Genomic DNA, 132,417 nt, shown 5'->3' with positions numbered 1-132,417 from the left:
AAACATGAGTTGTATCTAAACATGATTCAAACTACAAGCAGAGCACATGAATATATACAACAAAGTACATGGTTCTAATTACCCTTGCATCTAATTAACACATACACAAAACTACTACATACACAAGCAGAGTTACATCTAAGGGGCATCTAATTGCATCCCATTGCATCATTAAGCTACAGCCAGCCATCATTAAGCAAATAAAAGCAGAGTTACATCATCTAATTGCATCCCCTTGCATCATTAAGTTACAGCCAGCAATTGCATACGCCTACTTGCCACATACACAAAATCCAGCAACAGGACAACTTGCCACATCCATATCCAACACAACTACTGCTACTCAACTACTATATACTGAAGGGCACAGAAAATTGCATACAAAATTGAACCAAGGGCACAGGTGCATCACGAATCTAGTCACATCTAAGAGACTAATAGATCTCGAGTTCATGGAAAATCAACACTAACCTTCCTACACATTCCTACTAACCCTATAATATCGCAACATCAAAGTGGTGTATGAATAAGCCACATCGACCGCGAATCACATAAATCAAACACGAAATCACATTAATCAGCACTAATCTCATAGATCAAGCACATGGAAACAGGACTAACCTGGCGATTTGCGTTTGATACGACCAGAGAAGGAAAAGGCGACGGGGACTAGGGCCGAGAGAGGACGATGCGGGAAAGCCTCAGATCCAGGCATCAGAGACGACGATGCGGGCGAGCCTCAGATCGAGGGAACGTCGAGGGAATCGTGGCGGAACAAACCTCACCGGCGACAAGATATGGGGGAGCGAGCGGCGCTGAGAAAGGGGAGGGGAGAGGATGCAACAGCGAAACACCGGCGAACAGGTGGCTGCGAATGGGAGGTCAGCGGCGGCAAGGGCAACAAGCGGTGGCGCCGCCGTCGAGCGTCCGACCGATCCCGACAGTGGATAGGCGAGGGAGAAGAAGTGGAGGGGAAAATGCCTGGAATTATTTTTACAAGTGGGGCTCCCGAAATTTGAACAGGTATGTAGGGCCCACCAACAGAAGAAATGGACAACCGGGGGGGGGGGGGGGGGGGGCGCAAGGACAGCCAGACGATGGAATGGACGGCATCAGCGAGCGCGCACCGCGCGAGACGAGAAAGTGCGCGCGCACGAAAGAGAAAACGTGTTAAAATTATTTAAACTAACTAGAAGGCATCTGCGTCGCTAAATGGAGTGTTTTTTTATTTGTTTGTCCTCTTATCAACATGATTGAATGGTTTGTTTTTACGTGGTTTTCTAATGTTTGGTGTTAGTCACACATCGGTCTGGAATTTTTCGTGTTGTTTTCCTTGTTCTTCCTTTGCTCTTGGAGTCTTCCAAGACTTTTATTTTTGTTTGTTTTATCATCACTTTTTGCATTTTTTTTATTTTGTTCAAAGAGGTAAGCGAGGGACAGTGTAGCTGTCTTGGGGTGAGTTTGGTTCACGGTCTTGCCATTCTATCTTGAATGTTTGGTGACATTTTTGTGTGAAAGGTGTCGCATCAGCCATGCTCTTCGGATTTCTAGTGTTTTGTAAATCTTGTGTCTTTGGATCTATGTGTGTGAATGATGCTTATCTACCTCTTGCTTTTTGGGCAATCTCAGATGAGATAGAAATGGTTTTTGTTATTTCTTCCGTTGATGATTTATCAGTTCTTTTCTTTTGGGGTATCCACATCATGATAAAGCCAAATTCGACAAACCGTTTTTATTTCTCATTAGTGCTAAGTCGATATGTTTACGATTGTGTAGCAAATGTTAAATTTATGTTACAACAGACCCAATAGTGTGAAAAGTACGGGTAGAACATATGTATTATCTCTCCTTGTCTATCTCTTTTGTTCCGGTTTACCAAAACATATCTGAAAATCTCTTTTGGCTACATGCAGCTTATCTCTCTATCTATAGGCTTTGAATCTGCGAGTCCTTCCTGGTCTCAGATTGCAGTGGAGAGGTTATATCTAGAAACAGAGCTCGCCACATCATCTCTGTCTCCCTTTCCCCCTTATGTATTTCACAGTAACCAATCACCAGATTGACAAAAGGATGAGCTCAAAATAGATGGATAGGATACATTGAGTTCAGTTCCACCAGGGAGGAGTAATATCATTATTTTGCATCTGTCGGAAATTGTCGTCTCTTTGGGTCGTCACGGTGAGCCCGCTCGCATTAGAACATCGTATGGATTCCTTTTGTACCGGGTGGCCGCTAGTGCCAAGAGGGCGAAGTATTGACACACTGCAGCTTCGAGGTTGTCATCGTGGCGCACGGAATTTTCCATGCCATGGCGCGATACCTAGGAAGTTAGTAAATCCATTCTTTTTTATCCCCAAAACAAATCTGACATTAGAGCAGTTTCGCACCTTATTTCCATTTCTTCCAACCAAATTATTCTCCTTTATACAACACATGGCTAGATTAACATGATGTATCACAACCAAAAAGCGTACACGACAATTATAATATTATGTATCACATAAGTGCAAAAACACACACCGAGTCTCTTTCTGAATAACTCACAAAAAATAGTTCTTTCATATAGAAGTGACAAATAAACCAAATGTATAGCAAGTTTACCACATCAAGGTAGGCATCAACTAACTAATAGGGAGCATTCATATGCATTTTACAAAACTATATTTGGCATCCCTCTGGAAACCATGCATTAACATGGTATTACTGTGATGAATGGCAGCAAGATGATTTCTAAGCCAATATATAGCCTGGAATCATATCTGAGTTTCTCAAATCGTAGCAGTGAACTCCTAAGAAAGGACTAAGACAATGCGGAACAAAACATATAGACAAACGTGCAAATATGATACAGTGGATGCATGGCGATGCCATTTGCACCAACTTTATTTCCACGCACCGTATTAACCTACTCACTCCGTTCCTAAACATAAGAAGTCTTAGTTTTATCCTAAGTCAAATTTCTTCAAGTTTGACAAAGTTTATAGGAATATATATATATATATATATATATATATATATATTAAATAAAATATTTACAAATGTGCAAACAGGGGCATTTCCCTGCTAATCAGAAAAGATTTAACAAGGTAGTAAGAGAATGTGAAAGGGATTGAGGCACCCTGTAGCCAAGCAAAGATAAATCAGAAATGAACTTAGTTAGCCAACCCTGGAAAGTGGCATGTTCTTTCTCAAAAACAAGCTTATTTGTAGTCTTCCAAATGTTCCAGGCCGCCAAAGATAACACCTAAATAAAAAGAGGGTTATTGAATCGATTTTTAATCTCTGGAAGAGCTTCAATGAAGGATGTGTTTCTTGGCCAGATTATGTGAATATGTTGCCAGCACCTCTTGCTGAAAGAACACTCAAAGAATAGATGGTTCAATGTTTCTTCACTTCTGGTGTTACACAACACACAGTTTAAGCTTGAATCAATGTGATAATTTCTTCTGGCAAGCATGTTTCTAGTATTCAATCTGTCACTAAGAAGCAGCCAAACAAAAACCTTCACCTTTAGAGTAATTTTAGATTTCCAAATCCACTTGAAAGAAGCAGGTGGGTTGATCCTAGAGTAACAGAAATTATAGAACTTATTTGCTGAGAATTTAGAACCCCAGGTGGGCACCCAAATGTCATTACGAAGGACAGAAATATCAGCCTCCACAATTAGATCATCTAATGCATGCATCTGCTCTAATGCCTCAGGGGAGATAGGAGTGAAAAAACCAGCATCTATTGAACCAAGATTGCAATAATTCTCAATAGACATGTCTTCATCTCTAGCATAAGAAAAAAGACATGCTAGACTGGTAGAAATGACACACTCTTTACACCAAGAATCCTTCCATAATAGTATTGTATCCCCCCTACCAGGCTTGCAAGTGGTGCTACCTCTAAACAGAGGAATTGATTTTAGAATAGTCTTCCACCAGAAAGAGCCAACAGGGAGAGCTGCTTGAGGAACCCCTTGTTGATAATAAGCTTCCCAAAGTAGATTTACCCAAGGAATGTCCTCTTTGTTGAAAAATTTAAAGAGATGCTTTAACAACAAACCCTGATTCTGAATCCTAAGATTTTAAACCCCAAGTCCACCATGTTTCTTAGGTCGACACACTTTATCTCAGGCCACAAGAGCATTATTTAAATCTCCATTAGTTGTCTTCTTGCTCCATAAACACCTTCTTCTAATCTTATCAATTTGTTCAACCATTTTGACAGGTAATTGTAGAGAACACATAGTGTAAGTGGCAAGAGAGGATAGGACAGAGTTAATTATTGTCAATTTTCCTCCATAAGAAAGTATAGCAATGGTGCTGGACATTCTTCTCTTAATTCTATCCACCAGAGGAAAAAAATCAGTGATAGATGGTTGTGTAGTGCCCAGAGGCAAACCTAAATAGGTGAAAGGCATTGAGGCCACTACACAGCCAAAAATCTCAGCAAGCTCTGAAGCTCTATCAGCACTCAAATTGATAGGTATTAAGTTGGATTTATGGAAGTTAATCTTCAGACCAGTTGAGGTAGCATAATGTTGCAAAATTTCCTTAAGATGCAAAAGCTGACCATCTTCATCAAGCAACACCAGAATGGTATCATCAGCATATTGAATAATGGGACACAATCCCTCCCTAGGGATAGGTAGATCAAGATTACCCAATTGATATTGATAACAGCTTGAAGCATCAGCAGCCAGAACAAAAAGGAGAGGAGAGAGGGGATCACTCTGTCTCACACCTCTCACACATTTAAAACTTTTTCTAGGAACACCATTTAATAAGACAGCAGATTGTCCAGAGGACAAGATTATATTTATCCAGCCCAACCAGACATCATCAAAACCATGTGTTTAAGCATTTGCAGAATAACATCATGCTCAGTCATATCAAAAGTTTTCTCAAAATCTAATTTTAACACAATCACCTGTCTCCCAGAAGCTTGGCACGATGCAGATATTCAAAGGCCCAACCTAAGCAGTCCTGAATGGATCTCCCTTTGATGAAGCCATATTGGTTGGTATGCACAATCTCAAGAATTTTCTTTTGAAGTCTATCTGCAATAAGCTTTGTCAACAATTTTAGGCAGTGATTCAGCAGAGAAATAGGTCTGTAGTCATTGGGTCCCAATGAATTAAGCTTTTTGGGTACAAGAGTGATGAGAGAATTGTTCAGGCTAACAAGATCAATTTTCCTTTCCTAAAAGTCTTTAATGACCAGATAAAAATCATCAGCTATAATACTCCAACAGGATTTTAAAAAACAACCATTAAAGCCATCTGGCCCAGGAGCCTTATCAATAGGGATTTTCATGAGAGCATTATCAATTTCTTGCTTTGAGAAGGGGACAGATAAAACCTCCAGCCCCTCAACTTTTTTGATAAGATTAGCCAGATCAAAGATCATAGAATGATCATCAGATTCCCCCAGTCTCAAGCATGAAAGAGGACTTCAGCTTCCTTCATGAGATTCAACCCATTGACCATCAGGAAGCTGCAAAGAAGCAAAGGCATTTCTTCTATGTCTCTCAGTAGCCATTCTATGAAAAAATTTAGTGTTTTCATCCACCTAATAGTACAATGCTTTCTCCAATATTGATTCTGGTAGGAGTGTAACCGTAAAATGTGGCTCTTTAAGATTTTCATGAAATTTCTTTCAGGATAGACAAAAATCTCAATTCCTCAATGGCATCAAAGAAAGCCAGGACCTTGTCACAATTACCAATTAACAAAGAGAGCTTGGAGAGAGACCTGGACCAATGTTTAAGTGCCCTTCTAACATTTTTCATCTTCCCATTTAAAATAGCATCTAAAGAATTAGCACGAACAGGAATCCTCCAAGCAGCAGCCACAGTTTATTTAAAACCAGCATGATGAATCCAGAAATTTTCAAATCGAAAGAGCTTTGTACGAGGGATATTAGTTTGCACCGTCATCAAAAAGGGAACATGATCTGACACTGGACGTGCGAAAGCCTTCACCGAAGTATTGGGAAAACTATCAGTCCAAGAGGAGGAAGTGAAAACCCAATCAAGTTGCTCTAAAAGAGGTGAATCCTGCATGTTACTCCAAGTGAAATTCATGCCTTTAATAGGAATCTCAATAAGCTCTAAAACCCTGATCACATCATTGAAAAGGAGCATGTCATCAACATTGCCTCCAGGCCTGTTTATGTTCTCATTAGATCTAATGAAGTTAAAGTCACCCATTAAAACCCAGTTTTCATTTTCCTCCATATTCAATTCATATAACCAATCCACAAATTCAATTCTCCTATCACCAGAACATGGACCATAAATATTGCAGAGAGTCCGGGGGAGGAACAGTGGGTAGAGGTGAAACGAGTGACAATAGCCCAGTGGGAACTGTAAATAACATCCCCCCTAAAATATGAACTATTCCAAATAGTAAGTAATCCTCTTGAATTTCCTTCCGAGGCCACAAAAGCAAATTGATCAAAGCGTTTGGGACAGAACTTTCTAATATATGAGTGATCAAAAAATTCTCTCTTAGTCTCCTGAAGACAGGTGACCACAGCATCACTATCATTAATGTGCTTACGAAGTGGAGCATGCTTCTCATCTGAATTAATTCCTCATACATTCCAACAAAGCACATTCCAATTACGAACTAAATTTGACATAATACCAAAATAACAGTATGCCTGAGAATTCCACACTTAAGCCACACAAAGGATTTCACACAACCAAAAGAGAGAACTAACAAGCCACACATAAAGTCTCACACAAGGAAACTGGCATAACAGGAATAAAAGTACTAAACACACATAGCACCACAACTCAAACATCATTCTCATCAGCCTGAAGCTTTTCTGTAGTGATATCTTCATCAGGAATGGCACAAGGAGCTTCCCAATCTTCTGGAGGTCTTCCACTGAGATCAGAGCAAGAATATTTGAGGAAGCATCAGACATGTCAATAATCACCTTCTCCTTGACCTTTGAAGCACGCTTTCTAACATCAGAAGGCTGATCAACCTTGAATCCTTAAAGATATTAGACCTAGGGCTTCTACGAAGATTAGAAGAAACCACAGGAGTTGCAGGTCTAGGTTTCCTTCCCCTCTTCTTAGGAGTAACAGGTTCGAAATCAGCAGCAGGAGCAAGGCTATCCATCACAGCAGAAGCACTTACAGTATCTTCAAAACAGAGTTTTCTGGCCACTCTTCTAGCAGGAAAAGTCATGTCTGATATAACAGCACTCCTTTTTAAATAAGACTAAACCAGGGAAAAGGGAGGGCAAGAGGGAACCCAGAGCAACTTAGAAGCACAGTAAAGATTAGGCAGAAGAGGAAAGTTTACCACAAAGCTGATAAGAGAAATGTGAGCAGCACCATCCACCTTCAAAGTCTGTAACTCAAGGGTTCTGCCAGTAAACACAAGATCAGGTAGGGCAGGCATAATCATGAAGTTGCTGACAAGAGGTATCAATGACCTCAACTGGCCTGAACACATCAGAGCCCCAAGAACTATTGGACCTCAGTCACATTATCAACAGGGATTGCCCCATCAGTAAATCTCAGTCCCTCAAAACGAAGAAAAGCTTGATAATTGACCTGTCCATGAGGAGGCAGGACAAACTCCACTGGCTCAATATCCAAATCATCAGGAGCAACAACATTCTCAACAGGAGCCAACTGCAGAGCATGTCCATGACCATGACCATGCAAATGACCCAAGCCATTCTGAATAAGATGCTGCTGAAATCTTTGCTGGAATCTCTGCTCAGCAGTCAACAAAGGCCCAAACAAAGGGTGGGGATCACCACCAGGAGGAGAAGGGTCCTCACCATCATTCATCTCAACATCATGCATGTGAGGATTCCAAACAACACTACGAAGCAAATAAATAGGAATCGTCCAAGAGTGCCTCTGACCAGCAATCTCACGCATCACAATACTCTTAGGAACATTCTCTTCATTATAAATCCATGCACGAATAAGAGTTCTAGAGTAGTGACGATTGGAGGCATACCATAAATCCAATTTACCAAACAGAGCAACAACTTTAGCAACCCAAAAGTCATCCGGATAGTCCATTGGAAAACTAAGCATCATAATCCATCTAAGCTTAGGAACAGGAGGAACTCTCCAGTTAAGAGCCTCGTCATGCTTAACTAAGGTGGCGACATAAATTTCATCAATAGGGAATTTCGGACCAATGACAACATCTCTAGTTAAAACCGATCTAAAACCAAATAAACCCAAACCCAGAGCAGAATCCTCTGTATAAGTAACCTCTCTACCAGCAGCATTAAGAATCGCTCGCAACTGTGCCCTAAGACCAGCTTTCATGTGAAAAGGTACCTCAAGGTTAGTTTCCGCAATCGCGAAGCACTCATGCCCAAGCGGAGGAGTACCAGACAGAACAAGCTCGCTGCAAATCTTCCTCGTCGGCGGTCCATGCTCCAACGCCCAGCCAGGAGGCACAAAGGCCGTGGGATTCACCGAGTAGTTGGCCATTATCGCGGAGAGGGGAGGAATCGACAAGGCAAGCGAGGGTTTGAGAATTGGAGTGTTCGAGGAAGATGAAGAGGCCTTGGGGCGCCAGACCCATTTACTAGGCATGATACATGGACACCCAACTACGGAGTGTCCCACCGACTCACACCACTGACATTTGGGACCCCGTCTGCAAACCCTTGAGGAATGGCCCACTGTCATGCACCGAACACAACAAGCGTGCTTGTCTCTGGACCCCTGGAGATTCTGAACAGAACGGGGTTTAGCAGCGGAAAAATCTTGACTGTTAGAACCACTCAGAATGATCTTGCCTCTGGACGGGCACATCGCCCAAGAATGTACCACTGAAAAACAACCCAAACAACACATAGGCCGCTGACACGACAAACTTAAGTGCCCAGCAGATAAACATTTTCCACAAAAATTCTCTGAGCTCATAAACTTCTGTAAATCCAAAACAGAATATCTGGCCTGCAACAAATCCACTAACAGCTCCCGGAAAAAAGGAGTAGACTGAGCAACAACCTTTTGACCAAACTTCAACGGCCACATCAACTCCGATGATCGCCGGATATAGCAAGGAACATCGCCAATCCGTCCTTTGAAACATCAGAAATAACACGTGAACTCTCTTGTGTCTGATCATGAATGGTAGAATTGCCACGAAGGAAATCCAAATTAGGACGCACTGCCACTGACTTGGATCTTGGCGTCAAAAGAGAGTCCATCTTACGAAGATAGTAAGGTGTACCATGATTACGAGAATGTTGTGAAGACCACCCCAACTGAGAATCAAGACGATCAAACACAGATTTAACAGGGATCACATTTTGCTTGGAACGCACATCACCTTCTTGATATTGGATCCGTTGAAAAACAGAGGTGATAGGCTTATCAACACATTCATCCTGAGGACGATCAAGCCTTTGAAAAACCGAAGTACGAATCTTCACCTCGCCTCTAAATAAAGAGAAAGTGCAGTAAAACTCCGGGCAAGAGTACGATCCGAGAGCACGAACAAAATGACCCACTCTATTACCAGCCACCGAAAAACGAAAACGGTGATCACTGAGAATGCTCACCGAAAAATGCTTGGCCTCACCACCCAAACAGGATTGTAAAGCCACCGAAACTGAATTCTCATCCAAAGGAAACTCAAATCTCTTGAAGGACACCACCAGAAAGAATTCTTTGGACGAAGGAGAACCACCAAAACCCACTGAAGAATTGAAACGCCGACGCACCTTAGCCGACACCCTCCCCCCATAGGAGAAATCCCAATGAAGGAGAGCATCCATGTCACCAGATCTAGGAGATCAGGTGAGAAGGAAGGAAACACCATGGTCACCAAGGTGGGAGGAGGGAGTCGCGAGAGCCATTCCATACAATATCAATTTAGTATACATGATGACTTAATGAAATTAATTTAAAGTTGTAATGTTGATAGATTTTTTATAAACCTGGTCAAATTTTAAAAAGTTTGACTTGGTACAAAACCATGACGTTTACATTTAGAAACGGAGGGAGTATTTGCTAAATCAATATGCCGCAAACGTTTAAGATAACTATATTCAGAAGAAAGTAAACACCCGTAAAAATGGAATGCACAGCTCACATTCTTCCCAGAGTTACTGACAACAAATGACATGAACAATCAAAGAAAGTATGACGGGGTATAAATAATTGTTGATTAGTCCAAAGAAAAGAAAATAGCAGCAAGTCTGCATTATCAAAGAAGCACAAAGTGGAGGTGGAGGGAGCTCATCTGAGCGTTGGAACGAGAGGGATGTTTTGGCACGATGGTACCTCTACGTCACCCTCCAGCTGCCGTTGGATAGGAAAATCTGTACAATATCTGAATCACTGACGCAATGGGATATGTGTAGATTTCTCTAATGACAAGTTGTTAAGAATGCGTTGATGATGCGACATTAGGCGGTACGGAACTTTTTCCGAATTCATGGGCCGAAGTTTACTGACACACGATGCTGTCCCGTGCCACATGCCAGCTATTTTTTTCTACCGAACTTATTTCATCCCATCGCTAGTTTGAGGCTGATAATGAGATCGTACTCGACAGCAATATGCATCCAAAACAGAAGTTGCATTATTCTAAACTCCTTTCCCTCAAAAACATATATCTAAACTCCGATTAGAAACTGGATCAAAGACCCACTGAACAAAGTGGTCGCGCAGCTTGAAAAAATTGCTGTCCATCGTCATCAGCGAATGGCAAAATGTCTTTGCGGGCCACACTGAACACCACAGTAATCTGTATTGCAACACGACCTTCAGTGTGGCTGCGGCAGCTTCTAACATCTTCTCTCCATTACGAATCCTATTTATCTTTTGCTTTGCAGGACTCATCGAGTTGGTGTCGGATGAATAAACTTAGGTAGTGATTGAAAGAAACTAATCCTCATGGAAGGAGCAACCCCTGTTGTTGCATATGAATACTACCTTCGTTTCAGTGCTGTCATAGATGTACTCCACTGCTTATTTGAGCCATCTTATGGCAAACTGTATCTTTATTTACGCCACAACTCCGTTATATTCGAATGTTTGTACGGTATTATGTATGCTTGTGATGTTATATTCGTCTAGATATGTATGCATACTTGCTATCTTGGCAGAGTCATGCTTGTGATGTTATATTCGTCTAGATATGTATGCATACTTGCTATCTTGGCAGAGTCTAATTGTCACATCCCAGACTCGTTTGATTAGCTTGTATTCTCCTGTGCTTGATTGCACTCTTGTCCATTTGGTGAACTTCAATATAATCAACTTCGAATAATCAATAGTGGCTCTGTCACATATACCGCAGATCGTGCTACATATGTCGTAAACTTGTGCCCCAAAACAGCAACAATTTTTCTTCCACAACTATCAGTGGACAAGGCTATATTTGCGGACACATTCAACGGTACTTGCCTGAGTCTATAGTCTATACACAAGGAAAGGTTAACCTACATAAGAAATCCTGAAACCATACCCCTCCTCCCGCACAAGTTATGCTGGAGGCATTGTTACCACGACGCAAGGACGAGCCATAACCGATTGACAAATGCTCAACAACATAAAAACAGTTCCGACTTGTGAGTAAGCTACAGGCAGGGTTTACAAACTGCCCAGAAATTATGAAATATAGTTGGAAATTACTGTCACCCCAATTTTAGCATTGGTTCACCTTGAGTTTACAGGATATACACCAAAGAATTGTTTACTTTTCTTGACAATTACAGTTACACAAAAAATTAGTTTCTATGAGGACTAAACAATTGATGATTCCTGTTACAGTTACACCTATAATCTAAGGCCGTCGGGCATTTGGAATGACCCAGGTTACAGTGGGCACACAAAAAATCATAAGAATGGATGTGATCCTGTATATAAAAAAGGAAGGAGATCCGACCGTGACAATCCACTTGTGTTTATAGGACTCGAGGTGTCTGGTTAATACAACTGAATCGAAAGGGGACAACAATGGAGCTCCTACCTGTTCTGACATTCTACGCTCCTTAATGTGCGTTGATTTCCCATGTATTTCCCCTGGTCATTTATTCACTTGATCAACGAAACACTCCATGAATGCAGCAGCGCATGAGCTCGCAGCAGCTTGACTATAGCTTCCGTTTCCTGGCAGCAGGTCTTGGCTCAACTATAATACCAGATTCAAGTTCTCTTTCAATCCAATCATCTGCACTCAAACCATCTAAAGCAACCTGGTCATTACTTTGTCCAACCTCAATCCCTGATTCAAGCTCTCTCTCGATCCAGGCTTCTTCACTTAGGTCATCTGAAGGAATATCCTGCTTACGGATTTCCACCCGCCGCTTCCTCTTCATCAACAAATCCTTTATACGTGCAACGTCTATCTTCTTAAGTTCCACACTCGAGTGATCAACCTCCGTCCGAACTGGTGGTGCGTTTTCTATGGCACCTGCTGTATCACCAGCCAATCTCAGAACAGAGCACACGCTGCCAACATTGCCACGGCCACTAGAACTGCACTTGCTGTTAACATCACTATCCAATGATCCTCCATCCAAACGTGAGTTCACTAAATTATCACTGTGCTGATATCTTGATGCTTGGCTCATGTTGTCGCAATTCAGTTTGTTACTGGAGCTATTACAATTGCTTATTCCCTGCTCCACACATTTAGCATTGGCATCAATGGTTGCAATTTTATCTGACGATGTCTGATGAATGGGTGAGACCACCCCATTACTATGTTTGGTTATCGAGGACTGATCCAACCTCTCTCCCTTATGACATTTACGAGGACTGTTGGCACTAACATTCAATATAGTCCCAGCAGTCTGAGAGACCCTGCAATCGCCAGTATGCCCGCTTATCATGTATTGGTTCGAATCCACCTTCAGGTTGTCACATGGCTCGCCAATATCAGGACTTGTGCTGCTTGTAGACAAGCTAGATACATTCAACACAGAGTCCGGGCTGTTAGATATGAGCAGCTTTGCTTCAGACGGAGCTTCCTTTTGCTTAACTGGACTGGCACGAGCAAGCAGCATTTTTTTCAAGCCAACCAGCTCCATCATGTGCTGAATGACAGCTGTAACAATGCAGCTTTTATTGTCAATTGCAATGAAGGAAAAGTCCTACTGTGATTATGTGTTGCACTTAGTAGTCTACATACCTTCCAAAGGCTTTGGGGCAACATCAAATTGGTGCCACCACACATGTGCCCCATGCAAAGGAAGCTTCACATCGTGAAGTTTCGCAGCCAAGTAGAGCGAACCAGCAGCTATGTACTGGGGCTTATATTGGAGGCACAGTGTTGTTTTAAGCCTGAACGGAGCAACAGCATTAATAATCAGAGTTCTCAACTGAATGAAGCATCAAAACAGTGATGTTACAGATGGGTGTATCACATACCAATCATTCACAAAGTTCCATGCCACCTGTTTTACTTCCTTCTGAGTGATCCCAAGATTTTTCATAGCATCTAGAAGCGGTCTATAAGGATGTTGAATGTTGAAATCAAACCGTATAGTCTTAAGAAGCAATCTTTCTCCGATCAAAATGAGTGCTTTATGCTTCTCAAAAACATCCTGTTTAATTGATGATGATCAGAAACTAACTGGACAAACATTATACTGAAAGAGTGAAAGCTGAACTAATGACTTGGAGGCACCTTTTGTTGAATTCTTCGAGCCGTAGCTGGGTCCTTCCTATACATTGTTTCATATGCTACTCTCGTTACCAGGTCCAGAGGACAAGGTGTGTCTTCAACTTTTGATGCAAGAAATACACATACTGTTGCAATTGTCTGGCATTGAGAAAAAAAAAGACAAAAGGTACCATTAAAGTCAGCAAAAGTAAACAACTGTCAAAGGCTAAAATAAAAATCATGTAAATATACTGCTAAAAATTTCACAACAGTAAATTAATAAATACACCAAATAATCTGAATAGTGCAGAAGTTATCAATAAATAACATCAAGCACAGACTATTTTTGGAAAATGAAAACATGCGAGCACATAGCAATCAAAAGTGCAGAGAATGAGAAGAACAGAAGATTTACAGAACAACAATGAGATGACCACATTCTACATAATAAGAGGAATTCGGTAAGTTAGATCCTATCTACAGAATTTACTGGAGAATCTGTATTTTGCAAGCATGATCCATCAAATCGTGTTAAACTTGCTTTAATTATAATGATAACTTGCAGCACAGTCAGATGATGGCAGTCAAGTAACTTCTACAGACAAAATGCTGAATAAACTTGTCCAAAATGGATAAAATACTGTACTCCATCTGTAAATAGATGATGTATTAGACAAGGGCGGACTTCAAGGTGCAACTTTGACCATTACTTTCTTATGATTATGTTAACTACCGTGATGAAGAGAGATGAGAATAACTTGCAGAGTATAGATTTATCATTTGTATATTTTTTGCGCTAATTGATTTTAAATGCTTGACTAAACTGAGATGTAATGCAATGCATCCTTATATATCAGATGCTTTGCCTCTTGACTTCCCTTACAACTATACTCTTTAGAGCTTTACGAACTCCTCTCCTAAACGAACTCCACAGCTAGCCTACCAAATCTCTCAGCTCCTCCTTCCTTTGCCAAGTCGAAGTCAGCACATCACCGCCTATCCTGGTATTGCTTTCTGTAACAGGAGTCCACAACATCAACATGGAACCGTGATGCCTTAGATGTTGAAGTACTAAGCCACTGCACCATAACCTCTCACTGGTCGCAGGCTACTGACTTAAGCCAACCCGCAACACCGTTCATAGAGGCAAAATGAGACGCCTATGAAGAATGGTAGGTCAATGGATGCATGTCTGAAGAGACAATTGAAGACAAACAACCTAATCAATGCTGTTTGTAGTACTGGGCATCAGCTTTCATTTGCTAGCCAAATGGAGTTGGGTAGTGCTAGAGGCGCAACAAAAACCAGCTGCCAATGGTGAAGATGACTTAGCAGTGCTGCCCATCATGCTTGCTCTTGACATTATTCTAAGCTTGGAGAAGGCATTCATGGATTTTGGTAAATAACTCATCGAAGCTGCTCCACCGTCCACAGCAACCACACATGCTGCTCCCAGCTCGAATGTCATTAGGGAGGGAGCAGCACGCCCATGTGAACCAATCCTTTGATGGATTGAAGATAAATCATAGCAAAATTCCGTCCATGGTAGCCAAATCGACCAATGCTTTGGCCAAGACCGCTGACAAGACACTAGAGTACATGCTAATGGTTCTATAAAATACCTTGCTTTGGCTGGACTAACTTGTAGCTTCATGTTGACGAGATGAAACAACCCCATTTAGAAATTACCAGTTAAGAGGGGCTACGATTGCTCTAGATGGATGACAAGACATGTAGACGGACAATGTCGTCGAAGAAGGCCTCGGCAATGGAGCTCCCGGAGCTCGGGTACGATGTTGTTTTACTTGGAGAAGCATCAAGATGACTTCCCACCAAACTTGAATAATCCTTCCACAAAATGCATGGACATGTTGACACGCACTGCCAGGTAACTTCCAAGGGTTGAAAGTACATTGTAGGTGCTCCGCTTGTCGTGCTAGCAAATGGGGCAGCTGGGTGCAACATTCTTGCACAAAGTCAGAGCAGGTTAGGAACATGGAAGTCTGCACACAGTCGGTGCCTGGTGTTGTCTCTCGTACACCATTGTGGCCATTGCCGCGGGCATCGGCAAAGCCTTCAGGCCACAACGCTGGACCATACAGAGCAATGGGCTATCATCAAGAGACTAGTGGGCGTCAGACTGACCTGCTGATATGTGGGATCGTAGATTTATGCGCTCAGATCAAGGCTGCACTTCGTGTTGATGGTTCATAAAGCTTGAAATGCCGGGCAAGAAGCGTGACCACCACACAATCGTCTTCCTCACCAAAACAGTGCATTTAAATATTTGATATTGCCCTATGCTGTGAGGCAACTGGTACTGCACAGCTAAGTTGTCCACAACATCTAAACTTTCCAGGAAAACAAATAAATCCTGACTAACTCAATACTTTGTGGTATAGGAAGAGTATTGCACAAGTCAGTAAATCCTTTACCAATAAATACATTTGCAGGTTATTTACCTGAAAAGTTATTTTATGTCACAGTAGCAGGCAGCAGCACAATGAATTAACAACTAAAACTAAACGTTAGTGCTATTGTATGTGGTTGCAAAGTTAAAAAGAGAAACCAGCATTTGAAGAAAGCATTCGAACTAATAAAGTCGAGAATATGCAAGGGTTTAATGTTTGCTTGAGCACCCATTCCCTCTTTTCATAGACACCACCAACACACTGCTGCTACAGCAGAAGACATAGTTCCTCACCTGCCATCCGTTTTTGGCCAGGGACTGGTGTAGATAGAAGCGATGGCAAAACATTATTGCTGTTGCTATAGTCATCTGAGGTCTGAAAGAAAGAATAATGTTAAAATAGACAGGCAAGATTAGCAAACTTCAGAGATATTTTGTTATTATAATGACAGTCAGCTAGGGAGACTGCATACATTTTCAGTCTAATGCCAACATCCCGAATAAATGAACAGCATAAGTGCCGAATCTCTGACTCTTTGCTTTCAGTGATACCATCTTTTCTTGATGGAGAGAGCTTCTCCAATTCTTCCTTGGTGAAGTACCAGGAGTACATGTGCTCACATGATAATTTCTCAATGCTCTTGGATCCCCCATCCATCAGAATGTTAGAGAAACCTGCTGGAGAGAACTCCACAACTTCCCCTGTATCCTTCAGAGGAAGTTCCAGAAGAAACTCTTGGTTATTCGTATGTATACTGGATTTCACTTCAATTCTGTTAAGCAACCTGCAGAACCATGATATTTATACAGGGAAGAATGCGATGACAATGACATACATCAATGTAATGTGCAGCAGAGAAAAGACCATTACAAATGTAATACAAATAAATATGAACATATGATAACTTCAACAGACATGTCAAGATTCTTTTGATAGCTTGATGTAACTTTATTTACTAAGCCCTATGTCATGAAATTTATTGCCTCCCTCTTCCGACATAAGAGAAGAGGAAAGTGATGATCTTTCATCCGTTCATATCTTCGAACAGGTTTTATTCCTCGTAACAAATTATCATAAACACATTTTTTTTGAATCATATCGACGAAAAATATAAGGTGCGAGAAAATGTAATAATTTATTCCTCCACCCAATAGAAATCTGTTTCTGAATATGTACAGAAGTGAAAGCTATCAAAGTAATTCAACTTCTCCAATTCTGCTCAGGGCAGCAGCATTTTGCAGATGCAAAACAAACATTATTTTGAGCGAACTAGCAGGAGCACTGATTAACTTGAATACAAAATAGTTACAAGCGTTGCAACAGAATATTTACAAGAGTTGCAAAACCCAGTTAAGGGGCTCAAAGACAATAGCCATCTTACAATCCCAACGACAGAGGGTTCCTATTCCCTATCTGCCCATCCAAATCCAGTGACTGAAACTGGTCTAACTACACAGGGCCAACTCCTTAAGGCACTCTTGCATGCTCATGGCTCAAAGGTTAGCATTCTCTAGTGGCCTCTAGTGCTTGTAGCTGCAAGTTCTGAAATACACTTTGGTTTCTTTCTTTCCAAATATTGCACATTACATCCGTTAGGACAAAATAGACATCGTAACAAGTTAGTCTGCACATTTGTAGTTGAAGAAACAATTTTAGTACTCCGTCCTCACATAGGCAAAGTACTGTGAGGAGTTTTCAGATGAAAAAAGTAAGTGGTTACTCAGTAGGTGTCAAATGAAAACTTGCACTGTGTGAAAAATTGATAACAAGCTGCTAACTTTGCGACAAAGAAGACCTTTTACAAAATTCAAGCGGTCAAGAATGGAAAACTTCACTGTAATTTCAACCAATTCCACAGTTCATGAAGCGGCTTCTTGACAATTAAAAGTAACCAGAGCCAATTAGGACGAATTGCAAGAAGAAATCATAAATAACCCAAAACCTAGAAGTAAAGAACAACTTTGACAAAAAGGAAAAATCGAAAATCCGGAATTCTCACAAGCTAGTCCAAGCCCGACGAAATTACACTGTTCCAATGTCCAACAAAACATTTAGCCCACCAGATATCCTACCGTAGTTACAGAAGGATGAAAAAAGTGACAGCTTTACATCGAATTCCCCCAACATCGAAAAGATCCCGAAATTGAGCTACAATCCAGGCCAAGCCCACGGATTCAACCGTATATCCAGAACGAAATTCACTCTAATGGCCGAATTATTAAGCCTAGAGAAGCTCAAATCGCAGACAGAAGAACCTAGCAGGGATTGGTTGACAAATCTACGGAAGCCATGAAAGCCGATCCGGCAAAAGCATCACAAAACACAAGATTTGAACTAACGGACGAAGGAAGGAAGTGAAGGTTTGCGTACCTGATGGATCGGCGCACGGGGAGAAGATTAACAAACCCTAAAAATTTTGGGGCCGCTGGGGTTTGGTGGGGAGGGGGAAAATATCGTCGGGATTTTTGCTGCGGCGTTCGTTCGGATGAGGTGGGAGCACGACGACCCCCGAACAGGTCCTCGCCGTCTCCGTTTAATCCTTCTTTTCTTTTTTAGGTTTGTTCTCTGTCAGGTGGGGCCTACGCTGTCACGTAGGGCCCCGTGCACCGAACCGACCGAGCTGTTGTTGACTTGCCGCGCGCGTCTCCTCCCTACGGTTGCTGGATCACGCGCTGTCCGGAGCCGACCGCTCCATCCGGACCCTTTCACGTGCGTCATTCTAGAATACTGCTACCGCTTTCTCTTTACTCTACCCGTTAAAAGAGACGAGGGTGATCACAGTGGGAGTATTAGTAACATATGTTACTGGTCCAAATTATTCCCTCCATAGTGGATAGTAACATATATATGTGATGTCATTCATAGTATTATTTATTAAGTTGTAGACTCATATTGTCTTGGTTTGTGTGGTGTTATGGTAACGTATCTAGTTACCACCTCCCTCTTTTTCTTCATTTAATAGCATGCCATGTCATCAAAATGCCTAGTTGGCATCTTATGTTACTACCTAAGTTACTCCCACTATAACTAGCCTGAGGGCATCTCCAGCCACGCGACCCAAAACGGATTATTTTTTGTTATCGTTTTCGTCCGTTTGGGTCATGTGCCGGATAGAAAATGGCCTGAGTCCGGCCTTCGTCTGTTTAGATTGCGTTGCGCGTCCAGCGGGAAGACGCAAATTGACAAAGAAAACATGCGGAAGAACACAACATGAATTTGAATATTTGCTTCATTTCATAGATGGCCCCCGAGCGTACACCAGGAGGGGAATGATGGTTATAGAGTGGTTTGTGAACCACTTTTAGGAAAACGAAATTTCCAAAATGGTTCATAACCCATCCCAGTGTAGCCAGCTTTCCACTCGCGGAACCTACTCGTCCTCGTCGAGGAACTGGAGTAGCGGCGCCACGTCCTTGTCGGCTTGCCAGGCCCGACGTTTTATTTCAAACGCATGGTCCGCCGCCATCCACCTGGCGATCTCTGCGTCGTCTAAGGCCTTCCGGCGGGTGTCATCCTTGGCGTCATGCTACGACGAGGCCTTGTTAGGGAAATGAAGCGCTCCTCCTCTTGATCAAGAGGCCTGAGAACCCGGAACTCGACGTAGGGGACAAGCTCCTCCGGCGCCGCCACTTCTTCCAAGTGCGGCCCTTCTTCATCGGGCCCGCGCGCGCTGCGCCTCCTATCGCAACGCCTTCCGAATCCACGGTTGCCGCCCACGTTCGTACTGAACGACGACGGTGGAGATGCCGAGCAATCCATGGTGGTGGTGTCCGACGGGACAGGTGCCGAGGACCCCATGGTGGCGGTGGCCGACGAGAGAGATGCCGAGGATTCCATGGTGCCGGTGGCCGACGGGAGAGATGCCGAGGATTCCATCCTAGGGTTTTTGGCAAGGCGGGTGGAGTGGGGATGTCGATAGGGGCTGGTCACCTTTTAATATGACCGCGACGCGTGTTTCTGCGTCGCTGTCATGTGGGGACGGGGAGGCGAAAATGTTTGACCGAGCAGACGCGGGGACCGAGCCAGCGCTCCGTTTCTCGGTCCGTAGGGACGCAAATCCAGCGCAGATTTGCGCCTGGAATGTGTCATCGTGGACAAAAAGGCGGACGCCCGCCCAAATACGTTGCCTCGCTGGACCACGCTTTTGGTCCGTTTCCCACAAACGGACCGTGCAGGGCCAAATGGATCGTCCCGCGAGAGGTGACCTGAGAGATGCGTCTCCCAAAAATGAGTGTCTTGGGGTAAACATGATTTTTTTGATAAATTTGCCTAGTCAGGCTAGTACTTCGCATTGTGGTCTGGTTCGATGCATGTGCATGAGTAAAGACACATGTTTCTACTGGAGGGCTACCTACTAATCAAGTTCGAGGGTAGGGCTCAAATTTCTTGGGCCTAAACCAGGCCAAATCGATTGTCAGAGAGTAACCAAAAATGTCTATTGCAGATGTTTTTCAAAAGTCAGGACATGACCAACAATGTCTAAGGCATGTCAGAGTGGTCTCTAACAGGTTATTCTTCTCAGTGTTGCAATCAATCGATGTCTTATTCTTGGGAGCCTATGCAGGCGATGTATCCGGTGAAAACCTTTAATGGGTGCAAACTTGCAAACTTCGTCTGTCCACCGTTGGATCTCGAATCTGTGGTCCAGATCAGATGCGGGAGTCCACCCCATCACCTAAACGCTATTTTGCAGAAACCCCCTCCCACGCCCTGCACTTTTCTCCTCCTGTAACCCTTTCTGTTGGAGAACGATTCGACGACCTTTCGTTTGCCGCCGCGATGGATCCTCCACCTGCTGTTCCTCCGTCCGGTGCAGCGCCGCCCCGCGCTCCCCAGTCCGGTACTCAGCGGCCCCATGATCCCCCACTTCTTGGTGCTCCGCGCCCCCGAGCTCCGCCGCCCCGCGATGCCCTGTGGGCTGCGCCGCCCCGTGCTGCCCCGTTTCGAGGTCCCTCGGCCGTGATGCCCGACGCTCCAACGCCGGCCATGATACCCAGGCTGCCACATGCCTTGATGCACAGTTGCGCGTCCGCCGCCCGGCGCTCCCTCGTCCAGTGCTCCGACGCCGGCTGTGATGCCCAAAGCTCTGCCTCCGCCGCCGGCCGTGACTCGCCCTTCTGAGCACGCAGCACTGCCGATCATCATAAGCAACGGCGGTGCCGATTCTGTGTCCCCTGCCATGCACCGGACTACTGTTAGCACACAGGTAAGCACGCCAAGGAGCTAACACTAATCAGTTCATTTCAAACTGCAGGTTTTGTTGAAGCTCCACATTACTTGTGCGATCAGAAGTATGATGCATTTATCAAGGCGATGTCAACCTGGTCCAAGCTACTGTGTTGCATGATTTTTAGAAGGGCTTTATGCCTATTTTTTTGCTGTTAGATATAGCAGTTTACTCAATTTTTAGATGGACTTACTGTTACATGTATTTTGTCCTGGCATTGCCATGCCATAATCTATTATCTTCCAGAAATTTATTCGTTTTGGCACAAAGACAATCAGATTTGCTGAAAACCTGATTTGCTGTAAAAGAGCAATTTTTTCTGGATATCTGTACATTCATATTCAAAATCGTACTTCCAGTTCATCGGAACAACTACTAGATAGCTCTTTCCACGAAATTATGTACATTCAGCAACACAGGAGAACACAAAAGTACTTTCTGCATTTCCTGTACACTCACATCCATTCTAGAAATTTCTGCACAATTACATCGATTAGGGTACAGCAAAACAACAAATATTTATACATTCAAGATGTTGAAGTTACAGGCACTGCTCGTCTTCATTCAGTTCAAACATCACAAAGTTTTAGTGCAGCTCGTTCAGTACACTTCAACACCAAAATTCAGTAAAGAAAACCAAAATTCAGCCCAACTGCCCAAGTAGCAGTCGTCTGGGGCAACACCAAGCGGTGTGATGACCGTAGCTGTACGGTCTCCCTTGCTGGGAGCAGCTCCACTGCGGCCGCCAGGCAATGGTCGACGAGGTCGCTTTCGTGCCGTGCCGTAGGTGGGGCCAGCGCGGTGGTCGCCGGCGCGCCAGGCCGTAGGGTGTCCGACGCAGGGGGACAGCGCCGCCTCTGGCACCGCGTGGTGCAGCGCCGCGGACGTCAGCCTGAGATGCCGCCCCGTTCGCCGGATCGTGGGGCCGGCGCCGCCGTGGTCTCTGATTTCCGTCGTCAGGACACAGGTGGGGCGGCCGAGAGGATGGGGGCAGCAGAGGAGAGGTGGGGCTCAGGCTGGGTTGCGAGGAGAGGGGTGGTCGCCGGTCGCGGGCGGTAGGTTGCCGGCGACCAGCTCCCTCGCTGGATCGGGTGGGGAAGGGGAACAGATAGGGAGCTTTTTTTTAGGGGAGAAAGGGTTACAGGAGGAGAAAAAAGCAGGACGTGGGAGGGGGTTTCTGCAAAATAGCTTTTAAGGATGGGGTGGACTCCCGCGTCTGATCTGGACCACAGCTTCGAGATCCAACGGTGGACGGACGAAATTCGCAAGTTTGCACCCATTGAATGTTTTCACCTGATACCTCGGCGCCTATGTATCCCCTATTACGACTATTTTTCCTTTCTCCTCCGTGCTGTCACCGTCAATCAGAGTGGAAAGAGGGAGAGAAGCATGATTCTCCGGCTAATTTTTTTTAAAATAATACAAATTATTTATCATTTTCGAAAATAATATGTGCTTTAAAAAAATTTACAAAACTAGGCCACCCACGGCATGGGCCAGACTGATTAGGGCCAGCCGGCTTGGCCTAAGCCGATTATGGGCAGTCGGCGACTAATCGGCTTGGACGAATCTCATGAGGCATGTACAATGGGGTGACGTCAGCCTTTTCTTAGCGACGCCACATAGGATAAAATCTGACGTGAAAGAGAGAGAAATGAAGAAAAGACACAAGGCTTCTCTTAATTAAGAGATGATCTCTTCACAAGAATGATAAGACAAAGATAAGACAAATTTCTCATTGTACTGGAATTTGCCTTTTCTTAGTATTTATTTAGTTAATTTTATTCATCTAATCATTAATTCTAAGATATAACACCAAGAGATAATCCATTGTACAACATGTTTTGTTGTCTTTTCTAAATGACGTGGAACACCTAAGATAAGGCATTCTTATCAACCATTGTACATGCCCTTAGTTCCAGCTGGCCTGGGCGAAGCTGATTAGTTCAGTTGGTTTCGGCCAAGCCGACTGGAACTAATCAGACCGGCCGAAGCCGATTAGTTCCAGTTGGTCTGGGCAAAGTTGATTCGTTACAGTTGGCCTGGGCGAAGCTGATTAGTTCCAGTTGGTGTCGTCCAAGCCGATTGGAACTGATGAGCTTCCCCAAGCTACTTAGCTGCATGATCAATGCATGTTTAAATGAACGTAGCTTGTGTTTTGTCCACAAACCCAGCAATTCGACTAAAATTAAGAGGGCAAATTAACAGAAACTGATTACAGAACTAAGGCACGATTGAACTGAAATTGAAACCTAAGAGAGCAAATAGTTCAATCCTGCCTTAGTTCTGTAACCAGCTTCTGTTCAATCGTGCTTTAATTTCAGTCCAATCGTGCCTCAGTTCTGTAACCAGCTTCTGTTAATTTGCTCTTTTAATTTCAGTCGTGCCTTAATTTCAGTCGAATTGTTGGATCTGTGGACGAAACACAAACTACGTCCATTTAAACATGCATTGATCATGCAACTAAGTAGCTTGGGGAAGCTCAGCTTTGCCCAGATCAACTGGAACTAATCGGCTTCGGCCAGACTGACTGGAGCTAATCGGCCTGGCCCAGACCGAGGGCGTATTATTTTTAAAAATTCTGAAAAACGCGTATTATTTTCAAAAATGATTATTTAATTTGTATTATTTAGAAAATATGGCGATTCTCCGCTGGATATAGTAGCTTTTAGATGTCTTATAGGTGTACAACGTCCCCTCCCTTGGAACCCTTCGTTGACGAATTTGGGTTAGATCCAACGCCTCCCATGAGAACCACCTTCCCATCTGATTCCCTTGGCGCGTCCGCGGTGGAGGTAGTTCCTTAGACTGGTCTTCTGGGCTTATGTCCTCCAATAAGCCCTTTGTATGTTTAGATCCTGTTAATCTGAAGATTGCCCCCTACTCCTTCTAGTCCTCGAGGTGGCGAGCATGCAGTCCAAAGATTTGCAAACGTGCGATTCGTGCGTTTCTTTCTTCCATCCCCCTTTGGTTGTCGGATGCGAATAGCGTGATTTCTTTTGCAGATAGTTAATTTCTGTGGCATACACCTTGAAAATTGTATTATCTTTTGCAAATAGTTATTTTTTTATGAGATAAAAAATTACAAGCAGTCAGGGGCTTGTAATTTGGAGCTTAACTGATAACTGTTGCTTCATTTCATATGAACTGAACCAGGGCGCGAAGCCTTTTACTCTTAAAAAATAATTAATTTTTGGGATATTTTCACATTATCATCAATTCACAAGACCACGTAATAATAATCAACAATTGGCTCAACACAACAAGAGCACATAGAAAGTTAGAAACGATCACATAAAAATGGCATCTGATCCAAACTGAAATTTTCTTCACATAAAAAAGATCATTGATTCATGGCTTAACATGAATTGCATCTCATCTCGTCTGAACACATAAAAAATTGTACCAAGAAGCATTATGAGACAAGATGAGCACCTGCACCAAGAACATAAAAAACACATTCACTAAGGGCATGTACACTGGTCGATAAAATTCGTATTTTTAATGTGTTTTACATCATTTAGAAAAAGACAACAGTTTTATAGTAGGTTATCTCGTATTGTCATATCACAATTAATAATTAGATGAATAAAATTAGTTAAGTAAATGCTAAGAGAAGGTGAAATCTTACACAATGTTTAAAAAATTACTTTATCTTTGTTTAATCTTTCTTGTGAAAAGACATTTTTTTAATAAAAAACATCTCCTAAATAAGAGAACGCTGGTGATTTTTTCCATTACTCTCTCTTTCACATTAGTAATTATTCTGCGTGGCATTATTTCATTGTACTTGCCCCAAGACGACGGTGCAATTGGAAAGGATTAGCTAAGTACTCCGCTGTCCCTAATTAATTGTCATCGGTCTTTTTTTAAAGAAATCTCTGTAAATTTCCAAAATAAACCTGCAGCCCATATTCTATCGGGACTTTTGCAAAAATCCCCTGTAAATTTTCTAAATTAGCGGGCAGTCCACGTTGGCATCCGTCTCGGTATGCAGAGCAGCAGCACAACCAGAGCTCCAATGGAAAGCTCATACATACAGTACAGATCGGACATTTTCACAGCAGAACACTAAAATTTGGTAAAGCCATCGGTGATGGGAGTGGATTCGTGCCGGCCGGCAGGGCTGCATCGAGAACTCAAAGAGAAGACGCCCCCACATGGCGTCAGCCTGCCCAAATTCGCATCGGAGAAGGACGCGGACGTACAGCGAGATCACCTTTCCGCTGTCCGGCGCGTCCGCAGCGGCACGCGCTCGTACCACTTTGGGTTGGCCACCGTCGCCAGCATCATCGCACGGCAACCGTGCCTCCTCTGCGACGGGATCGGAAACGGGCGGCGGCGACGGGAACCTGAGGCCTGAGGGGGCGGACGGGATAATGGATGGTTCTTGTTCTGTGCCAATTTGACAGGCTTTATAGTATCTGGGCCAAATATTCATGGAAGAACAACTCTAAGAAGTAGGCTGCCATCGTAAATCATTCAGGCCCATACATGCAGCCATTCTTATTTGTCCGATCAATTGTAGCCCGCTCAGGAAAAAAATTCTAGCTGTCATAGAGTTCTAAAAAATTGTTAACTTAGCACATACTAGATCCGAAACATTTAAATTACTAAAAGCATTGTTTCATTTGGAACGTATTACTCCGTACCAAAATCATTGTATGAAGGAGTTCCTAAAACAAGTTTCGCCAACTAAAGGTTTTTTTCAGAAGTTCCTTGCAAAATTGTATCATCTTGTTCACTGTTCAGCGGCCCAGGCTTAATTTGGCATTGATGAACCGTGCTACGTTGAATTTATTTTATATTCTTTTGTTGAAAAATACATAAAAAACAGGAAAAAGTTAGTTACCTAAACATGAAAACAAAAATAGCCAAAAGTCGGTTGAAAAAGCTGGATTATCATAATTCATCTCAATGCCAAATCCAGCCTCAGTGATTTAAACAATTTTCTGCACCTAACTGCATTCTTCTTTTGTTCAAGCGGCAAACTAGGGAAGGTGCCAATTGTGTGATTATAGTCCATGTACCACACACGAGAAAAAGCCACCCTTGGAAAGATCAAATAGTCCAAGATCCATTAAAGAAGTATGGGTTAAGTAAATCGTGCAAGTCTGTAACCATGCGCAAGGCACGCCTAGATCCAAATATGGGCAATTATAACTTTGCTCTTCTATGTGAATATATTGTGACGTAATTTCTTATGTTTCGTCTCAAACATACTCACTCCCTTCGTAACTGTAGGATGTTCTGGGTTTATCTTGAGTTAAACTTACTAAAGTTTCATCAAAACTCTAAATTTATTTTGATAATTCTTCCGATCCATATTACTTGTCTATGATTTAGTACAACAAGTAATATGAATCGAAAACAGTATATATTTTCATAATATATACATTTGATACTCTACATATAATTTTCTATAAACTTGGTCAAAGTTTAATTTTTTGACTTAATTAGCAGAATGTCCGTGCGCTGCCACAACCAAGGAAAGCCACTTTTGGGTCTTCTCTTCTCTCTTTTTCTTTTTTTTCCTCTTGGGCCACACCTGTTCTCTCTCTTGGAGCAGCTTCCCCGAGAGCGCCCAGCGCATGCCCGCACGAGCGTTCGTGTCCGTCTTCCTCCTAGCGCCAAAACCAGCACACATGTGCGCCGGCGCCGCAATCTCCGCCCTCGATGACGCCTCCTCGACCCGCAACCCGTCCAGATTCTCTAAACCGTATCCCATGGTCCTTCCCTTCCTTTTCTCCTCCTCAATCATCCCCCATAATCACGACTGAACCGTCTTAGCGCGCGTTGTCGTAGCGGCTCCCGTTGGCCCAGATCAACACGCCGGGGATGAGAGCCGAGAGAACGAACATGTTCCCCTGTTTTCTGTGGAATTAAACGGCTGCTGAACCGCCTTAGTGCGCGTTGTCGTAGCGGCTCCCGTTGGCCCAGATCAACACGCCGGGGGATGAGAGCTGAGAGAACAAACATGTTCCCCTGCTCGGCGTCTGGAGCGGACGAAGGAGTGGTTTGCATGCGGACGGACATGGTGGGTCTCGGGAGCTTGACGAAAAAAAGGGAGAAAAGAAGTTGGAATGATCCGTATTTTTTACATTGGTATATAGATATGGATAGATTCGGTGCAATCATGGGGCCCACAAATTTTATGGAAAGTTTGACAGACGACGGTAAAGGGAACGGTCCGTATTTTTTAAATAGGTATAGATTTAGGAACGGCGGTACTACTATATTGACTAGAGAATTTTTTCTGATATTTCTGTAAATTGAAAAGGGGCTACTTATTCTTATACTGTGTAAAAAACATTGACTCTCAATCTCTCGACCATCTCTATATATAGCCCTTGGTATCTTGGATCAATACCAGCTCCTTGGATATCTTGTCTGTGCCACAGCAAACCCAAAGCTTCTTTGGCAACTCTGGTAGGGTTGTGTTACCCATGACGCGATGACGGTTGGTAGCGCCTTGAGTGCATCACCTTAAAACAAGGAAAACAAGATGCACATTCAGCTAACTGTATACTAATTCTGGGTGTACTCTCTATGCGGATGGTGATCAGCTTGGGGTGTTCCATTGGCGTGCTATGGAAGCCGCGCAAGATTCCACCCCTCCATTATAAGACATGACCATAAGTGTGACCATAAAATATATTTTTACATATTTGATGAAAAACGAGTCGTCGACTCCTACATCTAAATTACTCTTTTACTAATTTGATTTGTCACTGCACGGTAATTATCGCACGGAAAAATGTGTATCCGTTTTTTTCTTTATTGAAAATGTTATTTTTTAAACCAAAATTCATATAGAAGTTTGAAATAAACCAAAATTCAACCGAATAACACTACAGGGCCAGACGGGTAGCATGCAGGGGCTGGGCCGACGATGCATGCTGTGCCGGCGAGTTATACTGACGAGACAGGGCCAAGCTACAAGCGGAGATTCGCTGTATAAAAGGAAAGAGATGTTTCATGATAATAGTCTGTAATAACTTTCCAAAATCAACCGCCTAATACTACTCCTCCCTAGCACTAGTAAAATGTACCGTAAAAAACCTCTTCCGAAAAGTAGAGGTGTTTTTTGTAAGCACAGATTTTCTCTTGCACAGTAGATTAACTAAGAGTAAATAGAGAAATGACAAGCATCTGAACTATGTCTGGCCTTATTTTCAGTTCAACTTGCTCGACAAAACCCTCCGATCATAGTAAGTGTCGGGGATTTAGTACAAAATTAGTAACTTTTATCATTCGCAACTCTCTGGCATATGCACAAGATCTACTTTGTGTTATATGCTTGATCTTCACATGCACAAGACTATGTACAACGAAAAAGAGAGGCCGGAACGAAAGCAGTAGCAGCTTTGATCCCATCATGCATGCTGTGCAGCCCCAGATGAAGGGAGAGCAAAGCAAAGCAAATCGAAAGCACTGCCCCGGCGGCTGCTTTGCCATCGAAGTGCCAACCACCATGCGCAGAAGGGCGGCATCTAATTTGTCTAATTAGAGTCCCACCAGCATAAAAGACGGCATCTAATCTAATCACATACTTTGTATGCCCGTAGTGGAGGGAGCCCTCCCTTTACGCTCCACTACCAGCTTTCTCCTGATGACAGTGCGCTTGCCTGGTTGTCCATGCACTTTCTTTCTATCTGGACATCATCAGGAGCACTATGGATCTCCTCGTCCTCAAACACTCAACTCTCCTTCTGAATCATCGCCGCGCTGTCGACGGGTTTCCGCTTTGATGCCGTTGCCATGAAAACACCCTCTTTTCCTATCTTTGTGTGTGTGCAGTGTTTTTTCCCATGGCATGGTGATGGAATATGCTAACTAACCTGAAAGGGTGGTGACAAGGAGAGGACATGCGTGAGCACTGTCTAATGTCTAGCCCAATGTGATTGTGATCCACATATAATGTCCCTGAACAATTGGAATGCACTACCATACTGTTCTTGCTCCATTTCATCCCACTTTCCATTTTTAACATTCCATCGTGTGAGTGCTTCTGATCTCGTATCGTATGATTCTCGGCTTACCGGTCGCGACAAAACGCTTGGCCAAGGATCAGTCTGTCTTTAGTAGCAGTACGAGTTAAAAAAAACTAGGCTTGCGGGGGAAAGAAACCCCCGGATATCGTTTGAAAGAAAAAAAACATTTTCACACAGGCCTAGAAAATCCCCGAACCTCATGCCCCACCCATACACAACGGCACCGATGAATTGCTTGCCTGGGTCCGACGTAGAACAGATACGGGTGTGTCAGAAGTGGTGGATTGTGAAAGGTGAGGTGAGGCCGTTGGATCTGAAACTCGGTGCTCCTTCCATTCAGCACATGGCCGGCCGGTATCCCCCTTAAAAACAAAAGTTACCTCAAAAAGCAACCTACGGGTTGCTGAAATCGATATCTGAACGGGAAATCCATCCTGCAAATATGACCAACTTTTAATTATGCATACCAACAACAACTGGCACTGACCAGAGACAAAGACCTATTAATGAGATATACTACTCATTTCCCTAAAGCCCATGTGGCCAGTGGTCAGGTAAAAGCAGCATGAAAAACAACTGAAAGAAGCCATTTGTCATGTTGCACTTGTCAGCTACTTACTGCCTCTTAATACGTACTAGTAACTCTGTTGCTAAATATAAGATGCTCTTAATTTGTCTCAAGTCAAAAACAAAATAAGTTTGGCCAAGTTTAAAGTTTTAGATGTTAGTAGATTTTTCTATAAACTTGTTCACTTAGAACAAATCTATAAACTTGTTCACTTAGAGCTAAATTTAGGAGCATATGTAGTAATTAAAGCTGAAAAGAAGAAAGAGGCCAGAAGCTATACATGGTGACCCACATCAGGAAAATTCCACACAGAAAACTGCCTGCTCTCCACTTTTGCCCCAGGAGGAAAAACAAAAACAATCAACAATTCCTTCCTTTGGAATTTGTCTAGAGGAAGTGGGATACGCGTTTGTCGCATGTAAAGGATTGCCCACCTGCCCTGTTATATATTCCGCTCTCTCTGCTTAAGAAAAGGTACAGAAAAGGCCTCTGCTTCTTCACCACCCTCCAGTCGTCCTCTAACGTTGTTTCATGCCTTCCATGTGTTACTGAGGGAGAGAGAGGAAGCGTATGCATTGCGTGAGTAGCCCAGAAATGAGGATGCAACGGAGATCTACCGCTCTCTTCGCTCTCGTCTTCACCTTGTTGCTTTCGACTTCGTTGGCAGGTTTGTCTCATGCCACAGTATGGTTCTTTGTTCTAACAAAACTGTTGAGCTATTTCCCCTTTGTTTCAAGCCTTTGCCTAATGGAACCACCACCGATGTTTACTGCTCTTGCATGTTTTTTTGGGTCATGATTGAAGGTGTTAGATAGCTAGATGTTGTTGCACTGCCTCTTAGTCTTAGGTGATGCATCTCATGGGTCATGGAAATTAGATGACGCACTCTCTGTGTTTTCCAGGGAGACAGCGGAGCCTCTTGACTGATCAAGAATCTCTAGGTCAGCAAGCAGAGGTAAGCAAGCAATTCAGCATATATATGTTTGTATATCAAGTGGCATCTCCATCTCAGGCCGGTCTGCTTTGGGCTTACATTTCGTGGATCCATTTTCAGGGGACAGAAGCTGGACAGGACGAAGCAGTGCATGCCCGCATGCTCAAAGCAGTCGCGACGAGTGACTACGGCAGCTACGACCCTTCCCCATCTATGGAGAAGCCCCACTTCAAACTCATACCCAACTAATTAACAGTCTGCCTCATCATCCAATCTATATGCATCTATGTGGAGTTCATGTATAGATACAACTGAGAGATTCCTAGGCTTGTGCTAATATGCAGATGATCTGCAAATATAATTGGTAAATGGTAACTTAATATAGATGTGACATAGAGGCTGCTTCTTCTTAGTCAAAATGAGTTCAAGGTGCTTTGCTTGACCTTCTCATATATTGTATTTCAAACATACTTATATGCGAGTATGTTTTCTCCTCTTGATTTTTGCCATATCTGGACCATATACTGATCGGTTAAACTTGCTAGCGAGCGTGCAATATCCCTGCTCCCCTGTACTTGTTCCAAGCCATGTAATCTGCCACGTGTCGGAGTCATGCACGCCGTACCTCTGACGCCGTAGTTGTCCTATACTCTCTTCATTCTAAAATATGAGAGAAATTTTATTTTTCTTACCAAGACTTTGACCGATAGTTAGCGCATTAATATATTTAATTTATGTGATATACAATCGATATCATTACTATTTCTATAAAATCCGCATACTTGTGGTTATAATTCATAACAGTGAGTCACATGTTAATGGAGCAATATTTTGTCAAAACCTTGTTCAAAAGAAACGTAAGACATCTTATATTATGAAACAAAAGAGTGTATTGATTTGCAATTTTCTGAAGTTAATAATGTGTTTCCTTTTTTATGGGTTATTAACATAGATATGTATACCCTTTGTTAAAGAGCTTTTTACGCTAAGGACCAGCAGATATCTGCCAGCCACTGAAGTTGATTTAAAGCCCTAGATCCACTTATACTAGCATAAAGGATGACTAGTATTTTTCCGATTAAAAGGTAAGATGGGCAGAGGGCAAACAAATCCCACTGGACCAGACGTATAATCAGGAGAGATAACACACGTCACGTTAATAGCTAGGATATCTCTACTGATCTTAATTAAAGTTGAATTATTGAGTTAAAGTCAGTTTAAAGACACAACTTATTATATGTGTTATTTTACTTTTAACTTTTGGTGACGTGGAGAGTCAATACCGACTCTACTATTGTGAATTCCCTTATACGACTACGATATTTTTCAAACAGAGTTGTTAGGGAACGGTCACCTAGAAATTTCTTATTTCTTATTCCTTATTTCTTGTTTGAGAAATTCTTATTTCTAAGCCGATGTGTAACTCGGCTGCCTCAACTAAAGCCCGATTGTCCAAAGTTTCAGCCCAAGAAACTTGCAAGGCTTTTCTCAATAAAAAGAGAACGTGGTTGTAATTTAAAGTTCAAAACGGGCCTTCTAGCTAGGAGCCTAGGACAGGACCTAGCTCGTAGGTCACTTGGCCATATCCCAGGAAAAGAACTGGCGATCTCGATCGACCGTTTCTTTCTTGTGCCTCGTCTCTCTATCTGAAGCATCGTGTAGGCTCTTTTCCTTTCAACGCAAGCCCAATCCGTCCATGCAGCCAGGTGATATTTGTTTTTTCCCAATAAGTACAAGTGTAATTTTTCCTAATCTTTTCATTAATCTCTAGATTGTAGTCAGGAATATTACAAGTATCTTTTTTTTTGCAGTTATAACTTTGTGTTTTTCATAATAATAGAAGTGTAATTTGCTAATAATTGTTTACAATTGTAACCTAGTTTAATAATTATAAGTGTAGTTTCTGCGATTTATTCTTCAATAATTACAAGTGTAATCTTGTTGCCTTTTTTTATCTCTAATTAGCAGTCAAGAGTAATTTTGCGTGCTAAATTCTTAGAACTGCAACCTAGCTTTAGTAATTATAAGTGTACTTTTGTGTTAATTTTTAAAATTACAAATTTTGTTCATTTTTCACTTGATCCTAATCAGGGTCAAGTGTAATTTTGCATGCTAACTTTCTCCACACTGCGGCCCTAGTTTAGTTTAGTAACTATAAGCGTAAATTTGTGCTTACTTTTCAATAATCACAAGTGTAACTTTTGTGCTTCTTTTTTGCAGTTGCAACCTTAGTTTATTAATTATGCAACTTGATATTTTATAATTACAAGCACATTTTTTACCGACTTTTCATTATTTGCATACCGAAGTTTTTTGGTTCTTAGTTTTGGGGTGAACTTGTCAAGTTGTGTGCTAAATTTTGTAACTTTCGCAACATGATGTTTTTAGAATTGCAACTTAGGCTCGCACTTTCAAAACGGTCAAGCTATATCACTTATTATTTTTGTGCAACTTGATTTGAGCAAATGTGCAATCAGATTAAAATACAATTATTGGGTTTTGTTTTTAACATATTTATATAGAAGTGTTCAAACAAGCTTTCTAGAAGTTACATATTTTTGTTGCAAGTTAAAAAATGGTATATAATGTGTGCAACTCTAGGCTTTTTCTCAAAGTTTTTGGTTTCAGTACCAGACTTCTCTATATCCAAAGGCCCAAATACTAGATGCACAACCAAAGGCCTGTCCGAAAACCAGCTCACACAAACAAAAACCCATGAGTCACGGACCGAAGGAACACCGAGGGTATGGAAGACTTGATCATTTACTTTGGGGCACACAACACACCCTTTTTCAAATTAGTACAACAAATAACTCCAACGGTATCAAATTACTACTCCCTGCCATCCATAATAAGTGTCTCAAAAAACTTTAGTGCAAAGTGGTACTAAGTCTGAGACACTTGTTATGGATTGGAGAGCGTATTTTTATATACCACCATCGGTAAACAAACGTGGTAGGCTATCTTCAAACTTACAATATAAAAAAGAGTAAATTTCACAAAACCACGGTTTTTGGAGCATCCTTCTCACGGAGCCCCCTCTTTCGCTAATTTATCCGAAAACCATTGTTTTACAGTCAGCCTGTACCAATGAGCCCAAAATAACGAATTAAGGACGTTTGACGGTTCTTCTTACAGTGGGCCCCACATGTAAGGCGAGATGTCTCGGACTAACCCGGCGCGACCCGTTAGCTGCCTCGGCTTCACCACGTCCGCAGGAATCTCACCACTAAGCAAAGGTACAGGAGGGGCGCGAGGGGAGCTTCCCGAGCTCCGGCGTGATGGGGCACTCGAGCTTGCCGATGGCGAGGTCAAGGTCCAAAGGGCGGTCGCCGAAATTGTTGCCGCCTTGCCGAAGCCATTGATGGCGAGCTCCAGAGGGAAGTTTCCACAAGCGAGCCCCGTCCCAGGCGGTTGCTTCGACTTGGCCAAGTGGCAGCGACGCTCGGGCAAGCGATGGGGGCTCACGGGCAGGCGGGCCTGCGGAGCGGCGGCTGCGGCTCGCGGGCAAGTCCGGGGCTACAGCAGGCGGGGCCAGCTGCGGCAGAGGCAGCGCAGCTACGGCACGCATTGGCGTGCGCAATGGCGGCCTTTCCGCGGGCTCGTGTGGTGGCTGCCTCGCGGACAAGCGACGGGGGCCGAGCTACATCTGGCCGAAGACTACGGGTACGAGGAAGAAGCAGCACAAGGAAAGTTAACTAAGCAGCTAGGCGGCCATGGGGCAAGGCACGGAGGCGAAGACGAGGCCGGAGCCGGCAGTGGAGATCCAGGAGAAGGGCGAGGTGTTCTTCTACCGCCCCAAGGTGAACCGCGACGAGGCGCACAGCCTCGACGACGTGCAGCGGATGGACTTCGTCCTCCGGCCGGAGTCGGCAGTCGGTAGCGAGTCGAGGGAGGATGGACGAGGCACGATTCAAGCTCGGCGGCGCTTTGCCGGAGCTCGGGAAGACGATGGGAGAACGGGGCCTTCGGGGGCGCCCGTGGCCCAAGGGCTCGTGCAGGAGGTCGTAACAGCGCCACTGAGCGCTCTTCGGGCGGAGGGGCCGCAGGAGGCGGTCTGGATGGACGCGGGGAGCTTCGCCGGAGAGTAAGAAGAAGATGGACGGACATAACAGGTTAACGGGTCGGACGTGTCGTCTTACATGTGGACACATCTGTAAGAAAAACTGTCAAACAGTCTTGACTCGTTACTTTTGTAGAACTGTGTTTTTTGGACAAATTAGCAAACCTGATGCCTGCGCAAAAAGTTTGCCCCGAAACGTGTGATTTTGTGAAATTTACTCTATAAAAAAGTTACTATTTTACACCGAAAGCATCATTTCTATTTCGATGCTTTATCCAAGATATTGGCCAAAAAGCTATAGAAGACACAAATGGAGCCGTATCAAACTGTAAATAACACCAATTTTTGGACTGCCGCTAAATAGCTTTGCACGCTATTTAAAACTTTCCATAATATCCATTTGCCCGGTTTCGCTATCTGTGCCAATGCCATACCTAGAATTTCGGATCCGTCTCCACGTTAAAACTTAAAAGTAACTGCAAATGTCTGAAAAACCGCCTAAGCACAAACCCTTCTTCTGAGTTGACGGCTGAAGTACACAAAAACAAAGGAACAAGCTGTCAAGGCTCAATGAAGGAAGCAACGCAAGTCCATCACGCTTAGAACCTTGAAGCCGTCCAAGCTGCACCCCAGCACGAGCCTCGGCTTCTTGGGCGGCGCCGGTGGGGAGTGCGGTGGTGCACCTAGGAATATTCCTGCGTTGTTCGCCGTCAGCGGCGTCAGCTGTCCCGAAGCTTCTTCATCCGCACCCTCAAGAGGTCGTTTCATCTTCAGCGGCCGTAGTTTCGCCACGGCGTCGGCCACCTGGGTGGTTCTCTTGGGCATGATCTTCCTCCGGAGACCCATGCTGCACCCTGCAATGGTCAAGCCCAACATGGACATATATGTCAATTCAGAGGTGATCGAATAATGAACGAATGTGAAAGGAGAGAAGAATTCTGCATGGTCTACCAGTTAGCTAGCTAGGTGGATCTTTGCACAGCAATGGATATGAAAGATGGATGTGCAATATGTGTGCTTATAAGCAAGCCAGGAAAGGGAGCAGAAAAGATCTTTGAAAGGGAGCTGCAAAGGGATAAAAAGAAAAAAAACGCAAGTGAAATGGTCAGCAGTGCACGAGAGAAGAATCTAAGGAAGTTGCGCAGGAAATGAAAAGTGAGGAGCTCTTTTTGATTCATTTGCACAATATTTATCTTCTTTCAAGAACACTGAACAGAGGGATTAGAAAGATGCAAAGGAAAAGTGTTCAATTTGGTAGCGGAAATATTCTTAAAGAGAAAGCACGGGAGCAGGAGCAAAAGTGAACAGGAAAGGGGATATAAGGACAAGCTGAGGAGAAAAGACCAGCTTTGTCTTTGCTTGAAAACAAAAGTAAAAGGGAATAAGGAATCTATGCAAGGTCAACTAGTTCTGACCATCAAGTATTATGTGTTTTTGAAGGGGATAAGCTACATGCTTTAAATATAATGCAACTCCTTTAAGCTGTTTATATCTAAAAAAACTCTTTAAGGCTGTTTGAAGAAACTTTTTAATGCAGAACATCTCTTCTTTTCTTTATTATTAAGTAATTAGAGAAGGAACCAGCTACAATATCCGTCTAAGTTGCTTTCTGTTTTCAGAGCTTAACATCTACATAGTTCAGTGACTTCAGTCATCGAAAGAGACAAAATGGTAAAAAAAAACGCCACAGCATGCAGTGTCTGAGCTAAATTCAGACAGAATGTTATAATCATCTGCAGTTTGATGTTTCTTGAAGGAAATCGTCCATGCTCAAAAAAGAACAGATATGCCTATAAAGAAAAGTTAAAGGAGAAAAAGGTAATATCCAAAGGGTCAACTTGTTATAATCATCTGCAGTTTGATGTTTCTTGGATGGAAAACAGCCTTTCACGCTTTGAAGTTTGAAGTTAAATGCCTTTTAGACTGCTAAATGCTAAGTGGTGATTCCCAATGCAGATCATCATTTTGTTTTGCCCTTAAGCTTAAGAGGATGCAAACCTAGCTCTTTTTCAAAATGGATATAGTTAGTAACTGACACTTTAATTAGATGAACATCATGAACAGCAGCATACAGTGTATGAACTATCTGATGATGGTCTCGACGTTGCTCCTGGAAGACACGTGGATTGCACAAATTGTATGAACTTAACCGAGATACCAGCTGAAAAATCACAAATTTGTTCTCTCCCAGAATTTTACTGACCAAGTACAGAAATTTTCACCTTAGACACAAATATGAAACCAGTACAACACAAATTACCAGTACCAAAAGGAAAAAAAGAATGGCTCGCTAATGGTCAGTCGATTAGACCACTGGTTTGGGAATTCTAGCCTTGCTATCCAATTTTGGGAAATATACTTTCTCTGTAATGAACAAACTGCTAGGTTGTGTGATGTGTGGGATGGATCTGTAATTAGACTCTCTTTTAGGAGAGATTTCTCCCCCAGACTGATGAACCAATGGGAGGATGTGAGGCAAATCATTTCCAGTGTGGTTTTTACCAGTGAGCCTGACCAGATGATCTGGAAAATGCACAGTACAGGGGTTTATAAGACACAGTCTTTATATGCTGCGATTAATAATAGAGGGGTTACTCCTGTCTACTCTCCTTCTGTTTGGAATATCTTTGTGCGCCCTAGGGTTCACATGTTCTTATGGCTGTTAGCAAACAACAAGTTACTCACTAGAGATAACCTTAGCAAACGTCAGGATATAACTGATAAATCTTGTTTGTTGTGCTCTGAAGTAGAATCAGTCCACCACATGTCCTTTGATTGTCATATCATGCAAATTATGTGGAATGATATATCTGTTCTAGTTAAAAACTGGCCTGTCTTCTTTTGAAGCTATTGCTACTTCATGGCTGAGTAATAAGAAACACTCTGTTACTAATATGATTACCTCGGCATTGTTGTCGAACACCTGGAGGTTGAGAAATGATCTGTAATTTTCAGGCCATGTTTGGATGGACATGCAGGTGATTTGGCGCAGGTCTAAGCTTATCGGACCGCTGCCTCCTGCTGATGGAAACCAAGGCGAAAGAAGTCCCGCGGCTCTGTCTCTGAAGAAAAGGAGAACCACACTGGCAGTCTGGCAGGCCAGGGTTACGCGCTATCGCTTTCTCTGTTTAGATGTCTCTTCATGATTCTGCTCTATGCTATTCGACGAACAAGAATGTTTTCGATTGTTTTGGTCTTTAGTTCTTCACAGGCTGTTCACCGTTTAGGTTGCCAGGGCTGTGCTAATAATCTGTAAGCGTGCTACTCCTGTGAACATGGTGTCACTGAAATGGAACCGGGCGAAAAGCCTGTTTCTCTAAAAGAAAAAAAGAATGGCTCGCAACGGTTGTTTCGTGGGCATCTCCCTCCGCTTCAACGGTTGTGTCATAGCTGTGTTAAATAATGCCAATTCATTAAAGCCCTCACCTCATGATCAATTTGTACACTTTCTGTCCTTTGTTAGTCCCAAAAGTGCAATCGAGTCAGCAAGAAATTACCCAGCATTCTTGTGTTGAGAACCACTGGAGTGCGTAATCCCCAGCTACTCCGTACTTCATTTGTCGCCATAACCATTATAGTGCCTCCATGTCTCAACATACTGTCGCAGCTCCGGCGGCAGCCTAGCCTTCCAGGCCGCCGCTTCCTCCACCACCGGCCCGGTCATGGCCACACAACTTTCATCCACATCCATCACCACCACCATCCCCTCACCGAAAGCTGCCGCCATGGCCCGCAGCGTGGCATCCTTCACCGCCTCGCCGTCCCTCCCCTCCTCCTCCGCCTCCACGCAGCCTCCGCCGCAGTTCGCCATCACCCTCCCTCCCGGAGCCACCATCCCGCCGATCCGGCGCCACGTAGCCGCGTCCTGGAGCTCCCGCAGCACGCTCCCGTTGGCGAAAAGATCCACAACCACGCCGCCGAAGCCTCCTCCACCCGGCACGGCATCGGCGTCGGCCTCCAGCGCGTCGCCGACATGGATGACCAGCCTATCGGCGTGCTTCTCCTCGAGCTCGGCGAGGCCGAAGAAGTCCCGGGCGACGGCGATAACGGAGGCGTCGAGCTCCCAGCCGTGGACGGATACGTGCGGGTAGAAATGGAGGATGGCGCGCGCCGCGGAGCCCGCGCCGAAGCCGAGGACGGCGAGGGACGGGCGCGGGAGGAGGGGTGGGAAGGCTGCGAAGACGTCGAGGTAGGTGGATGTGAGGGGGCTGTAGGGGCGGCGGGGGAAGGAGACGGAGTGGATGTTGCCGGGGCCGTCGAGGAGGAGAAGGCGCGCGCCGGCGAAGGGGTGGCCGGCGGCTCGCGGGGAAACGTCGGCGACGCGGATGTGGTTGTGCGGGGAGCGGATGTCGGCGACGAGCTGGAGCTCGTCGGGGAGGGGTTGGGGAGTCGGGGTTCTTCTTGCCGCGGCGGCGCGGGTGGTGGTGGTGAAGTGGAGAGGGAGGATGGGTCTCGGGAGTGGAATAGCTACCGGGAACGCCATCCTCGCGATGCCAGCCCGATTCCTTATTTCCCGTGTCATTTTTGTATCTTATCTTTTGGCACCATCTGTTATCTACTCCGTATCTAGCTACCTCTGAATATTAGTCTTTCCATTTTCATAATTTTTATCATGATTTTAGTTTATATTCATAATTTTTATAGTAATTTAGTTCAAATTTGAGTATGAAATGGAGGGAATATAAAACATTTCAGTCATTTTTTATGTCTCACGGTCAAATACAATTGTCCAAGAAAAGAATTTAACTACAGCAAATACAAGCAGGAAAAAGGAATGCAGTTGTACAACGAATAAAAAAAGACAGATGCACAAAAAGAATCAAATTACAACAGATGCAAAACTAAAGAACGAAGACAAAGTACAAAAATGTAAAGTACTACTCCCTCCGACCCATATTACTGTCGAAATATAGATACATTTATATTTGGGCAAATTTGAGACACGGGTCGGAGGGAGTAACAAATTATCCCTTTGTTACAAAATACTATGATCAATTTAAAATTTGTTTACCCTCAAACTTTATTAAGTTTAGTTAAGCTTATATAAAAAATATTAGCATCTACTATCTACCAGCATCGGGATCCTCTAGACTCGCCAGGTTCGATTTGTGTCTAATCATAGGCTTCTTCGGGACCCGGGTACCTCCGACTAAGTTGGTGTGTCCCGTATTAGCGCAACTTAGGGCCTCTATACTTGTCGGCCCACAAGCTTAGTTATACGGCATACAATGTATCTCTATATGTGGAATAACTATTAGACATTTTGTTCATGCCAATCCCGCAAAAATAAGTTATGCATAGAATCGTATTTTGTCGGATTAAGTGAACTCGTAATGGTGTAAAAAGGGCTACGGTTTGACCAATCACATTGATCCTCGTGAGTAGCAACCGTTTTAAGACATCAAGTGTCATAACAAAAGTTGCCTCTAGAGATGCCTCCAAAGGTTAGAGACTGTCTCTAAGCTACTGCATCATATTTCCAGCCGGCTTTAAGTTTAGAGTTGCCTCTTACCTTGGAGGCAAGCCTCCTTGTCAGTCTCCAAACTTTAAAATAATCATTGCATTTTAAAACATTATTTTTGTGATTTGATCCATAGAGGAACACAACCTCTATGCATTGCGGGGATTGGTGGTAAGCATAGAGGCAAACTGTGGGTCCCAGGCTCCTAGCTTAAAGGCAAATATTGTGGATGCTCTGATGTTTCATTGTAGAACTTGATGGAAGAAATCGGCCGATAGGTGTACGTTGTGTCATGACCTTAGCAACATGACCTCGAGACCTAATCTTTATTATTCCTTAATTTGCCGTCGTCCCACCCCTGAGCGAAAAAAATCGTCAGAAAAAAAATGGTTCCCATCTGCCACCAAGAGCAGAAAAAGGAAACTACATCCCCAGATTATTGCTGCCGCTCAGAAAGAGGAAACTTGCCCAGAAAAAGGAAACCGCATCTCCAGATTATTTCCACTTGCCCAAAACAAATAACATTGTCCCAATTCTGCTGCTCAGAAAGAGGAAACACGCCAGAACAATCAATCAGGCGCTCGTACAAACTCGCCCACAAATATCATGGCAACTCTCATGTCTCATAACTTTGCAAAGGAGAATAACAAACATGAAAAAACTAAGATGTAGTCTATCCGTTGCAACGCACGGGCGCTTAGCTAGTCATCCATCAATCCCGAGTACAGTCAATCATATCAACATGTTGTGTCATGACCTTACCAACACGACCTCGAAACCTAATCATCCATCAATCTGGGTACAGCCGATCATATTGATAGCACAAAATCAATCTATATATATCGGCCACAAAAATAACAATATATCGCATCGATCTACTGTCTCCTCATATCACATATGCACGTAAACTGAATTTAAAATTTGGCATATCATCTGTTTTAATACCATTGTTGGGGCACGAGGTATGCAAAGCTTCCACAAAATAAAATTTACTACCGTGCAACCACCAAGATTGTGTCGTTGTGTAATACATCACAAGAACCGCTAGACACGCAGATTCGTAAGTAAGTACAGCTAGGGTAATGAAAGTATAAAAAAATCATGAATACATAGGGAAATATCAGCATTGCATGATTGCCCACCGAGAATTCCTCCATTGTTTTCCTGTCATTGTCTGCCTCGTCCATCAAGCTAGAGTCGGCCAAGGCTTCAACTTCATCGACGACCCAGTCCTTCTCCTCTTGGGTGCCCTTGTCGCCATGTTCATCATCTTTGTCGCCGTTGTCGTCATCGTCGATGACGAACCAAAGGTCCTTCTCCTTTGACTCGCCATCATTGTTGTGCAACAACTTCATGTCACCCAAAAGTCCACCAATCCGTTACTATCCAACGGCGATCAAGGGAAGGTGGCGTTTCCCCATCGCACTGCTCAGTCCATTTGTTCGCTCAATGTGCCTTTCCATGAGTTCCAAACCCACGACGACGGTTGCTTCAGTGTGTGAGCATGGGGGAAGGAGGGGTGAAGATGGAAGTGGGTGTGGTGAATGACAGGCCACAACCACTTGCTTTAGCCGTTGCCATTATAGGGCTAGTTCTTTTTAGCTTCCTGGCTTCTCCGAGAAGCCGCCCTCCCCTAGCTTCCTGGAGAAGCCGCCGCCTAAATTTGATTACGCTACCAAACTAGTTGGGACTAAACTAGTTTGGATGCCTAGCTAAATCTGAGATGCGGCTTCTGCAGGAAGCTAGGTGAGGGCAGCTTTTAGGAGAAGCCGGTTCTAGAAGCCGAAAAGAACGCAGCCATGGTTGTTCTTAAAAAACTAATGCACTCAATTGAGGCACGCGATTGGTGGTCGCTCTTTCCCAACCAACGTTGACTCTGGGATACACATCTCAAAGCATCTCCAATAGTTGCTAATAAGCGGTTACTTGTCACATGTCATGCTTTTGCTTATGCGGAGGAGAGAAAATATGGGAAAGGAAAGTAACAATTTCTCTAGAAGAAACATGTACCTCACGGTTACAAAGAAAAGGTGAAGGAACAAGAGAGTATGGGAAGTGGGACCTAATAAAAAGATGATGTTCGGAAGTTTATAATTATAAAGATAAATGATGGGTAAGGAGAGAAATGACGACATGAAAAGTAAAGTAACTACCATGAAAACTGCTTGTTGCGGATGCTCTCATATCTCCTTCTGCATGAATAACAGAGGTGTCCCAGAATAACTACATGATGATTAGGAAAACTTTGCCACCTCTTTGAATAATAGAGGTGTCCCTGAATAACGAAAACCCTTCAACTAGTCTCGGAACTTTAGAGGCAAACTCTTGAAACATGGTCATCCCTGTTGGGTGGCTTCTGCTAGGTATGGGCAACATTGAGATTTGAGAAGACATAAACTGTATGAAGAACGACACTCCCTCAAAAGACATACAAACGAGTAGTTTACGCCCGGGGCCGAAGACAAACACCCCAAAACAAGTATTCTGTCAGAATATATTGTACGATGTGACATCAACTAGTCCTTCGTGCACTAATTTCCTGGTGTAACGTACGCGGTGTCAGGCCTTTGTTACACACGTGTCATGCTATCAGGGGGTGCCCACATACCACCGGGCACGTGTTTATTCTGCTAATTGTGTTTTTTTTTGCAGACGGGAGATCATGGCATTTTTGTATAGTAGTAACTAATTCATAAAAGTGGTAAAAAAAACTAATGCATAAAAAAACTGTTGGTATGACAGACTGTTCAAATAATTAGAATAATTTCAAGTTAATGGGATTGATTTGGTAATCAATTATGAGTTTCCAAATAACTTAAGGGAGGCTTTCCAAATTAGCCATGGTGTGTTGTGCTTGTCCTTCGGTGAATTTAAAGCCAATTTCCAAAAGAAAAAGATTGCATATGAATGTAAGGTGCATATTTCTTTGTTGCAGCCTCAGCAATACTTTGTTGCAAAGCTACGACCGAATCCCAATGGGAGGCGGACGATCCGATCTCATCATTTTATTTCTCAAATTAATCATAAACCTTACTCTGGAATTCTAAGAAATTATAACAAATAAAAAAAAAGGAAAACAGCTGTTTTACAATTAGCATCTGATCAATGCACGAAGCTGCCGAATTAGCTACTACCAAAAACGATGCAAATCAAGGTTTTGCCACCGGGGCAATTAATTCTGACCTAGAATTGTGTTGGCACGAGCTAGAGGCGCTGCCGGCAAGAAGAACGAGAAGCCGCTAGTTGAGATAAATCCCGAAAAGCCGCACGCGCTTCGGATCCGGCGAGGGCACGAGCGGCGGCATCGATTCAAGGATGGTGGGGGGCTTCATGGCGGCCTCGTCGAGGTCGTCTTCTTCACGTTTCCCCTTGCTGCGCCGCGGACGCCGCGGCACAGCCGGCGACCGCCTCGGCAGCGTACCGCGTCGTGCCGCGGCACGAGGCGCTTCATCGGCGCCCACCTGCGGCCTCTCTGCCGCCGCCGCCGTGGCTGCGGCCACGGGGGCCCACGCGAACACGCCACGTGGGCACGGGGCACGATCTCCCCGGCGCTTGCTGCAGTCGACGAAGAGGCGGCCGTTGTCGTTGCCGCGGTAGAAGGAGACGGCGTCGCCGGGGGCCAGGCCCTTCTCCCTGGCGAAGAGGGCCCAGCCGTCGGTGGGGCAGAGGGCGTGGACCTCGCTGCTCCTCCAGTCGGACTGGAACCGCCACAGCTTCCCGGCCACGGCCCGGTCCTCGAAGACGAGCCCGTCGTCGGGGTTCTGCTGCCGCTGGGGGCCCACGGTCGTCAGCCGGTCATACGAGTTAGTACTAGGATCGACCATGTCGCCCGGGGTCAGCACCTTGTCGAACAGGTGCTCCATCATGAGGACCTCCGGGTCGTCCTCGCCGTCGTCAACCTCCGACGACGCTCCGGCGCCGATGACGGAAGAATCGGGCGCCGATCTCGACGCCGGCTGCGCCAAAGCTGAAGGCGTCGGAGGAGGCGAGGACTTGATTTTGGCTGTCGTCACGGAGTCTCCCTCCGACTGCGTGGTATCGCCAAACAAGGATTGGGTGTTTTCCATTTGGCTGGGTCGGTGATCGGGGAGAGTTGGACGTCGAAGAAGGCACGGATATATAGACTGACCGAGGGCGTATCTCTGGGAGTTATGGGGGGCTTAATTTTGACAGCATGCATTCCCACATCCATGGCTATGGGCCTATGTATGAACTGTACGGATTCCGAAGGGTTTAATTAGGCCAATTTATGTCGCGTGTTTATTTCCTTTTTGGGGCCTTTCCTTTTCCTTATTAAGATATGGGAATACGATGCGACCAGGATCCCCCACGGCGATTTTGACGCTCGTGTCCATCCGATTCGATCGTTAACGGACGTACGTGATTTATCGAGCATCCCAGGATCGACCATAACGGGTAGCCACGCTTGGGCTGCTGCTCTGCAGATTGACTAGTTCTCTCCTCTCGCGGCGCATCGTCCCGACTCACGAAACACCAACAAGTCTATATATGTCCTGTATGCATGGCCACACAATGGCGGTGGCTCTCTCGTCCTCCCTCCCGGGTGAAGTTCACGCGCGTCAAAACCTGGAACGCGATTGTGTGTACAAAACCTGGAATACTCCAGCAAGTAGCAAGTCATCCATTCGTATTTTTTATAGGATTCCCACATAAAAATCATAAAAATCTTTTCTCCCTAATTGGGCACAAATAGTAGAAATTGGGAAGGCTAAAAAGATCGAGTGACTATCTAAAAGATAAAAGATCACCCACAAACTAGCTAGATCGTCTCTCGAATACGAAGAAAATATATCATCTTGACCGACCAATCACAACTACTGGATTCGATTGTTTTGGGGGTTGAGTTTAAGAAGTGTGGTGATCAAATTCACGAAAAAACTCCATCCCATACCAACTCAGGAAAAGACAAAGGCTGCATAGTAGTGCCTAAAGATCTCATAAATTCAGCCTCCACACAGACGACAAAAGTCGCACCAGGCACGCAACAAATAATCTCGCTAGCTTTTCATCAAGGTCACCAAGATCTTTGCCCAAGATATTGGTACAACTTCGTACTTCCAAGATAATAAATCAAGAGATTATTGAGTTCCATGGAGGATCGACTTCTTAAGATCTTGTTTCTCTAGAAAGACAAAACGTTTGCGAGAGAAACAGTCCCTTGAGCATCAAGGGAGAACACCTGGCAACCCTGCTTTGAAAGTTTTCGATGATGTCGTTGTTGATATTTCTCAAACATATCTATTAATTTTTAAGTTTTTGTCCTTTTTGTTTTTTGACTAAAATGCGCAAATTCTTCTCTTTTTGGTCTCATAATTTTAGGAAACTAACACGGGATGAAAAAAACATAAAATTAGGAAGGTATTTCCTAGGATAAATTTAAGGCCATGAAAAGGGCCGGAGAAGACCAATGGTCCCATGCGCCAGGCTAGGCGCCCTAGGCTTAGGACATATGGGCCCACCCATGTGGGGCCCACCATCCATCGCCGCCTTTGCCCTTTTGACTCCATCTTCGTTAACCTAGTTAGATCACGACCCCCTAAAAATTTCCATGACCTTGGGACGTCGGGAGGTAGAAAACAACAGACAAAGAAACCACCAGAAATTCATTCGTTGGGAGGGTGGAAAGTCAATGGGGAACACCGTCGGAATCGCCTTTTACTCCGTTCTTGATGTTAGATCCGGCCAATCTTGAGGATATATAGCAGTGGGTACGATGTGTGTTAGTTGGATGACTAGACTTGTGCAATAGACTGCACCGACAAAGAGTAGACACACATGTGTTTGTTGGTAGTAATTTGAGTTGTCTCACTAAGGCAGTAACGCTCGCCCTGTGTTAGTTGGATGACTAGACTTGTGCAATAGAACGTGCACCAAACTACATGCCATCTTGCTTAAAGCAGTACTTTGTGCTTGCATTTTATTTCCTGGTGTGTCGCGGATTCATATTCCCTCCATCCATGAATAAATATATGTTTGGCTTCAAAATTTGTCCACAAAAGACTTTACGTCTCTCTTTACAAAGCATTTTAGTGTAAGGAAAATTGCTTCTCTCTCATTGCACGGAAATCAAACCCAATAACATTTCTTCATGCACTTGGCTCATTGGACGTGGAAGAATTAAATACGGAAAATGCAACGAAGCCCGACATTAATTACCTTGAAGACCATAACTTCTCCGCCGCTTGCATCCATCACGGTCTCCAAATGTGCCATCAAATCAGGTATGATAAATTATCTTCATCGCCGTTTGTGATGCGATTCATCTATGCAATTTCTTTTTGATTCCTTGCCTCAGGCATTGGCAAAATGGCATCATGTACATGCTCCCTTTTTGTATTCTCTTGCTCTTATTTGTGAGTACAATGCTTTGAAAGGGAGGCAAGCACTTTCAATAATGAGCTATTGTTTGCAAGTACTTGTTGTTAAATGTCCGCATCTTGCAATTACTCCAAATGTGTTGTCGGTTTCCACACTAAATTTGAGATTGGTTCTATACAGTGAGCAAGTTCCGGTTAGTTCTTTTCATATACATATGTTGCTGCCATTATTAACTTATTAGTCCATATCTACTGTATTGCAGTTCCAATAATATTATTCTCAAGATCACTTTGATGTTAGTGCAATTCAAAATCAATTGTGGACTGTTTAGTATTGATTTTGATTTTGCAGTGGAGCTTACTGTCCTTTTACAAATAACGAAGGGCTTCCCGTGGAACTAAGTCTAATTGTGACCTTGAGGCAGATGTAAGTTTCCTAATCCCGTTTTTAATTGGTGTTATTTCAATTGTATTTGGAACATCTCATACTTGAGATTTGTTTTTGTGCCTAGAGCGATCTAGAAGGAACTTGTTTTTTCCGAAAAGGAGGATAACCCCCGGCCTCTGCATTGACTTATGCATCCAGAAGGAACTTGCATCTGCTGGCTTCTCCTCCAACTCCGACGGCCACCTCCTTCGACACAACAACGGCGGCATCCTCTACCATAGATTTTTTCTAAGGGATGTACTAAGGGACAATTGTAAGCTGCTGATTTTTCTAATATTTAACAATCTGTGAATTAATCATTTTATTCTGCATATGTGTATAAAATCAGTACGAATTACTTGGTCATAAGCCAAGACAGAATTCCAGTGCGGGGTATTACAGAATTTTCAACAAACAACTCAGATAATAAGCTGAGATGCCAACAGCTGAAAAGAATTGGACTATAGTTTCTCAGGAGCTTCTCCCCACCACAGTTTCTATGGGTAGAGAAGCTTAATCCGTTTCTGCCTTTCTGGAGAGGTTGAACCATGTTTCTCTAGGTGTTGGCGTGTTGCCTTCCCCAGTTCCACGGCAGGTGTCCTCTCTCACTTCCATGTATTTTGCATCTTCTTTGCCAATACTGATCTATCTGCAATACAGATTGCTTTTTTCATCCACTAATTTGCTTTTCGGTTTATTTACGTAGGCATGGTCTGATGGTCATCTGCATGTTTGGATGATGGGGCCATTATGGAATGGGGAAACATGGTTTGTGTTTCTAATAGTGGAATTACAAAAGGCATTCAACAATTTTGTTTATTGTTTTCTAATATGAGAATATATTGAACACTATGGAAACAAGCTTTCTAGAGTTCCTAGAGTACTGCTGCAAGCAGCTTGATGAAATGTGTCAGTTATTTAACAACGAAAGCATCTTTATTAAACCAATGTTGATGTTGTTCAATTTTTTAGTACAGGTGGAATCGAATTATCCTTGGGGATTCAGTTTAAAAAATATATGGTCGAATTGTTTCTTGATGGATATCAATCAAACTTTATGGTGGTGGAGCAGTTCTCAATTGTCCGAAATATACTTTTAGTTCACATTGAAATTTTGTTCGACCAAGAAAAAGCAAAAAGGACTCATTATATTTGTAAGTCACATTTTACAAATTAATCGTACTAACACCTGTTTCACGTTCTTCAAGCAACTAAATTCCGCCTATGTTTAAAGACCGATTTGTGCTACGCAAAACTTTTGAGGCAAACTGCGAATGTTAGTACAAAATGTCCATCATATTATTGACTCCATAATGTTAAGTTTTCTTCATTCCTCCGTTTAACTTTATTTTAAAAATTGATTTTGAGCTAATATTCCGCAGCAACGCGTGGGGTATCATCTAGTATGTGTTTATCTCTTTGCCGCGATGTTAAAAAGAGAGAACGTACAAGTGCTCCCATGAATCTTGGTTCTCTTTAATCATCATAACACCACAAAAGTTTTGTTCTTTGCTTTCTTTTACTGTTTTCGGATCTCTTTCAACAAAAAGATTTGATCAATCTTACAATAACTAGCAATACTGGTGCAACTGACAATTGCACTAGTACAGTTGGGGACAGCAAGACTTCTTCTTTATTTGATTTTGACAGAGAGGGGGATACAAACACCTTCACTCCTTATTAGGTTCAGTATATAGGTGTTTTAATCCGGCAATACTGACTCTAGGGTAGGGCAGGTAGGGGAAACAAGATGGTTATGTACAAGACAAGGATTTAGACAGGTTCAAGCCACTAGGAAGAGGTGTTTGGATGTTCCTATTAAGATGCCCCGGGCATATATCGCAATGCACGGAAGGAGTTCTCGAGATCGCTAGGGTTTGTGTAAGCTAAGGTTGGATGTACCAATCCGGTAGCCCCTACCCCGCATTATATGGGTGGTCAGGGTAGGGTTACATTCGAGTCGGTTTACAGGAGGTTTTGTTTCATATTCGGTTACAAACATATATATGAACATATCTCGAGTATTTCAGGTGATGATTTCCCTATCTTGTACTCCAAGTTGATGAGGCGCCCTCGTGTAGCAATCGGACTCCGTGTAGATGGCCCAGCCCATCCTATACTCCATGGGACGGATTTGTTTTCTCTTTGACTAATCATGAATGCTATATCATCGTCACAATAAACCTCGAGTCACCCTCTTGAAGAAAAAAGCGCTTCCACTTGCTGCAGAACTCCATGTTGGGAGGCCCAAGAATCTTGATAGTTAGAGTCAACACCAGCAGAGGATTGACACCTTTTTCTGGAATCGCAATTGTCACAAGGGGGAGTCATCACGCCCCAGCCCCAGGGTGCGTGGGATGGGACGCGTGGGGGTTACATACATTGTGTCGGATACCTCATTCCGAAAGTTATCTTGATTTCCTTTGAAACTAAGGCTTTATTTTTCTTTAATTATTTCTTGCATGAAACGAAAATGGAATTTCTGCCTTTCAGCCATCAATATAATTAAGTTTGTTGTAGTAAAATAAAATTCTTATATGGGCCGGGCCGTAAATCCTACGTGGCGACGACCAAGTCAACGTTTTCCAAGCACGAGTCAAGACGTCCACATGGCGCAGTCAATCCCACGTGGCAAAGGAAGACAAGTCAACAAGTCAAGCCTTTCATGCCATGGTCAAAGGGTCAAATGAGCTAGAGTAGGGGGCAAGAAAGGTGTGGGATGAAACTTTTGGTCCATGGTGGACCATGGACTACCCTCACTTCCCCCTCATGGTGCACACAAAAGTTATGGACCAAAAGAGCTACTTTTACCATTTTGCCCCCACTTTTCTCTCTCCCTCAAGGGTAGCCATGGTTTTTCGTCATGGACCCCTAGGTTATAAATACCGCCCCATGGGGACATGTACCATTCACTCTCACTTGAATAAACTCAAGGGGAGAGGGCTAGAGTGCTCCCTCTAAGGTTCGCTCTCACGCGCCGCTCTTGACTGAAAGTCGATCGGCCTCGAGGAAGCCTTCTAGGGGACTCTAGTTTCGAGGCTCCGAGCTAATCTTGGTTGGCAAGGGCTCGAAGGAGAAGTGGTTGGGTTAGAGTTCCGAGGGTATCCTAACCTCGATACTTGGAAAGACGCGTTCGGTCGAAGTACGAGGCGGCCCCGACGAACCTCTCGCCAAAAGGTTTCTTGGGAAGATCCGCTCGGCCCAAGCCCTTGGCAAACAACCCCCTTGAAGCTTTTCCTAACATAGGATTAAGTCTCACCCGCAGGGTCGACCGAACCTATTCAAAAAATATCGACGTATCAACTTGTCCAAGTATACGGTGACCTTCGCTATAAGACCGGCGTACACGCCCTACTTTTATACCCACACTTGTGTCATCGAGCATTGGCACCCCTTACTCTAATTGTTGTCAAGAACAACAACAAGTTTAGTCCAAAATTCGATTAAAAAATGATGGAAATCTTTGAAAAATATGCAAAACTTCAAGAAGATAGATATGTATTCGACTTATCGGTCATCTAGAGCATGAGCACTAAGTACACATTTTTCTCCTTGAGCTTAGGACACGAAGTCTATTTACCGATCACTCGTGATGGATATTTCCTTTTGGTGGTGATATATGTGTTGGAATTTGTTGGGACTCCAAGCGCAGAGGGAAGTGCAACAATAATAAATCTCTCTTAAACGAGTGACCTAAGGTTTATCAATCTGCGAGAGGAGTGAAATGGAAGTATTCTCCCCTCAAGTAATTCTGCAATTAAAATATAGGAAGTATTTTGTGTCCCCAATACATGTAACAATGTTATCAATATTGTAGGTGTGCTAGCTCGGCGAAGAGATGGATTAAATGTGCAATGGAAGTATTTTTCTATTTTCAGGTATAGCAAAGGAAAAATATTTAAAATGCAAGAGGGCGCAAAATGAGATTATAGTGATCGAAAAAAAGGCCCTATTTCAATAGCAACAATTTTTAACTTCATGGGAATGAGATGTTATCACTGCTAGTTGTGATTTCAAAAGGGTTTTTTGGGGCTAGCCACTAGATGGCAGGAAAAGTTAGGATCTGCCAGAGTTGTGATATTTGTTCGTCTCCCTTTTCTCCAACCGCCGATTCGGTATCGGGGGGGACGAGTAAACCACGTATCAACGTCTATAACGTCGGGCAAGCATGAAGCAGCGTGTGTACATCTTTTTGTGAGGTTTTGTGTCCTCATAGATGGCGTCCTAGTGTGGAGACGACGACGTATAGAGTAACGGTCTCCTGGCTCCATCCACATCCTGACGTAATCAACATGGTCTACTCTATGGAGCTAGTGGATCTCCAAGTTTGTACTTTCGTTATTTTGATCTTCTTCCTCGTCAGTTCGGCGACGAATCAGCTATTTGACAACCTTCATACAAGGGGTGTGTCCCTAGCCATAGTGTGTTAGACAATATTAGGTTCTCATCATTTGGAGTGAGCGTCTCATGCAGTTTTTCGAAACCTCCAAGAGAAGGCACTTAAATTTGGAGGGGGCAAAATAAGTGTAGCTAGCTGTATTTTTCTCTCTCTTAAATACAACTAAATTTTCTCTTGCATTAAAATTGATAGGGGCTTGGCCCCCTTGACTCCACCCCTGACGCCGGGAGATCAAAGTCCCAAGGAGAAATGGAGGGAAAACTATATTAAAGTCTACACATCAATACATTATGGCCTACTGGACCTTATAATATTCTTGGGAATTTGATTTCCCACAATGATAGGTAGGACTATCAAGTGCTGAAGTACAATCATTCATATCAAATAGGGCACATTCTCAATAGTTTGGAATTTATATATTTATGTTTTGAGATTCCTCTGTCCATCCACAATTGACAGCAACAAGAAAAGGATTGGCACCACATCGGCATGGTGAAGGCAAAATGTACATTAAGGGTTGGCAGCACATCGGATCAATGAAATATAGCAACACAGGAAAATAACAAAAGAACATTATATGTTAACACTTAGAATCGCGTTCCGCTGACAGTTGAAAACAACAGCTCACTCTCATCAAACCAAAGGCTCTTGTGGAACACGGCATTCTGTTCTTTGCATCTACCAGTGAAACAAGCGCTGCATAACAAAGAGCGGTATTAATTTCAAGAAATGAAACAATGGATCAAGTAACAGAGAAAAACTATTTTCTTGAACATAGACCTGTTTCATGGTCAGCAGCCTACCGTAGCTTGGTTAATATGATCTAAGCTCGTGCTCAAGTTTTCAGCAGCCCGTAAGCCCAGAATAAAGGCGGACAAAAATACTAATAATAAGAGTTGTTTTTATTAAAAGTAACTAAGTAATATTAGTTTATTCCAGAAATTGGAAACTTTATTATTTTTAAAAATAGAACTTAGGAAGTAATATTAGTTTATTTGGGAAATGAAAACATTATATTTTGTTGAAAAAGAACATTGGGAATTATTATTTTTTATGTTGGGATTGGTCTTGGCAGACAGGGTATTTCTAACGAGAATCACTCATATTTTTGTAGAAAGAGTGATTATGGGTGAATACCCATTGTCAGCAGGTAAGGTCAAAACTGCACTAGATATAGCCCATAAAATGCATTTGTTTCGCCATGTGTTTTATTGGTTACCTTGCTTTTCTTCTTCTTTTTCTTTTCAATGTATGCAATGATCTCCCCTTGCCGCTCAAGAGTCTCCTGCAAAGCCTGCATAAACATATCAAAGCAAGTAAGAACTACTTGGTTTCAAATATGCAGAGAAGCCTATACTCCAACAATGTTTCAAGTCATATTACTATTCTTTTTGGGGGGTACAAGTCATATTACTATTAATATGAAAATACAGGAACCTTGGTTCCGTGCTGTGAAAGGAACATGTTTTCTATTCGAGAAAAGAAACATGATTTCCTCTAGGTGGAAAAGAAGTTACCTTCTTGGTTATTGCAAGCTCCTCTTCCAATGCACTCACACGGCTGGTTGCAGCCTTCAGCATATCCTCCTTATCAGCGGGCATTTCAGCAGTCTTTGCAAGGAGTGCAATGACCTTCTCCTCAAGATCAGCGAAGCGCTTTGCAGAGATAGTATATTCAGCTGTCGACATAGCCTCGGCTGCTTTCTTGGATTGCTGCTGAGCGTGAACTTTTGGTGTGCTTTGGGGTCCTGTGGCAGCGCCCAGTACCTTCCTGGGCATGTTACGGCTCACACGGAGCATAGTTGCAATGCTCATCACAAGAGCCAAGATGCCACCAAAGATTGGGGGACTGGATCCATTGGAGGCATTTGCAACAGCTGGTTAAGAGCAATGTTTTGGTCAGTCCATCAGTGGAATGGTACTGTCGTATAGAAAGTAGCAGTGTTCTGTCAGAAGGTTGTCAACGTGTATGTGTTGGGTGGGTATTAACCTTTGGTGAGAGCAAGCTCCTCATCTGGTAATCCATTGCTCTTGCAGAAGGCATCTATGGCCTTTTCAACCATTGGAACATCACAAGAATATGGTGATCCTGGGGTCTGAAAAAATTGCAAGCAACTGGAAGTGAGATTTGTGCATATTACATCATAAGAGTTTAGGTTTACCCGAATTTCAAGCGTAGGTCCATTTAGGGCCTTAAGTATTTCTTAGAACTAACATATCAGGACCAGGTCAACTATCCATGAGTATGATTAAATTGAAAAATTAAATAGCAGTGAAGTAATTGTCTTTGAGAGATGGAACTAGTCTTGCACCTGTGATATGTTCCTTATTGTCCATCTAGAAATCCAGCAAAGTTTGAATGTTGAGCCTATAAAATTCTACCTCTTGTTTCGTTGCGAGATACAAGAGACTTTATTATTCCGTGGTTTAACTAACTAGAAAGAAGTTAAGTACTTTAATTGTTGACTGCTATAAATACAATTATCTGTATCAGTGACAAAACATGACTTACAGGAAACAACGTAGGAAGAAGTTCCTCGTGAACAGGTGATAATTGGGGATGTTCAATTCGGGCACGTGAGGTTTTATGTAACAGGGTCCGCCATTCATCTCCTGCTAAATGTGCTTCCACATTGGAAGCATCTTGCTTCTTCATTTTTGAAAAATAAAATCAGACAGATAAATACTATTTCTACTGCATTGATAAATATGTTAATATGAATATGACTGTCAAAGAGTGGTCTTGTTTTTGCTACCTTAGTGTAAATTGTGTCATCTGCACAAATCGTTTTCTCCTCAGCATCAGAACAGTCCACATTGAGCTTTCCGCACATCCCGGCGCCACTTTGAACCATCTTCATAGAAAACATGAATTAGATCCTTTTACTTTAAGCTCTGTTTAAGGATATAAGATGGTGACCCGAAAAATTGGCTTGGAACAAATACCTTCATGACTTCAGGGTCCTTCCATGGGCCCTTGTCGGCCTTCATGCAACCACCTTCACACTGGCAAGTTCCACCAAAAAACTCTGGCAGCTCACTGTACAACAAAGATGTATATAGGTAAATATTACAGTAGAAGTAGCTTATGAGTTTATCATGTGGATAAATAAAAATAAAAATTAGAGCACTGTTTCTCACCTGGCATCGATGACCTCAAGAAGTTTACTCTGGTACTTGTTACCCAATACCTAAAGAAATGCACAGGTCAGGAAACAATCCTCTAATTGAACACAGGATACATAGAATCATTGCTGCAGAACAAAATTATCAGAGAAGGAAACTTGCATGTATCTTTGCAGTGGTCTTTGGGTCAAGGAAGCTCTTCACTGTGCTCCAGAGGAGCCGGAATCCTTGGCCTGCATTGATGATGAACATCCGGCAAAGTGTCTGGAATGACAATTATATAACTGACATGGTAAGAAACGTTTTTTGACAAAACTCCACTCAAATAGTTTGCTGAAGTACAATGAATTGTTTGGCATCTGGATTACCTCAGGGTAGTTATCACCGTCGATCTTCTGAAGCTGACCGATGAGGTCTCTTGCAGTTTTGCTAAATTGTTTCATCCCCTGAAAATTTGCTTTATGTTGGGTTAGCCATAGTAAAACTGCAAACGTTAAATAAACTGAACACTTGTGTTTATACACATACCACTCCTTGCACGTCAAGGATGGTAGTGCTCTGATCAATGTGGCGTTTAGCAGCAACTGAGCAAGCTGGGAACTTATCAGCAAAGTTCTTCTCAAACTCCTTTACGTGGTTCTTGACAAAGCGTTCCATTGTGGTAACCTGCAGTAGCTTATTGACATCGATCTGTCCGAGCCGTTCAATATAGACAGGCCTTCCTTCCTTATCGACCCCATGGTAGCCTTGAGGGTAGCATTCTGCAACTTTGTCAGCTTCTTCGAATTCGAAACCCTGACATGATATTTAGGATAAAAGTGTGACAATAGTTTATGAACTAATATAGTATCTGTCAACTGAAACAGGATTAATCAAAATAGAGTTTAATACTACAAACTAGATGGTAGACATAATAACCTCAAGAATGGTATCTGCACCAAACTCCTTTCTCCACTGCAGCATATCAGACCACATTTGCTTTGCCTTCTCAATATCAAACTTTCTTGCCTTCAAAAACCTACGCCGTACGAACATTCAGTAAAACTGTTCCACGTGAAAAATGCATCTATACAATGTCATGTGTCATTATCAGATAAAACACCTAAGCATCATGTGGTAGTCATCATGCTGCGACGGTAGAAGTTCTTCGAGCACAAGAAGCTGGCGAAAGGCATCGACGGCCAGAGCCTCCTCAGGGTCACGCTCATCCTCAATTGAAATGGACATCACCTTGCTGCTCCTCCTCCCCTTTTTCATGGAATGCCTCAGCTTTTGTGAGGCATTCATCGCCTTTTTCTTCAGCGATGCGATCCTGGCTTTCTTTTCATCTTCTGAGTATTCCACATTGGATTTCCTCTTCTCTTCATGCTGACCATCTAAGGCTGCTACCACCATTTGTACGTTAGTCAATTATGCATAGTTTGATCCACAAATTCGGTTTTGAAGAATCATGTTATCTTTTCCATCGCTACCAAAATAGACATACAGTTCTTCGCCTAAAAAGGAAAGAATCACTACCGAGACATCTATGCATACATTCAGAAGAGAATATCAGACTTTTTTTTTCTAACAGGGAATTTTTTTTGTCATAATATTCCACATTACTCAACATGAAAATGGTTATTGCGATGATTTGTATTCTCACCAGAGCTTAGATGGTGCTCGAGAGGTCCTGACAGGACTTCTGCCATGTCTGGTTCGCCCTATCTGGACCTGATCAAGATAGGAGAACTTTGATTAAATATTATTTGCTCGGGTCAAACAAACAACTTTCTGCACAATACTATCAGTCAAATGCAATGCCAAATAATACAAAAATCTAATTCGTGCCAACTTATGGTATATGAATTCCCCACATTTAACTAGAAAATGTTGTGAAATAGTAATAATTAAGATTAGTAGAGTATATGCTTCTCCTTAAACTTGAATGGCAGGGTACATCCATCATGCTCAAATGAAATGGCCAAAAATTGGAGAAAATATCTATGGGCGTTATAGACATGAATGGAATGTTTGGACTAGATTCTCTTAATGGTACATAAACATCCAAAACAGCCTAATATTGAGGACGAGACACCAGCTCACGAACAACCTGATGCTTTTATCCGATAAAAAAAAATCCTGTAGTTTGAAGAAAACTCTTGGAGGACAGAAAATAACTAAAAGGGGGAAAACAGGTGACCGGTGACGTGATGCGAAACAATCAGAATACAGTTAATCGCCAATTATCACAACACAACTAGCACCTATTTTAATCAGGAATATAAATGCAGGAACCATGAAGGAAGAGCAATCCAAACCGAAGGAGGAACATGTTGATCGTTATTCCCCCCAAAATACGAATAGCGACAGCACCCGGATGCAATTTGAGCACCACATACCAAAAAAAAAAAAGGAAACAAGAACGGGGACCGTGCAGAGCAGAGCCGAATATAACATGCTACTGATTGATTTCCACCGCGGTTACCAAGATCGACGCGGTGAATGGAGAAGAATGCGGCAGGATAATAGAAAGACGTTAGGCTTACCTCCGGGCGGAGGCTGGAGGAGCAGAGAGGGGAGGGCGATGGATGGAGAGGGGGAATGGAAGGGGTTGCGAGGAGGGCGTTAAAAAATAGACTGGGAGGGCGCGTAATGGCCGCGAGGGGCGCACGCCAGCCATGAGAGGCCCGCACGATGAATGAGAGGAGGCCGGCGACGGGCGGGTGCTGTTGGCAAAAGATGGCATGCTCTAGGCTGTCAGAAATACGATATTTTTGTACTGTATTTTTATTTTTAGGTGACGAGGACCAATTATAGAAAAGTAGGAGCTGGTCCAGAGCATTTCTAATCGCCGGTAATTACGTGCGTGATAGCATGTCTCACTCTGAAATGAGTTTAGTCACAGCGTCTCATGTTTAGAAAGCTGTTTATTTTTTCATATGTTTAATTTTATCTAGGAAATCATACTTCGAATGTTGAGTTTATGAGATATCCTTACAAATATATTTCTGGAATTTATATTTTTATATGAGTAAATTCCAGCTCCTGATTTGGTTTTGTTGACACAAATTATTCCATTTAGCAGATTTTTTTTTTCTTTACCCTATTTCATTGGCAGAGCCGGCCGAGAAATGGAGCCTGGCAAGATATATGTCATCTGTTCTGAAGTGAAATTTGCCATAATAATTTGCTGATCTAATCACCTTGCTTGCTATAGTTTATGAAGGCTTAATTCGGGGAGCCTGGGCAAGTGCCCGGGCCCTGGCTCCGCCCAACGCCCATGCCCTATTTACTATAGTGAAACCCGTGCCCGTTTTTACCCCCATTTAAGAAATTGTAACATAGAATAAAAAGTAAGTTCGGCGGGAAATGCTCTCCCAGCTTCCATATATAAAAGGTACTCCCGCCGATCCATAAAAAATGTCGCACATCTAAGTTAGCATTGTAAATTTTGTATTAAGTGGGTGATATTTTTTTATGAGCAGGAGAGAGTAATGTTTTTCTTTCAAGTTTGACGGAGCAGAATTAGTCTCACAGTTTCACATCTGTATGCATGCAGCAACGCCCAACTGTCAGATAACATCCAATCGCTAGAGAGACTTGATACGAACGAATTCTTGGAGCAGACAGCAGAGCACAACAACCGACGGAGCAGAGCACCTTGACCGACTCGCCGTCGAGGGGAGTGCTGCCGGCGTAAGGAGCCCGTCATGGACCTGCATGGAGTAGACTGCGGTGGCCTTGCCGATAAACGATAGTCCTCTTGGTTGGATCACTTCCAGCCCAGGCCCAACTTGCTTGCCGCTGGCCAGGTGGATCTCCTGGATGTTGTCGTTGCAGCTGCAAAAGAGCTTGCCGTGCACCAGCGCCATGGACCGCTCGGACTTGGTGGGTTCAAAAGACTTTGGAGCCACCGCCCCCAGGCCCCCGCTCAGCATGGGCCGTCCCAGGGTAGTACGAGTAATTGAGAAGGGACAAAATTGTATGTTTTTAAAAATAACATCAAAATTAGTTGAGTGGGGGCAAATGTTTAGGCTCAGAGAGGGGAATCTCAGTTTAGCATGATATAATACAACTGTACAAGAAGACTGAAATTTTGAGTGGGGTAGCTGCCCTGGCGTGGGGGCAGCTTAACTTGGGTCCGCCCCTGCCGCTCAGCAACTTCACGCTGACGCCCTACTGCATGAAGCATACTGCTACACGGGGTCCCTCGTTTGTTGTGTCGTGCTCCTCCACGCACCGCAGGGCATCCAGAACTGCCACGCCATCGTGAAACTATGTTGCACCTGTCGGACCGGGACAGATAGAAACTAAAAGTTAAAAATTGGTACGCCTTTCAACACATAATAAATGACTAAAATTGTCTAAATATATATGTATCTACACACTAAAACATGTCTATATACATATAATATTTCGGCATTTAATATGGACAGATGGAGTACAAGTTTCACTAAATATGATAAAATGAGAGAAATACTGGTAAATGGAGTAGTTGCCTAGTTGGTGTAGAAATTTGATTCGTGTTTTAGGTTTCTTCAGGTGATGAGGTGGTGCCGATATCTTGCTGCTAGAATAAGGTCATTTCCGTCCTGTCCTCGCTACGACTCCTACAAATCTTTTGGGATCTGGTCGGCTTTTCATATTTTCGGTGAATCGCTTTGGTTTCGCTTGGCTTTCGTATTTGTTCATGTGGTTTCATGTCTGACTCTTCTCATCTATGATTTTTTATCTTTGGTGATGGTTGTTGATCTGGTGCGCTGGTCCTTTGGAGTCTTAGCACGATGACTGCACATTGTATACTACTACAAGCTCTCTTTTGGCAAGCTCTGTCCAGCTCCGATGATGAAGGGGCTGGGAAGCCCCCCCCCCCCCCCCCTCGACTCGTTCTAGTGTTTGTTGCCGTCGACAGGGGTTCAAACAATGTCATAGCATTTAACCTGTCAAATTACAATCAACTACCACCATTGAACACTTTTTTTTATGCGTTTTGCTATTGTATTTCGAATCAAAACTATTGCAAGTTTGGATAGTCACCGTATGATTTGTTCCTTTATATTCCTATAAAAAATACTTAGTTGGCGGTGATGGTCCACGGCATAATTTGAAATACATCCGTAAAAACAACTATAGATTACATATCCACTCCATACTTACTGTATCTCTCCATTTTACAAAGGTTGACGTATTTCATGTTAAGACAAGCCTTTGACCAAGAATTATTGTATTAATACGTAAGTTATATGATACTAAACGATGATCATTAGCAAGAATTTTTAAAGACGAATCCATTGTGTAAATTTCATGTATGAAAAAACACATATCAATAGAGTTTTCATTGATCAAAGTTTTGTCTTAACAAAACAAAATACGCTGAACGATGGGAGCATGATTTACTTCATAATTTTTTATTTGATTGGCCGCTGCGATTTCCGAAGGGCTAAAACCCATGCCCCCGTCCCCTGCCAAGCTCAACCCACACAGACAAACCCTAGCAATGGCGGCGGCCAACCTCCTCTCCCGCTCCCTCCTCCCGTCGCTTAACCCTAACTCCGCCACCCGCTCAAGCAGCAGCAGCCCTGCACTTGTCTCCCTGCGCCGCCATCACGGACGCTCGAACCCCCTATGTGCCTCCCTCTCCACCGCCTCCCCGTCCCTGCGGCCGGAGGCGGCAGCCTCGGGGGAGGCGCCCAAGCGCTGCTTCCGGCGCGGAGACGACGGGCACCTGTACTGCGAAGGGGTACGGGTGGAGGAGGCGATAGCGGCCGCCGAGCGGACCCCCTTCTATCTATACAGCAAGCCGCAGGTCGTCCGCAACTTCACCGCCTACCAAGAAGCCTTGGAGGGGCTCCGCTCCATCGTGGGGTATGCCGTCAAGGCTAATAACAACCTCCGCGTGCTGCAGCTCCTGCGGGAGCTCGGATGTGGCGCCGTTCTTGTCAGCGGCAACGAGCTCCGCCTTGCACTCCGGGCAGGATTTGACCCTACCAGGTGCGGTTTTCTTCATTCGGTTTTTACTCTGGATTTACTAAGCGCAAGTATGATGTGTTTACTGTTGTTCCTTGTTCTGATTTTGCATGGAGTAGAACACAATGTCATTTGTTAATTATTATACTTAATCGGCAAATGGTGGCGGTGGCCTGTTACCTTCAGTTGGCACCACCATTTGATTGGAATTAAACACTGAGCTGTGAGTTACAGAGTGGGTATGGATTATTTAATCAAATAATATAATAGTATAACAGTCTCTGTGAACATGCATTGTACTCCGTATTTCTTTTAGTCTATACAATGCATGTCTGTTTCTTATTTATTTTTTGTTCATTTGGCATTTTGTTGAAGGTGCAGATTTCAGTGGCGCGTAAAGTGTGTTTGCCACAACATTCGGCCATATTTCAATTTAGATCAGTAACGACAAGTACATGGCCATCATGATAACACCAATCCTGTTAATTTGACGCATGATTTTTTTTAAAACTCAGCTTAATAGCTGCATATAGACTTACAGTCTGGCTTTTCATTCCCATTTCATGATGCAATTGTACGATATTTTTTGGTGAACTAGGGAAATCATCTTGTTGTTACACTCATAAGCATCAGCCCACAATCTAAACCCTGTTTTTCCAGGGCAGATCTAGGAGTATGAAAATGACTTATATTGGAGCTACTTTCATTTGTAGACAAAATTACAACATAGGTTTAGGTTATTCATGGCCAGTATTTTGACAAAAGCAGGGTGGACAAGTTGTGGCAATTTTATTTGGTTACCCAAAAGGGCGGAGCTCTCGGTAAGGCGAGGTCGGGCGCCCGCCCTACCTCAAATCGGGGCAAAAATTCTGGTATAGGTATTAATCTGGGTGTTTACCTTGTGAGTTAAGAGAATTGACGAAGAAAGAAAAGAAAGTGAGCGTGATATGGGGGAGTTGTGCCGTCGGTGTGCCTGTTTGGTCCTAGGAGTCGCTGCATGCAGTACCTGAATGGGCTGCTTCGTCGCTCAGTCGACTGGATTGAGATCGATAGTCGTCTCGTGCCCTCGTCGTACCTGCCTCACCTCTGGTCTCTTGACTTCTCTAGACTGGCTGCTAGGAGCCTAGGGAAGTAGGAAGCGGCCTGAGGGAAACTGGGAGAGGGAGGACCGAAGGAGAGTAGGAAACCGGAGAGAGATGGCAGGCGCCGGGCGACGATGGCCGGCAGCTAGGGAGGTCGGCGACGATTCCAAGACCGGCAGTCTGTCCTGCTTCCTATTCTGTGGGTGCCTTGGGAGATGGAGCATGCTGTCGCCAGTCGCGTGTACCACATCTCGGTGCAGCTTCAGCCCCATGACGCTGATGCGGTGCAGCACGTGCAGTCTCCAATAACCAACAACTAAATTCCACTCAAGATCATCAATGAGGTCAAAAGCATGACTGCTGGACACGAGTAAAAATTTCAGTTCATGGCGGTCAAAATAGTTTGGCTAGTGCAGGTTCTTAATGTTGAGTTTCTTCAATTTTTTGAATTGAAATTTCGGAACACTATCGATCGCCGGGAGGTGTTTTCTGATTTAAAGTACGCCCCACCTCAAAATAATTTCGTCCCCTGCCCGTGGTTACCCATAACTCGGTAATTTAATAGGCTAAAATTAGATAATTAAACATACACTGGGATTTAACATTCAATCGGTCTAAAGACCTTCTAGTGTAAACCAGCAAGGGTGATTTTTTGGTTTATAGTCTGATAGCAACATATTTTACTGAACTTGCTTTGTGATAACCCATAATGAAATCCTACAATACAACATGCTTTTGTAGTTAAATGTTGGTCTGATTTTGTAAACCCTTTATCTGCAACAATTTATTGTGCTTCACTTGATAATTCACCAAGGTAACTAACTATGTTGAGTTCGCATTTCAAAGATCAGGTGCATATTTAATGGAAATGGAAAGACATTAGAAGATCTTGTTTTAGCTGCAGAGAGTGGAGTATTTGTAAATATAGACAGTGAATTTGACTTGGAGAATATCGTCACTGCTGCAAGAGTTGCAGGAAAGAAAGTGCCTGTTTTGCTCAGAATAAATCCAGATGTGGATCCACAGGTACAATTATTACTCCCTTCAAAAGCACAGACACATGCAATGAATGATAAGATCATAATGTGTAAAATCGGATTATTTAGTTGATTGTGGACACCATTCTCCTTTTACCTTTTGTTTGCTTAGGCTGCCATTTATTCATTTTGTGTCTGTGAGATTTAGAAAGAGGTATTGCAGTTTACTGTCAATTACTCAAATAGCATGCGAGACACAACTCTGCTATCTGTTCCATCATATACACCATCTCCATGTTATATGACTAATGCAGTTGCTTTAAGATTGCATCAAAGCATAATTTGTTGTATTGTATCAAACATTGCAAGAGTTATTGAGTTTGACAGGTGACACAAGGCATTTTCCTGTCATGGAGCTTCTGTCTTGTTGCACTTCATTCAAATTTGCTATTGTTCTCATCAGGTTCATCCTTATGTTGCCACGGGAAACAAAACATCCAAATTTGGAATTCGCAATGAAAAATTGCAATGGTTTTTAGACTCCATCAAATCATACCCAAATGATATTAAACTGGTGGGTGTTCATTGCCATCTTGGGTCTACCATTACAAAGGTAATGTATTATTACACCATTTGAGAATAATAATTGTTTCTTTAGTTATTTAGAATTGTGAGCATTTGTTTTACTAAACTTGCTTAGGGTGGTAGAACTTTGCGCTGTGACAGCCTCTTGTGTGAGGCCGACAGTCACTCTGCAGCGTACGTTTAACTTCACTTTTCATTGTCAATATGGTTAAAACCCATGGTGCACTATTCAACAGTAAATACTCCTTTTCTGTTGATGGTATACTTTGCCTTTAGTCAGCTCAGGTACTCTTCTCTGTGCCATCAACGAGGCACTGTGTAGAAAGTTGTTATTATGTTATAGTGAAATTGTGACTTACAGAATAAATGGTGGGTCCATATATTTCAGTGTAGTACCGTACTTCTATGTTCATTGAAAAGCCATGCATGTTATGTACTGCATATGTTAGTTATCAAGATTTATCCGATTTTTGGATACCTGAAAACTTGTGCATACCAGCTGCAGTTATTTAAATTATATAAAGTGTATTTTGGTATGGATATAGTTTTATCTCACATAAATCATTGTCACCATTAAGTGCAGCATGCAATATGTTCGCAGTAACAAACATATAGTTCAAACCATTTGCTTAAGAATTGTAGGAACTCTCTTCATTATATGGTAGAATGTTCACGTATCATTAAGAATGAGCATAGCAGAGTAACAGGGTACAATGGTCTGATGCTGACCATAATCTAGTTTTTTGGCATAACAATGTACTCCCTCCGATCCATAATAAGTGTCTCAGATTTTGTACTAACTCCGTACAAAGTTGTACTAAATCTGAGACACTTATTATGGATCGGAGGGAGTACAAAAATATTTCCCATTGGAAATGCGTAGAGTGGATATTATCTATTTCCCCAACTCATTAGACACATCAAAAGCACCTATCTTCAACAGGCCTAGTCTAGTGTGGAGTAGCAAATAAACAGAGAGGCTCAGGTTGACAATGAGCAAGCCATGAGAGGGACTTCCGTGATGATGACATCTGGCATTGTCTTGTGGCTGTTTGCATTGTTTTGGCATGGCGCAAGGCTCCACCACGACAACTCCAATGTTGACTCTTCTTTTTGAGAGTAACCACGCATTATATTAAAAAAACAGAGTACAAATAGTACAGACACACATGGAAACTGCTACACCGACCGGGAGAAGACAAGTGTCCGAGAAGCAAAGCAGAAATGACTCCCAAAAAATAAAAATTACACAGGATTCAAGGAGTCCCTGCACACACTGAAGCCAGCAGCCGCCGCCAAACTCCAGCGCTGGATGAGAAGCACAGCCACCAACATAGCAAGATCCAGAGCAGCACCATTGCCTTAGAGGCTTTTAGTGCCGATGAAGAGGCCTGGCGCATGCAGCGAGGCACTTGTCACTGTAGCACGTCGGCCAGAGAACATCCTCATGCTGGTCTGAACCCAGATCTGCTGCATCCCGCCAACGAAGTTGGGAGAGAGCACCAGATCTGCCATCAATGAACCGCAAAATCTGCTCCTGGACCATCTTGTCCTGACCACTGGCACCGCTATAGAATACAGCAACTACCATCGACACAAAGAACAGCAATCTCACCGCTGCGAACAACGAGTGACCAAACAAGGCCACAAGCCTCTGGATGCTGCCATGGATGACGTCATCGTGGTGAGGAGGAAGCCGAGGCAGTTTTATTTGATGTGGCGCAGCCCTCACCAAACCATCCCCACCAAACAAAATAGAGTCCCTGCCTTTACGAACACCAGAGAAGAAAGACAGGGATCCGCCTCCCTCCTCCAGTCACCGGAGCGGTGGATGGAGGGAAGACGGAAGCCACAGCCTCGCTGGCGATCAGCAACTGGGAATCGTTGACTTCCGTTGATTGCCTCTCTGGAGGCGTGGTAGAGATGGGGTTGGCTTTAAGGTCGTCGTCAGCGTCCCCGTGGAGTGGTGCATGGAGTGTAGCATGGTGAACAGATCCCTCCAGTGGTGAAAGAGGCAGGAGGCAAAGAATGGGTCAAGCTTGGCGGCAAGGTTATGATTGTCGGTGGACTCTGACATGCCAGGAGAGTGACAATGCACGTGCACTTACCATGTTGTTAGTGCTGTATCAGAACATGACACGGCGCTTGAATATGTCAGCGCCGCCTGGGAAGGCTGGAGCTTGATGCTTCACCATTGCCGTCACAGCTGGGTTTGGCAGAGTGCGAGCAGAATCAAACACTTGGAGTATAGATGTACCCTTGATGCCAATTTGCTGTCAAGAATTTGATTGAATTCGTCAACGACCTGACATTCCATATTAGCCACTAGGATGGATAGTGTTATTATCCACTGCTCCAATGGAAAACGGTAATGGGCACATTTGTTTGTGGGCATGGGTTTCATCCTGGTTTCCCACGCCTGGGGCTAGTTCATTGTAGAAATGTACTTTGATATCGTTACTTTGTGCTGAATTCAGTATACAGGATAGTTTGTTCCCATTAGCCGAATTGGATTTTTTTAATGCAGAATATTTTTTTCTTGCCCCCTTCAACCTCCCAGTATGTGCTTTTTTTTGTTCATCCTGTTGATACACAGGTGCTCCTGTGAATATTCAGGTTTTGTTGCTTATGTTTCAGTTGTTACTGACTAATAATTGACCTTTTCCTTGAAATCAAGTAGCTTGTAAGTGCGTGCATTTCTGATGCAAGTTGCATGGGCCCTGTTGTTTAGGTTGATATATTTAGAGACGCTGCAGTTCTTATGGTGAACTTTGTTGATGAAATTCGAGCACAAGGTTTTGAGTTGGAGTACCTGAATATTGGAGGTGGCTTGGGGATAGATTACGAGCACAAGGATGCAATCTTGCCTACACCAATGGATCTTATCAACACAGTGAGCTCATTATCCGTATTATGTTTCTGATTCATATCTTGCTAGGTGCAAATGCATTCTAGTTTCTTCATACAGTGTTATGCTCATATACAATTCCTCTTTTTTGTAGGTGCGAGAATTGGTTCTCTCGCGAGATCTTACTCTTATCATTGAACCTGGAAGATCCTTGATCGCTAATACTTGCTGCTTTGTTAATAAGGTCACTGGTGTTAAAACTAATGGTACAAAGAATTTCATTGTGGTTGATGGCAGCATGGCAGAGCTCATCAGGCCTAGTCTATATGGAGCGTATCAGGTTTGTCTAACTGTGGATTTATTATTGGAAACCATAATTTTCGGCTAAGTGCAGATAAAATATCAGAGCAACTTTGAAAAAATAAGCTACTCTCACCGTCCATAAATACATTACGAGCTTTTGGACAATATTTCATCACAACATTTCTTTCTCACTGTTGTATGTAAACCTGTAATACTGTAACTACCAGTGTTGATATATTGTTTTACCTATTATGGATTCATTGTTTATCTTGTAGCTGTTCATATTTGTTGTATGGGCGAACCCTAAAACAAGAACTTCTTAAGAAAACTGAAAAAAATTGAAAAAAAAATGAATTTCAATCTATGTGCAGTAAAACTTGATGGGTACTAGCTAGGGTCTGGTGTTTGTTTTTCCTGTATCTGTTTTGGAATCCTTGTGCAGAAACAAACACAAAATCTATGTTAGTCATTTGAGCACTGTGCCATATCATTCACCATAATTATTGTGTTGCAGCATATCGAACTGGTTTCTTCTCCGTCTCCAGATGCAGAATTAGCAACCTTTGATATTGTGGGGCCAGTTTGTGAATCTGCAGATTTCCTTGGCAAAGATAGGGAGCTTCCAACACCTGACAAGGTTTGACAAAATCCTCTATGTTCTCTTTTGGACAATTTTAGCCCATGTATACCCTTTTGACATTTTGCGATTGTAGGGTGCTGGCCTGGTTGTCCACGACGCAGGAGCTTATTGCATGAGCATGGCTTCCACCTACAACCTGAAGCTGAGACCACCTGAATATTGGGTACAACATACTGCCTATTGTTCCTATTGTTCTTTGTGCAAGTTTCGGTGATTATTGGTGCTTGAAATGCGCAGCAATGCTATTTCCCCATGTCAAAACAATTGAGATAGTAATTCAAGATGCTATTTCTTTCTTTTTCTCTGCAGGTAGAAGAAGATGGGTCCATCGGTAAGATCAGGCATGCGGAGACATTTGATGATTACATGAAGTTCTTCGATGGTCTCTCTTCCTAGTTCTCCATTTGTTGGAGGCATGCTGTGTGGATTACTTGTATGGCTGTAGTGGAACGTGAATGCATAATGTGATGCAAATTGTTGTAGTACAATCAGGGGATCGTCTTATTGTGCACCTTTTTTCTGCCATATGCCAGTCCTGTTACCTAGCCGCAATAAAAAAATAAAGTCAGCGGCTTAGAGAATAAATTCGCCCTTCTCATATCCATTTATGAAATTATCTTCGCCAAGCATGTTTTAGGTCAGTAGGTCAGACATGGCCATGGAGTAACTTTTTAGGACACGGAGAAACTACTAGGGAACCAGTACAGTCATGCCGATCCTAGTTGCCGGAAGTGAGGTAAAATGTGAATTGGGAGAAAAATTGGTTCTCAACAGAAATGATGGAAAAATTTCTAGAGGGGCACTCATTCCGTTCCAGTTTTTTTTTTCCCTTGTGAATGAATACGGAGTATGTAAAAACTAAAAAGAGGAACTATCACATACAGAAACACACCTACTAGGCCAGTGGAGAAAACCGGTCCAAAGCAGCTGTCCATACCTTGGAAGGTCATCTCTCCGGCGCTGCAGCAACCCCGCGCTGCGCTAAGAGCCCCAGATCCGGCGCTGAGATCTCGCGGATCACCGGCGGCCATGGTTGTGCCTTATCCCTTGCCCACCCCACGCTCCCCTCGCCCCGACTCAGCGGACGCAACCGCTGACTCACCCCCGTCCCTCGATTTCGGCGACCACGCATCCCTCGCCACCCTCCGCGGCCTCACCGACGCAGGCGCCGCCACCCGCCTCCTCCACGAGTGCGTCGCCTACCAGCGCGCCCTCGACGCCCGCCTCGATGCGCTCCTCGCCCGACGCCCCGATCTCGACCGCGCCGCGGCTTCCCTCCTCCGCTCCGCCCCGCCGCTTCTCTCGCTCGCCGCGTCCGACGCCGCCGCGCTCAGGGAGTCTTCGTCGTCCACCGCAGCGCTAGCCGACGCACTCTCCTCCCGTGTCCGCCATCTCGATGCGGCGCACTCGCGCGCCGAATCCGCGCTGGCCCGCGCCGAGGCGGCGCTCGACCGCTCCCGCGCGCTCGATGCTGCGCGCCGAGCCCTGGCGGCCGACGACCTCACCGCCGCTGCCAGCGCAGCCCACGAATTTCTCGCCATCGATGCACGGTTCCCCACTGACGATGACCTCCGGCGCGACCTACTAGACATCAAGCGCCGAGTCGAGGGGCTTGCACGACGAAGGCTCGCTGCTGCAGTCGAGGCCCAGGACCACCCTGCCGTGCTGCGCCTTGTCCGCCTCTTCCCTCTCCTCGCCCTTGCGGACGAGGGTCTGCAGGTCTACGTTGCCTACCTCAAGAAGGTTGTTGCCCTCCGCGCCCGTGCCGACTTTGAGCACCTGGCCGAGCTAATCTCTGCAACCCAGCCTACCACGGAGCAGCCTGATTTTGTTGGCTGCCTCACCCGCCTCTTCAAGGATATTGTGCTTGCTGCTGAGGAGAATGATACGGTGCTTCGTGAGCTACGGGGTGAGGATGGTGTCGCCTATGCTATTATTGAGCTGCAAGAAGAGTGTGACTCAAGGGGCACCCAGATCCTGCGTCGTTATGCGGATTACCGAAAGCTTGCTCGTCTTTCATCCGATATAAACTCCTACACCAAGAACCTTCTTTCTGTTGTGGGTTCTGTGGCCAATGCTGCAGCTGGTAATGAAGGGCCGGACCCAAGGGAGGTTGAGCTTTATCTTGAGGAGATTCTTGCATTGACACAACTTGGTGAAGACTATACTGAGTTTATGGTGAACAAGATCCGTACATTGCGAGATGTCAAGCCTGAGCTTGGGCCGCAAGCAATGAAGGCCTTCCGTAATGGTAGCTTTAACAAAATGGAGAAGGATTTGACTGGGTTTTATGTGATCTTGGAGGAATTCTTCATGGTGGAAAATATAAGGAAGGCCATTCGGATTGACGAGCCAATGCTTGATGGTCTCACAACCTCAATGGTGGACGACGTATTCTTTCTACTTCAGAGCTGCTGTCGGCGGGCAGCATCCACTGCAAGCATAAACTCTGTACTTGCTGTGATTGGTGGGGCAACGAGCCTGCTGAGCAATGAGTACCAGGAAGCACTGCAGTGGAGAATGAGGGAGCCAAACTTGGGTGCAAAGCTCTTCCTAGGTGGTGTTGGAGTTCAGAAGACTGGGGAGGAGATTGCGACTGCGTTGAACAACATGGATGTGAGCTCAGAGTATGTGCTGAAGCTCCGTCATGAGATTGAAGAGCTCTGTGCAGAGGTGAGTTTACTTCTGTCTCCTTATATCTGTTTGTGTATGTTAAAGCTGGCATGCATATTGCAGTTAACCTTTGTATGCATCCACTCAAGATGAAATCGATAGGGTATGAATGCCTCTGCTGTCTGTTGTGAACTGAATATGTATAAACATGACCTGCAACACATCAGCATTCTATAGAAATTAGTTGGTAGTGTCATTATGTCTTGTATGACACCAACATAAACTATCAAGGGTTGTATTCACCTTCTTTTAATTGCAAACTTCTCAGTAATCTCCAGTTTAGCTACTGTCTTGTAAATTGGTTTACTCAACAAGATCAATGTTTTCTTCCAATTGTCATGTGGGGCAGGACCTACAATCGTAGGACCCAGCCTTGCAGCAGCGGCCAGACCAACTCCTTGAGGAGGCTAGTGACATGGTTATCTATCCATCATAGAGTTATGGTTATCTATCTATCTTAGGAAGTTATAGTTTGATTTGATCTCTTACAGATATTAGTAGTTTCCATGATCCTCAAGGTTAGCTGGCTATATAATGTCTGGCCCTCTGATCCTCAAGTTGGTTGTAAGCCGGCTATATACTGCTGACCGGTGCCAGCGCCTTACCCTCACGGCAGGAGGGAAGTGAGGTCCAAGACTTTGCCCTCCTGTTGAGCACCCCTACAACCTAAGATCCAATCCTGGCCCACTTAGCTATCTAGGATGGGAGACCAATCCTCTATGATACAATCACCGCTATAGTCACTAAATTTTTATCTTGTTCATAATACATATATACTGGGAAAGTGATGGTTATTTCCTATTTTCCTGCACCTTCCACTTGCCATTGTAATATTTCAATCCATGTGTTTGATCAAAATGTCAAGTGATCTTGTCTAGCTAGCTAAGGTGAGCAACAAGCAGCCTGGCTTAGCAATATCAGTACTTCAGTGCCAGCCAATCGTATCATGTGCATACTGTTACAATCCTTAACCTTGCGCACGATGCTGCCATGGAGGCCCTCCACTGAAATTATAAGCATCCTGCCTACATCGAAACAGCTTAAATGAATCATGTTTGCTGTCAGAAAGATATTGTAAAGGAAATAGCATTGTCAATTGAATTAGTTGTCGTAAAGGTCTATCTGACCTGCATCTTCATTGTTTGCATGGTTAAGGCGGACAATTGTCGTAACATCATGGTTTAAAACACATCCTTGGAGTGTCGCTCAGGTAACTTGCAAATGTACGAAGCCCCTCTGGACTAAGGTGTTGCCTTCTCCTTGCACCTGCTCATGTGGCATCCACTTCAAGGACAAGGTGTTACTAGAGCGTTCTTATGGCAAGTGACATGATGAACTGGGCTGGGGTGAACGCCTTAGGAGCAGCCCGTGAACCAGGCAGTTTGGGCCGGGCTGGAACCAGAAAAACTTTTTGTGCCATCTCGTTGTTAAGTAGGGCCTAGCAGGGCAGGAGAGAAGAGAGAGAGGGAGACAGCCCTAGGCAGCGGTGTGTCCTCCCCGAGCTCTGGTGACTACCACTACTTCCATCCTAATCCAGGCACAACGGGAAAGTGAGGCCTCCCCTCCTCTCTCTTCCCCCCTCTTTTCTTCTCTCTTTCTTGCTCTGTTTCTTTCACCCTCTGCTCCGCTGCCAACGATTGCCAACCAGAGGATGCTTTCTCCTCTGTTTCTCTCCCCCTCTGCTCTGTTGACAACGTAAAATCGATAATTTTAGTGGCTGGCTGCTAGTGTCATCCTCTGGCTTTGTGTATTGTTAATGATACATTTAGTGATCTGATTTGCTGCTATACTAGTTTATGATGTGTCTATGAAGTCACCTGAACACGTGCGTTAAGTGCTTGAGAGTTGTGACGGGGGTGAGTCGCCTTGCCCTACCCCTTTTTAAAACCATGTTGGAGATTGAATTATGTGCGCCCTGCATTTGATTATATCAATTATCATTGATAAACCCCATACATCACTAAAATGGTGATCCCTAGTGTCTTCTACCCTATAGGCGGCCAAATATGTAGGACCTAACCAATATGAAGATGATTAGAACAAACTATTGTAAACGATGTTGATTCATTAGGTCTATGCTTACATGAAAACTAAGAAGTTCGGAACTACAAGCGGATTTCAGATGCAGTATTGTCAGAAGTTTAAGCTGTCAACATAGTTAGCACAAATAGAAGGCTAGGAAAATGAAATTTAGGAACATAAAGAATTGAAGAGCAAGATCACAATAATATGATGACACTACTGTAAAACATGTTACATACATCACTAAAATGGTGTTCCCAGTCTATTGACAATTTAATGAAAATGGATTATGGAATATGAATGGCAGATTTTGTGCTGTTTTCCCTATGACATGTTTTTGTTTGGAACCAAAGGCAGGAGCTCTGCCGTTTATTAGAGAAGAAAGAGTTTACTAACAAACTTGCACACAGCAAATCGAGAACAAAACCCTAAGGACATCTTTATATTTGGGGTTTACCGATGGTGCTTGTGGTCAGCCCATCACTCCTGAAACATGGTGTGCTTGTTGACTTGAATAACAAGTGTAGATCATGTGGTTTACTATCAATGAATGTGACTACAGAAGAAAAACTTGCGCATTTTAAATACGTCCACATTGCAAATTGGCATGATGAGAACATCTTGTTTGCAAAAATCTTATATATTTTGTCCTGTTATGCATGCAATCAAACTTCCAAAACTTTGACCATCAATATAAGTAGAAGTATTATGAGATTATCGCATGGAGGTCATCTGAAGTTCTTCCATACCATTACATATCAAATTTTCAATATACATTATAGTATTTGTGGATTGGTTATTTATTTACAATGTGGTATTATGGTCATGTTTCACAGCTAATGCTCTGACTTCTGTGTTTTGTCATTAGATATTCCATGCTCCTGCTGACCGAGAGAAGATCAAGTCCTGTTTATCAGAGCTAGGAGAGATCAGTGCTTCCTTCAAGAAGATCCTTTATTCTGGACTGGAGCATTTAGTGGCATCTGTGGCTCCCCGCATTCGTCCTGTCCTTGACACTGTTGCCACAGTTAGCTATGAGCTGGATGATGCCGAATATGGGGAAAATGAGGTGAATGACCCATGGGTGCAGAAACTTCTCCTTGCAGTTGACACTAATGTGGTATGGCTCCAGCCATTGATGACATCGAACAACTATGATTCCTTTATTCACTTGATCATCGACTTTATTGTCAAGAGGCTTGAGGTGATCATGATGCAGAAGAAGTTCAGCCAGCTCGGGGGCTTGCAGCTCGACAAGGAGGTTCGTTCTCTAATTAATCATTTCTCAGAGATGTCCCAGAAACCAGTCCGAGACAAGTTCTCAAGGATTTCTCAGATGTCAACTATTCTGAACTTCGAGCGAGTATCTGAGATACTGGATTTCTGGGGTGACAATGCTGGGCATCTGACATGGCTGTTAACGCCTGCTGAGGTGAGAAGGGTTTTAGGGCTTAGGATTGACTTCAGGCCTGAGGCAATTTCTGCTTTGAGACTGTAAATTGCGTGTTTAAATGTATTTGATACTTTTTAACGTGATATATATCATAAACTTTTACTCTTTTACTTTTTTTCCTCAATTGCTGTCATGGACATGCTCCGAGCTATTTTTCCTCAATTGCTGTCAAATTTATTGTATGCTTGTCTCATTTGCCCTTGATTTGGTTTTAAATACTAGTACCTGTGGATCCAATGCTGCAGTTAGTCCATGGTTTTTATTCCGACCCCTTTCACGTTAGAGCTTAATGCGTCACTCCAAAAGCGAAAAGGGACAGATGAATGGGCTAAAAGAGTAAGACTAGTTTCAACTGTATGGCGGTGTTTGCGTTCAGCGGCTCCATGTGTACGTGGGCACGAGACACGATGAAGAATGCCAAGTTTCTGAAAAAAGAATACAGATTGAACATGAAGAATCTTGTGATTGAGGAGACGTTCAACGTGAGTCTGGAACTGGATGAAAACATGGAAAACATCAGATTTGCGCTTAAGTAAATAGAGCCAGGTGAACGACCATAAGCATCAATGAAACTGAAATAATACAAATACAAAGACCGTAGAGAATACGGCCGGTTATGCACTGAATACAAATACAAACTCTAACAGTGTATATCCCATTGAAGAGGCAGAAGATATGTACATAGATGTAGAAAGGGTTTTCCAAAGAAGATTAGCTTTTACTTGCTATTTTTGACATGTGATACCATGGTTGTATCGTATCGTTGTATACATTTATTCACCAGCTCTGTCTATATATTAAAAAGTATGCATCTCAGGGTACAATGGAGCAAAAGAGGCCAACTGGAACTGATTTGGTAAGATGGGCAATTTGTAGATTTAAGATGGGTGTTTCTTTCCAATATCCATAGTGTTGGTGCCAACATAAATTCCCTTAGGACAAGTTTAGTTAAAAAAGAAAAACGACGTCTCAACATTACCGCTTAGTTATTCCTTTGGTTTAGCGATGTCTCCTCATTTACGCTGCAGGTTGACCCAAATTGGGCTACATTTAAGATATTATTGCTTGAATTTAACTAGCGCTTGCCAAATTTTGTTCACCTCTCTTGGCAGTAAAGTTCCCTTCGTATAGGTACTTCTGTGATATAATATGAAGCGAAACAAAGGCTCGCGGTGCTAATGTTTACTTTCTTCTCCTGATCATCTAATATACCCAATGATATGAATATCGCGAATAAATCCATTGCGATCCCCATAAAAGGAGTAGTCCCCCGACCTGGAGCTACTTTCCCATATTCTGAATTCAAGGGTTCCAATAAACTATCTGCACCAGTTCGTTTTGGTTTAGGTTTAGAACTATTTTCAACGGTTTGCAAAGCCATAATTCGTTTTAATCGTTGGTGTTGACTTTGTATACTATTCCATTATAGTTGTAAATACACAATCTTATTGTGGATCCATTGTAATGTTTAAATTCTATAAAAATGGAAACAGCAATGATACACGTCAGATAGACTAATTAACACCCCAGGAGGCGCGCATGGCACGCCCCAGCCACCAGTTTTTTTTAAAGTATAGTAGCTACAGCCTACAGCACAAAGCTGTCCAAGAGGCTCTGCAATATATTATGTGCATAAACTCTGCAATATATTATGTGCATGATTTTGCATGTATACACAATCAAGTAGCATCAAAACAACAGTTCGGAAATACCTGTGATGCAGGGACATGCTACATCCTCAAATGCCAATAGTGCAACAATCCAAAAATATCCTATGGAAATGAATGCTATACCAAAACAATAATAACGAAAAGTATTTCTTCTGGATATCAAGTCAACATAGCATGACTAAGAATACTATAACCAACTAACACAATTACCAGATCAAAATTCTCGACACCATATTAAGGTAACCAGTTGCTAAAACGGTAAAAAAGAAACAGACAAAAATTTACTCGGTGTTACAACTGTTGCCGCACACAAGTAGCAAACATAACAAGGCTAATATATTTAGTAGACCCTCAGATTCCAAAGTGTCTTCACTCTTCAGAACATGCACGGCCATAAATTAATTTGCAGGCGCACTCTCTTCAACTGTCTCTGATCTGCATTTGCAAAACCAATCTTTGGTCCATTAGAGATTGATATTAGCAACAAAAAAAAGGCATACAGGAAGAAAAATTTAAGCTTCCAGTAGTTTTGCTATCATAAAATGATAAGAGTTCGTAGCAACTACATCAAGGTAAAGGACATAAGACAAAAGAATATGGTTCCACTGTAACGAAAACCAATCAATTTATATTACCCAAAATTTGCCACCTGACAGAAATATATAAATGTTCAATCGAGAAAAAACAACAGCCATCAAACAAACAATATGACGCCACACCGTAACACAGAAGTATATTACCAAGTGACCATATATCATCATTCAAATTATACTGATCATGTACATTTCGATCTGTTTGGTCAAGAAGAAGCATGAGACCTAATTTAACTAGGGATAGTAAGGTATCATTTGGTTCATGGGGTTACAAAGGGTGGTAACGTGAGTAAAAGACCTTTTATTCACATGTACAGTTGATGGGGATATGAAATCGATCACATTTTGGAATGAGAATTGTGCTTTTCTGGCTTAAAGAATGAGAATTGGACATGTTGGAATCCATCTACAGCCTAGGATCATCTCATGTTTCCCTATCACATGCCCAGTTCTTACAAACAAGGGAATTGTACTTAACACATACTGGTCCAAAACCAAGCTCAACATTACCCATGTTTGCTAAACCTTAATCTCAGTTTTCATTCAAAACAACACAAAGAAAGAAAAAGATATCGCCATGCAAACATCATTACGGTGTTGTGATGCAATACCATGCCGAATAGTAAAACATGAATACTAAAATTTGAGTGGCTAAAGACAAAATTGAAGATTTGCGACTAAATTTGTTGTAATAGAGGATTTGCCCTTAAAGTCATTTACAAAACGCTATTACCATTGTACTAAAATACTCCACCCCGCAAATTGTTCATTTTCAAACAGGACAGTGACCCTATCTGTGATCATGGCTTACTGAACCTTGTAATGTTTTTCTAGTTCAGCACAAGAATTGTGCCAGTATGAGCCTACGTTATCCGACAAAGCATGCATGCACTGTGCACTCTGGTTAGATCTTGTTGGATAAGATATCCCTACCATCACAACCATTCACTACTCAGAAGTCACAACTGTAAATTATAAAAACAACGGAAGCAATCATTTAACGAATCGCCACTTGGCCAGAGATTAGAAGGTGGCTTCATAACAAAAAGAAAGAGGCAACATGAGGCGTTCTCCTGGTGGCCTTAAACAACAGAACTCGTGATGGTCACCTCCTATGACAGAAAACCGAAGGAGTGTGAGGTTGATGGCTTAATTGGCTTCGTAATTGGCTGTCTGGCTGCAGCAGCAAATTAGTGAAGAGCAGTAAACAAAACGTAACTAGTATAATTCCTTCTAATATCACATATAAGAACGCAGGGTTTATGCTGAGCAGTGTGTTAAGGATTCATATATTTCAACATCCTATAAGCTGAGCCGCACAATCTCCCCAGTAGAACATTTAATGCAACTACCAATCGAACATCACCAGGTTCAACCATGATATTTTGACATTCCAGCTATAAATCTAAATTGTAGTTAAGCCAGCACAGACCACCTAACAAGATCAAACAATTTAACACTAAGAAAAAAACATGCAACATAAAAATAAAACAAAGCTATGATATGATCAGCCATGGCAAGTCATGCAAGAGATGTTGTAACATTCAATAAAATCATGTTCAGAGGTATGAGATTAGTTATCAGACCCTTGTTCAGATTCTCTTGCTGCCTCAACTGCAGCAGGCTTCTTCCAAACGCCCTGGTCGCGGCTCTCTGACACTTCACCGTTCCCATTCTCCTCTCCTGGGACTGGGGAACCCCTCCTCCCAGAGGACCTCTTCTCAGATGGTGCCTCACGCACCTTCATTGCCTCAAGCTTCTCATCAATCTTCCTCCAATCTTCCCCCTTGGCAGCAAGCACTTCCTCACGTGGACGGGCTGCCCCAAAAGGATTTGAAGTCCTAACTTTGGGTTGAATAACTAGCTTCTCCTCTTTATCCTCCTCCTTCACCAAGCTCTCCCCTTTGGCAGCAAGAACTTCCTCGCGTGGGCGAGCTGCCCCAAACGGGTTGGAAGACTTGCTTTTCGGCTGCAAGTCTCCCTTCTCTTCCTCTTTATCCACATCCTTCTCTCCATCACTTACAATGGCAACCGGTAAAGTCCGCTTCTGCAAAACAAGACGTGGCCGGGCACCGCCGCTCCCATCACCACTGCTCACCTCCACTCTCCTCCTTCCCCAAGAATCAGCGTCTTGACCACCGTCCCTATTGAAACCCCAAACAGAACCACCCCTACGGCCATCGGAAGGGGCCGGAGGGGGCGCAGAGTAGCTCTTGCTGGAGACCCAGCTGGCGGAATCGTCAGCGCGCCCCTGCGATTCGCTCCCGAACGCACTGCTACGCTCCCTCCGCTCCATGGGCATGGAGGGCGCAGTCTTCTTGGTGGACGCCCAGTCGTCAACATCATCAGCACGGGACGACATCGAGTCCCCACCAAAGCCTCCCATCCGTTCCCTCCTCTCCATGGGCTTCTTGACGCCCCAATCATCCGCCTCGTCGGCGCGCGACGGGCCGTAGTCCTCCGAGGCAGATCCGCCGCGCCGGGGCTCGTCGCGGGTCATGTTGCCCCAGCGCGCCCCGCCGAGCTCCTCCTCGGTGCGCTCGCGGGGGCCGGTGGGGAGGCTGAGCAGCATGTCGGGGGTGGGCCCGCGGGTGGAGGAAGGGACGAACTTGGCGCTGTTGAAAGTCGCGAGGGAGACGGGCTGCGCCTTCTTCTTCTTGGGGACCTTGGTGGTGGCGGCGGTGGCGAGGTCGGGGAAGTCGGAGGCGGGGGCGGGCGGCGGCGGCGGGGGGAGGTCGTCCTGCTCCTCGGCGGCGAGGGCCCATGAACCGGGCTTGGCCCAGGCGGAGGCGACGGCCATGTTGTCCGTCGGGGGTGTCTGCGGCGCGCTCTGGTTGTTGGTGGATGCGTTGGTGATTTGGGGATTCTTGGATGAGAGGCCGGTGGAGGCGTGGGGAGGTTAGGGTTTTATCGTGGTCGACTCGTGGGCTGTGGAATCCGGAAAGGAGAGAGGCCCGGCCGACGGCTCCAACGGACGACGGAGACTCCGCTTCGGTTTCCCCTCCAATTTTTATTCTTTCTTCTTTCTACGCAAAAGGTTCCATATGCTAACCCACGGCAATGTATTCGTTGATTAAGTTATTATCTGAAAAAACGAAATTATATTCATTCAGTTACATATTTTCTTACATTTCAAAATAATCCCAAATATCCTCGTATTTGTGAAAAATAGGGTAGCTGATGGTTCGGGGTTTCGAGTTTCGACATAATATGACGTCTACCATAAACATGGACAAACAGTGGATGGTGTAAGGCATGTCAATTTTTTTAATACTCCCTCCGGCTAGAATTACTTGTCGCGGATTTAGTATAAAGTAATTCCGGCCAGAGGGATTATTGTTGTTCACTTTGTGAAAAAAAAATGACTTTGTGTCGTCTTTGCTTAGGCATGCCCTCCCACTTGCTCTCCTCCCACACTAGAAAACTGGCATTTCCGTTGCTAATATAAATTTAGAAATGTATACATTCAGGTAGAAAAATTAATTCGAGAACATCCTAAAATAGGACAAACCAACCTTAACATCAAACGATTTAAGCAATAAGCCACCAATTGTATCATGTTTTACGGTCAGATTGGGGTTGATTTTGTGCTATGTTGAACCTACTTTACAATCGGTCGTAGACATATACATACAAAAATAGAAGGAAAAAATTGGTTAATCCAACAGAAAACAGGCAAAAGGTAGTTGAAAATGCTAAATTATCATAATCCACCTCGGTGACAAACTAAATTTCGTGAGTTTAGGAAAAGAGGTCACAAATTATATCATCTCTTTGTAAATTATATGTGTGGGGGATGTTTTGCTCTAGATTGGTTCCGGTTGTACCAAAAAGTATGCAATTAGTTCGTAATCATCATGCACATGCATCACATATCATTGTCACAAAGGGGTGGCATGAAAAGTTTATATAAACTCGTGACAAAAATACTCACTGTGCTAATTGGTGGTTATGATCCTTTGTCATTGCAGATGTAATGAAATTGAAAACAAAATAACCAACTTCCTATGAATGCATTGTGATCTTGGACCTCAAAATTAAAATAAATCATATGTCTTGCTTTTCAAAACCAACTCAACTATCTTGGTTTTCTTGGAAGTGATGTTTACTCCTGAGGTCGTGTATGAAGTTGTTATTGGGACCGCAAGTGTACAGGCTTGTAGACAGAAGCAAGTTTCCCCACAAGTTGGTAACTCAAGGTTATCAGCTTACCCGAGTTGTCTTCTTCCCCGATGCCTCGCCTCTCATCGTTTCTTTCTAGAAAAGTTTGTTCTTGGCCTAGTGTCATTTTTGGCCGCCTGCTTCCCTTTTCCTTCGCCAGCGGCGTAGGTCGGAACAGAGGGGAAGAGACGTATGTGTTAGTTTTGTTGTATTTACTAAAATAGGGTAATCGATGTTCTATTTGCTAAAAATAGGGTAATCGATGGTTTAAGTTTCGAGTTTCTACATAACATTGACGAACAGTGGATTGTGTAAGGCATGTTGATTTTTTACTATGTCTGTTCACTTCGTGAAAAAATGACTTTGTGTTGTCTTTACTTAGCCATGCCCTCCCACTTGCTCTCCTTCCTGCACTAAAAAATGCACATGCACTGCTAATATAAATATGATATGGACATGGCTACCATGGATACGACCATTAGAACCCTAATTGTTGGAGTATTCAATAACAAGTATAATTAGGTGAAATCAATTATTAAATGTGTTCAATATATTACTTGCAAAGAGGCAGAGCTATTATCTTGTATGATCTTATTATGTAGGCATCTTATTGAACACTACAAGTCCAAAGTGAAGATAAAGTGTGATAGCCTGCAAAGGAAGATGCAAAGTGAAGCCTTTCAAGTGTACTTTTCAACAAGTCAAACGAAGCACAATTCGGAGGTTGATAGAGAAAGATATGTCGAACCCAAGTTGAATCCGATTCAGGTCCGAGCTGTGAGGAGACCCGAATTTGTTTTAATCACCCAGGCCGCATCCCGAGTCCAAATCAAGCAAACAAGTACTTGTTGGAAAGATAATTTCGAGACCTTTCCAAAGGCTCTGGCCCCACTAGGAGATTCGATGCAAGCTTACCGTGGCGGACAAAAAAAGCTGGCGGCTCTGTTTTTATCTTTCGAAAGGAGTTGTAGTTTGTTAGAAAAATTAGAGATAGACTTGGATTTCGGCCTCCTCCTCAAGGTGGACGAAAATACCTCTCCCTACTCCTTTACATACTCCATGTGTTCCCCTATGGAGCTTTGGGTTTTGTTTAGTTAAAAGTTAGCCATCGCTACTACTTCGTGTAATCGCGTGTGTCGGTTAGACCACCTGCTTTACCGCTTTCGGAACCCCAACTTATCATCTCGTTGAGACATTGGTTTGATATAGTATACTCGCAATTTCAGATTGCATATGCTAATTATCTTGTTCTTTGATTGCGTGTAGGAACAAAGACCTTTGTGGTCATGTTGATCGTGCCCCCGCGTGATCAATAACCCTCTAAAGTTGGTGTATCGATTGCTAAGGCGCAGCCTTCCAGGCCGTACTCGGATCGTCAACGTCACCTCCTACCCAAATCGAGAGTAACCAATCTCATCGAAAGATCGGGCCACCCAAAGCCATATCAAAATTTGGAAATGTATACATTCAAGTAGAAAAAATAATTCGAGAGTACCGTCAAATATGACAAACCAGTCTTAACATGAAATGGGTTTAAGAAATAAACCACCAATTATATCATCGCTTAGGCTCAGTTTGGAGTTGCTGACTTGGGTTGTGCTAAACTTTTTATAATTTGTTGTGCAAAAAATACAAATAAACAAAAAAGTTGGTTAGCCAAATGGAAAAATAGGCCAAAGCCACATTGACATGGGTGTCACCCACTGGGTCCTCATCTTTGGTATACCCGTTGTGGCTCAGCAGGAAGCCCACTTGAAGGCCACCGTGGTCCATGAAGTATGAGTACCTGGAATTGCGGCTCAAGATAAGGAAGACAATATAGGGTTTCCTTATTCTGTTGTAACCAATCCGGACTCCACGCCGAAGAACTAGGCTCATATATATAAAGGACTAGGAAGGGGAGCCGAGGAGGACAAGCCATCTCATGCACACTCACCAGATCCGATTTGCGCACCATAACCTCATCGGCATCCTTGTAATCCTCCGTCAATACAAACAGCAAAAGCAGGAGTATGGGTATTACCTTCCGAGGGCTCCGAACATGGGTAAATCGTGCCCCCTCTCCTTTTTAGTCGACGGAATCACCGGTACATACTCCTGTTCTCATAAAACATAAGTCCCTTAACTTTAGCATTGCCGAGATCAGGTCTCGTCACATATGTCATCTTTTTGTAAATTATATGTTTCCTTGTGCACTTAAGAAATACAATGTGATGGATGTTTTGTTCTAGATTGGTTCCTTCTCATTGTACAAAAAAATGACCTTAGTTCAGAAACATCATGCATATGCATCACATATCATTGTCATAAGGGGTGACATGAAAAAGTTTTAAACTCGTGACAAAAAAAACTCACCTTGCTAATTGGTGGTTCTTATCCTTCCTAACTGCAGTTCTGAATGAAATTGAAAACAAAATAACCAACTGATGAATGCATTTGTTACCTTGGACTTAAAAATAAATAAACTATAGGTCTTACTTTTCACGACTACTCAAGTACTCAACTATCTTGGCTTTTGTTGGAAGTGATGTATGAAGATTTTGTTGGGACCACAAACTTAGAGGCTTGTAGACGGGAACGAGTTTCCCCTCAATCAGCAATTCAAGGTTACAAGTTGACTCGAGTTGTCCCTCATATGCCTCATGTCCCATCGTTTCTCTGCAGAAAGTTTGATGCTTCGCATAGTGTCGTTTTGGTCGCCTGCCTCCCTTCTCCTTTGCATGCGACACCGATCAGAATGGAGGGGGGAGAGGTATAGGCGAGTTTTGTTTATAGTTAGTTGCCTTGTTCTTGACATCATGGCAGTTATTCTCTTTGGAGTTGCTTCGAGCCTGGACACTCTATCTCTTCCTCGAATCCCTTCACTCCTCCGTCTATAAGCTTAGACAAGAGATGCCACGTCCTTTTCTAGCTGGCTCCAAGAGATTCTCCTCTGATATTTTTCTCCCCCATTTTCCCTCCCTCTTGTGGCCTTGGATCTCGTTGGATGCTGAGAGCCTGCAAAATGAGGAGATGGCCTTGGATCTGAGCCCCCCTTCCTTTATACCATTTTCTAACAAATTATGCTCGAGAACTTCAAAGTTGCTTTGTTGTTCTGGACGTCAACAAATTTTTTTCTCTTGTTTGAACCCCCGTGTCGAAGGTTGCTGCTGAATACAACTATCGGGATTGTTGGATTCCTCAGTGTGGAGTTTTGTAGCAGTTGTAGTTTCCCGAGAACGACTCGATGTTTATATCAAACCAATGAAAATCTTTTATTTCCTCTTGTACATATGTAGTGACCTGAAAGAAAAAACTAAAAGAGCCTAGTTGTCCCCAACGATAACAGTGCTAGGAAAAGCTTAAAACAAACAAGGAGTGGTCTTATAATGATTAAAGAGGACCGGGATCCACCGGTTCATTTGTACCTTCACTCTCTCTAACATGGTGGCAAATAAATAAGCACATGTATGTAGCAGATTTATACAAACAACCAACATCACGATTGATAAAATGAAAATCGCCTGTATAGCCAACACGTCCATAAGTCTATACACTCTGCACCATGAAAGTGCAGCTAAAACTCCGCCTAGCAAGAGCATCCACAACGTACCGGGAAAGAAAGTGCAAGCAAAAAGTATTGTTTTAAGCAATATGACATGCAACTGGGAATCAACCGTCTACCATGGTGAGCGTAGTGTCTATCTATTTGTACCATTCCTGGGACAATTTGAAACACTACAACAATCACACGTGCACATACCCTTTTCTGTCAATAGGGTCTATTGCACAAGTCAAGTCACTCCAACTAACGCAATGTACCCACCATTATTATATCCTCTAAGATTGACAGATCTAATATTAAGAACGGACTAAACAATTTGCATTTATAAATAACTGAAAATCAACCATTACAAAAATTGCATAGCATAGAACATATCATAAACAAAGGATCGACCGTCATAAACGAACTACACTATGTCAAATTTGACATGGGTTGGACATGTCCGCAGACAAACGGATGGATGACATGAATTTAACAAGTTTCATTTGGCCATGTTTCCGTTTGCGAAAAAAAAACGATTAATTTTTGTCCTAAGAAAACCAGGATCGACCATCATCTCTTGCGGATAAAACGAACAAAATCGTTAGGGATGCCCTAAGACTCTCAAAACTTTCCATGTAAAAGATGAGATTGACAAAGAGAGAATTGACATGGTACCACTATGAAGAACCTAAAGTTCATACCACTCAAATAACTACTAGTCCTGCCAAAATACCACTACAAACTGATTTTTCATTCCAACATACCACTAGAGACTAACAGCCCCTAACTGACATATAAATGGACACATATACTCTTACCTCTTCACAATTCCAACAACATTTAGACAGCATACACAAGTTGCAACAAAACAATTAATGGCTGGAGAAGAAGAGGACATTGTTCATCAGAAAAAGGTCAAGCACTCCTGCCAGGCATATTATGTATACATCCATGGTGATCATACAGTCAAACTCAATTCTTTATATGCTCTCCTCTCACGGCAGATTTTGATGATGATATGTGTGCTTTGTTATCCACAATCTAATCTCTTGCTGCAAAAGCTGAAATCTTGGAGCTTTGCAGTGTGGAGAAACAACTGACAAATTCAGATGTACAATGGGAAAGTGAACCTCTAGCTAGCTAATGACAGTTTACTACTAGCTCTGATGCATATTTCTTCCCGAACCATGTAAAGCAAAGAACCATCTAATGAGTTGGCAATGCTTCTGTCATTTCTCTTTCTGAACCTGATGTGGTCAAATTAAAACCATACTGAACAATCAGACAAATAATACAAAAGGTGCGTTGCCAGCAAAATTAAGTTGTGAAGATGGCGCGCCGGCCGCGCGTGAACTGCACGGGCGTTGGACATGGACAAGCAGGAGAAGGCACGAGCTCATGGAAAAGGAGGGGGAGCGGCAGGAAGGATCCAACTTCAGTGCCGGCGTTGTGGTAGGGTGGATGGCTGGGAGGAGATGGAAGACATGGGTAATTTCAGAATTTCAATATTGCTCGCAACCACTTAACATTTTAACTAACAGAATAGGATTGATAACTCACGGCAGTGGTATTTTGGCATGCTAAAACTGAATTATAGTGGTATTTTGACAAGGCTAATTATTTGAGTGGTATTTTGAAACTTTAGTTTCTTCGTAGTGGTACCATGTCAATTCTCTCATCGACAAACAATACAAGTTGCTCAGGGCTCATTCGGTTTGCAGGATTCTTAAAGGATTTCTACAGGATTTCTGTTGAAGTACAACTGTTCTTACTGTTCTTCTCTTCATTGCTACTGCTTAACTTGTTCATCTTTTTTCATTCCACTGCAACTCTAAAACTTGCTAAGTTTAATTTCTTTTGTCGAAATACTGTGATTGTCTTCAATCTTCAGTCTTCATTTTTGAAGAAAACTTAAAATTGGTCACATTCACCCCCCCCTCTATGACGTACTCGACCTTTCACTCGGATGTATCCCATTACACGCGGAAATTGATACGGAGCTGAGGAGGCTCGAAAACAAATTCGCCAGTGACGGAAGAACCCTAGAGTTGGATTGGGAATGCGAGGCGTCGCTCGTGTCGTCAGCGGCGACTCGAACGGGCACGAGGCGGCGGCAGGCGAGTCGAGCGGGCACGAGGCGGCGGCGGCCGAGGGGAGCTGGATCGGCGGCGAGAAGATTTTGCACGGGGCGACGTTAGTTCAGCCAAGTCCGGCGCCCTCCTCTGCTGTAGATCAACCAAGTACTAGTGACGATTCTAGTCTGATTCGAAGTTCCTAGTTTTTAGTCTCCTCCGTCGTCCTTTGAACCACCTGGTTGTGACCCTTCCCCATGTCATCAGATCTTTGGAGGTGCCTCTATCCTTGCCAGCAGTAGCTCAAGCCAAGTTCTCATTCATCTGTGGTCGTAGCAGGATCCCCCATCGCGAGCTCTCACTACTCACTGCCGGGCTTTCTCATTTTTGCAAGGTACTTCTTTGCTCTTGCCATGATTGTTCTGCTCCAACTATTCTTTGGGTACCTGTTGTGTTTGAGTCCGTGTGCTGATCATTCCTTGCTTTGGTTAGTACTATATTAATCATGCCAAAATTCTACAGAGACTAGTTTAGTGTATTGAGCGGCTCAATCATTAGAAATTCTACTCATGCCCATTGGAAATTGTTGATAAACTGTTTGTAGTTATTTCATTCAACCTTGATGAAAAATAACATAAATATTGCGTATGCTAAATGAACCTGAATGATAAATTAGAAATATGTCAGTAGGATGTCAGTATATGATTTGTAAAACTATAGCAATCTAAATCCCATCAAATGGAAGTTGTGGGTTCGCTCTACTGCTTGTGGCTGTATACAATGATTTCCTGTTAAATTTTGCCAGGTTGAAATATGTCAGTAGGCTGTATACAATGATAAATTAGAAATACGTCAGTAGGCAGTAGGCTATTAGCATCTTTGGTGCTCGCTGCACCAAAGAATAAAGATGCTCAACAATAATCGGTCTGAGATCTTACTAATACTTAAGTGAGTGTCATTGGACAAACAAGGAAGCAAAAGGCAACTATTAAAAGAAAGCATATGGTCCTTATATATGTTTTGTCTATTGTAGTTATTGATTGTGTCAATGTCATTGTTATTGATTTATTTCAAGTAAAGTACTATTTGATTTTGTAGACAGCACATCATATTTTTTGATCAATATTTTTATTGCAGTTCTTGGGCATGTCGATGGTGATACGTTAGCTCCCTGTAACCTCCTTGGCCCCCTCCTCTACCTCGCCACAACCTCCCTAACTAAGGTAGCCTCCGGCCTCATCCCTTGTCCATTTTCTTTTCATTCTTTGTGCTTGTGTTGCATCTCCTATATTACTTGTTGTTGCTGTTGTTAACTTTAGCAAAGCTGAGTTTAGAGGTAGTTGAAAGTATATATTGTGATGTCAATGCCAATTCTCTTTATTGCTGCTTGTGCTGTTCATGGTGTGTTGTTGTTGTATGGTTGCTTCTATTCTAGCCTCTTATTGTTGTATTATTTTAAGATTTCTTCTTAGGACTTTATGAGTTATTTGGAAATGGATATTTCTGATTCTGATGAGGAAGAAGAAGAGGAAATGATGTTTTTAGTTTTTTTGGCATTGTACCTGCTCTCCAAGAATACTAAAACTCCAATGAATACATCCATTCTTACGAGTCCAAAGTATATCCAAGAGTTACTAGATGGTCACCCCACTAGATGCTGTGGGAACCCGGAATTAACTTGCAGACCCCCCCCCCCCTTGCTAAGTTTCATCAGTCCAAGATCAAGCTAATGAACACAGGCGAAATGACTAACATTGCACAACACTTAAGATAAAATAAAGCTTTATTATTAATATACCCAATGGCTTACAAAGTGTAATGTCTCATGACATTGTTATAATCAGACAACAGCGGAAATAAAATGCGTAGCGACTCCATTTGAAGCGATCCTCCCCATTACAAAGGGTTCGATCTCTGTGCTTACTGTGCTAGTCCCTGGATCGACTCGCTAGCACACACAATTTCAAGATGTAATATCAAGATACAAAGGTCAAAAGTATATTACATCGCATTGATCCAGAATTTAGTAGTAACTTACATATTGCATAACCTCATGGGTTATCTCAAAAGAAAATAAAATCTTGCAGCGGAAGGCAGAAGATACAGGAGTCCCATAACAACTCCACAGTCGAAACATGTGGGAATGTAAACTCGCAACCCTAACAATTCGTACCTCACTCTTCACCTGGTTCACCTGCAACATTTAAACGTTGCAGCCACTAGGGGGTCAATACATTGAATGTATTGGCAAGTTCACCAAAGGGTTATAACAGATCCTATCAACTACATGCAGTATTTGGCTAGGTGGGGTTTGGCTATTTGCATAAAAGCATCATTGTTTCATCCTATCATTTTCAAACAAATAGTTTTGATTCTATTGGACACGGGGTAGAAACACCCATGCTCCTATTAACCTAGGCACATTGAGTAGAAACATAAATGCTCCTACCCAGTTCAATCCAAATCCTCAGTTCCAGCAAGAAGTCCGAGAGGGAGGAAGGAAGGGAAAGAAGACAGGTCCCGTATGTCAAGAAATATTCATGTGTCGTCCATAACCGTGGACACGACTATTCGAATAGTTTTACACTCTGCAGAGGTTGTGCGTTGTACCCACATGACACGATCTTGCATTGGACCTAACCAGCAGCTAATTGGTGAATACACTCACAATAGTGTACCGATTGCGAGTCCGTGACAAGGTCTTTCAAAAGAACATACCTAATGTGACACGCCCACTAGGTTTCAACACGGAAGGACATCGCTCGTTGATTCACAGTCCGGACCCCCCTTTTGTGTCGAGGGTTCCCTATTTCAGGCGACACCCCATGAGCGGTACGGCTATGACCACACTAAGCATGAACTCCATACTAAACCAAGGCAGAGCCCATATAGCATGTGGTCACACAGTTGTCACAATCTTCAGGTTCAAGACTTTTTAGGCCTCATCCGCTATGGGCGGCGAATTGCTCCCACACAGGCTAGCAATTGCTCCTTCAACCAATGATCCAGCTGCCGCCCGCACCAGTTGTATGGTAAGTTTCACCCGAAGTAGGTAGAGAAAGTAGAAGGGGATTCCAAGAAGAGGGACTACGCCCAGCTCAACGAGCTCAACAACTTTCATCAATGATATCATCGATCCGAAGATCACTTAGAAACCCCCGAAAAGGCAATTGAAAGATTCCTAATGAATAATATGAGCATGGCTAAGCATTTCTACTCTACAAGGATACAATACAAAACTACTCCAGGTATCAAAGGAATGGCGACAAGCAGATCATGGTGAAGTGTCAATCGACACACTAGCTACAGGAATAAAATAACATGCATGTTTATAAAACAATAAAATAACTATCTAATGTACATTTGAAAACATAGGATAAATATGATCAAAAAGAGGGGGGGGGGGCATGCCTCCGTTGATGAATTCTTCTTCTTCAGCTTCTTGTCCTGGTTCCACCTCGTCACTCTCTCTCGTCGTAGTGGTAACCAGAACAAACAAAATAAGTACAAATACAATAAAACCAAATGAAATGGAAATAGGAGAGTGAATAGACAAGGCGGCTAAGAATAGGTTTGGAAACTTGGAAAGGATAGGAACAACTTTGATAAGATGGAACAATGAGATTAATTCTAACAAAGTAAACTATATACCCAGAATGAGGGACATAGCTTGATTGGTCATACCCTTTATGAAGTAATAAATATTATACTACACCATATAGTCACACTGCTACTAACCATATATAGCTCAAGCATAAATGTAAACAGTCACAAAACAATACACCTTATCATGCTAGTTTGCAAGCATCAAACAACTCTTATCATACTAATGATACAAACAAGAAGCATAATGAATCTAGAAATCATAACAAGGATAAGAGCCTCACAAGAGCTAAGATAAATCTCTATGCAATACATGGATTTATAGTTCTAGGTCAAGACAAATGATTGAACACATAACATGCTAACAACTGATAAACATATGTCATGCAAACACCAACTGATAGAAGACTATCCAAGCATGTCGTACATAATTATATAATAATGAGGAAACAAGTATATGATCTATATTAGTAACATGAGCATAGTAACACATAATAGATGCATCTTAGTTATATGCAATGCACCACAGGGTGATGGAACACATATGCATTGAGATAAGTAGAACTTACACTAGAGGTACAAGGAACAATTAGAATTTAGCAACAATATAACTTCCAAATGTGCATGATGACAAAGGCATAGTAAATACTAAGCATACAAGCATATCATAATACTTAAATTATACGAGACAACAATTATGAGCGAATGGCACATAAAGACAACATAGTATACTAGTATGCAATGGAAAACACATAAGCATAATACTATCTAAGGCATATGTAAACAAGCTAGCAATAATAAATAAGCAATCATGCAATGGCATGAACATATACACCATAAATTCACTAAGCAACATGGAGTGCTACTGAACAAGCAAAGAGAATCAATCACTAGGTAGCATATAAGAGAATAATCAACTACTAACATGTATCACTAGCAAGCAAAAGGTTGACGATGGATGGCATACGATAGTAAGCTAGTAATATAAACGTCCTAGGAAGCATATATCATACAAGGATAGTAAACTAAGCATCTAGCAACTCTTACATACATCCTACTGGTGAACCTTTGGATAGAGCAATCAAAACATGTTATGAAGTGCAACATCGAAAGCAATCAAGACATGATTTGCATAAACTTGTTATAAACATAAACTAGGAAGCTAGCAAGTATATGTTACACATGACACACACATTAAGAATACAAGAATGTAATAAAATACATGCATGACCAAGCAAGCATATGGTACTATAGATGCATTAACAAGAGATAACCAGCTTATTCTAGCACACAAAGCATTACAATATGAACATCAAACGGAACAAATCACAAGAAGACAAGGACAATACAACATGGCAAAGTTACTGGATTAAAGCACTAATGCACATACCTAAATCTAGCTAACAAGAGATAAGTATAGAATAATAATATAACGCATGTTCCAAGCAACACAAATGTACTTCAACTAAGCATGGCATGGACAATAGTAATGTTCTGATAAAACATTCATGGAGTATTGGAACAATATAAGAACTAAACTATAGCAAAATGCATTGCAATCATACAAGCCTACTCTATGCAATATAAACAAGGAATATATGAGACTCCAAAACATGAGATAGACATACAATCTTAAAATGGTACTTATAAATCTCTCAATGCTAATATACAAATATTTTAAGCAAACAAGGCAATAACCATGGAAGATAATACTAACAATGCATGATTCATATAGCTAGGATACAACAATTGAAAATATCCTTATCATCACACATGCATAAACTAATTCTACAAACTATATTCTATACTATGAGCATGACATAAACCAATTAATAAAAGCTAATCATGTGATCAACAATAGAACGATAAACAGGACAATCATCAAGCATGATAGTATAAATATACTCAAGGGAAGATACCCCAAGTCCTAATACATGGCTAGACATGTGAGGAAATTCTACAAGCTTGGCAAACAACCCCTATGCATATACTTGAACTACACAAAACAAGACATGCACAAGAGTATTAACACAGTTCAAATTCTATATGAATTTGACTGGAATAGCATCGGTTTAAATATAGTTTAAAATCTACCTACCGGATTTGGAATCCGGTTCCACCATTGGGTTTGATTATGGACTTTACATGGAGAATTGTGGTCATGACAGTCATCAACAAGATGGCATGGATGTTGTCGGAGCTACGGTCATCGGATCGAGAATTCGTTTGATGTTCTGAACTTCTAGAGACGTGTGGCACGAAGTGACACGGATGGATTTCCTAGGAACAAAGTATAGGATGGGGATGGGATGGGGATGTCGGCGGTGGGTGACATGGTTTGGTGAACGCATGGCCAGCTTAAACGAATGAACAGCAGGCCACGTCTGAGACGTCGGTTAGGTACAGATGAGTCTAGGGATGCAAGGAATTTGATGGAACTCACCGAAAATGAAGGAAACGTTCGGCAAAGGCAGCGGTCGAAGTTGACTAAGATGGACGGAATTCGCCCCGTGTGCTCGTCCGTTCAGGCTGCGGCTTGGGGCGTTGGATTCAGGACATCATGGAGATTCTACTGGCGCAAGAGCGCGGCCTTCAGTGGTCCGGTTCGTCGGAATTAATCAACCATGGTGCTGCGGCGGCATGGCTTCGGGATGACGAGGCCAACAACAGCGGATGCATGGGAACCCTTGTCAAGAAGATAGAAGGAAATAACGTGAGTTCCTAGATGTGAGGAATTGCAGAACGGAGATACCTCACGAGCTCACCTTCAAGAATGGTGGCAGCGGCCGGCAGAGAAGACGAAGATGCCACGGCCTCTACAACTGTTGTTTGGCGCAAATCTAAATATGGGAACGAATGAGAATAGGAAGAGGCTCGACGTGACGCGCTCGGATTCGAGTCTTTTGGCCCAAGCATGGAGATCAGAAAATGAATGCCAACGGCCGGCAATAGGGCGTCCGTTCCAGTGGAAAATTAAAGACACGAAACCAAAAATTGAAAACCTGAATCGGTTCGTGAGGTGATTGGAATTAGTTTGGCGGTTTCAATTTGGAGAGGAACGGTCGGGAGCGAGAGCATCGAAGGGGAATTCCAGGCGGCGGCAGCACTGGAACTGCGGGTGCTTGCGTTCAGGAGGTCGACCAGAGGAGGAGGAAGACAGATGGGCGCTTGGTTGGTTTGGGCCAGGGAGAAGTTGCGGCCCAGGAGAAAAAGAAAAGGAGAGAGGGAGGGGGAGAGAGAGATGGGCTAGGCCCAGGCGTGAGTGAGGAGAGAGAGAGAGAGACAGGAGCTGGGCTTCGGCACAAGAATAAAAAGAAGTCTCAATAAAATGCAAACGGAAATTTCAAGAGAATTCAAGGTTGCATGTTTTAATAATGAATCCAAACAAAATACCAAAAAAAATAGAATGTTAAGTAAGACTCAAATTTAAATTGTAGTTGATGTTAGTTCAAGTTAAGACCAAATATTCTGGAAATTTTCTAATTAAGCTTGGCATTCAAAGAAATTTTTCAGTCCACATTTTTAGGAATTTTCTTTTTCGAAAGCTCCAAAAAAGTCTGTTACGGATGCTATGATGTTTTAAGAATGGAGTCAGACATTTTTGAAGGACTTGCCAATTATCTTAGGTCCAAAAATCTTTTGCAAAATGCGAGAGGAGTTAGTGTTGAAGAACAACTAGGAATGCTGATGTATATGATGTCGCGGAATGCTAGCTACCGTACATTAGCTGGCAGATTTCAGCACAGCCCGGAAACAATCTTTAGACATATCAATGCATGTATTGATGCAGTCACGTCACTAGCGAGCGACTTTGTCAAGCCCTCATCGATGGACCCTCACTGCAAAATATCTTCAACTCCCCAATTTTGGCCTTACTTTGAGGTATTGCATTTATATCTATGCAATGCAACATAGCAATTTCTATGTTTACATTGCACATACTAGTTAGTAATGTCTATTTCATGCAGAATTGCGTAGGTGCAATAGATGGGACTCATGTCCCTGTCGCAATATCAAGCACCGAGGCAGCTCCGTATAGGAATAGAAAGGGAACTCTTTCTCAAAATGTTATGGTTGCTTGTGACTTTGACTTGAGATTTGCTTATGTTTCAACTGGCTTGGAAGGATCTGCATCGGATGCTGGGGTGTTGAATTCTACAATTCAATCCGGATTTCGAGTACCCGAAGGCAAGTACAATTTGGTTGATGGGGGGTATGCAAATACACCAAAGTTTCTTGCTCCATACCGAGGAGTTCGGTACCATCTGCAGGAGCAAAGCCGAAGCAATTGTTGACCAAAGGACTACAAAGAGCTATTTAACCTTCGTCATGCTCGATTGAGGAATCATATAGAACGTGTGATTGGAGTTCTAAAGATGCGGTTTCCTGTCCTAAAAGTTGCGACGCACTACCCAATAGAAACACAAGTGAAAATTCCTGTGGTAGCAATTGTGTTGCACAATATAATCCGAAGCCATAGAGGTGATGAAGAATGGTTAAGTACCCAAACATTGCACATTGATCCTCGTAAATATGTTGATCTTCCTAGTGGAGATTTGACTCCTCGAGTTGATTCAACACCATCAAGTAGTCAAAGGAACCCGGGTAATGCTCTAAGAGATGATATAGCAAAGAAGATGTGGACTGATTACGAAAGGACAAGGTCTAGGAGAGCAGAAAGGAGATCTGCTCGATGAGAATTTGCTGTTATTTATGTTATGTTCAAACTCAATTGTATATTGTAATAATGCATCATTGGTGTTTGTGTAATGAAATTTATGTTTACCTCCTAATTTATCTATGGTTCAATCTAAGATCCAATGGCACAAAGAGTGAGGTGGACTTCAAAGTATGAAAAAGGCCTCGTGGATCTACTTATGGAGTACAATCTTTCACAATACCATGGTCAAAATGGATGGTATTCAGAAGGTTGGAACTGGATTGTGGAAGAAGAGAATGCACTTTTCCCAGATGCAAGATTGACCAAGGCTCAAATCCAAGATAAAGAGGCGTAGCTGAAGAAAGACTACAAGGTTATCAAGAAAATCATCATTCGAAGCGGCATTTCTTGGAATCCAACCTCCTGCATGATTAATACAACTCCGGAGAAATGGGATGAGATCATTGAAGTAACGTCCTAAACCATTTATTCATATACTAGTTTGATCTTGTATTGTGAATGTAATCTAACTTGATCATGTTGATAATTTTGGCAGGAAGACTCAAAGTTGAGGAAGTATGAAGGGAAGAGCTTCCCGTTGTTTGAGGCTCTCGATCTGCTGTATGAAGGTAACATTGCTCAAGGGAAACTCTGCTTCACTACTAGTCAACCTCCTAACAACAGCAGCAGCAGGAAACACCAAAGAGATGAAAGTTATAGCACCCGAAATCTCCCTCCAAGAGTAGATAGGATGACAAGCCAAAGATGGGAGAGTAGCATCATTGAAGATGAAATACAAAATTCTAGATATGATGTTGACAAAAGGGATGGTGATGAAATGCCACGAGATCACTTTGATGAAGAAGTTGCTGAGGATGGTGACGAGGTTCAAGAAATTCAAAGGAGTGGTGATCATGCAAACTCAAGAAGCGGGATTAGTGGAGTACAATCAACAAAAGGCAAGAAACAAAAGGGGAACTCATCTTTCTTACGCATTGAACAAACCATGTCAGAATATGTCAATTTCAAGAAGGAACAAGTCATCATGAAAGAACAAGCCTCAAAGCAAGGACAACAATACTCTATTCCAAGATGCTTAGAAGTGTTAAATGCAATGGACAGTGTGTCCGATGATATCAAGGTCCTGGCCTCTGATGTTTTCAAAGATGCAGCAAATCGTGAGCTTTTTCTGTGCTATGACTCAAAACTCCGAGGTTTGTGGCTGAAGAAGGAGGTGGTGAAGCTTGGAGTTCAGCTGCCTCCTTGTAAGTTATTCTTGCCTCTTCTTCTATTTTCGTATTTGCATTGTTGGTTGGCAGTAGATGACTATTCGAATCTTGTGTGCATCATTCTTATCAGATTAGACCTCACTAATTACTTTGTTTTGATCTGCAAAGTTCTTCTTGTAGCTTGCTAGCTATTTGCTTTCTTCATATCCTCAAGTTCTTCCCCATTTGGAATGTCGAAAATTGATTATTGTCACAAAAACTAAGCTTTTAATGAGTTTCTTATATGTTTGTACTGCAGGATAGCATTGCTGAAACCTCACAAGTCTAAAAGAGTCAAGTGCTTATCAGATCATGCATGTGTCCAGTCCTTCCTTTGTGCGAGTGCGGAACTGATATGAAGATTTTGATCTGTTCAGATATAAAATGCTTTTGATTTGATCAGATATAATTTTTCAATCTATTTGTAGTCGAATATATTCTTCATTTATGCCCAGACATGATCGGTGTTTATGTAAATTTTTTGGAATTGATAGATGTACTAGTCCGTTTGAGACTACAGTTCAGTAGGAAGTGCACAAGTGTGTTATCGTATTTAAATACCACGTCTTATCGAAACAATACTTCAGAGGGGAAAAGATTTCCGGTGGGTTCAGTGGTGACCGGTAGAATACTGTGTAAAGTGAAACCGGTGCATATTTTTTCCTCGATGCCAAGCATTAGGTGAGACCTCGTTCCTATGTATTGCAATGTGCGTGACATTTCAATATTTCACTTTTCTTATTCCCATGTTTTTAAAATCCCGCAAACCGAAGGACCCATAGAGTAGAGATAATTGATCATTTTAGCCCAACCAAATCTGATTAATTTAACTCTGAACCAAACGGAGCGGAGAGCCCCGCCGCCTCTTGCTACGGCCGTAAGCCCGTAACGAACCGCGTGAAGGCGTGAACCCATCTTTCTCATCTCCTTCGCCGCCTCACCTTTTCTTCTCCCCTCCTTTCCCCCTTAACCCTTCCGAAACCCTAATCCCCCAAATCCTTCACTAGCCGCCTCCATCTCTCATGGCGGCCGCCGACGCCGATGCTGCCGAGGTCGAGCGGCTCTACGAGCTCGGCGACCGCCTCTCCTCAGCCAAGGACAAGTCTCAGGTGCGCTCCTCTGCCTTGCCACCGCCCAAGCTCTAGGGCTCCTTCGGTCTAGGGTTTTGATGAGCTTACTGGTTGGGTCCTTGCAGCACGCAGCGGACTACGAGGCGATCATAGCTTCGGTGAAGGGTCACAGTGTTAAGGCGAAGCAGCTGGCGGCGCAGCTCATCCCCCGCTACTTCGGGAGCTTCCCGACCCTCGGCACGCTCGCCATGGAGGCGATGTTTGACCTTGTCGACATGGAGGAGCTCGCGGTTTGTGTTTTTATCTTGTTACTCTCTTCGTAGTTGATGTTGTTTGAAAGATAAGTAGCTCGGCTGGTGCAAGCATTAGTCGAACAACAACACTTAACACCAGCATTTTCGTTTTGCCTGAAGTTGGTCTATGATGTAGAGTCTGCTCCCTGAAAAACTAGAAATTCATTCGCAGAAACTTGATTGACGTTAACCTGGTTGAGTTACTGATTTTAGTTCCTGTAGAATTTGTTGCTCCCTTGCCTGCTTTGAGCTTATCCATTGCTGACACTGGCTTTGATCCTAGGAGACGTGCTAGGAAAATAAATCAGTGTACTTGCACAGAATGCGGTGAAATTGACTTCTTCATTTTGAAGACAAATCAATCCAGAAAAGTTTATGTAATTGGGCTCATTTTTTCTTGAGAATCCTTGGTCTCATTTCCTCCCAACCTTACATTGAGCATTGACCAGAGCTGATCTGTCAATGCTTAGTGCTACTTAAGCAAAAAGCATAGTGTGAATGTGAACAAACGTAGCATCGATTATTATCTAACTAATAGTTAAAATGGGATCAAAGCGACACCTGCAACATAAAGAAGCTGTAATTGAGGAGATGTGATACCGTGACCAACTGAGCATTGCTTGTAGATCATCACATGGTTTAGTTTTTGTTTTCTGTCATTATTGGTGTCTACATGGTTCCCACTTCCCAGTGAACGGACCAACTGATCTTGCAAGTTACAAGGCTATTTCCCATCATATATAAATTAAATGTGAGGACTCACTGCGAGTGTGATCTTTGATGCATCTGCTTGCCAACATGGCTATACTCAGTTACACTTGATTGTTTTCTCTGACATCCTGATCGCTTCAAGTCATGTTAGTCCAGTAATGTAAGAGTTTATCTGGATAGCTGACGTTCGACAATTTTCTGGTAAATGTGCGAAAGAAACCAAATACCTTTGTGTTATTTCCCTCGGAGTCGCTTGCGTTGTTAAAAGGCTGCTGTTATTATGTTTACTTCAGAACAATATGGATTGTAGTCACTAGAAGGTTTCATCTTATCCACATGATTAACTGTCGTCATTAAATTTTCTTACAGATCAGAATACAAGCTATTCGTGGGTTTCCTCTTCTCGGCAAAGATGCAGCGTTTGTTTCAAAAATTGCAGATATTCTTGGTCAGCTCCTTGCAAGTGGTATAACTTTTTTCCTATCTTCAGTTCTTCACCTAGCTCAAATAGCAAATGTGTCTATGGTTCTCAAATTTTGCTTCCATTTTAGAGGAAAATGTGGAGCGTGATGCTGTTCATAAAGCACTCATGTCCCTTATACGTCAAGATGTTAAAAGTAAGCCTCCAATCCTCATTTTTTGGCTGTTCAATATCAAAATGTTTTTATTTTTGTGCTAAAGACAAAAGATTTGTCTGTCTAAACAAGCCTTTATATAACAACTGTATATGATGGATTTCATGATTCTCTACCATCAATGATTTTTCTTGTACCGGATTAATCAAACTGTTCAATTTTCTAGGCTTGCACACAATTATAGGAATACTAACCTGTAGTGTTATGTTTATCAAGTCAGTGGTGCTCTATACGTAGCGGTGCATATTAACTCCTGCATTGTCTTACTTAGCCTCTCTGATCCCAAATTTGTGCTTCGAGAGTTGGGCACAAGATTGTCATTTGTACTATTATGAGGACTAGTGTAGTCTTTCACCAGATTTCTTAGTTCTTGCACAAAGAGCTTAAATGTCAGGTAAATTGGAATAGTGGAGTAACAAGTATGCTGTTGCTTCTAAGTTCTTATTGTTGCTTTTATTAAGGTTTACCTTCCTTGCTCCAGATTCGTTGCAGCCTTTATTTAAGCATGTGGAGTCAGGATCTGAGATTCGTGAAAAGATTATTTGTTTCCTTCGAGACAAAGTAAGTAGCTAGTAGTTACATACGTAGATTGCATTTTCAATCAACTTCATTGCCTGGGTATTAAAATTTTATTTTCCAGGTTTTTCCTGTTAAAGCAGAGCTACTGAAACCTCAAGCTGAGATGGAAAGATATATAACTGATTTGATAAAGAAAGTATGTGCTGGTGCTTTATTTTTTGGCCTTCTGTTTTTTTTTTTTTTTGCTCATTTAGTTCCTATATATGTTGTATGATACCCTTTGACGAGGAATCCTACAATTCAGAGTGTACAAGATGTAACTGGGCTGGAATTTCAATTATTCATGGATTTCCTGCGGAGTTTGAGCATATTTGGGGATTCTGCCCCTCGAGAATCCTTTCAAGAACTAATTGAGATCATTCAAGCACAAGCTGATCTTGATGCGCAATTCAATGTAAGTATTGCTATTTCAACAGTATAAAATAATAATATTGTATGTAGTTTTTAAAATATGTGCTATTTACATGCTTTAGCTGCCAAGTTTAGCTAATATATCTGTGGGATTTTTCGCAGACAAATTACCTTAATATTTGAGATTTGATCGTTCGAACCTTTGAGCTAGGCTAGATGAAGAATTATAAGCATATCATTTCTCTCGTAGGTTAGCAACCTACACAAATAATTGTTATCGCAAATTGGAGTTGCTACACAGCTTTATATAATATCTCTATTGGAGAAGATGAGGAAAAAATCTTAATCATGGACTCTGGTAGTAAACACTTGTGTTGAGTCTCTATGAATCCAGTTGAATTTGAAATGATTCAATTGCTTTTCTTACCTGGCATCCAGCATAAGTTTTAAGTAGGCAGAAGGGACATTGCACATTTCAGCACTCTATGGATAGTTTAATTTGTTCTCTTGGAACCTCTATCTTGAAAATTCTAAGTAGTGGCAAAGTAGAATCTGGGATCATTCGTGGGATTTACTGTGGTGTTTTATTGGTTGGTAATGTGCTAAACTGCTGATCCAAGATGATAGCAATATAAGGGCTAATACTGTGTAAGTTTGCTGCCCAACCACTGCAGTTTTTTTTTTTTGTGTGTGGCTTGCTTCCCTTCTAGAATTTCCCTGGTAGTGCAGGTCTCTATTTTTGTTTTAACATTTATGATCAATTAACCTGGGATAGACTAGTGGGCTTGTGGGAAATAATTGTTCAAGCTTGGAAAAACTAAGTTTGCACTATGATTTCGAGGTGGTACAAATCATGCCTAAACATAATAAGTGCATTGCTTGCTTTGTGACCATGCAGTACACTTGAGGTGGTACAAACTAAGTTTGGGCGGTTTTATGTATGCACTATGCAGCAAGTTTTTCAAGCTAACGGCTTGACTTGCAAATGACATAGAGGCCCAAGCCCTCCTAACTTATGCTTCAATATGATTGTGGCCTAATGGATTTCCAAAAAATGTTCACTCCTACCCTAGACTGTGTTGTCTGTCTGAAGATTCAAAAAACAAAAAAAAATCCATTTCACTCGCTTTCTTTCTACATGCCTTGTATATCAACTGACGTCAGTCAGTTGCAAATCTTAGGGGCACCTGCCTATATATATTTGTTATGTGAAAGTTTGAGTAAATGCAGCATTAGCACATGAACTTGCCAGGTGGGAACATAGTACACGAAACTGTAAATCCTGCATCTGGCACCATGAGCTTGGCACGGGGGAACACTTCAGTCCAAATCTCCACTTGTGGGTCCAGTGACCAATCTCCAGCAAATAGTACTCATGTTCATCCTCCCACTTACAAAGCCGGCAACCGTTAGGTCCGTTACTGTCATTCTAACAGCAGAAATATCACAACTCAAAATACAGAGCATGGAACACAAAAGAATGGCAAGAAAGGGAGTTCATGGCTTACACGCCACACACGTGTAGAAATTGAGGGTGAGGGGTGAGAGGAAAGATTTTGGAATGGTAATGATTTGGGATATGGGATAAATTGTAAAACGACCTGTAGGTTTTGCCACATCATTAGCCGCATCCTGCATGCACCATCCCCTTCCAAGTCACCTGCCAACATGGTGATTTTTTGACCCGTGAGTACTGAAGTGTCCCAAGTGCCAAGTTCATGGTGCTATACATGCAGGATTTGCAACTTGTGTACTTAAGTGTTCCCACCCATCAAGTTCATGTACTCATGGTGCATTCCGCATTTCACTCTTAATTTCCTTGACGTAGCAGGTTGTGCTTTGTGCATTTAATTGAATGGGTTAGGGATCAGTAAACGTATTGATGTCACCATGGTTTTCAAAGCATCGCGTAGGCGTCGCCTAGTCGACGCTTAGGCGTCGAAGCGCCCAGCGACGTCAAGGCGTTGTTCTCGCCTTAGAATTCGAACTAAAGCGTCCAGGGGCGTCGCCTAGGCGCTGAAATCGTCGCCTCCCTCGTTTCTGGACGCTCTCGACAGAAGGTCAGCGGGAAAAAGAAATCGGCGGGGGAAACTGAAATCGGCGGGAGAGGAAGAGAAATTGGAGGGAAAACAGAGTCGGGAGAGAGAGGGGAAGAGATCTCAGAGGGGAACACACCAGCAATTCCAATCGAGGGGAAAAGAGAGAGAGGAGCTCTCTCCTCTCAGCCGCCATGAAGCTTCCCGCCAGATACCATCCTCCTCCCCCGGCCTCTCCCTCTCCGGCATGCGCGGATTTACCGTGCAGGCACATAGGGCACGTGCCCGGGCTTCGTGCCGCCGCCTGCCGGAGCTCCGGCGGCCTCTCGCAGCAGATCCCTGGCCCTGGAGCCGCGTGTGCCCTTGAAGACGACGGAGTCCGACCCCGTTTCTGGCGATATGCCTCGTCTTCGATGGATCTGTTCGATTCCCAGCCTTTCTGGGCCTTCCTTCGGCAGTTGGGCCTTGGGCCTGATCAGTTGTGCCCAGGCCATATTAGTTACTCTAGCGCTTTGCAAAAAGTGACTAAAGCGTCGCCTCGCTTCGCGCTTTGAACGCCTAGGCGTTGAGGCGCCCCCCCAACGCCTTAAACCGCCTGGACGATTTGAAAACCATGGATGTCACACAATCATGCAACTTATTGGTGTTGTATGTTTATCCCTTTTCGTTGGCAGTAGTTGCCAGCTTGCCATTTTCTTCTGTGTGAGGTTCATTTCTGAAGATAACTTCTTTCTGTTTCTTGTAGTTGTCAATTAGTCTATGATCCACTGGTCAATTGGGAAATGAATTACATAAATAACACACATGGATTTATGTGGTTTTGGGCATGTGTTTTTTTTTGTATGAAACCAATTGTGGATTTTGCTTAGCATTCCTGTTCTTTCAGGTTTCTGACGTCGACCATATTGAGAGGTGGACCTCATGCATGTATATGGCTATTCCTATCTTCACGGTATGGCGAATTGTTGTTCAAGAATCATGAAATCATTTATGTTCCAGTTTCATATTTTTGTGTTTTTTACTCTGGTCGCCTGGTGTGCAGAGAGGTGCATCTAGCAGCAAGTTCCTCAATTATTTCGCTAAGCAAATTGTTCCAGTTTTCGATAAGGTAAACATACCTTATTTCTTATTATGCAAATTTGTGCAACATATTTCATTCTGTTTTTGTTGTTTGTACTTTGTATAGTATCTTTGCTTCATAGGATGACACTAAATACTTATTTATTATTATGCACATTTGTGCAACAAATTTCATTCCGTTTTTGTTGTTTGTACTTTGTATAGTATCTTCGTGAAGAGATGATTTTTTTATGCCTTCTTGGCTTCAGAAACATTTGCACTCCATTTTGAACCACTATTTTGATAATAATGTGTCCTGGATCATTTTTTGTTAAAGAACAACATCTGGCAATCTAGCGCACTTCCTGTTTTGATTAAGCTCAGCAGTTCATGCTATTTCAAATTGAGATTGGCACCTGTCTTTTAATCTTATGCTGTAACTGACCTCCCCCTCAACAGATACATAAGGGTATGGTTTTGTAGACTAATAAGGGTGTGTTTGCTTTTGTCTAAGCTTGCGCTACCAAAGATTTGGCTAGCCAAAATATTGATTAAGATTTTTCTCCCCATGTGGTATATTTTGGCAACAATCGAAACATACCCTGAGTAACTGTTTTCACCTTTTGTGTACTCAAAGTTCCAGACTGTTCACTGAAAACTTTCTGACATCCAGCTGAAGCGGTTTGTTTTTTATGTACTTATTTTAATGAAATAAGTCCATTTTACCCCCCTCAACTAATCGAGAAGTCCAAAAAACACCCTAAACTATGAAACCGGGTATTTAACCCCCCCGAACTATCAAAACCAGGCACCCAAGCCCCCTGTGCCTGTTTCCTGCTGGTCTGGGCGGTTTTGACCATGTTGACCGCCATGCTGGCATGCCAGGCTGGCAAGTGGCTGTCCCGAGCCCATCTGCCCAGACTTCTCTCCCGTCTCTGTCTTCTCTCTCACTCTCTTCTGTTCTTTAGCTCCTGCGACCAGAGTTAGCCGTTATTCGATTCGGTTTTCCTTCCCTTTTCCTTCCTCTGCTGGTTTCCCTTCTGATTTTTAGCCTTAATCATCTTCTCAAATCTGTTTGCAATTCTAGTTGCAGTCTAGGTCATCTTCCATTGCTCTGTAAGAACAGAAGCAAATGCAGCAAGCTAAGCATCGAGCAGAGGAGCAGAAGGAGAGGGAGAAAAAAGAAAAAAAAAAGCAGACGAACTCACTGAGCAGCAGCCGCCGGCGTTGGGGAGGAAGAAGAGGGGCGGGCGCAGGTTCCAGCAGTCGATTAGCAGCCGCCCCAACGCCCAGTGTCCGCCTCCGCAAGCCCTGTGTCGTCCAGCCCCCGCCGACGCCAGAGCTAGGGTTCCCGATTTGGAATTTGAGAAGAGAGATAGAGGTCTGGGCGCGGGGTTAGGAGGGCTCGGGACAGACACTTGTTGCGAGCATGGCGGTCAACATGGTCAAAACCGCCCAGACCAGCAGGAAACAGGCACAGGGGGGTCGGGTGCCCGGTTTTGATAGTTCCGGGGGGGGGGGGGGGTTTAAATACCCGGTTTCATACTTTAGGGTGTTTCTTGGACTTATCGATTAGTTGAGGGGGGTAAAATGGACTTATTTCTATTTAATTAATCAATATCGTTCCCATATTGAGCACTAAATTGCTTGGTCTTTTTAACATGGGTATTGACAAATTGATATCAGAAGAATATACTATGCTTTTTAGTTTCTAGTTTTTTTTATCGATTTTGTTTAGTTTTACTTATGGTGTGGGGTTGTTCTTTGTTATTGAAGCATGACATTCTCTAATCATGACTGTTTTTGCATCTCGTTTTGTGTGTTTAAGTATTAAGCTTTCCTTTTTGCATTTTCTTTAGATTCCTGAAGAGAGGAAACTGGATTTACTCAAGACTGTTGCTGCTAGCTCGCCATTTGCTGCAGCACAAGATTCACGTCAGCTGCTTCCATCCATTGTTCAATTGCTAAAGGTTTGCACATTTCTTTTCTGATAAGTTTCTAAGTTCTGTTTGCAAGGTTTATTTTGTATGCTAGAAGATGTGGGTGAATTCCCCTTAATTACAGTTTATTGAGTATTAATAAAAATTTCTAAGTTGATCTTTCCATTATTGTTTTACAGAAATATATGCCTGGGAAGAAGGTTGATGATATCAATCACAATTATATTGAGTGCTTGCTATACTCTTTTCACCATTTGGCCCATAAGGTTAGATACTAGAAGTATTCGTTACCATATCAATCGTGCCATTTCTTCATGGACCTTGCCCTGACCTAATATGCAATACAGACTCCAAACACTACAAACAGTCTCTGCGGTTACAAGATTGTTACTGGACAGCCATCAGATAGACTTGGAGAGGATTTCTCATTATTTTACAAAGATTTTACCGAGAGGTACCTGCAGTTTTGTGGTTGACATGCATTCCCGATGGTGCAATATTCAATTGATGCGCATGGTTTATTTGTTAGTCTGTGCATTCCTTTTAAAACCCGACCTAGGGAAGAAGTTTAGTAGTTAGTTGCCCCACATTTGCATGCTTCATGTTCATGTCTCACCAACTGCTTACTGCATTACTTTTATACACTATCATCAACCTGATTAAATTGTTAGTAGCTTCCCTAATATTGAACTCGAAAAACATGCTCCGAAGGATATTAAGTCTCCAAATTGAAACTTCCATGGTGGTGGTATGGTACAATTTTAAGCCCAAAAGAAGTCCAGTGCCTGCTATAAATGATATCCACTCTTAAGTAATTAGGTTGACAAAGCCAATCATCTGTGAGTACAAATCCTAACGGCTAGGGTGTATTACTCATATGTTTGGACAACATCATGTGCGTGAATGTATGAGTAAATTGGAATGAATGATTGGAATGTGGTATGGTCTGGCTGACATGATACCAGATTTCCTGACTCCTGAGGCCCAAAAATTAGAAAATTTGAGCAACATAGACAAATGTGGTGCCACTTAGTTGGCTTTGCTACCTCGCTAATGTGTGACATCGTTATGTTGCACAAATTTGTTCCTCCAGTAGAGCATTGGACATTTCAGTCCCATACATGATGACTCTTCATACAACATGAATTCTGTGATGTTTGTGTGTTTCTGATTGTTGCAAGTGCCCAGGTTAACTGGCACCGAAGAGACAGTTCGAGCAAGCTCAAAGAGACTAACCCAGGGAATGTCAGATTTCAACAAGGCAATATCTTCAGCAAAGACAGAAGAGGAGAAAGCTAAAATTGTAAGTTTTGGATGCTTGCGTTTACTGGCTCCATTGCCTGTACCACATGTTGAACCAACATTATTACTGCAGCAAACATATGATTGATCCGAAACCTTGTACCGTCATGATCTACAAGATTGGTCCTACACATATTTCCTGGCAAACATATGGATCACATTTGTTAAGTAACACTCCCTGCTAATTTGATGTGTTTATTTTGCAGAAAGCGGATCAGCAGAAATCAACAACGACGATGCGGTCCTATAATAACATACTGGCAATGTCACAGGTGATTTCTTTGTTTTACATGAGAAGGACTTTTGCAGGATTATAGCTTCTCTGTGGGTGTTATAAGCCTGCTTGTCATTTCTGGACGAACGGGTTTCGAAAGGTGAAGATTTGGCATGAAAAAATTAGAAGGGTTCAGAGGGAGGGAGGGTATTTCTTCTTGCTTGTTGTAGGCCACAATGTGCCCTTAACTTGGAAACAAACTCACTTCCTATTCTATCTCCTTCCTGATTCGCAGGAGGTACAACACCGATCCCTATATAGAGATAACGACTCAGCCAAATCACCTATGATGAAAACATCATTTCCTGTTCTATTTATACTCTTGTTAATTTTTCAATCTCTAACATGGTATTCTTATGAAACATGGGGGTCAAATGTAACACAAAGCTAAAAATCTATGGTGCTGGTAATAGCCGTAGCATGTTCACATCCCAGAATAAACACATAACAGTTACATGCTTATTTCTGAAGATTATCAAACAATGACTATAATTTTTATTTTGCATTGAAATGCAGAAAGATAGCTGTATTTTTATCCAACTTCTGTGGACATAAAGTCTTTTCATGCGGTGCAGCCTAAATAACACTGAGCTTATTCAAGCTATGCGCTGTGTTCGAATTTCTAGTTCGGTGTTTGAGGTCGTTTCAGGTCTAAAATGCTATTTGACAACTGTCCCTAGTTTTTTTTAAACTTTGCCACCATCAAGTCACGAACGATATGTCTCATGTACATTCTTTGTTGATACTCATATATGCGTGTTACAAGAAAGTAATCTGATATTGTTCACAGAAGGTCTACTGTGTCTAACAATAAGTGGTGAATGTTATTCGTTTCAGCCATTGCATGCGAAATCCCCTGTATTCATGGGTGATAGGAAAATTACTCTCTCATGGATGGAACAGCCAAAGAAACAAGCAGCTACAACGGCAGGGGCAGGGTTAGATGTCCACTATCAGATATTCCATTTCATTCAGATCTATTTGCATTTCTTGTTAGTCAATTCTAATTTGGTTATCTTTCAGAGGGAAGAGGACTCAACCTGCTAATAATGGGAATGCCCCTGCAAGCAAGAAGGGGCGAGGAGAGGGAGGAATGCATAACCAGCTTGTGAACAGAGCTTTTGAAGGGTTATCCCGCGGTGGTGGTAGAGGCAGTGGTAGAGGGCGGGGCAGAGGAGGCCGAGGAGGGCGAGGAAGATCGTGGGGTTATCGTTGAGATCAGCCAGAAATGTATGCATTCCAAGGGAGAAGAGATCAGCTTTCTGCTTCCATTTGAGAGTAATGGCAGAAGTCGTGTTTATTTGGATTGTGTGCTTCCCTGGAGTTAGCTTTTCTGTATGCAGCAAGGTGCAATATATGATCCTTCAAGGTGCATCACTGATATTTGCAGACAGAAAGCACTAGAGCTCATACAAAGGATGCTTATCATTTGTATACCCTAGCTATTGGCTTACCAGCCATAGGTATCAATCTAGCTCCGGCCCTTTGTTAGTTGGCCAATTTCACTTGTTTTCGGCGTTTGATTGTCTAAACAGCACATTTAATTTTAGAATCTGTTTCTAGAGTATTTATTTTATCATTTATCCAAGATTGCAGAGACGCATCCCTTTTCTTCTTTTCTTGTTTACATCCTCCATCTTAATCTGATGATGTGTTGTATCGTATCTTCCCAGAGGCTCAAGTTTACCTTCACTTGTGTTTGGGTGTAGGCGTAATTTAAGCAAACTACGGTATGAAATGCGAGCATGAAGTTTATGAAGATATTGTAGGTGTGAGCTGTCCATCCATTCTCATGTATCTTCTCAGGTGTGCTTTCTCGCTGTATGTGATGTTCCTGGCCTTGGCCTCATAAGAATGCTTGTGCTTCGAGCATGGATAGTCATAGTTTGTAAGAGCTGAGCGGCATGTACAGTCAGTACAGATACCTCACGAACCAAAGAACGTACACATATGCAGCTGGCCAACTGCACTTCCGGGCTGATATACTCAAGCCAGCGTTGGCGATATACTCCCACTCTCCCACTGTTGATCACGACCCGTGGGTGGAGCTCTCACATTGTGCTCCTGTTATAAAGATCGTCCCGGTCAAACTCGGCTCCCCTGACATTTTGGAGCTACGTCTGCCTGTGCTGGTCAATGGTCATACGCGTTCCTAGTTTCTTTAGGGAACCAAAACCAGCAGCCGGTTTGTTTATCCTACAGGAAGGATGAGTCTGAAGACCGCGCGAAGAAAAGTCCAGATATAGCCTCTTCGAGTGTTGGATTGTCGACAGCCATTTAGCCATGTTCCTTGCTGCCCGCACGCGTTGAAACTCAGCTCCAACGACTCCGAGAACGTCAGCAATCCAAAATTCCAAATATCCAAATTCCAGAGCCGTCGATGCTTAGCCGGGGAGGAAAACATCCACTGCCCACGGAAGCGCAGAAAAGGAAGGCACAGAAAAGAAGTCGATAAAAACAAACAGAGCCGGTCGCACACACGGCTCCCCCAGTCCCCCGCGGCACGCCGCTCCACGCGCCCGCCCGCATGTGAGCGCACCTGGCCACCACCACCCGCCACGTTCGCTCTCCAACGCACCGCGCCGCCCCCCACCCACCGGCCACCGGTAGCATCATCCACCTCCGCTTCTCGGCGCCCGCACCTCGGCTGCCGCGTCGGGTTTATTTTACCGGCAGCCGCAGCAAACCTTCCACCCCCCTTTTGACTCGCCGCCTCCTCGCGTTTGACCCACCGACTCTTGTCTCCCCGTCTCCGCACCGGAGCGCGCGCGCGCGCACACACCGTCGCCGTTGTTCCTTCGCTCGCCGGTTGGGACTGAAGCTTCGTCTTGGGGGAGGGTTTCCGCCGCGGTCGGCCGGGCCAGCGCGCCGATGGATATAACGGAGGTGACGGTGGTGCACCATGCCGCGCTGGTGCTGGCGGCGCTCTGGGCCGCCGCGACCACCGGGTGGACGCACCCGGCGCTATTCCTCGTCGCCATCGTCTACATCTTCGCGGTGAGTCCTTGACCGCCGAACCTTCCTTCCTAAGTGATCGCCTCCCGGCCCACTGTTGCATTAATTGGTTCCAGGTGGGCCGAATCAACTCCTCATTTTCGACTGTTCAGTGAATTAGCTTTGTTGTGCGCACCGATGGAGAAGACTAAGAGCATATTCTGATTTTTTTTGAAGGAATCAACTCCTTCTCGAATCAACAATCTCTTGCATATTCTTCTGAACAATAAAAACGCAGCGTAAGGAATGAAGTCTGTGTGGCCGAACAGGATGACAAGCCATGGAAAAGTCGTTCTTATTCCTCATTTCCTAAAACAAAACTTGTTTTCCCTTTCGAATTGTTGATTAGGTAGCTGTGTGAGCAAAAAGCTTTGACTAGAAGAGTGAAGTCATAGAGATGGTGGAACCGGTGAGGTACATATCTAATGGTTGTATACCCCACCCGTTTGGAGTAAGACCTCAACAAGGAGGCGTGCAGTTTAAATGTAGATGACTAGCATGGAGAGGCCAAGGTCATTTGTAATTAGGTGTGCCTGATGCAATAAGACTGGTGCAAGCTTCACAAAACTACCTCCCTGCTTCTCAAAACAAGGGCAGATTTCATGGAATCCGGGTAAGGCACGGAAGCCAATTTGGTGAATCCCTTTGGCGGTCTGCTAGTCAACCTATGTCCGATCATTCAGTTTGCGGCCCATAGGCGCAAGATGTACCTTGTGGAGGGCAGCGGCCCTAAAATAAACGGATGGGAGGATCGACCCGTTCAGTAGAATTCCGAAGAAAAAACACCTGCTGTTCATTAATTGAAATTCTCGTCATCTTTGTCCATAAGATAGAACCCACATGGTAAACCATAATTCTCGTCATCAATGTGTATCTAAATCAGCCCATAAGATGGGACCCAAGTTATTTGTGGCAATCTTTGTAACTAGAAATTTTCTTTTTATTGCTTTGTCTTGTGGAGCAGGGATGGACCTAGCGCAAAAATGATAGGGTGTCCTTGTGTGAACAATATATATTTTTATATAAATGTAGGAGTGTCACACAAGGTGAATATCCAAAATACAGCAAAGGAAACACTATCTACCCTGACTTCTATGCACCTGGGTAACATAATGTCGGTACGGCCCTGTTAAGGAGTACTCATAAGCTTTTGGGTTGCCCGTAAGCTTTTTTGGGTTGTGGTCATTCTTCATAATGTATATGAGCTGATCATAAGGGAAACTTTTTTTTTTTGCTTAACTATACATTATATTACTTCCATCTTAGGTAGTTTTGAATCATTAAGTTCTCTCCACGCACTCACCCATGACAAACTATTCTTTGTCAGAACAAAATGGAATAATCACTTCAAAATGAAATCAAACTGATATACTGATTACTTCTTGTACTGCCAAGAGTAAGGGAATTCCGGATAAACCATTCTCTTGTAGTTTGTTAATCTTCGGTTTATTTCCTGTATAGCATGGCTTCTGATATGTTCCAAATCAGGTGAATGAACGGTATATGATGAGACTGCGGAAGCGGTTGCAATATGAGGAAAGGAAAAGTGCCAACCAAAGAAGGGTAGGCTACAGTTTCAGTTGGTGTCTCTTTTTTCTATTTGCACTTCTAGTGTAATTATTTTATCCGTGTCTTTTGATTGTCTAGTTGATCACAGAGCACCCTTTCATTAGCTTCAGCTCATTCTGTTTTCGGAACAGCTCCTCTCTGATGCAGAGACAGTCAGGTGGTTAAATTATGCTGTTGAGAAGATCTGGCCAGTTTGCTTGGAAAGGATTGCATCTCAGCAGTTCCTTTTGCCCATATTCCCTTGGTTCATAAACAAGTTCAAACCATGGACCGCGGTAAGTTTGGATTTTGGACACCCCATTTAATTTATTTCCTCCTGTGCCTCTTAGGGGAGCAAGCTACTGGCTAGTCAAGGGTACTCTTAGCTGTCCATGACAAACTTATGTACTCATGCGTGGCATATTCTTTCATTCAGCATTCAAAAGCTGAGCTGCAAGCAATCTTCTGTCACTTCATAACTTCCTGATAATTCTATTGAACCAATGCATCTACCTAATTGTTGTTAATATATTAAATGTGCAGAGGAAAGCAGAGATTCAAAACCTTTACTTGGGTAGGAATCCGCCAATGTTTACAGATATCAGGGCCGTTAGTCAATCAACTGATGATGATCATCTGGTGTGTTAATGTGATACTTTCCACATATACAGTTAAGATGTCTTTCCTAGTGCTCACTACATGGGATATAAAATTTATAAGATCAACATATGATGTGCCAGGTTCTGGAGATAGGAATGAACTTCCTGGCCGCAGATGATATGGATGCAACGATGGCGGTGCAACTAAGGAAGAGATTAGGGTTTGGTATTACAGCAAACATGCATATAACTGGCATGCATGTTGAAGGAAGGGTAAGCAATTTCACCTACAGGTGTCACGCTAAATTGGTCTAATGTTGTTCAAGTGGGAGAGAGAAGTTCATTCCTGCATTCTCCCCTGAACTCCTAATGTTATGATTAATCATCTGATAAGGTTGTGTTTAACATGTATTAATACAAAGAAAAACCATGCATTAACAAGAAAAAAAATTATATCCCCACAAGAAGTAACTGGGAGGACACATCCCAGAAGACTGAAAAGACATTTAGCGAAAGGAATGCTCGTATTTGTTTCCTTAGCTTTAATGAGATAGGGCGTTAATACTTCAGATTGCATTGTCCTCACTGACATGCCTAGAACTTGTGTGTAGGTCCTGGTTGGGGTGAGGTTTCTTCGACAGTGGCCCTTTATTGGGCGTGTAAGAGTATGCTTTGTGGAGCCTCCATACTTCCAGATGACAGTGAAGCCGTTATTTGGTCATGGGCTTGATGTAACTGAACTTCCAGGAATTTCTGGATGGCTTGTAAGTCTTCCTTTTGATGTGTTCCTTTAATTAATATCTGTATTTAATTGTTGTTAAATTTATTGAGAGCACTTATGGTGTATTAACTTTACAGGACAGGATGTTGGATGTTGCCTTTGGACAGACCCTTGTTGAGGTTAGATCCCAGAAGTCATGCTGTCTCAAATAAGTTGTGCAATCTCTGGTTGTAGATGAAACATTATTTTTCTGCATCTGAGGCAATTGTTTGAAAATAAAATTGGGTAGGAAAGAATGCAACACAACACGTGGGCATTAGTAATATTTTCTTGAACACTTGTACTTCTTTTGTGCATGCAATAAGCGATAATCTATAAATTACTTTTGCAGCCTAACATGCTAGTCATTGATATGGAGAAGTTTGCCTCAGAGTCAAAATCTACAGGTAATTAACATAAAATAATTATTGGGCTTCAACTTGTTCTCGACGCATTATTCTTTACTTTGTTGTACTTCTGTGACCAACAAGTCTGTTTTGTAGCACCGTTCTGCTGTTTTGATTGTAAGGTAGGTACAACCTAATAGTGTAGTGTCTTGTTTAAGGGACTTGCTTTGTGGTGAAATGTACTATATTTTCAATTTGTGAAACTGGCGAAGAAAAAGACCTTGTTTGCTGCTCCCCATGGACAGATATGTGGCACTTAGGATATCAATGCCGTTTTCTCTGTTTACCGTCTGGCAAAATTATAGTATTACGGGAATACCTTTAATACAAATTTTCTTGTTTCTATTTTCACATGGGTGGATTGCGTATACACTACTAGAGTCGTCAGTGAAGGAGAGTTTATTTGTCTAGGATAAATATATTTGACCTAGATTAAATACCGTTACTCTCGTCTAAAAAAATAAAAAATAAAATCAGCTGGTCTTGGATTTAGCTCCATCGAGCAGCCAGCAGTAGCAAACAAACTCTTCGCCCTCTTGCCATGTTGAATTGGATGGCAGATAGTAAACTCCACAGCTTACATCAAATATGCAATTAGTCCTATTCCGCTCTTCTGTTTTTCCTGCAGTTAATTTACTTCTGTTATCATATGTCAGATAATTGGTTTACTGTTGATGAGAAGCCACCTATTGCACATGCCAAGGTAGAGATCTTGGAAGGGGCTGATATGAAGCCATCTGATCCAAATGGTACGTTCTTAACAATTCTTTCATGAAAATGCTTCATATGTTTAGACACTTTTGAGTGAAATGCTCATCGGATCAATGTGCAGGTTTATCGGATCCATATGTGAAAGGCCATCTCGGACCCTACCGTTTCCAAACAAAGATTCATAAAAAAACTCTCAACCCCAAATGGCTGGAGCAGTTTAAAATACCAATAACCTCTTGGGAATCACTCAATCTTCTTTCTCTTCAAGTTCGAGACAAAGATCATATCTTTGATGACGCACTTGGGTTGGTCTCTTTCATAGATCGTAGCATCTCTTATAATTCAATAGTGTCCTGGCTTCATCTTAATTGTATGACTCGTACTTACAAATGATTGCAAATGGTCGGATTAGATGCTCTGCAGATGATTGGCATTCTGATTCCTTTAAGTTGATTTTTGTGTAGAGATTGTTCCATAAGTATCAACAAATTGAGAGGGGGGCAAAGACATGATATATGGATGGCACTAAAGCATATAAAGACAGGGAGGATCCATGTAGCTATAACGGTACTTGAGGATGAAGATGAAAAGGTGGGAACAGTTTAATATTTTGAGATAGTTTGTTCTGGTTGCCTGCCAGGTTTCAGTAACCGGGTAGAGATGTAGAGTTCTTTTGCTATTTTGTTTTGGAGGGAACCATACGAGGATCACAGTTGGTTAAGCAAGTATTGTACCTTAGTGCCATGTAGCTAAGCATGAACTTACAAATTTCCTTGCAGGTATGTAATCACAAAGATGAGCAATGTGGAACACTCGAGGAGGGAAAAGCTAGCACACCAAGGTCCAGCTTTTCTTCTAGGACCAACACTGAGAGTGCATCTTCTGCTGAGTACCGGAAGATGTCTGATGAATATGAGCCTGTGGACATCGAAGGACTGGACAAGGCTGGTGTTTGGGTTCATCGCCCCGGCAGCGATGTCTCCGCCACTTGGGAGCCTCGCAGAGGACGTGCACGATGCCAGGACTCTCAAATACTACGGGAGAATGATGTTAGTGATAGCCCTAGGTCATCAGTGTCAGAATCTCAGACAAGCAGCTCCAGCACTGAAGAACCAGCCAGTGGTAAATCACATCGTCATCTTCGCAAGGTGAAAAAGGGTTTGGTTAAACTAGCTGGAGTAATGCGACACAAGAGCTCAAATAATGGAAGTGATGACGAAAGTTCTCCATGCGTAACGCCTCACCCGAACATACGGCCTGTTGGAGAAAACAGGGTGTCAGTAAAATATGTTGTCGATGAAGATGTCGGGGACAAGAAAATGAAGCAGAGGGCTGATGACCAGCATTCCAGCCCTGAGAGAGGAGAGGTTGAGAGCCCAACCAAAAGACAGCTGAGGAAGAAGGCGGCCCATATGGTGAAACATGCAGGGAAAACGGCTCATAACCTGAAAAGCATGTTCAGTAGAAAAGGTCTTGACAAGGGTAAAGAAGATGAATGCAGAAACGATGAGGAAGACGATCTAGATGAGATGAAAGTTGACTCTCCTGTACCCAGGAGCGATGTGGTTGAAGCACAGGAGGCTGTGGCGGATGGGAAGGACAAAGCGTTGTAGAACATTGTTATGCATAGAGGTTAGCATTGTCATGCATAGATGAAAGTCTATCAGCAGATAGTAACTAAGGTATAGTTACGAGATAGCACCCTGACAATCAAACTAGAAGTTAGTTCATGAAATTGTTAGGATGGTCGAGGTCTTGGTGTTCTGACTATTATTTTTGTTGTGTTCCACGGGATAACCTTTGTATATGTGGCATGTATATTCCTAGCGATGCCATTTTTGTTTGGGCTCACACAGTAGCCCCTCGAAGAAAAGTACGCATTCGAAGTTTGTAAGCCTACTAACTTTCTCACTTGACATTGTCTACCCGACGGATGGTGGTCTTCAGTTCATAATGTCTCCAGTCTTGTTATTACACATACAACATATATTTATGTAGAGAAATTTAAGATTTTCCGTGGAAGTTTTGGGAAGAAATTGGAATGGAATAAATAAAGAATAAAGCACAAATAAGTCAAAGATAAAAGAGCCCGGATTCCAAACGAAGAAGCGAAGACTCGAAAATGATCCATATGATTCTCAATCTCAAAGAATGAGGGGCAAGGAGATATGCACTCATTTCAACGGAACATTCCTCAGTTTGGGCCATGGGCGGAGCCAGCGCCCGGGTGGCCAGGCTCCCCTAATTGAACCTTACTTAACTAAAAAAACAAGATGATTATATTAGTAAATTATATGTGCAAATTTCAGTTTAGAAAGATATCTTGCGCAGGCTCCAATTGTCGGCTAGCTCCTCCACTGGTTTGGGCCTAATGTTTCTCCTTTAAACCATGTTCGTTTGGTGGTGGGATGTTCTGCGTGAATCTGTCTTGAAAGGGCATCATACAAAAGCTGTACAATTAGGACTTGATATGGTTCTATTCTCTTCATAGTTTCGGAGGTTATGTTCTTTTTTTTTTGCTTCTTCTCATTCTTCTTTGGCACCTACGGTAGATATGGGAGGTATTTGGCGTGTTTGCTTGTAAGACTCTTACACTTTGGATTGGAAGAAACTGTGAGGAATTATGAAAAAATGAACTAAATCCTGCTCGCCCTGCTAATCCCTTTGGATTGATGGGGTTCGGTTTGAAACAAACAAGATCTTACTTAGGTGCACATACTAGCAGTACTCCCTCCGTTTTAAACATAAGACAATGTTCCGGTTTTGTTCTAAAAAAATTTGAAGTTTGACTCCCTCTGTTTTAAACGTAAGATAATGTTCTGGTTTTGTTCTAAATTAAAAAAATTGAAGTTTGACTGAGTTTATGAAAAAAATCTGCAACATCTATATAAATCTAAATTAATTTTATTAAATCTGTTATGATATATATATGTTTCATCATACTTATTTGATATTGTAGATGTTATTACATCTTTCTACAAACTAGCACCGTGGCCCTCGCGGATCCGCGAGGACATCATCCTTATTGCGTTGAAATTGTTTTAAAATAACTTATTATAGATATTCATATCATGCAGTTGAAAATAGTACAATATTCTATAGGCACATTACATGTTATGATAAAAGAGAACATTGCATCGGTAGAAATTTCTTAAATCAGACTTAATTTGTACACTGATGACTAATATTATCTGAGAAATTGAACATTGCATCGGTAGAAACATCTTAAATCATACTTAATTTGTAAACTAATGACTAATATTATTTGAGAAATTGAACACCATATCAATGACCGTACGTGTTACAGTATGTGATATTAAATTACATATAATTGAAGCTTACATCTTTTTTTTCTTCTGAAAAGGAGGATGTTCCTCTTGCCTCTGCATCAATAGATGCAGACAGTCTTTATACTATTGAAGACGCAACACCATATTCCAGATCTTAATTAAGTAAGGGTAGTATATACTTATTTTTATCAATATAGATACATCGAGTAAAGTATCCTTTGGAGGAAAAACATCAACAATTTATTGCAAATAAATTCTGCAGAACATATTATTGAGTGGCCGGCGTGACAAACAGAATCAAGCTTCATCGTGGCATTTACAATGGCAATAGTGTTTTCCGCCTTTGATCTTACAGAAGCCTCCGCTGCAGCGATTCTGGCACCATGAGTTGCACAAAGGATCGAACGGCGGTGAGCATTCGTTGTTCTCACCCCAGGAATGGAAATCTTGGCAACATTTTGGTATCAAATTTTCTGCAGATGCTGCCAAAGCAAACAAAAGATGACATGGGATATCAAGAAAGTTTGTGAGAATTTGCTCCAAACAAGGTTAAAGTAAAGTAATGCCCGAAAATAAATGATGATGTGTTCTTCCTCTCATAAATATTTTCTGGACAAAAGAAAACTATTCCTAGTTTTGCTAGAGGCAGAACAAGTTCCTGAAACCTTACTTGCAGAAACTATCACGGATGCTATGAGAAGAACTGCAACGGAACCACTGAAACGGGCCATGTTCTTCTTGTAGAATATTTCGTGTTTCTCAGGCAAAACTTTTGGTGTTTGCGCTTGAATCCTGTTCAATATTTTTGATGCAAGGCTGTCTACTGGTCTACTCATTTTTATAACCAGGGGACCTTATAAGTAATTGATACAAACGGTTTTAGGTAATTAATACAAACGCTAGTGCTGCAGATTTATTGCAGAACGGTTTATATCAAATTTATTGCATGTATAACAGACAATGCCTTCTACTCCGCAAATTTATATATTGGGGTCAAGTGGATATTTACTTCTCTCGTGTAAAGTTGTAAAGCAGTATTTTTTTCCATTTTGTTTCTACTACTTGGTGTATTTTTAGATCATTGTATTTTTATTATATTGCAAAAAAACACGTCTAGATATATACGTATGTAGACAAATTTGCGACCATTAATTTGGATCGGAGTGAGTATACAATTCAATTTCTGATCAAGTGAACTTTTTAATTATGTGATTTTCTTTGTAATATAACTTATATTTTGTTTGTTAAATTAGTGATCTAGGTACACGAGCAGGCCTTATAAAACCGGACCGACGGAGGAGAGGGCTGGACTTATTCTGATCGGTTTTTTTTTCGGTTGACTTACAGTTACACCATTAATACTCATTAAGTGTCTGTGTGTTGCTACGGTGACAAATCAACGTTCTAACAATCTAATAGGATCGTAAACATATATCATTTGCGTCAAGTGTACATGGATGATTTTTTTATTTTTTATATAGTTTTTAAGTTAATTTTGACAAGAAAAATGAAATAGAGTTTGTAGAGAAAAAGTTGGCTCTTTTCCAAACAAGGACTAAACTTTTGGTCATGAATTTTTTTGGTAGGGTTTGTTATGTTGGATTGTTGCCAAAATGTACTACTCCAACTTTTAGTTTGACCACAAATTTAGCCTTTCTTTAGATGATTGCTAACTATTTGGTATGGGAATGCCTTTTTCCAAAGCTAGTCCAATTTTTTTTACCAAAGTTGGAAACTCATGGTCAAGCGAAATCATGGGTTATTTTTGTCTAACTAAATTTTTGGTAGGGCAGACTTGGACCCAAACCAAACACACCCTTAAGACATGGGTCCAACATTTTCAAGGCAGCCACTAAATTATTTTCTACTGCAATAAAGAAGTTACTTCACAGAAAGCTGATACTCTTATCTTAGTTCATCCATAAAAGGCCGACTTTTACTTGAAATTTATTGATGCGGAGAAAAAATAAATATGAGAGAGAAGACAACTGAGTCTTCGTGAAGAGTCAGACTTTCAGTTAAGAGTCAACTAATAGTCGACCTTTTTACTATAGTACATCTTGTATTTAATGGAAATCGGCTTATTTAACCGCTTGCTACCTACCGGTGGCCTCACGTGCTGCCATGTGGTGCTAGTCCGGGCCCACCTTATTGGTATATTTCGATGGTGTATGGTATACAGGTGGTATATTTTGTTGGTATATGATATATGAATGATATATTTTATTGGTATATAATGTATACGTCATTGATACATGGTATATGAACGGTATATGTCATTGATATATGGATTTTAAAAACATGTGGACCCGGGTAGGTGCCACGCGCGTGGCTGGCTGCATGCCATCGTTAGGTGGCGGGTGGAAATGTTTTTCGCGCATTTAATGCTAACAAATCACGTAGATTCGAAGTTCTAATAAGCGGGCTAAGCCAAGCGGCGACTTCTCCGGCAGTTAAGGAAAGATACAGCGGCGCTAAACCATTTAGCGGTTTTTGCTAAGATAATGAAGAATAAAAAGACATCACTCAATCGGGCATTGTATACTAGATATCGTATAATGAAATTCTGAATTGAATGCAGAAAAAGGCCCTCGCGACGCTCTCCTTGGGCGACACGGGCGGCGACGCTCCCTTCCCCTCCACTAGTCCCTCCTCTCTACTGCAACTCCCTCACCGCCGGGCTAAGCCTGGGTGATTGACAGCGGCGAGGCTCTCCCTTCGTGTTGACTTACATGGAGAGAGTCGTAAAGTTTGTTATAACTGGCCGAGATACGAGGAGTGGAAGTCTGGAAAACGATCACAGGCCGTGCGCTAGGTCAACGCCGCGCGTGGACCAGTCAGCGGATAGGTACCGGAAAAACGTACGGACTAGTACACAACTCTCGCCCCAGCCCTAGCCCCTGCCTCTCTCACACAACGCTCGTGGATTGGGATTTGGGAGTTAGTTTGTCGTCGATCGATCCACATGGCTCCGCCCGAGTTGGGCCGAGGAGGCGATCACCTTCTCAAGAGCGGGTTTCTCCTCGCGCACAAGGAGTCGACGCCGACTGGCCGGAAAAAGTCGAAGACGCAATTGCCTAGGCCACGGAAGAGGATGGTACATCGTGCGGTGGCGCAGCTGCGAGAGGTGTTCCTGGGCACGAAAGCTATTCCCACTCTTTTTTGTTGTGCCGATCTCCGTCGCTGCCGAATATCTCAACCTCGGTCGGGTATGTTTATGATTGATTTGTGCCGTTTATTTAATCTAATTTCCAACTATAGTATAATATCGTACGAAGAGCTGCCAGGGCATATACTGATCTCGGTAGGCGCGACCACCTCAATTTGCTTAATGAAGGGATATGCACCGGATATATTTTTTGTTTATTATCTTTTTCTTGTTTAGGAAAAAAAATGATCAGCTTAATGAATAAATGTAGAATCAATTGATCGGCAATGGTTTGGCCGTTCGTGCCACACATGAGCCGGTCAACGGCAGGTCGCGCGTTGGCATAAGAAAATTCTTCAGTTTGATAAATCAGGCATGCATGGTATAGAAGATGACGCGCTTTCACGGTCTCTACCATATATGTTCTCGTATATGTCCAGAGCACCTTTAGAGAATCAACGAGAGTAGCATCCTTGGACTGCACTTTTAATCGTTGCATCTTGATTCGCAAAACGACATACGTCTTATACTTTGCACTTGCAACGCATACTTCCTTGAACAAGACGTACAATATGGTTTGTCTTTTTTAGTGTGCTTATCATTTGGTCACAAAGTAGTTGGTAAAATAGCGATCAGTCGTTTGTTACTGGACTAGTTAGCTAGGTCAAGGGTTTGTTTTTCCTGGATAACAGAAAATCTTCTTACCATGGCTCTTTATGTACTGTGTTACTAATCACGTCAAGATACTTTGTGATTATTTTTCTTTATATGGTCATAAATTTATCGACAGGCTTGGGTGTTCGCTTTCAGTTTGATAGGCCTGGCTCCTCTAGCTGAACACGTGAGCTTCCTAAGCGAGTAATTTCTCAAACCTTCTGTCTCATTCATGTCTCTACTTTTGCATGTTTTTTGTACAAATTCTAAAAGATTTAGTACACTTTCGTCGTTGCTTAAGTGATCTTCATTTTGGTCTCTATTTATGCGGACAAATTGCCAACACAGTAGGACCAACAGGTATGCAAAGTGTCTAACTTTTGTTCATCTTTACTATAGAGTACTATATGTAGCAAACTCACATTGATAGGAAACTCGGCACATAATTTTGATGTCTGTCGATAATCAAGAAAAAAATATTATTGCAGCTGGTGGGCTTCTAAATGCAACCTGCGGAAATGTGCCTGAACTTATCATTGCTCTATTTGCTCTGCATAAGGAAAAGATGGAAATTCTCAAGTGGTCACTCCTAGGATCCATCTTATCCAATTTGCTGCCTGTCCTCGGCTCATCGCTTCTCTTTGGAGGATTTGCAAATATCGGCAAGGAACGTTCACTAAACCGGGTATGAACTCGCCGTATTACGAGAAATATATATACATCGGTGACAATAACCTATGCCATTTTTCTGTGATATCCTTTAACAGAGACAAGCAGATGTAAGCATATGCCTTTTGTTACTCGGTATTCTCTGTCACATCTCTGCCGTAGCGTCTAAAGGCACGATTAAGAATGAAGAAAACATAAACTCGTTAGGAGTTCTGAAATTATCAAGAGCAAGTGCAGTTATAATGCTCATCGCGTACATTGGAGGCCTTCTCTTCGAAGTAAAAACACACCGCCAAATTTTTGAACAGGATGAGGTATGATGTTTTCTTCACTAAATGTTGGAATGATGTCAATACATAATTTAAAGGCAAAAGCCAATTCTCTTACTACCAAATATATAATATTATTTAAAATATTTACCAGCTAGGCATGCCCTCGGTGATGTGGACTGTTCTCTAGTTGTAATTATCATCGTGATCGTGACCAACTGGATTTTCTTTTTTAGGATAGGAAAACATTTTTCTATTAGTTTCGTATATGAAAAAAATATAGTGTATATCACTTATGACCTCCATACAGTTAATCGCCGATGTTGTAATAATTGTTGAACTTCACTCTAAAATATAGTGTAGGCTTCGGTTGCTTAGGAACTTGGCCTTCAACTTGTGTTGGTGCGTGGCCTCGAGGCCGGAGGGGTGCATTCTTTGATGTATGGTTTTCAGCCGGTTTTCCTTATAAATTGTCCAACTCTTTTTAGACTTCATCAATGAATAACATTGCTTAGGTTTTTTTTAAAAAAAATCATCTATATTGTCAACAGTGCATTAGTATGTTCTTGTAGAGTTTTCTCGGGTGGGGACCCTAACACCCACTCTGGAGGACCGTTGTACACCTACACTACTTGAGATATCAAATTTGTGAGATCTCAACACTTTATTCAATATTTTAATGTTGGTACAAAACTGTTTTTGTGGCTGCCCTATCACACAACCATACTACTCCATCATGATAGCTCACTTCTACTTGGTGTGGTTGATGTTGTGATAGTGGTGGTACACTCTATTGGGTGGGGGACACCCCTATTTATAGTTGTATAAAAGCATGTGGATTCTTTAGAATACATGCACATATCCTAGTTCTACAGAATTCTCACTTATTCATGAAGCTTGTCCTATGACCTTCCATGGTAAATATCTTCTCTTTAAGCAACTTCTCAACAATTCTAGAATATTCCAATCTTCTCATATCCACTAGAAGACTCTTTGTAAATATCTTCTCCTCTAGTAATCCAAAGTATTATAGAATCTCTTCAAATATGCATAGCTAATTCTCAACACTCTCCAATTATCCAAAATATTCCGAAATATTCTCAAGTATGCATTGCTATTTCTCAATAGTTCTGTTCATTTTTGAAGCATAATCTCTGAATCTCCAAGTATATCAATTATAAAGTTGCACATAGCTTTAAGAACACAAATGTATATTTTTTATCTGCCTAAACTCATCGTCTCAAAATTAACTGATATGCCCAAGCATTGAACTCCAGGACAGTTCAGAAATCAGCAGCGGTGATGACGATGATGCCACAGACGCACCAGTCATAGGATTTACGAGTGCAGTGATCTGGTTAATAGGGATGACCGCAGTAATTGCTATGTTGTCTAATTACATTGTTACTACAATTGAGGTAAAAATTATCAAACAGTAAATCTGTTTTACTTATTTGCTGAAAACTCAGCACATTTGACTTATCGTGTTTACCTTCCGTTGACAGGAAGCATCAGAGTCATTTGGCATCCCACTCAGGTTCATCAGTATTGTCATACTTCCAATTGTCGGAAATGCAGCAGAGCACGCAGGTGCTGTCATATTTTCTTTCAAGAACAAAATTGTAAGGATGAACCCCACGGTTGACTAGACGACATTACCCGCACTTTCAAATTATGTAGGTTGATGAGTGTGACATACATGTCATTGTAGGATATCACCCTAGGAATTGCTCTTGGCTCAGCAAGTCAAATTTCAATGCTTGTGGTGAGAATTTAGATATGCTTCTTGTTCGTATTTTCAGTATAGTTACCTTCAGATTTGTTGATCAGGAGTTTGTTTACCTTTGTAATCAGGTACCCATTGTTTTAATCGTGTCCTGGGCGAATGGCATCCCTATGGATCTTGACTTCAACCTTCTTGAGACTGGAACATTGGTGATGACTGTAATTGCCACTGCATTTGCACTTCAGGTAACAAAAATAATTGGTAGAATGGACAGTTATCATTTGGGCAATAAGGTGTAGGATGAGACCACTAGGATGTTTCTTTTTTTTTTAGAAAATGGAACACTAGGATGTACATGATATTTTTTTCTGTTTTTTTTTGCAGGATGACAAATGGCATTACTTGAAGGGTTTCAATTTAGTACTCAGCTATGTCGTTATAGCAGTGTGCTTTTTCACCATGAAGGCCCTCCCGAATAAGTAATGTACCTTGTTTAGTGTGAAAAAAGGCAGTCTCCAGAATTTGCCCATGGAAATGGTTCATGTTTTGAGACAAATCAATGGGGGAGGCATCTGAGTTGAAAGCTGTAAAACTGGCTTCCAATCGGTCCAGAATTGACTCGGAAAAGATGACAAGCACTATATCAGTAGTTTTTGCCCACGCTAGTTCTGGGAAATGTTGCACTTATGATTTTTTAACTCATTTATTTTGTTATATTTTTTAACATTATAGATGGGATCAACATAACTAGTATGCACACGTATGTAGGGGTTTTCTTCAGATCTTCTCCTATATTTACATACATAACCTCAAATAGAACAGAAAGCCGAGAATCAGAGCGTGCAAAAGGTGGTGTAAATCTTCAAGTGCCGGCAAAAACAAAAAAATGCTAGGCAAAGGGCAATGCACATATGGTACAAGAGACTAGGAGCTAAAGGCTTAACAAACACTGCCCCGTATAACATAACCATAGCCCAGTCAATCCTGCCACTCCTACCTGCAAGTTAACTAGTCACAAGAAAATGAGTAGGAAAGGCAACCAGAAGCACTTCCCCTTCTCCTACCCAGCGTCCTCTCCTCAGGAGGTATGCCTCGGCTGCATCATGTGTGCTTCTTCTAGTTGCTCCTTCATCCCTAGATCTCTCATGTTTTGCTCAAGACCGCGCAACAGTTCCATATGACACCGCATCGCTGTCCTTGCCTATCATATATCTCATGAAGTTCGACCAATGGATCTAAGGAAGAAGAAAAAGATTGCAAGCATGTGGATCATGTAAAGGATAGGTCTGAACGTCGATGCGCTGGTTATGGTCAGGCTGTGCGGTCTTGAGCAATAACGTTGAGACGGATCTCTTATTCAAGATATTTATTGGAGTTTTTCTCTGTCTCTCTTTTCCATTGTTCAGTTTTTCCACACAATGCATAGCAGCTAGAAGATAGATGTTTCAAAACTTGATTGAATGGGGGTCCTGTTATGTTTTTTGAAACTGATTTGGCTACCTTCTTCCAATTTCGAGCACCTGACACATCTTTTATCTCTTTATAAACAGATCTACTGGTTTGTTAGGTAGTTAACTAAGACGAATACCATGCGTAATCTGTTGTCCTTCTATGAAAAAACTCAGATCAACATGGTTATTTCTTCTCAGTAGGCAATCTTTGGGAGTTGGAGTTCAAGATCATTTATTTTACAGTAGGTTTACTCTTCGAGAGCACAACTTTAGCAACTTGCATAATGCTATTCTTTTTTTTTTATGTATTTTCTCTAGAAGTTTAGAATTACGGGGAAGGATCTCGTAGATGGTGAAGAGAAAACTGAATATGTTGCAGCATTGCTATATATTTTCATCTAGTTTATGAACTATATATGATTTTTGTGTAACTGGAAGTTCCTTGATTTACTCCAGAAACTCACAAATCATATTAAGAATTTCTACGTTTTTACTTCAGCATAAACCCCTTTGGAGTTTTTGTTAGAGATTTTTTTAAAAAAAATTAGAAGACTTGCATGTCATTTCAGAGACAGGAATCAATCAAATTCCTTTCGATCGAGGAACTCATCAATCAACACAGTTTCTTTGATTCTTGTAGCAGCATTTCGTTTTAGAACAAAACTAGCAACGCAAAAGAAATTGAAGGATTTGAATAGGCTCATAAATTCACATCTCTTCTTTTTTAGCATCTCTGATACGATACTGCTATACAGTCTACACGCATGCACTCTTTCTCTGGCCAGGCAACACAAGACTGGGGAATGTACCAGGCACTCGATCTGGTAGCATAAAAGTTGGACCATGATGTGACTTATGAGGCTTGCATCTATCCTTGCTCCATACTAATTCGTGCATGTGAGCAAATGTATGTCCAATCCAAGCTCACATCACCAGCTAGTGCAGCACGGGTCCGTGCATGTGGTTTGTTGCCAACAATTAATCTAGAGATGTATACCAATTTTAATCTCCCCTTATTGCTACCATGATGGCTAAAGGGTCTTGCATTAATACTCAGTTATCATTCGGTGCAAATTGAAGGGATGGTAATACTCTCGAAAAGAAAAGAGATGGGAAACTAGCACTGTAATATTTCATCATATATATAGCTCGCACACATGCATAGCACAAAGTGAAGGTGTACTAGCAATGAACTGTTGAAAACCGAATCAACTTTATACTAGCAGCAGTGCAGTGCAGCACAGCTCAAAAGTGTGTGTCGATTTCTCGCTTTGTTTGTACAGTCCGCACAAAGCGAAATGACACTGTTGAGGAACATGTTACGAAAGAGAGATTGGTGGGGGTGGTGAGCACACAGTGATGATTGAGAAGCTTGTGTTTGATGGGGTTCTTCCCATGAGATCCGAGCGACGGGCGGGGAAAAGCTGGCACCCAGGGTGCCCATAAGGGCGGTAGTCCTGTCTCTGTCTCCTGCAGATGGCATGTTAGTCTCGTGCTCGGCCGCAGTGTGCCGGCTTACTTTTTTTCCCCTGAAAATCGATAAATTTGACCTCAAGTTCAAAGATTTAAAAACTAAACTCGATGCGAAACTAATTCACAAATTTAATCCTTTCGTTTAGCGTTTGCGGCTCGGGCGCTATCCTCTGAAGTCCTTAGGCGGTATGCCCCGTCAGCGTGGTACCCTTGAGGTCGGCCCCGCGGCGCATGTTTAGCGCTTTGTGGCTGGGCGCTACGCCCCTGCAATAGCACCGTGCGGATGGGCGCTATGCCCCTGCCACTTGACTTTCAATCCAATGTTGTACTTAGCTGTGTTGTTCTTTCTACAATTTATTTTAAAGGCCAAACGAAGTTTGAACTGGATGAAATTTTTAAGGTGAGTTTAACATGGTGTTATCCACCTACAGTCAAAATTTCAATTAATTTGGAGCAAGTTCAAAAATCTTGATTTTAGGTGAATTTCAAAATGGTTTAATTCAAAACGTTACTAAATTAAATCCGATTGACTTGAAATTTTTTCTAGGCCCATCTTACATATATTTGAGCTTGCACAAAAAGTTTCAGGAAAACGGGACAAGGTTTAAAAGAATTTTGTTTCACAGAGGTGTTGCAACAAGGTTTACGACGACCGTGAAAGTTTTAAATCGATGCAACAATCAATATATATCAACAAAAGGATTCTCAAAGTTCAGTGGAGCCACACTCTGAAAATGAAGCCACCTGAGGAACGAGAAGACGGCCACAAGAAAGAATTTCCTTCAATCTTCCTTCCTTCTTAATCTTGATTGTTGCATCAATTTAAAATTTTCACGATCGTAGTAAACCTTGTTGCAACACCTCTGTGAAACAAAATCCTTTTCAACATTGTCCTATTGGCCTGAAACTTTCTGTTTGAGCTCACATATATGTAAGATAATCGTAGACAAAATTTCATGTCAATCGGATTTAATTTAGTACTACCTCTGGTCCTAAATTGTTGACGAAATATTACATGTATCTAGACGTTTTTTAAGAATAGATACATTTATATTTGGAAAAATTTGAGACAAGAATTTAGGACCAGAGGGAGTACCTTTTTGGATTAAACCATTTTCGAATTCACATAAAATCAATATTTTCAAACTTGCTCCAAATTAATTGAAAATTTTACTGTAGGTAAAAATTTCATCCAATTCGGATTTCGTTTGGCCTTTGAAATAAAGTGTAGAAAGAACAACACAGGTAAGTAGAATGTTGGATTGAAAATCAATCGACAGGGACATAGCTCCCAGTCGCACGGCGCTATGGCAGGGGCATAGCGCCCAGCCACAAGGCGCTAAACATGCGCGGGTGGGCCCAACCTGGCCCCATGGGCGCCACGCGGGCGGGGGCATAGCGCCTAAGGATGTGGCGCTGAGCTTCAGAGGATAGCTGACGAAGATGTAACTTCGACAATGTCCATATTGATGGATTTGTATCAAGGAAAGAGTAGTGTGTGTTGGCGAACTCGTCGGCTAACAAGGACACAGGGGACACGATTTACCCAGGTTCGGGGCCCTCGATGAGGTAATACCCCTACGTCCTGCTTGTCGGATCTGTATTGATGAGTCGATTACAATGGGTGCCGCAGAGTCTAGATGCACTAAGTCGTCGAGTGCGTCTAGGTGACTTGTATCGAAGTTGGGGTCTCCACTTGGCTCCTCCTGGTCCTTTATATATGCAGGAACTCAGGTCTCAGGTAGAGTCCAAGTCGGTTACAATGAAGAGATATACTCTAATTAACCTTCCTTGTCTTGAGTCGCAAGATTTGGCATGTAGACTCCTGGAGTCGAAGTAGGCTTCCTTGTGGGCCCCCAGCTGGGCTGTAACTGGTATACTCGAGTCGAGTACGTGGTTAGTCATAACCTAACCATGTCAGTAGCCCCCAAGTGCCTGGTTGAGTCGAAGACTCGACTAGGGACTTTCCCCATAAAGAATGAGCTTATTCTGCTGTTGAGCCAGTTGCACAATGCTGCGGACTTGGAATTTTATGTGCTTCGAATGAGAAGTATTTTCGACTCAGAGAGTGTCTGAGCTAATGCTGGTAATGATTTCATTGTTAAGTAACAGTTCCACAATATGAGCTGATAATGAATCAATGCGGTGAGTAGAAATCATAGGGATATATACTTAACGTGCTCAGATACTCGAGAATCGAGTCCAGTTAATCGCTCTAGGGCGAAAACAACACTAGCTTTCATCAGCATTCGAGTCCCAGGGCTCGAACCTGGCGACTGGCGAATTTTGACTTAGCCTATTGGGATCTTATAGAATCAAATTCCAGTTTTTAAATACCCGACTCGTTTGTCAAGATTGCTTAAATTGGAAATACGCAGCTGGTACGTTTCCAGGCCCTGTAGGAAGCCTACGGGTCTTATCTTCATGTAATGAACATGGTTACAGGGAGGGACCCTTAAGTGAAAGTTGTTACTGGAGGGATGCAGTCGATGCATATCCAGGCCTTAATTTTAGGACTTACCTTCATACAATGAGTATGGATTTGACTGGAGATAACGTAGCTGGTACGATTCCAGGCCCGTAAGAGAACTTTCGGGTCTTATCTTCATGCAATGAGCATGGATTTACTGAAATACGCAGCTGGTACGATTTCAGGCTCGATGGAAAGATCCATGAGGCTTATCTTCATGCAATGAGCATGGATTTTACTAGAGCAGCGCAGCTGGTGCGGCTCCAGGCTCTCTGGACGAAGCCCAAGAGACTTACTGTTATGCGAATGAGCATAAAAAAACTGAGGAGACGCAACTGGTGCGATTCACTTGAGTCGATTATATGAAATCGAGTGTTTTGTGTCAGAGTCATTGCCCTGGTTTTGCTGTTATAAGTAAAGAATAAACAATAGCTGACTGAATGAAGTCTTTAGCTAGTATAAAGTAACAACTGGTTATTTCGCGACCCGAATGAGAGTCTAGGTATTCATGGTCGAGACTCAAGATGAGTTTCAACATTTAAGATAAACTCCGTCATCCTGAATGGGAGATAATTTCGAGTCAAGATATTCGAGTCAGACTTTGTCATTGATGACGTACCTTCTGGAGGTGAAGAGCCGTTTAGTCATCCGATGTGACTGGATGTACAGCCTAGCTGTAGGCGTGCGCCAGTGGAGAAACGATCACACTTCGCGCAGTAAACAAGATACAATGATGATCTCATTGGTTCTTGCACCCATGAAGTAAGCAGTTACTTTCAACTTTGCCGTTTCGTATTCTGATTGATGCGGAACGCGTGGCCACGACCGAGATTGTGCATCCCGGATTTTCTGCCAGGGCAAGGATAAAAATGGAGGTGGGGTAAATTTAGTTTTAACCCTTCTTCCTCCTCGCACCCAGAGCTCAGGCGCCCAAGATTTTAGCTTCCAAAGCCAAAAACCCTTCGCATTCCCTGTTAATCACGTCCTTCGACCCAGCAAGATGGGGAAGAACAAGAGAAGCGGAAGCTTGGCTGCTGTCCTCCGTGGATCGCGAGAGGGTGGCCAGCATGCAAGAGGAAGGGCTGGTGTCCCCGCGGCCGGGGCATGTGCGTTTTCCTAGCGAAGAGGTAATCCCTCGCCCAATGCATGGAGAGAGAGAGAGTGGTGCATTATCATTTCATCACTCGTGGGTTAGCGTTCCCAGTCCACCATTTCCTTCGTAGTTTGCTTTTGGCCTACGGGCTCCAACTTCATAATCTTTCTCCAAACTCCTACCTCCATCGCATGCTTCGTGACGCCGTGTGAATGTTTTCTTGGAATAAATCCCCATATGGGTCTCTAGAAGAGAATGTTCACCATCAAGCGCCAGGGCAAGGACGCGATTGGATGTGTGGACATTCAAACTCAGTCGGATGCCAAATTCTTCAACCTCCGAGAGAGGGAATCATCTTCTCGATGGAAATCGAGGTGGTTTTATGTCATGGATGTGCCGGCCGAAGGGCGCGGCTTCAGTCTTCCCGAATTCTGCGCGGCGCGTCGATGAAGAAGACGACGGCCTGGAGCCATAAGCTGGGAGGAACAGAGGGCGAAGAAGCCGAGACTCTGTTGGCCCGAGTCCTATCTCTCATGGAGACTCCTCAGTTAAAGATGACTGGAATTCACCTCATCGCCGCTTTTATCCGGAGAAGAATTCAGCCTTTCCAAGCTCATGCTCACCCCATGTGGGCATATCGGGGGGTTCGTGACCTGACCCGATGTCGTACTGGTGGCCCACGGGGTCCCACTGATATGGGACGCGTGGGTTGCCAGTGACGGAGCCCCGTCAGGAAAGACTCCCGGGAAGCGACGAGCCCGGGAAGCCTGCCTCGAGGAGACGACCCCTAGTGAAGCTAAAGCTAAGGGCTAAGTACAAGATGCTGCTGAGAACCCCGGTCCTGGGAAGCCGAAGGAACGCCTCCCGACAACTAGCCGGTGCGCTAGCCGAGAAGGTGCACCCTAGCAACCCGTGCTCGGGCATGCAGGCGGGATGCGCAGAACAGTGAAGATGGGACAAGACGGCGGGCGCAGTGCATTTAATGCACTGACAGGAGTCTTATCGGCAGGCCTAGTCTTGCTGAGCAAGGCTAGGGCGACTACCCTGCGAACTATTTTTCTACCGTGTACAGTGGACTAGGTGCTGCATGGCGTCCAGCACGGATGAGTAAAATTGTATTCCATGCGGCCGTGACACGCGTCTAGGGGACGTGTCACTCTGCATGCATAGGCACCAGTGGTATCCCCTTGTCTATAAAAGGAGGACCAATGCCACCGGTCAAAGGGTTCAACTCAATTGGAACCTGAGTGAGTAGAACATAGCGCATCGATCACACTAAGTAGCCAACCCGGGAACTCCCCGGGTGATCTGTACGCACTCAAACTTGTGAATATAACTCAAAGCAGGACGTAGGGTATTACACCTCCGGGTGGCCCGAACCTAGGTAAAAACTCTTGTGTCTACACTTCGTGTCCATCGCAACGCCAGCGATCGCCGGAGCGATCACCTCGCCCTCCACCGAACAAAAAAGGGGGTGCTCGACATCCCCGGTGCCGGAGACCGTGCTCCGACATCTGGCGCGCCAGGTAGGGGGGGCGTGCAGAGAGCTTCGGGTGACCGCCGACGTCATCGTCGTCAACACCGGCTTCTTCGTCTATGACATCTTCAATGACTAGCTCGCCATGCCGCACAAGAAGGCAGACGAGCCCCGAGTCGACTTGCACGACAGTCTCGCCATGCGCACTCGGTCCCATGACGCTGCGCGCGCATCACAAGTACAAGGGGACCAGGGGTTCCCTCCCCGGCAGCAGCAGCAGTCGCAGTTGCCGCCTCCACCTCCTCGGCCGTCGGCAAACAACCGGCCGAGGGGGCCTGCGGCTCCCAGCGCCAAGCCACCCGCGCGAGCGGCCACATTGCTGCACGCGCCGGCGCGCGATTCCACTCGCGGGCTGAAGATGCGCAGCGACAACTGCGCCATGAGCACAACGTGTCGCGTCCGTTGCTGACGGAGTCTCGCTCCACTCTCGCGAGGTCACCGGGGGACAGGGCGGAGGGCAGCCGGTCGGAGAATCGGCAGCCTCCCGCCCAGAAACCGGCGGAAGCCATCATAGCCGCGCGTGTCATGGTGCGCTACGAGCCACCGCAAGGCACGCCGGCGCACGAAGCATGGTGTGCGGAGCTAGACGCGCTCCTTGCACTCGCCGCCCAGCAGCCGCAAGGCGAGGGCGCCTCGGCTGGTTCAGGCCGGGGGCAAAACCCGGGACGTGGAGACGCGCCCCGCGTCTCGGGGCAAGGAGAACACCCTCCCCTGCTGGGAGGGCAAGGAGGAGAGGATCTTGTGGGGTCCTCGGATTCGTCACCGACCATTACACGAGGTGACGCGCGAGGCGTCCTGAACGCCCGCTAGCAGGAAGATGACCGCCAGCGCTTGGAGCGCCGGCACCTGCGCTGGCGCCGGCGTGAGGCAGAACGCCAGCGCCCAGAGGAGCAGGAGGATGCTCCCATGGGCGCCGAGGACAGCTACGTCGCGTTTACTCGCGAGCGGCGCCAGGTGACGTGGCCCCGCAAGTTCCGAGCGCTGACGCTCGGGACGTACGACGGGACCGGTTTCGCACCAGTGGCACATGGGGTACCATCGCCGCATGACGCGTGGGCCACCTCGCTCGCTCTCCGGAAGGATCACACCCCAGGTAGCACCGCACAAGCTGCTCGTCAAGTCACCAGCCCGGTAGGGCTAGCCGGGCTGCGGGGGTTGCCCTTGACGGCAGCGAGAGAATTCCCGCATGGGTGCTTCTCGGGGAGGTCACTTGCCGCGAAGGGCGTTCCCGGGCACAGGCACCCGTTACAGGAGCGGGCCCAAGCGGGCAGGACAATGACGCCACGTGGCCGCTGCCCTAGTTCTTTGCTCACCACTTGTCACCCATGCACCGAGGCACCCGTGGTATCCCCTTGAGTATAAAAGGAGGACCATTGCCAACGGTCAAGGGGTTCGGTTCGGTTTCCTTTTACTAGTTTTGGCCAGAAATAGCAAGTAGCTCTTAGCAGAAAAGGAGAGAACGCCCGCGAACTCCCCCGGCAACCTGTAAACCCTTGTTCACTGGCAAATAAGAACGCTGAAGTAGGACGTAGGGCTTTACACCTCAGGGTGGCCCGAACCTGGGTAAAAACGATTGTGTGCATCCTCACGCTTGACATTGGCTTCGCCGGCGATCGCCGGAGCGATCCCCGACGCCCTCTGCCGAACCTAAAAGGGGGCGCTACTCACCCCCGGTGTCTACGCCCCAGGCTACGACATCTGGCGCGCCAGGTAGGGGGCGCGTGAGGAGAGCGCGCCGGAGATCGCCGGCGCCGTCGTCTGCAGCAGCATCGGCCTCGTCTTCTCCGACAACAGAGCGAGTCGCCATGCCCCCCAAGCGGGCTGGTGACTCTCGGATCGACCCGCGTGGCGCCCCGGCGGCACACACGCGGTCGCACAACATGCAGCGCACGTTGCAGGACCAGGGCGATCCTGAGCCTGCTCGGGTGCAGCAGCCGCAGTCGCAGCTGCCACCGCCACCACCCCCTCGGCCGTCGGCGGACAACCGGCTGAGGGGGCTGGCGGTTCCCAGCGCCGAAGCCAGTCGCGCGAGCGGCCACAATGTCGTACGTGCGGGTCAGCGAGTCCTCTCACGGGCCGAAGACGCGCAGCGGCAGCTGCGCCACGAGCACACCGCGTCGCGAGTGACGCCGTCGGGGTCGCACCCTACCCACCCGAGTGCATCGGGGGACAGGGCGGGGGGGCAGCCGGTCAGAGAATCGGCTGCCTCCAGCCCAAACCCCGGCAGAAGCTATCATCGCCGTGCGGGTCATGGTGCGCTACGAGCCACCGCAGGGCACACCGGCGCACGAGGCATGGAGCCCAGCAGCCGCAAGGCGAGGGCGCCCCGCGCCTCGGGGCAGGGAGAACCCCCCCCCCGCCCCCGCAGGGAGGGTAAGGAGGCGGGGATCCTGAGGGGTCCTCGGATTCGTCACCTACCGTCACGCGGGGTGACGCGCGGGGCGTCCTGAACGCCCGCCAGCAGGAAGACCTCCGCCAGCGCCTGGAGCGCCGGCGCCGACGCGAGGCAGAGCGCTCATGTCTAGAGGAGCAGGAGGATGCTCCCATGGGCGCCGAGGACGGCTGCACCGTGTTCACCCGCGAGCTGCGCCGGGTAACATGGCCCCACAAGTTCCGAACCGGAGGATCTCTCCCACAAGAGCGCTTGGGACGTACGACGGGACCGTGAAGCCGAAGGATTTCCTCTTGACCTACACATTGGGGATGCACGCCATCGGCGCCGATGACAAG

General features: G+C 43.3%; 11 protein-coding genes, 1 long non-coding RNA gene and 1 other non-coding gene across 18 annotated transcripts; 8 read left to right on the top strand and 5 right to left on the bottom strand.

Annotated features, from left to right (window-relative positions):
- Positions 1-11,585: 11,585 nt before the first annotated feature.
- LOC100842969 (cyclin-T1-2) lies at positions 11,586-18,546 on the bottom strand. The gene is made up of 7 exons (XM_003573037.4): positions 18,388-18,546; positions 16,490-16,801; positions 16,311-16,392; positions 13,631-13,765; positions 13,372-13,547; positions 13,133-13,284; positions 11,586-13,048 (listed from the first exon to the last, which is right to left on the bottom strand). Exons 2-7 carry the CDS (start codon positions 16,672-16,674, stop codon positions 12,093-12,095), a joined length of 1,686 nt encoding a protein of 561 aa, XP_003573085.1. The 5' UTR covers positions 16,675-16,801; positions 18,388-18,546; the 3' UTR covers positions 11,586-12,092.
- An 11,689-nt stretch (positions 18,547-30,235) lies between these two features.
- On the top strand, positions 30,236-31,249 carry LOC100839927 (protein CASPARIAN STRIP INTEGRITY FACTOR 1). Its single transcript, XM_003573027.4, has 3 exons — positions 30,236-30,473; positions 30,709-30,761; positions 30,861-31,249. The coding sequence occupies exons 1-3, from the start codon at positions 30,377-30,379 to the stop codon at positions 30,987-30,989; spliced, it is 279 nt and encodes a 92-aa protein (XP_003573075.1). The 5' UTR covers positions 30,236-30,376; the 3' UTR covers positions 30,990-31,249.
- Positions 31,250-35,518: 4,269 nt separating this feature from the next.
- Positions 35,519-39,314, bottom strand: LOC100840226. 4 transcript variants are annotated; one of them, XM_014901220.2, is made up of 2 exons: positions 38,301-39,314; positions 35,519-35,657 (listed from the first exon to the last, which is right to left on the bottom strand). In XM_014901220.2, exon 1 carries the CDS (start codon positions 39,284-39,286, stop codon positions 38,357-38,359), a length of 930 nt encoding a protein of 309 aa, XP_014756706.2. In that variant the 5' UTR covers positions 39,287-39,314; the 3' UTR covers positions 35,519-35,657; positions 38,301-38,356. The 4 variants fall into 4 exon arrangements, with proteins under 4 accessions (XP_014756706.2, XP_024317553.1, XP_014756707.2 ...); XM_024461785.1 differs by having other exon boundaries at positions 35,524-35,657; positions 38,230-39,314; XM_014901221.2 differs by lacking the exon at positions 35,519-35,657 and adding an exon at positions 35,754-35,868.
- Positions 39,315-43,236: 3,922 nt separating this feature from the next.
- LOC104583998 (putative B3 domain-containing protein Os02g0455900) lies at positions 43,237-44,429 on the bottom strand. The gene has a single exon (XM_010238072.2). It carries the CDS (start codon positions 44,329-44,331, stop codon positions 43,504-43,506), a length of 828 nt encoding a protein of 275 aa, XP_010236374.1. The 5' UTR covers positions 44,332-44,429; the 3' UTR covers positions 43,237-43,503.
- A 7,373-nt stretch (positions 44,430-51,802) lies between these two features.
- LOC100835741 (phosphatidylinositol/phosphatidylcholine transfer protein SFH3) lies at positions 51,803-57,240 on the bottom strand. 2 transcript variants are annotated; one of them, XM_010235870.3, is made up of 15 exons: positions 57,082-57,240; positions 56,199-56,266; positions 55,656-55,938; positions 55,472-55,571; positions 55,082-55,348; positions 54,922-54,999; positions 54,716-54,817; positions 54,569-54,618; positions 54,374-54,467; positions 54,184-54,282; positions 53,940-54,077; positions 53,418-53,523; positions 52,946-53,304; positions 52,648-52,722; positions 51,803-52,124 (listed from the first exon to the last, which is right to left on the bottom strand). In XM_010235870.3, exons 2-15 carry the CDS (start codon positions 56,242-56,244, stop codon positions 52,107-52,109), a joined length of 1,815 nt encoding a protein of 604 aa, XP_010234172.1. In that variant the 5' UTR covers positions 56,245-56,266; positions 57,082-57,240; the 3' UTR covers positions 51,803-52,106. The 2 variants fall into 2 exon arrangements, with proteins under 2 accessions (XP_010234172.1, XP_003573065.1); XM_003573017.4 differs by having other exon boundaries at positions 55,656-55,935.
- A 2,733-nt stretch (positions 57,241-59,973) lies between these two features.
- LOC100834023 (probable diaminopimelate decarboxylase, chloroplastic) lies at positions 59,974-67,550 on the top strand. Its single transcript, XM_003573012.4, has 8 exons — positions 59,974-60,526; positions 62,436-62,610; positions 63,025-63,174; positions 65,878-66,039; positions 66,149-66,334; positions 66,812-66,934; positions 67,011-67,100; positions 67,247-67,550. The coding sequence occupies exons 1-8, from the start codon at positions 59,985-59,987 to the stop codon at positions 67,331-67,333; spliced, it is 1,515 nt and encodes a 504-aa protein (XP_003573060.2). The 5' UTR covers positions 59,974-59,984; the 3' UTR covers positions 67,334-67,550.
- Positions 67,551-67,831: 281 nt separating this feature from the next.
- LOC100832161 (conserved oligomeric Golgi complex subunit 4) lies at positions 67,832-73,270 on the top strand. Its single transcript, XM_003573007.4, has 2 exons — positions 67,832-69,610; positions 72,501-73,270. The coding sequence occupies exons 1-2, from the start codon at positions 67,967-67,969 to the stop codon at positions 73,128-73,130; spliced, it is 2,274 nt and encodes a 757-aa protein (XP_003573055.1). The 5' UTR covers positions 67,832-67,966; the 3' UTR covers positions 73,131-73,270.
- A 1,585-nt stretch (positions 73,271-74,855) lies between these two features.
- On the bottom strand, positions 74,856-78,281 carry LOC100829111 (eukaryotic translation initiation factor 4B3). Its single transcript, XM_003572998.4, has 2 exons — positions 76,935-78,281; positions 74,856-75,190 (listed from the first exon to the last, which is right to left on the bottom strand). Exons 1-2 carry the CDS (start codon positions 78,146-78,148, stop codon positions 75,154-75,156), a joined length of 1,251 nt encoding a protein of 416 aa, XP_003573046.1. The 5' UTR covers positions 78,149-78,281; the 3' UTR covers positions 74,856-75,153.
- A 17,248-nt stretch (positions 78,282-95,529) lies between these two features.
- LOC100823586 (apoptosis inhibitor 5-like protein API5) lies at positions 95,530-106,552 on the top strand. The gene is made up of 16 exons (XM_003572981.4): positions 95,530-95,747; positions 95,834-95,998; positions 97,082-97,178; positions 97,264-97,329; positions 97,829-97,908; positions 97,988-98,062; positions 98,171-98,320; positions 101,200-101,265; positions 101,356-101,421; positions 103,232-103,342; positions 103,492-103,578; positions 103,660-103,766; positions 104,501-104,615; positions 104,821-104,886; positions 105,726-105,826; positions 105,912-106,552. Exons 1-16 carry the CDS (start codon positions 95,661-95,663, stop codon positions 106,102-106,104), a joined length of 1,632 nt encoding a protein of 543 aa, XP_003573029.1. The 5' UTR covers positions 95,530-95,660; the 3' UTR covers positions 106,105-106,552.
- An 832-nt stretch (positions 106,553-107,384) lies between these two features.
- LOC100839613 (C2 domain-containing protein At1g53590) lies at positions 107,385-113,858 on the top strand. 2 transcript variants are annotated; one of them, XM_003571195.4, is made up of 12 exons: positions 107,385-107,885; positions 109,371-109,445; positions 109,583-109,726; positions 109,974-110,069; positions 110,171-110,302; positions 110,641-110,793; positions 110,888-110,929; positions 111,142-111,196; positions 111,853-111,945; positions 112,029-112,212; positions 112,372-112,498; positions 112,687-113,858. In XM_003571195.4, the coding sequence occupies exons 1-12, from the start codon at positions 107,760-107,762 to the stop codon at positions 113,518-113,520; spliced, it is 2,061 nt and encodes a 686-aa protein (XP_003571243.1). In that variant the 5' UTR covers positions 107,385-107,759; the 3' UTR covers positions 113,521-113,858. The 2 variants fall into 2 exon arrangements, with proteins under 2 accessions (XP_003571243.1, XP_024317875.1); XM_024462107.1 differs by lacking the exon at positions 107,385-107,885 and adding an exon at positions 108,141-108,495.
- Positions 113,859-117,915: 4,057 nt separating this feature from the next.
- LOC100839310 (vacuolar cation/proton exchanger 1c-like) lies at positions 117,916-122,413 on the top strand. The gene is given in 11 exon segments (XM_024460508.1): positions 117,916-118,339; positions 118,341-118,406; positions 119,136-119,203; positions 119,301-119,359; positions 119,488-119,684; positions 119,767-119,982; positions 121,215-121,355; positions 121,443-121,559; positions 121,649-121,702; positions 121,792-121,908; positions 122,048-122,413. Coding segments are annotated over 11 exon segments (1,311 nt in total). The 5' UTR covers positions 117,916-118,162; the 3' UTR covers positions 122,147-122,413.
- A 40-nt stretch (positions 122,414-122,453) lies between these two features.
- Positions 122,454-124,322, top strand: LOC112271439. Its single transcript, XR_002964375.1, has 2 exons — positions 122,454-122,748; positions 123,214-124,322. It is a non-coding gene; the product is annotated as an uncharacterized LOC112271439 (long non-coding RNA).
- On the top strand, positions 122,783-123,033 carry MIR5179 (microRNA MIR5179). Its single transcript, NR_126926.1, has one exon. It is a non-coding gene; the product is annotated as a microRNA MIR5179 (primary transcript).
- Positions 124,323-132,417: the final 8,095 nt, after the last annotated feature.

The sequence above is a fragment of the Brachypodium distachyon genome, chromosome 3 (assembly GCF_000005505.3).
Source record: "Brachypodium distachyon strain Bd21 chromosome 3, Brachypodium_distachyon_v3.0, whole genome shotgun sequence".
Lineage (NCBI taxonomy): Eukaryota > Viridiplantae > Streptophyta > Magnoliopsida > Poales > Poaceae > Brachypodium > Brachypodium distachyon.
Note: the sequence above shows the minus strand (reverse complement) of the source record. Positions and strands in the feature narration are given on the sequence as shown.

Coding starts and splice junctions, on each gene's coding strand:
- LOC100842969 (XM_003573037.4), bottom strand. CDS start 16,674: ATGGATGGGGGATCCAAGAGCATTGAGAAATTATCATGTGAGCACATG. Junction 16,393..16,489: donor GTTGGCATTAGACTGAAAAT/GTATGCAGTCTC, acceptor TCTTTCTTTCAG/ACCTCAGATGACTATAGCAA. Junction 13,548..13,630: donor CTCGAAGAATTCAACAAAAG/GTGCCTCCAAGT, acceptor TCAATTAAACAG/GATGTTTTTGAGAAGCATAA.
- LOC100829111 (XM_003572998.4), bottom strand. CDS start 78,148: ATGGCCGTCGCCTCCGCCTGGGCCAAGCCCGGTTCATGGGCCCTCGCC. Junction 75,191..76,934: donor GCAAGAGAATCTGAACAAGG/GTCTGATAACTA, acceptor TTGCAAATGCAG/ATCAGAGACAGTTGAAGAGA.
- LOC100835741 (XM_010235870.3), bottom strand. CDS start 56,244: ATGGCAGAAGTCCTGTCAGGACCTCTCGAGCACCATCTAAGCTCTG. Junction 55,572..55,655: donor GACTACCACATGATGCTTAG/GTGTTTTATCTG, acceptor CGTACGGCGTAG/GTTTTTGAAGGCAAGAAAGT. Junction 54,283..54,373: donor AGGACCCTGAAGTCATGAAG/GTATTTGTTCCA, acceptor TTTTCTATGAAG/ATGGTTCAAAGTGGCGCCGG.
- LOC100832161 (XM_003573007.4), top strand. CDS start 67,967: ATGGTTGTGCCTTATCCCTTGCCCACCCCACGCTCCCCTCGCCCCGAC. Junction 69,611..72,500: donor TTGAAGAGCTCTGTGCAGAG/GTGAGTTTACTT, acceptor TTTTGTCATTAG/ATATTCCATGCTCCTGCTGA.
- LOC100839927 (XM_003573027.4), top strand. CDS start 30,377: ATGCATTGCGTGAGTAGCCCAGAAATGAGGATGCAACGGAGATCTACC. Junction 30,474..30,708: donor GCTTTCGACTTCGTTGGCAG/GTTTGTCTCATG, acceptor TGTGTTTTCCAG/GGAGACAGCGGAGCCTCTTG. Junction 30,762..30,860: donor CTCTAGGTCAGCAAGCAGAG/GTAAGCAAGCAA, acceptor ATCCATTTTCAG/GGGACAGAAGCTGGACAGGA.
- LOC100839613 (XM_003571195.4), top strand. CDS start 107,760: ATGGATATAACGGAGGTGACGGTGGTGCACCATGCCGCGCTGGTGCTG. Junction 109,727..109,973: donor AGTTCAAACCATGGACCGCG/GTAAGTTTGGAT, acceptor TTAAATGTGCAG/AGGAAAGCAGAGATTCAAAA. Junction 110,930..111,141: donor TTGGACAGACCCTTGTTGAG/GTTAGATCCCAG, acceptor TTACTTTTGCAG/CCTAACATGCTAGTCATTGA.
- LOC100834023 (XM_003573012.4), top strand. CDS start 59,985: ATGCCCCCGTCCCCTGCCAAGCTCAACCCACACAGACAAACCCTAGCA. Junction 66,335..66,811: donor GTCTATATGGAGCGTATCAG/GTTTGTCTAACT, acceptor ATTGTGTTGCAG/CATATCGAACTGGTTTCTTC. Junction 66,935..67,010: donor AGCTTCCAACACCTGACAAG/GTTTGACAAAAT, acceptor TTGCGATTGTAG/GGTGCTGGCCTGGTTGTCCA.
- LOC104583998 (XM_010238072.2), bottom strand. CDS start 44,331: ATGGAAAACACCCAATCCTTGTTTGGCGATACCACGCAGTCGGAGGGA.
- LOC100823586 (XM_003572981.4), top strand. CDS start 95,661: ATGGCGGCCGCCGACGCCGATGCTGCCGAGGTCGAGCGGCTCTACGAG. Junction 103,579..103,659: donor TTCACCATTTGGCCCATAAG/GTTAGATACTAG, acceptor TATGCAATACAG/ACTCCAAACACTACAAACAG. Junction 104,887..105,725: donor ACATACTGGCAATGTCACAG/GTGATTTCTTTG, acceptor TATTCGTTTCAG/CCATTGCATGCGAAATCCCC.
- LOC100840226 (XM_014901220.2), bottom strand. CDS start 39,286: ATGGCGTTCCCGGTAGCTATTCCACTCCCGAGACCCATCCTCCCTCTC.